This window comes from Cryptomeria japonica, chromosome 9, assembly GCF_030272615.1.
Source record: "Cryptomeria japonica chromosome 9, Sugi_1.0, whole genome shotgun sequence".
Lineage (NCBI taxonomy): Eukaryota > Viridiplantae > Streptophyta > Pinopsida > Cupressales > Cupressaceae > Cryptomeria > Cryptomeria japonica.
The window spans coordinates 682532627-682676805 of record NC_081413.1 but is presented as its reverse complement, the minus strand read 5'-3'; the positions used below and the strand labels follow the sequence as shown (position 1 = coordinate 682676805).

Genomic DNA, 144179 nt, shown 5'->3' with positions numbered 1-144179 from the left:
TTTGATATTACCAAATTGCAATCAACTTTGTATTACAGACCTTCCAGTTATCTATAGAAAATTCAGACTTGTTGGAGTCCAGGTTCGAGTTTGTTTCATCATCATATGGTCTTCTACATTGCCCATCTCATTACTATTGGAGTTATGCATCATCTAGGTATGTTGAAATGTTGAACACTCAAATACTTAGGGTTTGTACTTGTCGTTACAATCCAATCAATGCCATATTAGACCTGATTTATTTGTAATCAAACCTCATATTTCACCTATAAAGAGTTTTTTTTTATTGTTGTTATTGGTTATGTTCCCTCTTATTTGGTGCATGTAAGCCAACAAAATCAATCCAATTTTCAAACAACAAAACTCAAGAATTCAGAGGTTTGCACGCCAAGTATTTGACAGAATGCCAAACCATCAAAACTAAAAATTAAGGGTAGAATAAGAAAAGGTTCTTACAATGGTATCATAGCTGGTAATCATGTCAACATGTTAGGAAAGTCAAAGTTCTAATTTTTAGTTGTCTTGATTAGCATGCTTCTCACATCAGTTCCATTAGATTATTGAAATATGAAGTCTATGCAGGAGATTTTGATGAAATTGAAATAGATCTATGAGAAATATGATAGGAATTTAACAAAGTTGATCTAGCATCCAGAAGTACTAGAACCTATCCGTGCAAAAGAATGAAGAAATGGCATTACAAATAATAGTCCAACTAGCTTAGTGGGTGACAAAGAGTTGAGAAAAAGTTGTATATTGCAGGAGAGAAACTCGGGCACTTGTTCCTATCAAAAGATGCTCTACTCGCCTCATTGGAGGAAATGAAAAAGTGTTTGTAAAAGGTGGAACGATCACCTTCCCAATTGATTCAAATAACAATAACTCCGACAAGGAATTATTTGGGTGAGCACAGGTTGTTGAGACATGAGGATAAGGAGGTAAGGCTTGTTGTATCTCATTGTTTAAGTGAAATTATAAGAATTGTAGCTCATGCAACTCCTTACAAAGATGAAAAAATGAAGGTGGTCTTTCAAGTAATCACTGAAAGTTTTGATGGGCTAGGTGAAACCAATAGTCCTTCTTTCAATAAGGGGGCTATGAATTTAGAATTGATGGCAACAACGAGATCATGTGTTGTTATAATTGACTGTAGTTGTGATGATCTTATTTTTCAATCGTTTTATTTTTTCTTTTTCTCTATTAGTGAGAAACATGTTAAACCCATTCATGATTACATGAGAATCATTACGACAATAATTATTGATGAACGTGATGTCATTTTCCAACCTCTCTTACCTTTTTTATTGGTTGTTTATAAACAAGAATTGATTATCTCCACTACTACTTTCAAGCTAGTTAGTAGTGTATTTAGTCAATGTGATAAACTAAAATCTTTTTGGGGAAAAGAGAAAGATGAGGGGAAGCATGCAATTAGCAGGAATGAAATGAGAAAACAAAATATTTGTTTTTCATGTAATGGTCCTTGGGAACTCAAACACAAATGCATAGAAGACAAGGTAATAACTGAAGATTTTTCTAATTCAGAGAATTACTTTCAGTTAGTTAACATAAGGGAAATTGCCTCTCAAGACCAAGAGGAAGCTATCCCTTCATGTGCTCCTACTAATGATGAAAATTTTGATGCTCATTCATCGAAAGAATGTGGAACACATAGGAAAGCGAATGAAGAACAAATTACTTTAGGTGAAAAGCACTCAAAATTATTTCTTGGTGATCTTGAAATTAACCTAGCTAAAGGCTGTGAAGATGTTGGTCTAGATCAAAGAGGAGGCATGATAGAAATCCAAGATGTCTCCACTGAAGTTGATGTATCTGAAGCATATGATGGGGGATTGTCTAGAAATGATGACGTAATAGCAACCACTTCTACGGTGCAAATTATTGATGATTCCAAAGAAAGCAAAGAGGAAAAGTCCAAAATTTTGATTTGGGACAACAACAAACTTACCTCCTCATTCTCATAAGTTTGCAGCTTTTACTCATGTAATAACAAATGAAGAGAAGTCTACAAGTGTTGGCAATTCAAATGGCAAGTGTTGAGAATGAAGTTTCTAACAAAGAGGTGTTTGTAAGAGTTGAAGGCATGAGACAAATGCATGACAACGATGTTGATTGTTATAACAATGATGATATATCTCTTCATCCTCAAGGTGATGCAACTCTTAATCATGGAGAGGATAATGTTATGGATTCACCTAATGTCAACATTCAAGTTTTGAAAGTTGAATACAAGTCATTGGTTGATGATGCATCTAGTAAAAGGTCTAATTTTGTGCCTCATAGGATATAAGAGGTAAAGAGGACTCAAAGTATGTGTGATGAGTGGTTAAGGAGGGCTAGAGAAGCCAAGTTGTTGGCTATCCAAGCAAGGCCACACTTGTAAGAGGTCAAGGAACATGGCAATCTTATAGAATGAGCAAGACATCAAAGAGAAGACCATCTTTGATCACTCTTACTTCCAAGGAACTAAGATATGGAGATGGAGTATAAGCAAGGAATGGATGATGTTTACAAAAAAACCCTTGAGTAGTCACATATTGCACCATTGAGTTTTCATGATGACATCATATGCACACTTGATGGACCAACCACAAGTGTTATATCCATTGGTGTGGAATGGAATACTATTGATTTCAATTTGTTTAGTCATGTATCATCTATAATGGAAGGACCATTGTTAACATCACATGAGACATTTGGTCTTAAATAGATGATTGTAGAAACTTGGAGGTTGTCTACTAGGAGATTGCTCACTAAGAATTTATGATGGGGTATTGTCTATACATCCAAGATGTCCCCAAGATTAGAATATGGTTGGAGACATTTTGATAATGTTTGGTTTGTTTTACATGCTACATGTTGGGTTTGGTTGGTAATAGTAAACATATCAGTTTTGGAGGTGTCGGTATGGATTAGAAGATGGTACAACAATATTTTGACAATGTATGAGCCATAATCCAAACTAAATGGATTGGACGGGAAATATAGAATATCAGACATTCAAGAGAGGATAGATAAACTTGAGGTAATGGTGAGAGCTTCTACTTGCCAAGAATTTGATTTTATAACAACAGTTGAAAAAGAACATGAAACAATTTGTATGTGGTTTCCCCACTCTTATGATGTTACTTTGATTGAGTATAAGGATGTCATAGCTTCGAGACTTGATATGCTACAAGTTTGGGCTCCCAGGTGTATGCAATTGTGCTCTTGCATTAAATATTTCAAAGGTAATTGGTGCAGGGTACACATCAGTCCAAGAAATTTTGGTTTGTTCTAAGTCTTTTGTGTTTTTTTTCAATTTATAATAATGGACCAACCATTTGGGACTCAATGGAACCATGGTTGAGTTGTCCAAGCTTTTGTTGTGTTCAAAATGTTGATATCCTAGAAATTTGTAATGTTGGTGTTCTTCATAGTTGTACTACTCTAGAATAAAGTCATCATGTAATAGGGTGAAATAAATTGTTATTAGGTCTCCTAGAGTGCATAGAAGACCTTTGGAGCCTTGTAGGACACTGAAATGCAAAGTTGCATCCTCGGGAGGAAAAAGATGTAAAGTTGCTAAGCAACATTTTGCAACATTTGCAAAAAGTTGCATTTTTTATGTTGGCAGTGAGGACATTGGTTCCAACCAAATGAATAATTTTATTTAAAGCCAAAAACAACTTCATTGTACGAGTTAGAAGATCAATAATGCAAAATCAAGTTTTTGAGTTATAAGGAAATCTTGATTTTGACACCATTTTGACAGTTTTCTTTGTTTTTGTTGCATTTTACAGTCCAGTACGGACTTATTAGAAGAATATCATTGTAGGGAATGAGTGTTTGTTGAATATTCTTTCCAGAAAGGTAGATTAGCAAGCTTGATTGTGTTTGGTTGCAGAGATCTAATTCATTCTTGGTGACTGGGTGCAAAACCCTTGCAAACTAGGGTTTAAGAAAAAATGGCTCTAACCTAAGCATCCATTGATGGAACTGGTTATAATCATGTGGAATGCTAGGTTAGGGTCTGTAAATATGTTTAGAGTAGGTTGTGTGATTTTGTAGACCTTTGTATTGAAGCTACAATGATACCCTGGGCTCACAACTAGGAGTTGGTGAGGCTAGGACAACAGAAGATGTGCGATTTTAGAGCACATATGGATTGGTAGAAGGGAATTTGATACATGATTGGATACCTAATTGAATTTAATTTCATAATCCTTGATTTTTTTTCCAGGGTTTTTGACTGGTGAAGCTTTCCAAAGCCATCTTTGCAAGTCACCCGAGTAGGCCTAAAACCCTTGAAAATAGGACAGTTTTGGTTTCCCCATGTGTACGGAGAACCCAGATGCAATTTTTCAATATTGTTTGTAAATATGAAAAGGGTACTCAAATATGTAGTTTATTTGTGGCCTTGTGTGGGAATATTTGAAACTAAGCTCTCAAAACCGCAATAGGAGGGCTAATTATATTAGGTCTATTTGGAGCCTGGTAGAGACATAGGAAGGATGAGAAAGATTGGCGATGGGTTTGAAGGTGACCAAACCAATTGAAGACACTAAAAACATTGTGTAACCTTATGTTGCACTCTTGAAACAAGTTTGTGTAGAGGGCTCCTTTGCAGAGGTTGTTGGAGCACTTAGGAGTGGTGTCAGGGATTGAGGTGGAATCCTCAATAGGAAGTGTTGATTCTCTAAGATCAATAGCTATAACTTGGAGGCAAGCCAAAGTGGATTATACCTTGGAGGTATAAATAGGAAACCCCTTACCAAGTGTCATTGGATGGGCTTGAGGAGTTAGTGGGTTTAGTAAAACAAAAAAGACAAGAAGGTGAATAGGATTAGCTCCAAGACTCTCTGCATCAGTGATGAAAGAAAGGGTGCAATTAGTCATAAATATTTAGTTAAGGACAAAAATATTATACAATTTCATTAACATGAGCTTTCATCCCCTATCCATGGAGAAACTAGTAAAGGTAAGTCTTCAAATGATGGCATGGAAGACACATATGTTAGGCATGGTTATTATGATGATGCATCCTCTAAGAGGGTTGAATTTGTTCACCATGGAACAACAACACTAAATTAATCCCAAGTAATGGTTGAGGGTTGGATTGAGAAGGCAAAGGAAGCTAGTTTTACAACCCAACAAACCAAGTTTCCCCTACAACAAATTCAGGATACATACCACTCCATAGTTGTTGATGAGTGAGAGCCTTCTAATACTAAAATTTTGGTTGAAGTTGACAATATTATTGGTGGATGTAATGATTTCATGGATTTTACTATTAGTATACCAACCACTCATGAGTTGAATTTAGGTATTCGTGATGGTATCTACATTGCAAATTTGATGTTGGCACCTAATTCTTGTGATTGCATGACTGTTTATTGGTTGGAATTTGAGCTACATGGCATGTGTTGTTTAGTGACAAGTGATTGTCCTACGTGTTTCTTCAGTATATTTTCAGAATTTTTTAGGTCTACAACAACTTTGGGTATGCATTAGAGTATGTGGGAACAAGATTACTTGATGGGAGATCTTCGTGAGATGAGTCTCCCACTTTTGATTTGGTACAATGAAATCATTTCCATCCTATTTGTTGTTGGTATGAGATATAAAAGTGGTTAGTACTTCATCTCATACAATAGGTTCTTTATTTGGGATCCAGGTATTGATCAACAAAACTCAAAAATTCATATCTAACCTAGAAAAATTAGAATTTAGAGGTTTGCACGCCAAGTGTTCGACGAAATGCCAAACCATCAAAATTCAAAGTTAAGGGAAAAATAAACAAGGGTTCTTACACTTTCCTAATTCTTCTCTTGCAACCCTAGTCGATGAGCCATCCTCATCATGATAAATATGAGGGAAATTGTTCTCCATGATGTTACGTATGTCATTTGTGAGATTAGAAGAAGTACCAACATCTACATGGAATAGGTTAGTCAACATGAACTCCATATCTTTGGTATTTAAACTTCAAGAAGCCACAAGTCTATAACTTCCTCTCATTGAGATATTGGATGTAGGACCAAGGGTAACAAAACTCATGCACAAAGAATAAAATATTAAATGTAAAGATTTAAAATCAAAAAATTGTTGATGATGCAAACTATATGTATAGTTAAACAATGCAATGTTTTTTTGTAAATGATTGATTAACCAATTAGACACTCTAATGAAATGAGAGATGTGATATCTAAATGCTTCTAAATCTGAAAATAAAATGCTAGAATAATTAGATCTAAGTATATAAATCAGAGATTGTGCAACCCACAAGCCAATTTTATCAAAATAAATTAGGGCTTTTGTAAATTGAATCTCTAAATTGATGTAAATCAAGCACCTATGTGATATATGAGTGAAAATATGATTGATTAAATGAATACAAATCATATTAGCAAATAAGAAATTAGAATTAAGCATGAGCTATGTTGGGTTCACCAAAATGTAAGGTGTTGGAAATAGTGTTACATGAGCTTGGCTATGTAAACTAGGAAAACATCCATTTTACATACAAAACATTGAAAAGAAAATGGTCCCAATGGATCCAACTTCAATTCATTTAGGAAGAGGGTTGAATGCAGATTGGATCTAGCTCCCTTTTGTTTGAGTTGAAATTGAAATTGAATTGTTTAGATTGCAATGCTAGAACTAGGACAAACAATGAGAATTTGACATAAAATAATAATGACGGTATGTTCTAGATATCATGCAGAGCTGTAAACTTTGATCTAAGAATGAGAAGTAGATCAAAACCCATGACCAAAAGTTTGGGCAAAATTGTCAAGAATATGAGGTGTGAATTGACTTGGTCTTGCGGATGTTGAATGTAGACAAATTGAATGTTTTCTAGATCAAAATGACACACAAGATCTATTGTTAGAAGATCATCATCATTCTCAGGACTACGAGGTGTTGATCGACTTGGTCCTCCACTTCATGCCTTGAAAAGTAGAGTCTGATTGTTGTCATATATTCTATATTATTTTTCACTTGCATCTCTTAAGTTGATTTTGTGCATACAAAAAGAAGGAAATAGGTTTTTTTATGGGGGTTTGCCTTAGGTAAAACCTTGATTTGGGAATGAACCTTGAAATTGAAACAACTGAACTAAAATTGAATTGAAGTGAAATGCTTTGTTTTGAGGGAAAGGTTGGATTTGATCTAAAAATTCTTGAAATTGAACTTGATACCTTGACGAAGCTTGCTTGAATCCTCGCACAAGGGTTTAGGATGCCATATATAATGTCTCCATAGAATATTGATCATGGATTGTTGAATTTGACTTGACTTGACCTCTCCTTCAATGCTTAATGAATACTTGATGGCTTTCTCACTTAGACTTTAATGAATTTTTGTACTTCCATTGAAATTGAGAGATCTCTTATGGTTTCTAGTTGATGCACATGAAAGGGGAACAAGCCTAAAACAAAGCTCAAGCATTAGAATGTTAGTTTCAACCAAAGATAAAACAAATTAACTTCAAAACCTCGAGACACATATCAAAAGAGATTAAATAGCACACAAACAGAAGTAAAACAAATGAAAAGAAGAGAGAAGAGACTCCCTAAGATGCCCCCATGATACTCTTGTTGCCTCTCCCTTGTTCTTCTCCTTGTAGACACCTAAAATTAATATTTAATTAATTTAAGCCCACAAACACAATTAATTGACTTACTTATGTTATCCTTATTTTTCTCAGTGTTAATTAAATCTAATTTAATTAATTCTATCACTATTGTCCAATAATTGATTTATCAAATAAATTAATTATTCCCCTGTTCTTCTAAAGTCCCCTCCAATAATTATTTCCTCTAAACCCACTCAGTTAATTAACCTAGTCATGTGATTCCTACAAATCACTTTTCCTAATCCCATTAGCCTAATTAATCATTCTAGAATCTCTCATAATCATGCTTATCGTTATCCCTCAATTTTTAATTCCCACTCATGTCACATCAACATTGAGTCTCTCAAAGAAATTCAAATATCTTTGAATCCCCCAATGCATCCTTATTTTGGAATTTTTAATTCCTCATATTTGAAATTCAAATTTCTCCCCCCTTTTTTCCAAGGAATTTTATATTCCTTTTTATTTTCCCAAGGCACCCTTGATCCATGCCTTCTATCTAAAATCAATCTCAACCCTTCATGATCAATTAAATCTTGGCCCTCCATTGGTCTTCTCCAATCTATAAATTGGAGCCTATTCTCTTCACAAATCATCCACCTCTCATGCATTGTCATGTTGTCTATTTCTTCTCTCATCCTCTTCTAATCCAAATCCTCCTATCCATCACTCAATTCCAATCCAATAATCCACTTACCTTGTTGAGCATTTGGAGAGCATTCCACATCTGTCAAGAAAGAGCCCATCCAATCAAGTTGAAGAGAGGCACTATTCAACTTTGAACTGAAGGCTCAATCCAAGGAAGAGGTAAAAATAGAAAAGGTATAAAAAGGTCTCTTGATGTTTTAGTTTTTTTCATGCTTATTTCATTGTCATTTTGATCATTTGACCTTTCATTCCGTTTTCCCCTCTTCATTCTGGCACACCCGGTGGGACCCACATCCCGAATTTAACAAAAAATTGAGTTTTTTTTGTCAAGGTTTCTCGCAGATTCACGCTTTAGTGCGAGCACACGCACATTGGCGCGACCGCATCAAATTTCAAAAAAAATTTGGCATCTCATTGTTCTTCAACATGACCGCCACGCAAATTCATCTATCTCCTCTTCTTCATTGTTTTTGTTCTTCTCACTTCTATCTCTTTTCAATTGTCGCTTCAGCGCGACCGCTTTGCGATTAGCGCAAGTGTTTTGTTAAAAATTTAAATTTGAATTTTTGGGCTAACTTTAGTTGTTTTGATGCGAGTGCCTGCTAATCAGCGCGACTGCAATTTTTTTTGTTTATGTTATCTACTCTGTTTAATACTAATATTCTATCTATTAACACAATTGCTCGCGCATTAGCGTGACTGTCTGCTAATCAACGTGGCCGCGGGAATAAATAAAAAATATATATGTTTTTTTGCCATATCTTCTTTATCTTCACTTTTTTTTTCTCCAAACTTCACTAGATCCCCTGCAATTTCATTTTGTGCATTTCCTTCCTGGAGGGCCTTATCCCAAATTCCACTTTTTGAAGCCCGAAATCCCACATTTCTTTATTTTTAGGGTTTTTTCATAACTTCTTCCAGTTTTATCCAATCAACTCCAAATTTTGCCATATTGTCTATCTCCAATTTTTGCTTCTTTGTCCCTCTTGGACAATTTTTTTTCATTCCTTCACCTCACCTCTAAAATCCTCATTTTATTCTTGCCTATCCCTTAGAAAGTGTCAGAAACCTAGTCAAACCCCATCTACACATCAAGATTTCCTCCAAATCCACATTTGTCTTTAGTAGGAAAGTTTTTATTCTTGTTTTTCTACTCATTCCCAAAAAATTAAAAAAAATTAAAAGTATTTGTGTCATTCTTTTGTCTTTTGCAGGACGCTTGTTGAAGACTTCATTTTCAAACTACTAATCAAGTGGTTTTGCAGGTTGCCTAGGAGGTTCAAGCAAACATTATGTCTTTTTTTTTCTAACTAGGCACCTAAATCTAATTAGAAGGTAAATAAACCAGTGTCCTTTGTGTTTTGTGAAAAGCGTAAAGGTAGGAGAGTATGCTCTCGTCTAGCTAGACGATCAGAAATCCAGACCCTCCAACTTTTTCATGTTTGTTGCATGCTTACCCTTAGCGGGCCTGCCTTCCCAACTTTCTCTTTGAGAAGGTAAGATGGGAACGACCCAAGTGAGTACACCCAAACCTGGGGTTCCCAGCTCACTATAATAAATAGGCCATTGATGACGAAAGGGTCAATGGTTGGGGCTATATGAGAGTTCACTCTCACATTGGGTGCTTAGTAGGATCCTAGAGATCTCAGTCATGCTTGCGTGACTACTAAGTTCTCAGTTCTTCGTTGGGCTATAGGCCTCAATTGCGCTTGCACAACTGCGAAGGGTAGCTCCTAACGGGAAGACATACTAAACACCTTGTGCATAGTGGCCAAAAACCTTCTAGTCATTGGTGCAGGAGGTTGAACCTCTGAAGCTGCCCATATTTTTACGGCCCTTAGTAGAGACACAAAGTTTGCCATGAGGAGTTTTCATGGGAATTGATGCTTGGATGCCCCGGAGAAGTGAGTGTCGTGGAGGGGAGCCAGTGGGGTCAAGCATCTAAGTGTCCGCTCTGGGTAAACGTAGCTGGGAAACCAATTGGGATCCATTGACTATTGTCCTTACTCACCATAGGCTATGTTGTGAAGGAGCATGAGTGTCTTTTGAGTCTAACTTCTTTTGACCATTGTGTTTTCTTTACTTTACATCTCTTGCCAAGTCCATCCCCCACAACCAATCAATCCTCCATCTTTCTAAATTCTATCTTTTCATCCTCAAAAACTTTAATCCATCTCTATCTATCCAAGAAATTCTCCAATCCATAATCCACTTTCATCCATTCAAACAATCATCCTCCCTCAACCAATATTTTTGTCCAAATCATTCATTTGACTTTGGGTAGCCTCCCCCTTTATTTTTCCTATTATCTATATGTTCTTCCATAATCATTCTCCCTCTAATCCAATCAAATCTCCAAAATTCCAATCAATCAAATCCATCCATCTTCCTGATCCAATAATTTAATCATTTAATCCAGTCAAATCCAATTCATCATCAATCCCCATCTAGGTCCTAATCCAAGGACTAATCAAATCAAGTCCTAATCCAAGGACCCAATCCAATCAAATCAAGTCCTAATCCAAGGACCCAATCCAATCAAATCAAGTCCTAATCCAAGGACCATTCCAATCCAATCATCCTAATCCAAGGACCAATCCAATCAAATCAAGTCCTAATCGAAAGACTAATCCAACCAAATCAATTCCAATCCAAATCAAATCCACTCAAACCAATTACAATCCAAATCAATTCCAATCCAAATCAAATCCACTCAAACCAATTCCAATCCAAACCAATTCCAATCCAAATCAAATCCAATCAAGCCAAGTCCTAACCCAAGGACTAATCCAATCCAATAAAATCAAATCGAATTGAATCCAATCTAATCCAATTCAATCCAATCCAATCCAATCCAATCAATCAATCATCCAATCAAATCAAGTCCTAATCCATGGACTAATCCAATCCAATCAAATCTAATCCAAATCTAATCCATCATCACTCCAAGCCAAGTCCTAATCCTCATCTTCATTTAACATCATCTTCATAATATTTCCCCTCCAAAACATATTCATCCAATTCCAATCTAATCCTTCACTCTCAACGTGACTACCCAAAATTTCAAAGCTTGGTATGAGAAGATGCTCATGGAAATTCACGAACCTTCCTACCAAGTTAATCCCATAATCTCCCACTTGCCTATCATACCTTTATCCATCCCATCTCAACACATTACACCCAATCCCAATCTATACCATATCTCTTATCCTTCATCTACCTTCGACAAGCGAAATCCATCTTATTCCCCATCCATATCTCCATATTATCCCTCGTCCACATACTCCTCTAATCCAATATGTATACCTCCATCTCCCCCCCCCCATCTACATCCCAATCCCCATCCTTCTACAATGCATTCATTACCTCTACTCGCCATCCAAATCCTTTACTCCATATTCCTCCAATTATTAATCCTAATTCCCCAATCTATTATCCTAATCCTCCATCCAATTCCAATTCCAATCCCAATCCTAATCCTCCATCCAATCCCAATCCTCCATCTAATCTTAATCCTCAAAAATCCATATTGTCCACGTCCTCCAAATCCATCATCCATAATCTTATCCAAGACATGCTAGCAAAGGAGACAAAATCCTCACCTCAAAGCAAAGTGGCCAAGTCTCCTCAAGTCCTCCATCCACCCCAATCACCTCCACCTCAAAGGAAATCCCAATCCTCCACACTTCATGATACCCCCATTTCCCCATCTACTCACATCAAAGCTTCCATACCGTCCTCCATCACACAATCCCCACAACTCCAAACATGCCAAAATCTTGTTCCAAAGCATGCTAGCATAGAATCCTCTCCATCTCATGATGTATTTACCTCCACTCCATCTAATGATCCCATCCCCTCCACTTCCTCTCATGATCATATGATTACTCTATCCAACTCTCTCCCTCCATCTCATGATCCTAATCCATCTCATGATACCCCTCCCAGTCAAGATCAAAGTATCCCTTCATCTCCATGCCATGATCCCAATCCATCTAAAGATCCTAATCTTCCTTCCACATCTCATCCCCCTCAAAATGGACTCGCATCTCATTTCCAAAATAATAAGGGTCCTCAAGCTAATGCTCAAGATGTCAGTACATCCTCTATTCCTCTTAAATCCAAATTTCCTTCATACAAATCAAAATCCTGCCATCCCTCATCTTTCGCATCCATTTTGGGACCATATGTTCCAAATTTAAACCCTTCATTCCTTCCATCCATTTTGGGCCCCTATGTTCCAATGCTCAATCCTCCATCCCTTCCATCCATATTGGGTCCTTACATCCCTCCATCCACCACCCCATCACCTCAAATAATCCCTAAGCAAGATTAACAGAGGCACAAGTCCTTGGATGCCTCCCAGAACTCTCTTTCCACCATCCCATCCATAAAATCCATCAATCCTTCACCCTCATGCACCCATCCCATTGCTATTGGAAGCAATTTGGATGCCCAATCTAAAAAGCATAAAGCTTAAAATCCACAAAAATCAAAGGATCAGCATGTCCCCTCAAAACGATGTGCTCAAAACAAAAATATGATCCGAAAGAAAGAAAAATCAAAAAGGCCACAAAGGCCCCAAAAGAAAAAATCAAAAACTATGTGGATTCCCAAAGGAGAAATGCATCTCAAAATAAAATCAAAATTGGCATCCAAACTTGTTAATCCAAAAGCTCCATCCATTCATAAGTCCTCCAATCCTCCATCTAACAATCCTTCATCTTCAAAATCTATTTTGGGTCCTTATGTCCAAAAATCCACCATTATCCCCTTCTTCTATTTTGGGTCCTCATTTCCCAAAATCCACACTCTATCCCTTATCTAATTCAAAACACTCTCCTCCACTACTCCACCACCCTTTAAGGTGTGTGCCAATGTTGATCTTCCACAAATTCTTCAAAACCCCATCCATTATCCACCATCCACTTTTCACAATCCCATCCCATTAGACCAATCCTTTCCAAATCTGTATCTTTCATCCCCTATCCATTTCATCTCCCCAATTATTGTTACCAACATCTATGAGCATACCTCCACTTCAAAGCAATACTAAGGGATACCATCTATAGAACTAGATGCTTGGGTCCTATGTTCCTCTTTCACACATCCACTATCTTCCATATCCACTCATCCTCATCCTTGTCCATCCAAACTATTCCAAAAATTCAAAAAAATCAAAAAATACAAAAAAAATACAAAAAAAGAAATCACAAAAAAGTAAAGAAAAATCATTTCATCCAATGGTGAAAACCACTTCTTGTGGCACCTTGGGTAAGCACCATGATGAAAACTTGGCAAACAAGCGTCATGTGTAATCCCCTCATCCCCTTGCACTCTACACTTGGGCGAAAGATTCATCCACGCAATCCTCCCATCCATCTACATCATATCTAAGTCCATTCTCCTTTCCTATCTTTGATCTTGACTATCCTATCCATATCCTCCATCTCATATCCCTCATCCTATCAAAATGAATTATCCATTCCTATCTTTCATCTTGATCGTGATGCTCTGCAAAAAGGATTAGAAAATTTGTTTGATGGCAACACACACAAGAGCACAAGAAACAAACGTTAGTGTTAGCAACAAAAGATTATCCTAAACAGGCATATCAAGAGAGATATTAAGCATGAAATAGAAAGCATATAAACATAAAATAAAATAGCTAATCAAGATGCTCATAGTTGCTCCTCCCTTGTTCCTCTCCTCTCCAAGTCCCAAATGAGTGTAGCTCTCAGCTTTTAGCACTAGCCATGGATGCCATATGGAGATTTAAGATAGTTGAATATGATAAGCAAATGCTATGCAAGTGTAGATAGTGATGCTATGAGAAAGCTCTATGCTAATACCAGTATAACAACAATACTCTAATGCTTCTCTTTTTTGCTTGAGGAGAAGGGTTCTATTTATAGAAGAAATGGGGAAATGAAGGGTTAAGATTGAATGGTTTAATCAAGGGCCAAGTTTGAAAGTTGGGGATCCATGTGCACAATTGGCACCAATAAAATGGTGATAAGTGTCAACATAGGATTGGGTTGAGAGAAGAGGTTGGAGGCATTAAAGGCCTGAGAAGACCTCATGGTTATCTAGAGGCTAAGGGTCAAGTCCAAATTAAGATTACCCACTAGATTAAGAGTTAATCCAAGGATAAACCTTTGTGCAAATGTTTAAGAGATAATCATGGTCAAAGCATTAATGGCCTGATGAGACCTTTGGGTTGGATAGAGGTTGAGTCAAAACAAATGTTTTAACCATGTGGGAGGGTTTGAGGTAACCATTAATGGTTATTGGAGACTTTGGGGATTAAGTGGTTGAAGGTTGAAAGCCTTCAATGGTTATCAAAGACTTTGAGCCATTTAGTGGTTGAAGGTTGAAAGCCTTTAATGGTTATCAAAGACTTTGAGGGTTTGAGAAGTGACTTCCCTTTTGCTTAGGAATGTGACAAAGTTTAGAGAAGGGGTTAGGTTATTTAGAAGTGATTAGAAAATTGTAGAAGGGGTTTAGGCATGCAAGTGGATTTTGTAGGAAAATGCAAGTGGGAGAAATTTTGGTATTTTCAATTAAAATAAAATTATTTATTTCAATTAAATGGTGTAATTTGCATTTGGATAAATATTCAAATAAATATTAATTTATTTAAATGAGAAAAATGAAGATAAAGCATTAAAATGCTTGAAGACTTTGAGGGAAACCATTAAAGGCTTGAAGACTTTAAGGAAAACCATTAAAGTCTTAAGAAGACTATAGAAGGAAACCATCAAGTTTGAATACTTTAAGGGAAACCATTAAAGGTTTCAAGTGGGTGAGGATAAATAGGATTTTAAATAAATAATTTATTTAAAATAATTGTGCAACTTGCTTTTGTAGGAAAATACAAATGGGTGGAGGATAAAGGTGATTTAAATAAATTATTTATTTAAAATAATTGTGCAACTTGCTTTTGTAGGAAAATGCAAGTGGGTGGAGGATAAAGGTGATTTAAATAAATTATTTATTTAAAATAATTTTGCAACTTGCATTTGTAGGAAAATACAAGTGGGTAGAGGATAAAGGTGATTTAAATAAATGTTAATTTATTTAAATGTGAGAGGTGGGATTTTGGGGGATTTAAATAAATATTAATTTATTTAAATGTGAGAGAGTATTTAATTAAATAAATATGATTTATTTATTTAATTAATGGTCTGAATTTGGTTAAGTGATTTAAATCAAATAAATTGAATAATTTATTTAATTAATAGGAGAAGAGGGTTAAGATGAATTAATTACTAATTGATGGTTAAATAATCAAATAAATACTAAGTATTCATTTAATTAAGTGGACAGATTTATGTGACTACATTTGCCCCGCTTTGAGATGGTGCAGTTTATCGTGTCGTTTCAAAGAAAGAAAAATAGGTGTGAAGAAATGCCCCATAAAATGTAAATTTAATGGGTGGTATGCCCCCTCGAGAGATGGGCCGAATTTTTTTTTTGAAAAATCGGGTGATCTCTCGAAAAAGAATGAAAAGTGGAGGGGATGTAGAATAGAAGAAATTAGAACTAATGATGAAAGAATGGGAGAAAATGGAGTGAATATGAAGAAACAACAAGCCAGTGGGTACCCTGAGGTCATGCAAGAGATACATAGCAGATGTAGTGTGGGGTTTGGATTGATGCTATACAATTGATCAAAATTGGTTGGACAATCTAGTGCAATCGGTTTAATTGCCCTAGTCAAGTCAAAGCGTGACAGTTGATGTTAGTTGGTCGCTTGGACATGATAAAGTCTGAGTAAGTGAATCAAAGTGACCTGATGTGACTTAGACAATTGATGTAATTGCCCGATGAAGTCAAGGTATATGAAGCAAAATACTCATTGAGACTTAGACAATTGATGTAATTGTCCATTGGATTGTGTTTGATTGGTTGATCAATTGATAGTGTGTGCATGGGATGGATGATTGTGGTGAATCATAGCAGCCCCGTTGAGACTAGGTCATTATGATAAATGCCTGATGTAGTCTAGGATTACCATGATCGATTACCTGTTGAGACCCGAAGATACTTGATCAGAGTATCTGTTGATAGTCTAGGTGTGTGGGAGTCGATGTATCTGTGCAGATAGAGTAACTGGCTTAATTTTTTTGGATGAGTGAGGATGGGAAGCGATGAAGGGATTAGGATGATGTTGATGATCAAGATAGGGAGGGTGAGGGGGGATTTGATGTTAGATAGAAGATATGGAGGACTAGGACCGAGTCCTATGGAAGAAGATGAGTAAAATAGAGTATGCATTATTATGACTATGTATGCATGATATGCAGCTATTATGAATGTATGGATGGGTGGAATGCAACGAAATGCAATATATACAGATGAGATGGAATGGCGATCCATGGTGCTTTATTTTTCATCATTGAGCTTTAAAATGTTGTAAGAAAATACAAGCAACTTGACATAAAGATTCAAGATGACCTGTGTATTCCTTACATGAATTTTGATATAGCAAGTTAATACAAGCAATTTGATATAATGGATCAAGTTGACTTGAGTATTGCTTGCGGAACAGACAAGGATTATCTCCGTTCATGCATGACTTGGATCGTCCTCCTTGATCTTAGGCTGATCATATCCTGAGACAAGTGCATATCGTACTAAGAGATAAAAACCTTTATCTAGTTTGGATGAGGTAGGAGGAACCAAAGGAAGAGCATTGTACCTGCAAACAAACAGTATATACATAAATAATAAAGAATATGGATCCTTGGTAATGGTTCATGCTCATATGGTCGAGGTATACGCTGTAGTCAGCAAGCCGTAGTGATCTATGACTGTATTTTTGCCTATGATCACATAGCTTAGTGAACTTCCCACGTAGATACCATTAGTACATGCCCCAGAACTTCATCGGAAATAATGCGCAAACGATACAAAACAATGCTGCAAGATCCTGATACAGATAAACAAACGATTGTACTCACAAATCAACCAAGTATTTGATAGCTTAACATAATTTTCTTGTCAAAGAAAACATCACTTTTGTCTTTGTTTTGGTAAGGAAGGATGCATCCTTGTTGAAGACAGTTTGATTGTTGATGTTGATTGTGTGGTTGATTGGTAAATGGTCATTGTGTGAGTAGTTTGTCAATGTTTATTTTGGTATCTGCATGGATGGGTATGTACAATGTGTTGCCATGTTTTCGTGTGATTTTTCAATGGTTTTGTCGATGTTTTTGGATTTTGAATTGTTTTGAATGTTTTTGGTATTTTTGCGAGATATTTTTGAATGTTTTTGGTATTTTTGCGAGATATTTTTGAATGTTTTTGGATTTTTGATGATTGTTTGAATGAAGAACTTAATGAATCATAAGACAATGTAGAATCCACTTCCATCAATAGGTTAAAGGCATTGCCCCCAGTTTTAGACATGACTATGAAAAAGTGGGATGCAAGATGTATGGAGTACTATCATAATTGCAGAGGAATAAAAAGCCATGGTTGATAGATGGATGGATGTATGTATGAAGTAGATGTGATCGCAACAAGTCTGAAAGACAATGGAGCCATAGCCTTTACGAGTGGTGCCTGTTTGCCAGGTTTTCACCATCATACTTACCCAAGGTGCCACCGGAGTGGTTGTTCACCGTTTGGATGCATGATTTTTCTTTACTTTTTTGAATGTTTTTGTATTTTCTTCAGGACATTTTTCTGAATTTTTTTGGTATTTTCTGGTATGTAGGGGAGCCTGATGCTCTGTACAGCTTAGGTATAAAACCGTTTGAGGTGCATGCTGTTGATTGGATCTGCAAGCGGTTCTCCTTCTGATGTAGCCAACTGATATGCCCCGGACCCGAACACAGCAGTGACAACATATGGGCCCAGCCAGTTTGATTCAAACTTGCCCTGATGTTCTCGGTTTGGTTGGTTGCGAGGATTCTCTCGTAGAACAAGATCACCTACCTCAAATGTACGAGGTCTAACTCGGTGATTGTAGCTTCTGCTCATGCGCTGCTGATAGGCTTTGAGGTGATTGTATGTAGCTTGTCGTTTCTCATCAAGTAACTCTAAGTCCTGAAGACGTGAGACTCTGTAAGCTTCATCATCTATCAGATTATGCAAGGAAACCCGTAATGATGGTATCTCAACCTCAATAGGTAAGATAGCTTCTGCACCATAGACCAATGAATAAGGAGTTGCACCTGTAGGGGTTTGAATGCTAGTTCGATATGCCCATAGCACTGGATTTAGTTGAACATGCCAATCACGGCCGACATCATTGACTGTTTTCTTTAGGATCCTCAATATGTTTTTATTGGATGCTTCGGCCTGACCATTGCCTTGTGGGTAATAGGGGGTGGAAAAGCGGTGTTGGATATGAAATTTCTCACAAAGTTCACGGACATCTTGATTTTTGAAAGGAAGACCGTTATCTGTGATGATGGACATGGGTACACCATACCGGCAGATGATGTAGTTGAGGATGAATGAGGCGATCTGCTTGCCGGTGACTTGGGTAAGTGGAACAGCTTCGATCCACTTTGTGAAATATTCGGTGGCGGTAATAATGAATTTGTGGCCATTGGATGAAGATGGATGAATCTTACCCACAAGGTCAAGGCCCCATTGACAGAAAGGCCATGGTTTCGTGATTGGTTGCAGTTCCTGAGCTAGTGCATGTATCAGGTCGCCATGAACTTGACATTTCTTGCATTTTCTGACAAAGTAGTAGGAATCCTTTTCCATAGATGGCCAATAATATCCAGCTCGCAGGAGTTTCTTGGCGAGTGATGGACCACTTGAATGAGTCCCGCAAATTCCTTCATGTACCTCTTCCAAAGCCTTTGTTATCTCATCTTGTTCCAGACATCGAAGGAGAGTACCATCAAGACCGCGTCGGTATAGGGTTTCGGCAATAATGGTATATCGAGCAGTTTGGCGAATGAAGGTTTTACATTGGTTATTTGATTGGTTGGGAGGAAGGGTGTGATCGCAGTGATAGGTGTAGAACTCACCGTACCATGGGGATTCAGAACCGACAAGGCGACATATCATCTTGGATTCAGGGATATCATAAGCGGGGATCCAAAGCTGTTCTGCCAAGAACTCGTAGCGTGTTGAATTTTGTGGAAGATCTAGGAGAGATGCGATGGTAGCCATAGCATCAGCAGCTCGATTCTGATCTCTTGGTATCTGCTCAAAAGTGATAGTAGTAAATGATGTCTTTAGAGTGTCCACCATTTGCTTATATGGCATGAGTTTATCATCTTTGGTCTGATATTCATCTGTTGCTTGTCGAATGACTAGTTGGGAGTCACCATATACTTGCAGTTCTTGTAATTTCCATTGTACGGCTAACCTGAGTCCTGTGATCAAGGCCTCATACTCTGCTATGTTGTTTGTGCATGGAAATGTGAGCCTGTAAGACTTCGGGATGCTATCACCCTGAGGTGTGATAAACAGAATGCCTGCCCCCGAGCCGTGCCTAGTGTATGAACCATCAAAATATAGTTTCCATGGTTGTGCTGTTGTGATCATGAATATCTCTTCATCTGGAAAATTGGAAATGAGAGGATGATCACCTATGAGAGGTGCATCAGCCAACTGATCTGCAATAACCTGACCTTTGATAGCCTTTCGGTCCACATACTCAATGTCAAATTCACTTAGAATCATCACCCATTTGGCCAAGCGGCCTGTCAATGCTGCTTTGCTGAGTAAATACTTGAGTGGATCAATCTTTGCAATGAGTTGTACCTTGTGTGTCAACAGATAGTGCCTCAATTTAGTGGCTGTTAAGATTACTGCTAGGCAAGCTCGCTCAATAGGTGTGTAATTGAGTTCATAGCCAACTAGTGTGCGAGAGATGTAGTATACAACACACTCTTTGCCTTCTGCATTATGTTGTGCCAGTAGTACACCCAATGCTATACTTGTTGCTGAGATATAGAGTAACAACGGTCTACTTGGATCTGGTGGCATCAGCAATGGTGGATTCATGAGATAGTCTTTAAGCGTCTGAAATGCTTGCTGGCATCGAGTGTCCCACTGAAAGCGGATGTTCTTGTGTAGCAGGTGTGTAAATGGGTGACACTTATCAGCCAGTTGTGCAATGAATCTTCGGATGGATTGAAGTCGTCCTTGTAATGTCCTTAGCTGACTAATATTCTTTGGAGGTGGTATGTCCATGATTGCCTTAACCTTTGCTGGATCGACCTCAATGCCTTTGCTTGAGACAATGTATCCTAGAAGTTTCCCAGAGGTTACTCCAAAGACACATTTTTTTGGGTTGAGTCGAACATAATATTGTTCCAGTCTATCAAAGATTTTATCTAAGATGTGGAGATGCCCTTCTCTGGTGAGTGGTTTTGCTAGTAAGTCATCCACATAATCTTCCATCATAGTATGCATCATGTCATGGAAGATGGTGGTCATTGCTCTTTGATAGGTTGCTCCTGCATTTTTGAGACCGAAGGGCATTACATTCCAGCAATATGTGCCCCATGGACATGTGAAGGCTGTCTTATGTTGATCTTCTAGTGCGATCTTTATCTGATTGTATCCTGAAAAGCCATTCATGAGTGAAAGCATGGCATGTCCCACTGTTAGATCCACTATGATGTCGATATTTGGCAGGGGGAAGTCATCCTTAGGACAGGCCTTATTTAGATCTCTGAAGTCAGTACAAATGCGGATGCCCCCTTTTGGTTTGCCAACTGGCACAATATTGGAGATCCATTCTGCATAATCAATTGGTCTAATGAAACCAACGTCTAGGAGTTTCTTGAGTTCTGTTTTGACTAGCACTGCAATCTGGGGATGCATCTTACGAAGCTTCTGCTTGACAGGTTTGGCTCCTTCTGCTACTGTGAGGTGATGCATGACTAAATCAGGATCAAGCCCAGGCATGTCTTCATATGACCATGCAAAGTTGATCTAACGCTTCTGGAAGAACTCTATAAATTTAGGTTGTTCCTCTAGAGTGAGAAGAGATGCCAGATGTATGAGATGAGGATTTTCAGGAGTCCCCACATTGTATTCTTTGGTTTCCTCGATGAGAATCGTTGATCGTTCCTGTTGTGTACTATCAGGGAGAATGTCAAACCCTTCATCCTCAGGCGCCTCAGAGAGGTTTTCACCATTGGATACGCTCTTTCTTTTTAATTTTATTGGATCAAACAGTGCCACAGTGTGGTTTTCACTGGAAGATCCATGTTTTATTGTTATATTTTTGCAGCTGAAAGGTTTGGCATCTGCCCCGAAGTATGCTGCGCTATTAAGTTCAATGGCGAATCCAGCTTTGTGATCCCCGCTTGGTAGGTTATCCCTTAATTCCAAAAGTCAATGATGGCCTCATCATTTTGGAAGAAGTCAAGGCATGGGGGATTTGGTTGGTTCCATTCGATGAGTTCAGGGTGGATAATGGGCATTACTTCATCAATTAGGTTAAGTTCGTTAGAGGTATCAGTGAGGGTTAAGACGTTATGGTGAAGGTTGTTGATGGTACTCTCCCTGTCAGAATCAGGCATAGGATGAGACATAGGGTCTGTGGAAGATGTTTCCAGTTCGGGAACCCAAGTGGTCTTTATCTGTGCTTCTCCATAAATAGGGACATCTTTGCATGGCAGAGGTAGTGATGCATCTTCCTCATCTGAAGTATTAAGTTGTACCGAATCAAATTCCCATTCATGTGAGTCAGTCTCTGAATCACTTTCCAGCATCCGATTGCTATACCATACTGGGATGTCTTTTGAGTTAAACACTGCAGGTGTGATTGGTTGATGTACCTTTGTAGTGATCGGTGCTACAGGAAGTTTGATGGGGATAAAAGAATCTGGCATAGGAAGTATCGGCAGTGTTGACTCAGTGGCTTCTGTGGGAACTGCTGGTACCATAGATGCTGCTGCGGGTTCTGATACAGTTGCTGCTGCTAATGGCTATTGCGAATGGGATTACTGGTTTGATTGGTGGGATGATTGGTATTGTAGATGGTTGTGTTGGGGTTGTGAGCCTCAGTGGGGCAGTTGGGATAGTGCTTGATGTTGCTTTGATTATGAAAGGTGCCCGCTTTGCAGTAGGTGGACAAAATGGTTTGCTGGGTTTTCCTTTGAACTTGAGTTTAGGAAAGATCTCTTTTTCAAAGCCGAGGCCTGTATTACCTTTGGGCTTGAATTTCGGCAACAGGGGTTCATGTCGTCCTTGTTTGCAATATCCTAAAGCACTTTGACCATCATACCCCATTCTTTGCATAATGAGGAGACCTTTGCCATACTGTTCTATAGGAAGTGTAACTCGTGGTTTATCAGTGGTGATGGGATCTTTATAGATCCATTCCGCCAGGTCCTCATCTTGTGTTTCTTCCTCTTGACTCTTTCCAAGAATGAAAGGTGTCAAAGCACATGCTGGTCTCTTTAGTGGTTGCTGGAGTACCTATTGTGGTTTACCATGAGTTCTAGGAGAAGTGGGCATTTGTCCCACACAAAAGAGTTGACTCAAGTTGTATTCCCCAGGACCTTCCTCTGCTATCTTCATCTTAAGCTTTTCTTGCTTCGGTATAGTGGTGTTTGAACTGGCAAGAGAGGCGGGACTTATATATGATGTGGAGGAAATGGCTTCTCTATTATTAGGAACGGTAATCTCTGGTTGATGGCTGATATTATGGCAAAATGCAAAGGGATTTGCATCGCCCAGGATTGTGATCTCTACACCGTTATGTGAGAACTTGATACATTGATGGTAGGTAGATGGAACGACTTGCATGGCATGTATCCAAGGTCTCCCTAATAATAGATTGTATGGCAGAGGAAGGTCCAGAACTTGACAAATGATGTGCTTTACCATGGGCCCCACTCGGATTGGTAGTACCACAGCTCCTTTGGATGAACGCTCTGCATCGTCATAGGCTTTGATTGTGATCTTCTGACGAGGATCTACTGATTCGACCGCATATCCCAATGCTGTGACCAATTGTAGTGTGCAAATATTCAGGCCGACTCCATTATCGATCAAGACTCGCTTGATCCGATGCTGGTTAATAAATCCTTCGATGTGGAGTGAGGCGTTATGCGGTTGCTGGAAGGAAGAGTTGTCACTTTCGGAAAAAGTGAGACAAGGTGATGACTTTAGACTTCCAACCATGGCTTGAAATTGGTCTGTATTCAGATTTGCAAGGACTGACGCCTCTTGGAGTGCTTGATCCAAGATAGTTTTATGAGAGGGTGACAGACGCAAAAGCTCTAAAATGGATATAAGTGCAAGGGTTTTGTCTAATCGTTCCACAAGATTGTACTGCTTTGGGATGGAGGTGGTGCCTTGTGGAGCTGCCTTTATGGTAACTTTGCCGCGACGCGTAACAACATTGCAATTTGAGTTGGGATTTTTGAAGGTTATGGTTGCAACTTGTTCATTGGCATCATACAGATGATTTACAGTGTAATAATACACAGCCTGTGTATAATCAGTGGTATCAGTGCCTCGCCTGGAAGTGGAAGGATCCCTTTGATCTTGTGATGGAAGTGGATTTTTGAACATCAGATGATCATTATTTGTTGTTTTTGGGTCATGTCCTTCAATTTCAATTTCTCCTCGATTAATAAGATCTTGAATAAGATCTTTTAATCGGTGACAATTACTTGTCTTGTGCCCTCTTCCTTGATGGAATTCACAGTGTTCAGTATCTCTCCACCATGCCGGTTTGACCTGAGGCTCATAGTTTGATAGTTTAGGTAGAGTGACCAAATTTTGAGAAATGAGTTGTCGCAACACTGTTTCAATGGGTTCCCCTAAGGGAGTGTATGTTCGTTTCTGTTTTTGCTGACGAGGTCTAGGTTCATCATGAGATGTGATGCGACATTGATTTGTAGGACCATTTGTGTTGTTCTGAGGTGGAGGATTCTATCCTGCAAACCGAACCACAGGTTGTGCATTTTGTATAGTCCTAGCATCCACAACCCCATCATCGACGATATTCTTGTTTTTATTCCAGAAGCTTGGTTTATCGCTATTGAAGCGTGGGCGAGGACCATCTTTTGGTTCATTAAAGATTTTGATGAGTCCTTTCTTGATAAGTGCCCTTTCACATTTCAAACCCTTGGTGATCATATCATTAAAAGAGTCTGTGTCTTTGACATCCAGGTGAAATTCCATTTCTTCGTTTAAGTTGGAAATGAATATTTCCACTGGTTCTCGTTGAGGTAACTGAAGAGAATGTCTGCTAGACATTTGACGCCATCGTTGCAGGAATACTAAGAATTGCTCACCTGGTTTTTGTTTGGTGTTGCATAGATCAGCCATGGTGACATCGTGTTCAATGTTATGAGAGTAATGAGCTAGGAACTTCTGGATGAGTTCCTCAAATGTTCTAATGCCACCTGGTAGTCGGGAAAACCATGATGTGGTTGTTCCTCCCAAGCTTTGGAGAAAAATGCGCATTAGGTAGGTGTCTTCATATGCCACTTCAAGACAAGCGGAATGAAATTCTCTGACATGATCACGAGGATCTCCCTTTCCTCTATATTTTTCGAATTTGGGTGTTTCGAATCCTCGAGGAAATGGTGGCATGTAAAGATTCCTATCAAAAGGATAGGGACACATGTCATTGAGTGAGAATTGGTTAGTCTTGACACCACTATGAAGCTGTTGGGCGAGATTCTCGACTTGTTGCCGCAACATCTCCATTTCATTTGGAGGAGGAGGTGGTGGGTTACCTCGAGGAATGTTATATTTGATGGGATCTCTACCTCTTTCCTCTTCATGGCGACTTTGTCTTTCTGATGCTTGTCTTAATTGTGCAAGATCAAAGTCAGAGGGGAGTTTTGCTCCTTCTTGAGCGAGTCTTAAGAAGTGAGCATCCGCATTGCTCGTGAGTATTTCGTCAAAAAGCCTGTTAAAGAGAGGGTTATGCTGAGCCCTTTCTATTGTTGCAGGAGTGGGAGTACTTGGGTTTTCGTCATCTGCATTTCCTCTAAGTGCTTCTTGAAATTCATTGAGATTTTCCTCTTCTTCTTCTTCCCTTTCTATTTCTCGTTGCCTTGACTGTGATCGGGTTTGAGCCATTTTGCTTGCAAGATGTTGTTGAAGTTGTGTGAAAATAATGATGAGTTTTTGATGAAATGAAAGGTTGATGGTTGGTGAATTGTGTTGCACGTGGATCTCTAGCACTTTTAAGGTGGATGTAACCAAAATTCCTTCTTTGAATTGCTTGTTTGTTTGATAAGTTTTGATGTGATAAGGTGTAGAAAAATCTGAGATATGTTACAGATTTAACTACCTAGTAATGAGAGGATTCACTCATGAACTAGTTTTAACCTGCGTAGATGTGTCTCTTAGGATGAGCTTATCCTAGATGTAGAAACAATCTAAAAAGTGATGTGATGTGTTTGATTTCAAGCAATATCTAAAAGAGAACTTGGGACAAGAACCTCTTAATGTTTTGAGAGTTGGGACGGATTGATGATGAAGTGATGATGTATGAGTGAGATGATGGATGAAAATGTTTTCAACTTCAATAAAAACTTTGTGTTATAAATGGGACAAACTCTATCTCTTCCCTTTCGGGTGTTGGTGGTATTTCTCGAGCTGTGTTGTATGTGATACAGACGTTTGGGAAGAAGTTGGGATTAATCTTTCCTCCTTGGTTTTTGTGATAACTCAGAGCTCTATATTGCATAAAAGCTCTGCGGTTCAATGATTCGGAATCAAATTCGTTTGTTTTGCCTTGAAGATAGAGACACATGTGACGCAAGAAAACTCTATGGGAGATAAATATTTGTCTATTGATATAGAAGAATTTCCTTCGTTTGATCAAAGCCTTTGAGCTTAATTGTCTTCTTTTCAAGTTGATATTTTGATGACGCTTCTTCTTTCGCAAGATGTGAAGAATGGTCATAAAAATTTTGACTCTTTTGTTGTTTGCACTTTGTTTTTGATGTTTTTGGTTGTTTTTGAAAGATGTTTGGTTGGATGAATACTTTGTTTTGGGGATTGATTTTCTGATTTGATGTTTCTTTGACAAGAAAACAAAGCAAGCACACAAACACCAAAATGTTGCCTCAAAGGCACAAATGAGTATGGGTCTAGATCAACCCAACATGTTGGACTTGTATATGACCCTTCCTTTAGATGTATTTTAAGGTGTATTTCCAAAGCCTGAAGGCGGCTCAATTTGCACTTGGTCTTTAAAATGAACACATTTCAAACACTTTTTATCCCTAAGGTCAAATGGCCAGTTGTGATAAATTTAGCCCACATCTTGATATTTCTTCGACTTTGGTACTACATACCTTATGAATCCCGCCGTGGCAGGTAAGGATGTGATATACCAAGTCTTGCACAAGCATAACAAATAGATGATCCCTATGATGGGGGAGTCACCACTTTTATCAAGCCACAAGTGACTTTTCAAAAAGCTATGTTTCTACTCAAGGAAATATGTATGGTGAGTATCTTGGGAGCAAAACCATCTATGCTCTTGCACTAAATTATATCGCAAATATCCTCAATCAATAGAACGGGTGGGCTACTACTAAAAGGTGTTTACTCATGTTCGATGTTTTTGGACATAAGTTCATTCTGCAGTGACTCACTTAAGAGCCTTGTAACTGGTGGTGGGGCCCATTTGTCCTTTCGGCCAGTTACACTGTAGGAACAGCTATACCCAAGGCTACAGCTTTCGCTCTCACCTGATTTCTATAGCGGCTCGAAGGATTTACCGCTCAAGGTCATTCCCAAGAGTGATGTGTCTCTTGGTAAGCCTCTCTTAAAAAGATAAAATTATGAGTGTTACTAACACTTTTCTCTTGCACCTAGGACCACGAAAGCCAAGGGAGAGGATAGTGTGTGTTAGAGGTAGGACCACTCGACTGACTTTTTGCACAAGTGTGCCAAGTACGAAAGACACTTGTTCTTTTTAATCCACCATTACAAATGTGATCTAACTATTTGGAGATGTTGCTCCAACAGCCATGGTGTTCTTTTTAACTTCAAAAGCAATGTGTTTTGTAACCTAGAATTCGGAAATCTTGGTCAACTTAAAGAAAAACATGTTTGCTTGAAGTAAAATTTGTTTTTGCAAAAATCAAAACAAGTGGATTGTTCTTTTTATTTGCCCAAAAATTGAAGTGTGGCTTGTGATTTTTAAGTTTGATGTAAGAAAGAAAATTTGTTTTGTTGATTTTAAGCACCAAAACAAAATGTATCCCTAACTTGCAATGAAAGCAAAATTTTGAAGTTTGTTGTTTTTTTTACTTTGCAATAAAAAAAGATGAATTTTCTTTTTAAGCACCAAAAACAAGTTTGAGGTTCATTTTATGCACTCTAAAATAAAATGTGAGGTTTATTTAAACTTGTGCAAGAAGGAAAAATGGATTCTTTTTAACCAACTTTTGTTGAAAGAAAGTAAAAAAGAAACTTTTAAAGCATTTAAACTAACTCCTTCCCCTGCACAAAAAGATTAGAACCTGCATAAAAGACAATTAGTTAGAAAAATCCGCATGTTTTGGTGGGCTTCTACAAGCCTAATTTTTATTTTTTTTTGTTACAAGGTGATTTGTACAACGTGCTGTTACAATAGCGCTAGTCTGCGTTTGAACAGAGGCACTATTTAACACAAACGCACTAAAAGAAAGGGAAAGACAGAGAAGGGAAAAAGCGTTGAAACAAGGTGAATAGCACCAAAACAATGTCAAACGGGCCAAAACAATGTCAAAAGTGCAACCTGTGTGACATTTTCAACATTCAAACATGTTATTGGTTTAAAAAAAAAAAGTTGATCTTTGTGATGTTTGGATTCACGTCAGGTTCACCAAATGATGCTCTGCAAAAAGGATTAGAAAATATATTTGATGGCAACACACACAAGAGCACAAGAAACAAACGTTAGTGTTAGCAACAAAAGATTATCCTAAACAGGCATATCAAGAGAGATATTAAGCATGAAATAGAAAGCATATAAACATAGAATAAAATAGCTAATCAAGATGCTCATAGTTGCTCCTCCCTTGTTCCTCTCCTCTCCAAGTCCCAAATGAGTGTAGTTCTCAGCTTTTAGCACTAGCCATGGATGTCATATGGAGATTCAAGATAGTTGAATATGATAAGCAAATGCTATGCAAGTGTAGATAGTGATGCTATGAGAAAGCTCTATGCTAATACCAGTATAACAACAATACTCTAATGCTTCTCTTTTTTGCTTGAGGAGAAGGGCTCTATTTATAGAAGAAATGGGGAAATGAAGGGTTAAGATTGAATGGTTTAATCAAGGGCCAAGTTTGAATGTTGGGGATCCATGTGCACAATTGGCACCAATAAAATGGTGACAAGTGTCAACATAGGATTGGGTTGAGAGAAGAGGTTGGAGACATTAAAGGCCTGAGAAGACCTCATGGTTGTCTAGAGGCTCAGGGTCAAGTCCAAATTAAGATTACCCACTAGATTAAGAGTTAATCCAAGGATAAACCTTTGTGCAAATGTTTAAGAGATAATCATGGTCAAAGCATTAATGGCCTGATGAGACCTTTGGGTTGGGTAGAGGTTGAGTCAAAACAAATGTTTTAACCATGTGGGAGGGTTTGAGGTAACCATTAATGGTTATTGGAGACTTTGGGGATTAAGTGGTTGAAGGTTGAAAGCCTTCAATGGTTATCAAAGACTTTGAGCCATTTAGTGGTTGAAGGTTGAAAGCCTTCAATGGTTATCAAAGACTTTGAGCCATTTAGTGGTTGAAGGTTGAAAGCCTTTAATGGTTATCAAAGACTTTGAGGGTTTGAGAAGTGACTTCCCTTTTGCTTAGGAATGTGACAAAGTTTAGAGAAGGGGTTAGGTTATTTAGAAGTGATTAAAAAATTCTAGAAGGGGTTTAGGCATGCAAGTGGATTTTGTAGGAAAATGCAAGTGGGAGAAATTTTGGTATTTTCAATTAAAATAAAATCATTTATTTCAATTAAATGGTGTAATTTGCATTTGGATAAATATTCAAATAAATATTAATTTATTTAAATGAGAAAAATGAAGATAAACCATTAAAGGCTTGAAGACTTTAAGGAAAACCATTAAAGTCTTAAGAAGACTATAGAAGGAAGCCATCAAGTTTGAAGACTTTAAAACCATCAAGTTTGAATACTTTAAGGGAAACCATTAAAGGTTTCAAATGGGTGAGGATAAATAGGATTTTAAATAAATAATTTATTTAAAATAATTGTGCAACTTGCTTTTGTAGGAAAATACAAGTGGGTGGAGGATAAAGGTGATTTAAATAAATTATTTATTTAAAATAATTGTGCAACTTGCTTTTGTAGGAAAATGCAAGTGGGTGGAGGATAAAGGTGATTTAAATAAATTATTTATTTAAAATAATTGTGCAACTTGCATTTGTAGGAAAATACAAGTGGGTAGAGGATAAAGGTGATTTAAATAAATGTTAATTTATTTAAATGTGAGAGGTGGGATTTTGGGGGATTTAAATAAATATTAATTTATTTAAATGTGAGAGAGTATTTAATTAAATAAATATGATTTATTTATTTAATTAATGGTCTGAATTTGGTTAAGTGATTTAAATCAAATAAATTGAATAATTTATTTAATTAATAGGAGAAGAGGGTTAAGATGAATTAATTAAATATTAATTTAATTAATTACTAATTGATGGTTAAATAATCAAATAAATACTAAGTATTCATTTAATTAAGTGGACAGATTTATGTGACTACAGATCGTATAAGAGGCAAAATAACGAATCATGCATGCATGCTTTGGAGCATTCGAGCCTTAATCGCCTTAATTCTCTACCATCCATATCCATTACATATTATCCTTCAAACTCATACATCTTTATCCACCATCTGTGCATCCTTGATTCCACTACCTCTAGTGTGGGCCATTGCACTCCTTTGTAGCATAGTTCTTGGTTCTCCATCATCCTATCCTCCATCCTTTATTCCTCCATTTCCTATCCATATTCATCCACTTGATCCATCTATCCAAACAATAACTCCCTCCTTCCATTCCTCCATCCTCTTACCAATCCTTGGTTCTCCCTTGTCATTGGTTCCATTCAATCAAATCCTATCCACCAATCCACTCCCATCCTATCTAATTTATAATCCACTCCTATCTCATCCAATCATATTCTCCACCTCTTCCAATTAAATCAATAATCCCATCCCCAATACAATCCTATTCAATCATCCATCCCCTCTTTTCATCCTATCTAATCATTTATCCTTCTTCCAATCCTATCCAATCCATCAAACTGAGATTTCCCAATCTACCTGAGCTCGCACTCACTTGTGCCTAATCCAAGCACCCATCCATACTTTGATAACCAAATCCAAGAAACAATCCTCACGTCTGCAGACCTCGTGCATCCAACTTGTCTTTTGTCATCCATCAATCAATCCATCACCCTGCCCATCGAGATGTATCCTTCCCTAGTCTGGCAGTTTATCCAAATCCATGTCCTACTCTTGGCAAGAGATGTCAGTTGGCCATGTGCATGTTGTTTGCATGCTTGAGCTTTTCGCTTTGTTTTCATCTTGTGTCCCAGGACTATACTTGTTCAAGATTGCCTTGATCATCCTATATCTTGGTATGTTTTGGCGGGTGTATAATGGGGCATAGTTTTCATGGCATGGTGTGTTTGAAGGTCTTCCTTTTACGAACCAGCAACCCTGCATTACTGTTTATTAACACTTGCATGATTGTGTGCAAGGCATTCCTATTTGGTTGAGCGTTAGTCCACGCCTCAGATCTTCATATCATCTTGGTTCTTATAATTAGTGGTGTAGACTATCCATGGCAATATTAAATCTAGGTTTGTTCTCTATACTTGCTCAAAAAGAAATCCAATCCATTTATCATTTCATTGTCTCATTTCATTCACAACACTCCAATCCATCCTAGTTCCCTCTTTCATTATCTTCATCCTTTCATCACTTATTCTTCTAATTCCTTTCAAAGGCACACCTGTGTTCTTCGAACCCGCATGTCCTCTTGAGGGGGCATACTGTTAGGTCCCGAAGACAACTGAGAGGGGGGGTGAATCAGTTGTCAAATAAATTCAAACCAAAAACAACTTAACCAACTTTTGCTGAGTACCAGTAAACCAGTCTTTTATACCAGTGGACAGTTTTATCAGATAATTGCAATACCGGTAAAGAGTAATGCATGAAATAAAAGGACAAAGTCATCCACAACACATAACACCAATATTTGTAGGTGGAAACCTTGTAAGGGGAAAAACCACGGTGGGAAACCTTACCCACAATCAAATGATACTACTGCAGATAGTAAGTGTATACAAATGGGGTCTGCACATGCAGAAAGGCCAAGTGCTTAGAGCTCACTGCTCAAACACAAAATAGGAGTCACACTGACTACAATTGGATGGTTAAATCCAATAAAGATGTACTTCTCAAATTAGCATCTTTTTATGCTGGATTCAATATCGGTGTAGTTCTGATTGTCTTCACAAAAACCCTCCTTCAACCTTCAAATGATGTTTGCGTGTATAGCTCTGCTTATTCTCGCATATACCTTCACACGAATCTTCTTCGCATTCCACTACTGATCTTACAAATAAGAGCTTACATTTATATCATAACCTAAGACCAATTTTAGTAGGTCGACTCTACAAGATATTACAATAAAATCATTTTACAAACAAAACAATATCCGACGCAATAACCGATTCAACATGTCAACTTGATGCATTTACAATAATAATAAATCATCTCCATAGTGTGTCATGCTGATCTGGAAAAGATAAACCTATCGGTGTATAACCTGGACCTATTTGTCGGTAACAGCAAATATGCAAATATGAATATGCCAATAAACAAATCTCCAAGACAAGGTGTCCAAACGATGTCTTCGACATAACCAAGTGTTTTCCATGCCATTCCAAGTGTCGGTGATCATTATATCCTACCGGTGTACCATATATATGTGACTGTGCATAAGTTACTTGCTTGTCGGTGAATGTTGTTGATTCTCCAAAGTCCCAGAGTTGATAAGTGCTTAGTAGGTGTTGACATCAATGACAAAACCATACCAAAATACCAACAATCTCCCCCTTTGGCATTGATGGCAACACAAGATGGAAAAACCATCAAAGTGCCAAAACAGAAATGCCAAATACCAAAAGCCAACAATTTCCCAATAACCAGAAATCAAAATATAGATACATAGAGTAAGAATCTCTCCCAATGAATAATCTCTCCCCAAAAGATAATGTGTTTTTCCATACCAATCTCTCCCCCTTTGACATCAAATGCCAAAGTTATTACAAAATACCAATCAATTTAGTATACCAACTACTCCCCCTGAGAAGTAGCTTCCTCATCAAAGTCGGAGTAAAAGATTTCTCTGTTAATTCTGTCGATTGATGACAAACATCAACTTCCTAAGTCTCTACCGGTGGGGGTATGACCCCAAGCTGGTCTCTGAGATATTCAAAAGTCTCCTTAGGTAGAGGTTTAGTAAAAATATTTGCAATCTGCTCTTTTGTATTCACATAAACCAGTTTTATTTATTTTGCTTCAACATTTTCTCTTAGAAAATTCAGTTTGATAGAAACATGTTTGGTTTTAAAATGTAGTACTGGATTCTTAGATATATCAATTGCTGCAGTGTTATCACAATAGATAGTTATAGGTTCCTTGCATTTTACCTTTATGTCTTTCAACATTTGTTTAAGCCATAGTACCTGTGTACAGTTAGTTGCTGCTGCAACATATTCTGATTTTGCTATCGATAAGGATGCACAACTTTGTTTCTTACTTAACCAAGAAACTAGTCTGCTTCCAAGAAAAAATGCTCCGTCGGTGGTGCTTTTTCTATCATCCACATCTCCTGCCCAATTTGCATCTGTATTTGTACATAATTCAAAGTTTTCATCTCTAGGATACCATAATCCAAGATTTGTAGTGCCTTGTAAGTACCGAAAAATCCTTTTTACTGCTGATTCATGATTTTCTCTAGGATTTCTGTTGCCGGTTCAAAATCTATATACCTTGAAGTTCCTCTGAATTGTTCATCAATCTTCACATTTGTACTTTCAACAATTTTCTGCAATCTTTTGTTAAAACATCTATATGCTTTACTCTTAGATGAATAACCAAAAAATATTCTTTCATCACTTCTAGGATCAAATTTCCCAATATACTCATCTCTTCTAATATAGCATTTACTTCCAAATATTCTAAAATATTTAAGAGTAGGGGTAATACCAAACCATAGTTCATGAGGGGTCTTACCGGTTTCACCTTTGATGTGAACTTTGTTGAATGTATAGACCATTGTACTTACTGCTTCTCTCCAATATACATGTGGTTGGTTTGCTTCTGATAACATACTTTTGGCTGCATCCAAGATAGTTCTGTTTTTCCTTTCAACAACTCCATTTTTCTATGGTGTCTGAAGTGCTAATAGTTTGTCTTCTGATTTCATTTACTTCACAGAATGCATTAAATTCCTTAGATGTAAATTCTCCTCCTTGGTCTGATCTTAGACATTTGATTTTCTTACCGGTTTCATTTTCTACCATTGCTTTGAACAGTTTGAACTTTCCAAGTGCTTCTGATTTTTCTCCGAGAAAAGTAACCCAACACATTCTAGAATAGTCATCAATGATTAACATGAAATATCTATCACCTTGTAAGCTTTTAGTTCTAGCTGGACCACATAAATCAGTGTGAATTAAGTCAAGAGCATTATTGGATTTTTCTGGAATACTTTTGAAAGTAGCTCTAACTTGTTTTCCAAATTGACATTCCTTACATACTGTATTGTGAGGTTTGACAATTTTAGGTAAATCTCTAACTGCCTTAGTAGTATTGATTTTTACCATGCAATCAAAGTTTACATGATAGAGTCTTTTATGCCATAGCCAACTTTCATCAATATGTGCAATCAAGCATGTCCTTTCACTATTATTCAAATGAAAGATATTACCTCTAGTTTGATTACCGGTTGCAATTTCTAAACCAGTTCTGTTCATAATTTTGCATTTACCATTTTTGAATTGTAATTGAAATCCTTTCTCAACTAATTGACCAACACTCAAAATATTATGCTTTAACCTTTAACATAGTAAACATTGTCAATATTATTCTTACCATCAAGAGATATTGTACCCTTGCCTTTGATCAGACAAGCTTTGTCATCTCCAAATCTCACCAAGCCTCCATTATATTCTTGAAAGTTGAAGAATTTACCTTTATCTCCTGTCATATGATGTGAGCATCCTGAATCAATGATTCACTCATCCTTTACTTCAATTTTAGCTGCCAAGGCCTGCTCTACCAGTTGGATTGTAGGTGTTGGTTGATCTTCTATTATAGCAATAAAAACCCATCCATTGTCTGCTGGATCCTCATCAGAATCATCAGTCACTCTTTCATCAACAAGATAACAAGATTTGTCTTTATTCTTCTTAAATCTGTATCTCTGATATTCAGGGTTGGGCTTGTATGTCCTTCTAGCTTCTTCTCTTAGTCTAGCATGTCTATCAGGACATCTTAAAGCCATATGACCAATCTTATTACAATCAAAACATTTAAAGGGTGCTTTATCTTCATACTTACTTCCAACTGGACCTTTAGGCATTTTCCTTGCAAATAGTGATTCAAGTTCTTCGAGTTCTTCATTTTCTTTCCTGCTTTCTTCAAGTTCTCTTGCATAAAAGGCTTTCCAATCAGATTTGTCAAATGATGGTGCAGATGATGTTGATGCTTTAAAGGCTAAATCTATCTTTATAGTAGCAACAAGATCAAATTCCTCAATTTCAAAGGCTGAAAGTTTTCCAATCAGTGTATCTCTAGTTACTGATGTATTAGGCATTGCTCTTAACTCATTTATAGCGGTGACTTTCATTTTATATGTCGGTGGCAATCCTCTTAAAGCTTTTGAAACAATTTCATCCTCACTTAAGGTTCCTCCACAACATTCAATACCCAAAACAATTTCATTAACTCTTTCCATAAAAGCAGAAATCCTTTCATCTTCTTCCATTTTTAGATTTTCATACGTGACCTGGAAGCTTTCAAGTTTTGCAATTTTGACTGTGGAATCTCCTTCATTCAGTGTTTCCAAATGATCCCAAGTATCTTTAGCAGTAGACCTATATGATAATACCATGATTTGTTGATCTGTTAATGCACTCAAAAGTGCTTCTCTTGCTTTGCAATCATTTTCCTCATCTTTAGTCAAGTTAGGTGGATTAGGCTGACTTTGAGTAGGAGTAGTATAGCCATTCTTTGTAACATCCTAGATGTCCTTTCCAATGCAATTTATATGTGTCTCCATTCTGATCTTTCATATGCCATAGTTGGTTCCATCAAGTTTAGGACTGTCCTTCCTGAAATAGTTAGTAGACATTGGATCTTCTCAAGCTGTTAAACTTCTGCAAAAGAGGACTAGGCTCTGATACCAATTGTTAGGTCCCGGAGACAACTGAGAGGGGGGGTGAATCAGTTGTCAAATAAATTCAAACCAAAAACAACTTAACCAACTTTTGCTGAATATTGGTAAACCAGTCTTTTATACCGATGGACAGTTTTATCAGATAATTGCAATACCGGTAAAGATTAATGCATGAAATAAAAGGACAAAGTCATCCACAACACATAACACCAATATTTGTACGTGGAAACCCTGTAAGGGGAAAAACCACGGTGGGAAACCTTATCCACAATCAGATGATACTACTGCAGATAGTAAGTGTATACAAATGGGGTCTGCACATGCAGAAAGGCCAAGTGCCCAGAGCTCACTGCTCAAACACAGAATAGGAGTCACACTGACTACAATTGGATGGTTAAATCCAATAAAGATGTATTGCTCAAATTATCATCTTTCTATGCTGGATTCAGTACCGGTGTAGTTTTGATTGTCTTCACAAAACCCTCCTTCAACCTTCAAATGATGTCTGCCTGTATAGCTCTGCTTATTCTCGCATATACCTGCACACAAATCTTCTTCGCATTCCACTGTTGATCTTACAAATGCGATCTTCCATTTATATCATAACCCAAGACCAATTTTAGTAGGTCGGCTCTACAAGATATTACAATAAAATCATTTTACAAACAAAACAATATCCGATGCAATAACCGATTCAACATGTCGGCTTGATGCATTTACAACAATAATAAATCATCTCCATAGCATGTCGTGCTGATCTGGAAAAGATAAACCTGTCGGTGTATAACCTGGACCTATTTGTCGATAACAAAAAATATGCAAATACGAATATGCCAATAAACAAATGTCCAAGACAAGGTGTCCAAACAATGTCTTCGACATAACCAAGTGTTTTCCATGCCATTCCAAGTGCCGGTGATCATTATATCCTGTCGCTGTAACATATACCGGTGACTGTGCATAAGTCACTTGCTTGCCAGTGAATGTTGTTGATTCTCCAAAGTGCTAGAGTTGATAAGTGTTTAGTAGGTGTTGACATCAATGACAAAACCATACCAAAATACCAACATATACCTTTGCTTCCTCCTCATCCTTCCTCCCTATTATTCTTCCTCATCTCATGACTGGGGCATCATGCGACTAGTCCTTATCCTTTTCTTCATCTCATGACTGGGGCATCATGCTGCTAGTCTTTATCCTTTTCTTCCACTGAATTAAGAGGGGAAAATAGGATGAGAGGTCAAATGATCAAAATGACAATGCAATAAACAAGAAAATCACAAAACATCAAGAGATCATTTTATACCTTTGCTATTTTTACCTCTTCCTCAGATCGAGCCTTCGATGAAGTTGAATGGCGCCTCTCTTCAACTTGATTGGATGGGCTCCTTCTTGACGAGTGTGGAATGTTCTCCAAATGCTCAACAAGGTAAGTGGATTATTGGATTGGACTTGAGTGATGGATAGGAGGATTTGGATTAAAAGAGGATGAGAGAAGAAATATGCAGCATGACAATGCATGAGAGGTGGATGATTTGTGAAGAGAATAGACTCTAATTTATAGATTGGAGAAGACCAATGGATGACCAAGATTGATTTGATCATGAAGGGTTGAGATTGATTTTAGATAGAAGGCATGGAACAAGGGTGCCTTGGGGAAATAAACAGGAATATAAAATTCTTTGGAAAAAAGGGGGGAGAAATTTGAATTTCAAATATGAGGAATTAAAAATTCCAAAATAAGGATGCATTGATGGATTCAAAGAAATTTGAATTTCTTTGAGAGACTCAATGTTGATGTGACATGAGTGGGAATTACAAATCGAGAGATAATGATAAGCATGATTATGAGAGATTCTAGAAGGATTAATTAGGCTAATGGGATCAGGAAAACTGATTTGTAGGAATCACATGACTAGGTTAATTAATTATAATTAATTAACTGAGTGGGTTTAGAAGAAATAATTATTGGAGGGGACTTAAGAAGAATAGGGGAATAATTAATCTATTTGATAAATTAATTATTGCACAATACTGATAGAATTAATTAAATTAGATTTAATTAACACCGAGAAGAATAAGGATAACACGATTAAGTCAATTAATTATGTTGATAGGCTTAAATTAATTATATATTAATTTTAGTTATCTACGTTTTGCCCCTCTTTGATATAGCATCATAAAATGATGTTATATCAAAGAATAATAAAACATAGTGGAAGGAGAGGACTAGTAGCATGATGCCCTAGTCATGAGATGAGGAAGTATGATGACGAGGAAGTAGTTGTATGCCCCCTCGAGAGGACATGCGGGTTCGAAGAACACAGGTGTGCTCTCAAAAGGAATTAGAAGAATAAGTGATGAAAGGATGAAGATAATGAAAGATGGAAGTAGGAATGAGTTGGAGTGTTGTGAATGAAATGAGACGAAACGATAAATGGATTGGATTTCTTGTTGAGCAAGTATAGAGAGCAAACCTAGATTTGATATTGCCATGGATAGTCTACACCACTGATTATAAGAGCCAAGATGATATGAAGATCCGAAGTGTGGACTGACACTCAATGAAATAGGAATGCCTTGCACACAATCACGCAAGTATTTATAAACACTAATGCAGGGTTACCGGTTCGTACAAGGAAGACCTTTAAACACACCATACCATGAAAACTATGCCCCATTATACACCAACCAAGACATACCAAGATATAGGATGATCAAGGCAGTCCTGAACAAGTATAGTCCTGGGACACAAGATGAAAATAAAGCTAAAAGCTCAAGCATGCAAACAATATGCACACGACCAACTTACATCTCTTGCCAAGAGTAGGACATGGATTTGGATAAATTGTCGGACTAGGGAAGGATGCATCCCGAGGGGCAGGTGATGGATAGATTGATGGATGACAAAAGACAAGTTGGATGCACAAGGTCTGCAGATGAGATGATTTTCACTTGGATTTGATTAGCCAAGTATGGATGGGTGCTTGGATTAGGCACAAGTCAATGCGAGCTCGGGTAGATGGGGAAATCTCAGTTTGATGGATTGGATAGGATTAGAAGAAGGATAAATGATTAGATAGGATGAAAAGGGGGATGGATGATTGAATAGGATTGGATTGAGGATGGGATTAATGATTGAATTGTAAGAGATGGAGAATATGATTGGATAGGATAGGATTGGATTAGAAATTGGATAGGATGGGATGGATTGGTGGATAGGATTTGATTGACTAGAACCAATGACAAGGGAGAACCAATGGGTGGGTAAGAGGATGGATGAATGGAAGGAGGGAGTTATTGTTTAGATAAGAGACAGATGGATGGAGTGGATGGATATGTATAGGATATGGAAGACTGGAGGGTAGGGTGATGGAGACCCAAGGACTATGCTACAAAGGAGTGCAATGCCCCACACTAGAGGTAGTGGAATTAAGGATGCAATGAATAGTGGATAAAGATGTATGAGGTGGGAGGATAATGTGTAATGGATATGGATGGTAGAGGATTAAGGCTTGTGTAATTATAGTCGTGTCGACTAGAAGGTGCTTGCGTCAAAACAACTAGAGTTAGCGCCCAAAAATTCAAATTTAAATCCGTAACAAAACGCTCGTGCTAATCGCAAAGCGGTCGCGCTGAAGTGACAACTGAAAAGAGATAGAAGTGAGAAGAACAAAAAGAATGAAGAAGAGGAGATAGACAGATTTGCGTGGTGGTCGCGCTGAAGAACAGTGAGACGCCATAACAATTTTGAAATTTGATGCGGGCGCGCCAAAGCCGAGACGGTCGCACTGATTAGCAGGCGTTCACGTCGATCTAGAAAACGGTTGCGCCAATGCGCGTGCATTCGCGCTGAAGTATGAACCTACGAAAAACCTTCACAAAAAAAACTCAATTTTTTGTTAAATTCGAGACGTGGGTCCCACCGGGCATGCCATAATAAAGAGGGGAAAACAGATTGAAAGGTCAAATGATCAAAATGACAATGAAATAAGCATGAAAAAATCTAAAACATCAAGAGACCATTTTATACCTTTGCTATTTTTACCTCTTCCTCGGATTGAGCCTTCGATGAAGTTGAATAGCGCCTCTCTTCAACTTGATTGGATGGGCTCCTTGACGGATGTGGAATGCTCTCCAAATGCTCAATAAGGTAAGTGGATTATTGGATTGGACTTGAGTGATGGATATGAGGATTTGGATTAGAAGAGGATGAGAGAAGAAATAGGCAACATGACAATGCATGAGAGGTGGATGATTTGTGAGGAAAATAGGCTCCAATTTATAGATTGGAGAGGGCCAATGGAGGGCCAATATTAATTTGATTATGAAGGGTTGAGATTGATTTTAGATAGAAGGCATGGATCAAGGGTGCCTTGGGAAAATAAACAGGAATATAAAATTACTTGGGAAAAAGGGGGGAGAAATTTGAATTTCAAATATGAGGAATTAAAAATTCCAAAATAAGGATGCATTGAGGGATTCAAAGAAATTTGAATTTCTTTGAGAGACTCGATGTTGATGTGACATGAGTGGGAATTAAAAATTGAGGGATAATGATAAACATGATTATGAGAGATTCTAGAAGGATTAATTAGGTTAGAGTGGGATTAGGAAAAGTGATTTGTAGGAATCATGTGACTAGGTTGATTAATTGGAATTAATTAACTGAGTGGGTTAAAGGAAATAATTATTGGAGGGGACTTTAGAAGAATAGGGGAATAATTAATTTTTTTGATAAATTAATTATTGGACAATAGTGATGGGATTAATTAAATTAGATTTAATTGATTCCATGAGGAATGAGGATAACACAATTAAGTCAATTAATTATGTTGATACGCTTAAATTAATTAAATGTTAATTTCAGGTGTCTACACTCCTCTCCAAGATCCAAAGCTTGCTTGAGTGTAGCCCTCAATTTTTAGCATGTAGCCATGGATTCCAAATGAAAGATTGAATATGGTTGAGAATGAAATCCTATTACTATGAAAATGCACACACTAGAATTACTTTGCTATAAAAGATCTTAAAATCTATGCATCTATAGTAACAATGCTCACGATGCTTCTTCATTTTCGCTTAAGAGTGAGAGTTCCTTTTTTTGGGCAAAATGGTTGATTGAAGTGTCAAGATTGATTTGGCTTAGCAAGGGCTAGGATTGCATGAGAGGCATGATCTTCAATCCATGTTTGCAACTTCCACCAATGTAATGGTGACAAGTGGCATCTTGAGAGGGCTTGAGAGGAGAGGGAAGAAACATTAAATGCTTGAGAGGACATGACGGCAACCTCATGTGGTTGAGTAATTGGATAAAGCTATTATCCAATGGTAAACTCTTGTGCAAGGTTTACCCATGGCCAGGCTTTGACCAAAGGGGCAAAACTCATGTGGGTTAACTTGTTGAAGAAGGGAAGCATTTAAGATTTTGTAAGAGTCTTAAATGGGTGAGATGATGGGTTGGGGGTTAAATTGGGTTTAGGATTGGGCAAGTGGTTAGAAGGGGGGTTTAGGTTAATGTAGAAGGGCTTGGAAGAATCTAGAAGAAGGTTAGGCATACAACTTGCATATTCTAGAAAGTGCAAGTGGGATGAATTTAGGATTTTTAAATAAATAATTTATTTATTCAAAATAATGGTGCTACTCACATTCGTAGGAGAATGCGAGTGGATGGGGGATTTTAAATAAATATTTTATTTATTTAAATAGGGATTTTGGTTAGGCACTTTAAATAGAGGAAAGGGAATTAAATTAATTTATTTAATAGCTGGACTATAATTAGTAATTTAAATAAATTTATGAAATTTATTTAATTAGATTAGATGCATAGGTTTGAAATGAATTAATTAAATGTGAATTTAATTAATAGAAGAATATTAGTGCATTAAACACATATTAAATATTTATTTAATTTAGTGGACATATTTATGTGTCTACAATAGTTACCAAATGAGGGGGTAGGCTTCCTTTTATACCTAATTGTGCATTAAGTGCTTGAATTTTCAGAGTAGTCAGACTCATAGCCAAATTCCCCACCCACATGAAGTGATTATTGTGAGGTCCTATTTTGGGTCCTAATTGGGCAGACCGAGGTGTCTTGGTCTTGTTAATCAGGACTCAAATTGAATAGAGTTTGAAGAAGGAGTTGAAAATGTAGATTTCAAGAGGGTGTGAGCAACATCAAAGCAGGTACAAAGTACTGAAAGTCAAAACACCAAGGCGAGGACGAAATTGTAAAGGGATACAATTTACAATGCTATAATAGGTTACAAAGAAGGTTGAGTGGGTGCGAGAGGGTAGAAAGCATATTGAGAATGTTAGTAAGTTCCTATAGCAAAGGTGTTTGGGATATAAAAATATGCATTTTTAGTTTGATATGGCTGATAAGATGTTACATCCCACTTGTGCCCTAGTTGTTTATATGTTGTGATTACGCCATGTTATATGTGTGCCCTAGTTGATCTATGCTATACCTGCAATATGTTTAATGTGCCCTAGATTTTCATGTTTAAATTGAATGAATGTGCCCTAGATGTTCATGCATAATTGAATGATGCTAATTGTGCTTAGAATAATGAATGGATGAATCATAATTGTTAAATTGATTCAACTTGATAGTTAACATTATTATATAATTTTTCATTTTTGTTAATGATATTTGAAATGTCAGAATAAGACAAGATTTTGATCTAACTGGTTGAATCGGCCAAGTGTGTGCAAGAGATTGTCGTCCTCCACAAAGGGAGGGGAAGTATCATCTGGTCGGGAGGTAAGGAGAGAGAAAAAATTATGCCATCGGAAACCCTAACCCTGAGTCGGGTAGTCTCAAATTGACCTTGGCTATTTATGTCAATCGTTGTGTCAGGTAACCCCAGTTGGTCGACATAAAGGTTTTAGGGTTTCACGACCCTAAGTTATGTATTGGTTTTTGAGTTAATTTATTATTATTATTAATTAATTTATAATTAGTTAATTTATTAATAAATGAATTAAAATTTGCAGTGACTCATGTTTTGTAGCATATACATATATCTTATTGAAATAATGCATACATAAGATGTATAGATTCGTTTATATAAATATATGAATATCTTATACTAATACTCTTGCAAAGGTAAGGTTCATTTCTAAAATACCTTAGGCAAACTCTATTTGGCAATTTTAAAAAAGATAAGTGTGAGAAGGGGGTGCCTTGTTATTTAAATTAATTTTAAAAGCATCATTTAAGCCACTAAAAGTTTAAGTGGCATAAAATAAGGATATCAAATAATATATCCATCCTATCTTGATTTCATGCATATTAATTTATGCACAATACAATGACCTTTTTTTGATGGGTCACAATACAATGATCTATCTAATTGAGATTTATCATCTCTAACTCATGACAAAACTAAACCCCTAGTCTAGGAAGGTAATGGGTGGGAGGACATAGTTGTATTATGATGCATTTGGCATCTCAATTAAAGGAAAAACCCTCAAAATTGCAATGACAACAAAAACATGTCTTGCATGGTGTTTAATCCCAACGTAAGGATCAATGAACAACTAACGACTCTCAAACCCCTTACCTTCCCAATCGAGGGAATTAGTTGTATTATTACAAACCTTTTGCAATATTGAGTTAGAAAAATAAAACAGTAACTTCTTAAGAAAATTAGTGTTGATAACAAAAAGAATGTAAAACAATCATGTGGTCAATGGTTTCTAAGTGAGTTCAGTTATGGCTCTTGTTGGTTAAACCTACTCGACCCTTGACCTATGTCGAGAAGGGTGGTGATCATTGATAACACGTTTAATCATGCTTGCAATGTTAAAACCTTGGCCAAGGTGGAGTTGCATAATGCAAGCTATCGTCAATTCACTAGAACCAGATACACCTCTAGTCAGGAGTGTCATACTAGTTGGGGGTTACCCATAATGTATGACCGACTAGTTTGTGTAGGTCTTAAACACCAAGTCTCACATGACATGAGTTCCACTTCCCGTTACCTCCCTACGAAGGGTCAGACCAATCTAGTCGGATATGGCATGGGGGACTAATAAGTCCGTGGTTGGGTGGAAAAGCTCTTGACGATACTTTCCCTCCTCATTGGTTTGTTGATAAAGTTTCAAAAGTTCAGAATGTCAGCATCAGTATAAATGTACTTTCTAAGCCCTCTCTCTTTCATTTTAAATGAAATGTTTTAAATTACTTTCATATCTACTGTAAATTCTTACAACATAGATCGATTTTATATCTAGATCCCAGTTATATCTAGTTTCATTTCAGTTATTGTAAAAATAAATAAACAATGGTGTTCTTTTCTTTCTATTAAACTGCTAAGTTGTTGTTTTAAAAGCTCTATTTCATTATAAGCATGTTTCATAGAATTGTTTAGATTCAACTTGTTAGATAAGAGGGCATAAGAATAACATTCCCATGAAATGGAGGTGGAGGGGTAGGTAACTTAATAGCCAAACCATCATTGATGTCTCTAAGGGGAAAACACATGTCTTAGCCAATAAAATATCTCTTTTTGCTCTGCACGTTTACCAACAAAATATTATGAAAATCAAGCTCAAGATGTTTCTACTCATCCACTATTTCTAGTGAGTTGCATTCAAAGAGAAAGTTAATTTGCTTATTTTTTCTTCACATCGAGAAAACAATTATTTTGGTTTTTCTAGTGTTCACTTGCATCCTAACCCCCAACAAAAGATTTCAAGAGCCCTCAAATGTTTTCTTAGACCACGAGTTGTTTTAGTAATCAATATGGGATCACATATAAGAGTAACTTTATTATGTACTTAGTCGACTAAACCCTCTCTAAACCCTCTCTCTTTCATTTTAAATGAAATGTTTTAAATTACTTTCATATCTACTGCAAATTCTTACAACATAGATCGATTTTATATCTAGATCCTAGTTATATCTAGTTTCATTTCAGTTATTGTAAAAATAAATAAATATGGTGTTCTTTTCTTTCTATTAAATTGCTAAGTTGTTGTTTTAAAAGCTCTATTTCATTATAAGCACGTTTCATAGAAGTGTTTAGATTCAACTTGTTACATAAGAGGGCATAAGAATAACATTCTCATGAAATGGAGGTGGAGGGGTAGGTAACTTAATAGCTAAACCATCATTGATGTCTCTAAGGGGAAAACACATGTCTTAGCCAATAAAATATCTCTTTTTGCTTCGCATGTTTACCAACAAAATATTGTGAAAATCAAGCTCAAGATGTTTGTACTCATCCACTATTTCTAGTGAGTTGCATTCAAAGAGAAAGTTAATTTGCTTCTTTTTTCTTCACACTGATAAAACAATTATTTTGGTTTTTCTAGTGTTCACTTGCATCCTAACCCCCAACACAAGATTTCAAGAGCCCTCAAATGTTTTCTTAGACCATGAGTTGTTTTAGTAATCAATATGAGATCACATATAAGAGTAACTTTATTATGTACTTAGTCGACTAAATTCTCTCCCACCAATCTTGTCTATTCACTCTTCCAACTTATCAATTAATAACTAAAACAATATTGAAAAAAACGAACAACTTTATTTGACACTGATATCATTACCAAAGTAACATTCCTTCATTGGTTTTGATTTTAATTATAACTTGGTCATAAAGCATATAGACAATAACTCTAAGCACATTTGAAACTTTGAGTTCCTCCGTCCTATTCCACAACTTCCAAATATCATATTAAAAACTCCTTAAGATTCCCCATTGTTGAGGAGATTTAAAAAAAAATGTACAAGCTTTTGCTTTTCTCGGATAAAATAATAAAAATAAAATAAAATGATAATATTAAAATCTGGATTAGAAGATGACACTTATTTCTATTAAATTAACTCCTCGGTTCTGACGGAGCACACATTATCAAAAGGAAAAAAAAAAACCAAACTCGATTGGAACGACCAGTTCACGTCCGCAAAGGACATGCGATACGGTGTCTCTCTATTGCCTTCAAATGCGAACTCAACCGCATAACCGCGGATCCATCACAGGTCTAGAGATCGATTGTCGCGCACTTCCAATCTACTCAATTTATTCTTCATTCCTATATCTGCTGTAATCAGCACAACAATGCAGGGCCCTGCGCCTCTGTATATATGTATTCGTTAAACGGTCCGTAGCAATCAGTATTATCATTTCCAAGGGCGCGGTCACATGGAGAAAGTAAAGGGGACCGAGGGTTTCAATGGCTTCGTGGAGGTGTGTCTCAGAAGTGAAAATTCGTTGCAGTGCGTGATGGAGGCACAGAGAGAGCTCCTCCACAACCAGATCGAGGAGTTGCAAAAGATTGTATTCGTGCAGTGCCGACTTACAGGCATAAATCCCCTCGCACAGGAAATGGTAAGAATTTTACTGCCTGTTTATTTATTTTCGGATTTGTTCGTTTTTAATCAAAATATATTTTAATAAATGATCTCTACAAATCTCAATTCCTGAATTTTGAACCCACGCTCTACTCATAGCGCTATGTTGATATTGAAAAATTAAACCCATCCGAGGCACAATCACTTGGTGAATAGCAAACAACAATTAGTCTTCGTGATCAAACTCTCTATCAAACGTGTCTTTGGTGCCGTTATAAACTTCTGATGAATTACCTTTAAGTTTTTAATTTTAATGGATTTGTTGAGCATTGCGTTCGTCTGCTAGTAACCTATTATTATGTGGACCTGAATAACCTCAATAAATTATTCTACATTTTATGTTTTGTGTTGACTGTTCCATTTGCATTATACATACATTACATGTGCTATTGTGGTGTACTTGATTACTGCGTTGCTAGGTTACTGCAGAGAGCTGAAAAATATGCAAACAATTAAAAATTTCCAATGACTCTGTCTGAGTCTGACTTTTGGCATCTTGACTTCTTCTGCTAGATACAATGGGTATGGCCTTTCAACTGTTTGAGTCTGACTATTAGCATCTGAATTTCTTCTTTTAGATACAATGGGTGTTAACTTATATCACATCAAGAAGTGGACAAGTTACTTGTGAATTTACCAAACATGAGTATTAGAAAGGGCCGCAACTAGGTTGGTAAGCGGCATAAATGTTAGGGTAGACTTAAGACTCTTTAAGGAAACATGGATTCAGTAGGGATGGCAGTGGAAATGTTGGCAACTTTTGTAGGTGATATGGGAAAGTTATTGTTGGTTGAAAATTTTGTACACATGGGGGATGTGCAAAATTGTGGTTTCAGGCATAGTGTGTGAGTATGTTACTCTCCTAATTTAGGGAAGGCTCCTCCTATCTACAAACTAAACTAATCTAATATGGGTGAGACAACAGTCTTTCTATTTCTTTCAAGAAAAACTATACTCTTTTTTCTTCAAAGAAAAGTAATAGCATTTGGAAATGAATAACAACAAATACAGAAATGAGATTTTTTTGTAGGATTTTTGGAACATAAAGGGAAGCAAAGTTTCCATGAAGGCACAAAGACTTCCGTCACTTCCCGGGATGGGAAAACAGAAAGAAAGCTCAAATTCTTCAACTATCTATTCTCCTATCAACCTTTTTAGATGATTTTTTGCTAACCAAGCATAGTATGTAGTTGCTCAAAGTCTAACTATTTGATGCACTTTACCTTACATGCACAAGTCTTAAAAATAGAAGTAGCACAAAGTCTACAAGCTATCTTCCCACTTGAGCTTTCCACACTAGCTTCAAATATGATAAGTAGCTCAAAGTCTGCAAGACCAAATCTGAAAACCAAACATAAAATTCCAAACGCAATAAGCAGCTCAAAGTCTGCAAGATTGAGCTTGAATCCCTCTTGTATAACACCTCAAAAACTCACAATCAATCTCCAGAAAATGTTGTCACACAACACCTTGAATCGACACAAAGTTTGAAAACAATTTGCCTCTTTTAATTGACTGCAATCTGATTCACAACTAAGCTCAAAGTCTTAGAGTGTACATACAAACTGACAGATTTTTGTTGTATTGCCAAAAGATAAAAATTGCAATAGATCACCTCAAGTATTTATAGGAGAGGAGCCTTGAAAAAAAGGTGGGAGGATCCTAACTAACTTGATAAATTCTCTCAACCACCATGACTTATTCCAACTACAGTCCTAATCTAACTCAACTTGTAGTTGCCTTACATGTAATTACATTTTTGCAAAAATGCAAGTAAAGTGACACTTGCAATTACAAATTTGACATTACATGTAATTTGTCAAAACAAAATTACAAATGCATAATTAATCTAAGTGTCCAAAGACACGACTCCAACTGCATCATCCTCTGTTTTTGATGATCTTCATGCCGCTTCAGGATGCTAGAACTTGATGTATTCAGGATTGGTGAAGACATCTTGAACTAGAATGAGAATTTGCATCCTTAATGATCTTTGTGTCCTTGGCCGACGAGCTTCAATCTTATCTTCTTGTTTGGGGTAGTACTGGCTTTTCAGGAGGTAAGTTCTTTGCAAGGCTGAAGTAAGAAGCCTATCTTTGTCTTGAAAGCATTTTATGCTCTCAACCATTCATGTCACTTATCCATCCCTTTGTGTGGCTTTGTCATGTTGTTGTTCTCTCTTTGAATCATCCTCCAATCTTGGAATCTACTTGCAAAATAAGGCCCATGTCTTAATTTATCGCTTTGGTAGGTCGTTTGTGCAAACAGGACTGACGAAGGAAGGGATAAATTGATGCAAAAATGGGCTCACAAGTGAATTTCGGGTTCTGGAAGCTGCATTACATGTGTGGAAAAAATAAGAGCATTAACTTGCAATTATGGAGAATAAATGTGCAACTTCATATGTGTAATGGGAAAACACAAGTTTGCACTTGTAATTGCATGCTAGAGACTCAATTTCAAGTGTTTTTGAGTGCATTTTGGACCCATTTCGGATTCTGGAAGGCTGAGTGCAAGTGAAGACACAATTGCAACCAGGTTTTGACATGAGGGGAAAATGGAAAGAATGATATCAACCGGTAAAATGACAAACTTGGAAAATGGGAAAAACTCTTGTTTGCAATCAGATTTGTAAAACCCAAAATCATATGAATGAGTCTCATGGCAATTCTTCAACATTTGTAAATTTTGTAAAAAGAAGGTTAACTCTTTTTACCAAAGGGGAAGGTCAACATTACCAAAGTTACTTGTAATCGGAATTTATAAACCCGAATACAAGTGAACCGGTAAAAATATAAAGGGGAAAAACAATGCAATCTCCAAATTGCATTCAAAGAACTTAGCAAAATGGGAAGAACTTCAACTTGCTTGATCAAGATGCTCTTGAAAGAGATGAATAATCTCTAAAAGCGAACTCAGATTCAAACTCCTTGCACAAAAAAACGGAATGGAAGGAGGAAGAAAAACGCCTTCAATCATGTTGCAAATCCACGTTGGGGATGAAGAATGAAAAACGCCTTGCAACGGAGGATCAAAATGTTAGATTTTAGTAATCAGATTTGCAATCGCTTAATATATAGGTGCAGAAGTAGATAATGTACAGTAACAGAAATGAAGCACATAAATAGAGATACACACAACACAAGACTACCCTGGGAAAGCCTCCCCCTTTGAGGAAAAACCCAACAACAACAGATCTTCATATCTGATTAGACAAGCAATCAGAAAATGTCTTTACAAATTAGCTTCAACTCTTGAAGCTAAATGAACAGCAGAACATGTATCAAACTAGGGCATCAACCTGATATACACAGAAGCATAATTAACTTATCTGTAATATGCTTGTGTAGAGATAATTCGCTGATCAAGGAGACCATTCACTGATCAAGTAGACCATTTGCTGATCAAGTAGACTATTCGCAGATCAAGTACATGATTCGTTGCCCAAAATTTGGTTCGTTGTCCTTTGAAGATAGTTCGCTGTCTTAAGGAGATAAGTAGCTGCTCTTGGAGATAACTCGCTGATTGAAGTTTGCTTTGCTCAAGAGAAGTTTGCTGAATGCTGATTATACAATTCGCTGCTCTTGCTAAAGGTAGTTTGTTCGCTTCATTGGTTTCCTTCCAAAATGAATCTGTATTTATACAAGGTAGAGGGAATGCATATAGGGTCAGCCCAATACATTTTGGCGCCTAAACTCACTTTAATTCACACGCCACATAATGAGGATGGGTCCACACATTAGCCCACACGTTTGGTAAATAGGTCCATGCGTTTTGAACATTGTATGTTAGGAATATAAGGGAAGTAGGGCCCAGCCCTATAATGATCCGAACAACATTGGAATATGGCCCAACCCTATTTGTTTTACATATTAGATTGAAATAGGGCCCAACCCTATTTAATCCTAATGGATTCGAATGTTGCCTTTGGCAATTCGAATCCACTATAAATATTTTTAAACTAGTTACAAAACAACACAAAATGCAGCAACACGTGTTTGAAAAATGTTCGTAATGGGGCAAAAACGTGGCTCCAAATCAGTAAAAACGCCTCCCAAATAGCAAGGAAACGTGACCCATAAACCAACAAATGAGGAACAAAACGTCTCACCTGCTTCATTCAATGCATTCCTCTATGAAAACGGGATTCAAACCATGAAAAACGGGTTTTTTGGGAGCAAAAATGCATTTCGGGTTCTTCATTTGCAAATACAAGTAACAAATGCCTTCAAAAAAGATGCAATCAGGTTTTAGAAACCCCATTGCAAGTTTTAATTACTTCACTTTTCTCTTTCCTTGGGCAAATTCGGGTTTTAGGGAAGAAAGAACAAAATGACATGTCAAAATAACTTGTAATAGGGAAATAAAACTCCCCTTTACAAGTTAAAAATGGCTTAAAGGACATAAAACATGTAATAGGGAAATAAAAACCCTATTACAAGTAAAAAGAACATTAAAATTTGTAATAGAGAAAAAGAATCGCTACCACAACTTAAAATCACTTAAGTAGGAACTTTTATAAGAAATTACAAGTTCTTTTTAAACTTATAATTTTAAATTCACTTGTAATTTGTCCAAAGAGTTCCTACAATGACTTAAAAGACATAAAAAGTAAGGGGGAAATTAAAAGTAAGGTACAAGTGACAAGTTTTAAATAAAGTGCACTTGTAATTGTTTTAAAATTTCCCTACAACACTAAAACATGAAAAAATTAAAACTTGCAATCAAAGGAAAATTTCCCACCTGCAATTAGGAAGAAAAAACCCGAAATTGAAGAAAAGACATAGCAAACGAACTCAAAATGCGATGAAATTTGAAATGCGGATCGAGGATGGACCGAAGATTAGCCCAAGTTTAACCAGAAGCGAAAATTTTGCCTGGAGAAGCGTGCCTTAAGAGAAAAGTCTTCAACCTGCAGTGACTGCTCTGAAACCACAATTTTGCACATCCCCCAGGTGTACAAAATTTTCAACCAACAATTATGACTCCTACTTGGAACAGTATTACAAATGTTACCTGTAACTGTTTCCATCCAATATCTTATTGATCTGATGAGAGACATGGTAGTTTAAAGAAACAAAGGTGCCTCCATTTTAGGCAGATCTATTTGATTTTTGAAGTCTTTATTCAGAGTTTCTTTCTCGAGACATAACCTTGATGGCAAGAAATTAGTAGAAATATAAGAAATTAAAAATTAATGTATGATGAACTCTGTGAAAATAAATAAATGAAGGCCTAACAGCAATATTCAACAATAGCATTTCATTTATCCAAATGTGAACTATGTACGCTATCAATAAACTCCCAAATAATTTAAAAAAAATACCAAAGAAAAATATGTTTGAGGAATTAAAAGAAGAAATCTGCAATTATAAGTAAAGTACAATTGGGGCCCTACCATATATATGCCTTGTTCTAGTCATCTTGTTTCACCTCTCCATTGTTTTAGCACTAGAGCTGGTGAATATCTACCTATTTATCGATATACATACTAGTCTATCTATGAACCTATGTACCTTCCTATCTATCGATAAATTTAATTGGGCCCTGCCTTAAATGCCTTGTTCTAGGCATCTTCTTTCACCTCTCCATTGCCTTAGCACTAGAATTGGTGAAAATATATTTTTTCGCCCGTTGTTGTCTTTTCTCTCTGCAAAAAAAAATGCACCCCCCATACTGCCATTCCCATAACGCATTCAATAATCCACCTTGGTCCTAGTTTTGAAAGTGACTTGGAACATAACTTTGTATGTATTTCAATTCATGATGTTTATCACATTTATTTGTACAGATTCAATAAGTAGTGCCTCTTCCAAGAATTCTTCTTGGCATCTTGTTTCACCTCTCCATAGCACTAGGACTAGAACTAGTGAAAAGCTAGCACATTCCATTGTATCAAATCTCACATTATTTTATTTTTGAGAACCTTTGGAATGTGTTCATCCATGATGAAACAAGACTTGAGTCAAGTTTAGTTAAAATGGAAGAAACTTAGAACCAAGCTCTCATTGGGAAGACAAGGAATGGTGGCAACAAAGAACTCCGGAAGGGGCAGAAAGTAAGCCATGTGAGCTGAATGCCAAAAGAATGGCCACTATGATTATTATGGTCCTGAGAAGGGGAAGGGGAAGTAGTAGTAGAAAAAGCAATTTGTATGGAGTGCAAAAGCTTTAGTAATCGATAGGCTTTCATCTAGGCTTGAGACAACCTTCTCCACCATGTCATGCTTAGCCACCAACACCTTTTTTGGTGTGGAGTGGTATGTGGACAATGGGGAATCAAGACACATGACTTTAAATAAGGTCTTAAGCAAAGAAATGGGACTCGGACTCAGCTCGGACTTGGCAAGGCCGATTCGGAATCGGACTCGGGACTCGGCGTCAGACTCGGCTAGATTTGGGAAAGTGAAAAACTCAAGAAATTTAGAGATTTTTAAAGATTTAAAACTTGTTTCAGACACCCTTTATTGAATACACCTTAAAGACACAAAAACATCATTAAACTCGGCTCATTTGATTACATACACAAGTATACATCAATCACATAAGCATAAACGCAAATTGTAGCTGAAGAAAATAACAAACATAGATATATAAATATTGTCAAATGTATACAATATTACAAAACTCATGGAATAAAAAATCCATGTCATCATATGATCATCATCAAATGTTTCATACAAATACCAAAGATAAATAGTAAATACTAAATACAACTGCAAGTGTACAAGCCTATGGCTCAAAGGGCCGTGCACCCTCTCGCCCTGGCCCCCTGCGAAGGCGTTTAAAGTAGGTCCTGGATGATTCAGCAGCCATAGTCGCTCCCCGTGACACCATGCCATGCTCACCAACATCAAGAACGGCTGTGTCATGCTCACCAACATCAGGAACAGTTGTGTCACTCTGAGTCTCAGTATTTCCTATCTCTGCTCGTGCTCTCTGCTCCTCCTCTGCCATGGCTACAGCCTCAACCTCTATATCTACCTGGTCGATCCAATCAATGTCATCATCACTAAATACAGCTGTAGGAGTCCCAGGAGCTGTCTGATTCTCATTGGCCCACTCTGCTTCAAGATCAACCTCATCTAGAATGATAGGAGACATGTCAACTATTGCATTCTTTCTCATTCTCAGGCGGAGGTTGTAGTGAACAAAGACGAGATCATTCATCTTCTCCATAGATAATCTATTGCGCCTCTTGGAGTGTATGTGCTCAAACATACTCCAATTGCGCTCACAACTTGATGCACTGCATGGTTGGCTCAAGATGCGAATGGCCAACTTCTGAATATTTGGTGTCTCTGGGCCAAAAAAGTTCCACCAATGATCTGAGTTTGAAATGAGAAAAATAAATAAAATCAGTCTCACTCATGAACTCATTTAACAAGTTACAATATAGTATTGAATAAAACTAAAATTAAGCCTTACAATTTATTTTTACCTGGCATCATAGTTGTCCTACCGTCTTTGGCGACAAGACGAGAGAAGGTCTCCCCTTGTGCATCTGAGAACATTTGTAGCTCTCGAAAAAGGTCTATTTGAGAAGTACCAGCAGGTCCCATCTTCTCCATGATTGCATATAGCCCATTAAGGACCTCCACATCAGCCTTGAAAGAAGGGATAAAACGGAATGCCGGATTCAGAAAATAGGCTGCCGCATGGATGGGCCTATGAAGCTGATGATGCCATCTCCTATCAATGATCTCCCAAATGGGACCATACTTGCTCTCATCTACTCCATAGACGAATCTGATGGCCTCCTTCGCCCTATCCATGCCCTCATATATATAGCCCATTGCGGGCTTATCTCCATCCGCAACTCGCAACAAAACCACCAAGGGCTTAACAAACTACAAAATTGAAAATATTGTGTAATTTAGAAAAATGAGCAAATAAGAGAATACATATAATAACTTATAAAACATGAAGTTAAATTGTAGAATTTATAAACAAATTACCTTCACTATCTCATCACAAGGGACCCAAAAGCCTTGCTCATAAAAAATGCAGTCTGCCATATCTATCCCTGCAGGGGTGGTAGCATAGGATGAGGAAGACCACTCCTCACCAACAATCATACGTCTCAAGGCAGACTTAGACCTAAGCATGGACTGCAATGTGAGGAAGTTTGTGGCAAATCTTGTGATTCCTGGACGAGCTAACTCCTTCTGCTCTGTGTATTGTCTCATAAGAGCCAACACCCATGAATGATTATATACAAATTTGCAGACATTTCTTGCCCTTTCTACACATCTCTTGACCCATGGGATTTTTCCAATATCCTCCAACATGAGGTCAATGCAATGAGCAGCACATGGAGTCCAAACTATAGATGGGTGCCTCTCCATCAATAGTCTACTTGTAGCAACATAATTTGTTGCATTGTAAATTGTAATTAATGGAGGTACAAACTCAAGATAGTAATTAATTTGCAAACAAAAATAGTTTGTAATCAAAAGTTTACCCGCAGTAACATAATTTGCTGCATTGTTGGTCACCACCTGTACCACGTTCTCCTCACCCACATCTTCAATCACCTCCTCTATCTGCTCACATAGGTAGGTGGCATGCTTGCAATGGGCGGAGGCATCAATGGACTTGATGAAAACGGTGCCCCCTGAAATAAAAAAATAAAGCTAGGTCAATGATCATTCAATAAACCATTAGATAAAAAATAAAAAATTAAAGACTATATGAAACTAAAATTAATTAATCACCTGCGGAAGAAACAAGAAAATTAAGGAGAGTTCTATTTCTCCTATCCGTCCAACCATCAGTCATGATGGTGCAACCTTTAGTGCTCCATATCTGGCGTTGTTCATCTAAATCCTTTTTCACATCATCCACCATTTGAAAGAAAATGGGTCCCCTCAAATCACTCTCACTAGGGGCTTTGAACCCCGCCCCGCATATGGTAATGGCATCAACCATTTGTTGCCAATAAGGAGACCTGTCGCAAAGAAACTCAATGAGATAAGTTAAGTATAAAAATTCAATGAGATAAGTTAAGTATAAAAATTAAAACAATCAAAGTTATCAAACATTCACCTGGCTACAAAGAATGGAATACAGCTGTAGCTCCAAAACCTGCCAATTGCCATTTTAGCAGCATCATGGACCTCCTTGTTCCAACCCATGCCCTCAAGCGACGGTTGGGACCCAGGAGTAGTGCGAGGTACAAAGAAGGAATCCAACCTAGATTTATGAATCCTAGGTCGAATGGTAACATTCCCACTACAACTACTAGTGGTAGGAGCATGAGAAGTGGTGGTGGCACTGCCACTTATAGAAGCAGAAGCAGAAACGGAAGCACCAACAGTAGCAAACTGAGTGGGACGATATGGAGGTAAGGAAGAAGGGCCTCCAACACAACCTAACTATGTCCCTCTTCCTAAAACTGTCTCTCTCCCGATGGCCGCTTGATCCTCCTTTTGTTTCTTTTTCCTTTCAATCTCCTCAACCATTACATAACAATCACATACGGCCTCAGGGACTGCTTTTAGGCATGGTTCGACATCATGTCCACGCACACCAGCAATATGGTATTTCAGCCTATATATACCTCCATGGAATATTGTTTTGCAAAACATACATTTTGTTTGCCCCTTTCCTTGCCCTGGAAAATCCTCATGATATTTCCAAGCAGGGTCCTTTCTAATGGGGGGTCTAGAAGCTAAAGTAGACATTTTAGGATAGTTTTGTGAAACTTGAAGTTGAGGCAAATTGAAATAATAAAGTGAAGTTTGCTGCAATAAAACATTACAAATACAAAATAAAACTAATACATATTACATACATTCAAAAAAACTAAAGTAGGGTTTGTCAAACCCTACTTAAAAAAAATAAAATTTACAAACCCTACATAGTACAACACTACAACTACATACTACATGCTACTTACACACATACAAAAGATTTTGAAAGAAGATGTAAAACTTTCAAAATAAATGGATACAAAATGGAATTTTTGCATAAAAGAAACAAACTTCAAAAAGACAACCGTACCTCTTACAACAAGCTTGAAATGAGCTGCAAAGTCTTCCTATCCAACTCTTGATGCACCAAATCGAAACACAATGCAGCTCCAATGTGACAAATTGAAGAAAACTTGAGCTTCCTCCTTGCTGGTTTTTCTTCTATGCACCCTTGTTTTTCTTCCCAACTCACTTTACTCCTCCTTTTTTTGCAAGTGAATGAAATGAAAGTCACTTTTAGGGATAGAAGATAATTAACATAAAAAAACGAACTTCAAAAAACTTTGCAATATATTTTTTTGTTTTTGTTTTTTAGTTGGCCCACACCGGCCAAGTCTGGGGCTCGGGACTCGCCGAGTTTGGCGAGTTTGGGCCAAACTCGCCAACTCGGCGAGTCTGGCGATTTTACTAGCTAGACTCGGACGAGTCCGAGTCTGAGCCCTTGGGACTCACCAGGCTTGACTCGTACTTGGACTCGCCGAGTCTGGGCCAGTCCGGGCAAGTCACGTTCCTTTGGTCTTAAGTATATTTCTAGAATAGTAGGTACATATATAGGTAGAATTGGATGATGATGTTACATATCTTGTTATAGGGATTGGAACTTTATCTTTTTGCATGCTTTCAAGTGATGTTCTTAATTTCATGATGTCTTATATGCCCTTGGATTAAGTAAGAATCTACCTTTCATTTCTACAATGATATATTTTATGTGTGTGGTTGAGTTTGATGATAAAAATTTTTAGCCAAAAACCTAGACAAGTGTTGGCTAGAGGTATTCAAGAGGAAGGTCTTTATAAGTTGATTGCTGATTTTATCAAATAGGAAGCCTTGATATATGATAGTGTCAAACTTTTGTGAATTTGGCAAAATAGATTTGGCCACTTGCACTATGGAATTCAATCTCCTTTGAGGGATATGGTGTAGGGATTGCCTAACTTCGAGTAGATAAAATTAGAGTATGCAATGGTGGTTGGTGTAATTATATAATTGCACCTTACTGTATTAAGTTTACATTGATAATATATTTTTATTACTTGGGTAGGATTGGATAATTGAGTACTTGTTAATTCCTTCTTTCATGGGATTTTTTTTCCCTTATCTCCTCAAGTTTGGAACTTAGTTCAAGCAATACCTTGTTTTTGGGTTTTTTGCCTTTGCCTCTTTCTTGTTGTATTTGGGATCTTGAGGCTATATATAATTGCTCTTTCTGTCCATTGAATAATCAATTCTAATATTAGCTTTATCTATTTAATATTTAATTTTTTGTTTGTGATTAGCTATTAGACATTTAGTCTTGGGTAGAATTCTTGTTTATACAAAATTCCAACATGGTATTTGAGCCATGATGTCCTAAAGTTAGTCCTTTAATAGGGTTTTAGAGAGTAATTATATTAGATTCTTAGGGGCTTTCTGTTTGTGTTTTTTATTGCAATTGAACTTTGGAGCTTGATGTCACAAATTTGAGCTCACCACAGCATCTAGAAGGCTTGAGAAAGTCAATATTGATGTTTGTTTCATTGAAATTGGAGATCAAGAATCTTGGTTTCAAATAAGGGTTTGAATATTGAATCTTACATACAATTTGTTTTTAGAGCACTTTTCGGCCAAATGGACCATGTCATTGCATCCAGCAGGCCCAAAACCTCCACTTTCATATAAAATTTGCCTAGGGTTGGTGTTGGGAGAGTTTGAGGCAGATTAATTTTTGTTTATGCTATACGTTGTATGGATTTGGATAAAAAAATGAGGCTTGTAGTGTTGGCATCATGCAGATTGCACATCCTACACAATCCGATAGGACTTAGCTTCTAGTGGCTTCACCCAAGTGTAGCACCCTAGCTCTACCATGGGTAACCAACCCCAACGACACTACTTTTTCATAACAGCAGAGAATGTTTGGGGAATATTCGCCTAAAACCATGGTTTTCTCCCTACAATGATTTCTTGTTGGGCTTTAGTAGTTGAAAAGGTGGTTTTCGGCCATGGGGCAATTTACCATCGAATGAAAGGCATTTTTGGCATATTCTAGCATCATTTGGGATATGCTATACTTTCTCTCATCATTTGGTTGCACCATTAGATGCCGAAGGTTATGTTGGGGCAGTGGCGTGTGGCAATATCACCAAGTACTAAGATGAAATGCTTATGTAGTTGTAGTGGATTTCTCTATTCGGATATAGATGGTAGTTGAAATGCGTTATCTTGTGAAAAGTACATGACCATGTTTTTGTTAGTTCCATAGCTTTTTGTGAATCTTTTTTTGGAGAAAATAGTGCAAGCATGGGACAGATATCGAAATAACCTTCATGAGTGACTGCAACGAACTATTGAAATGTCCTCAATATTGAAGCTTAGAGATAATATGTGAAGACTATATAGTGACCTCTGTGTACTGAAAATGTTTCTACATGAAGCAGTTGAAAGATGAAAAATTTGGTTTTTGTAGATTATTACGTGATTTGTTTCTACACAGAAAAGGGCAAAGGAAATATTGATTTGTTGTTCACTTTAAAATTCCAACCACACCAGAAGTAAGAACAGGAAAACATAAGAAAAAAATTGCATAGATGTCCAAATAGAAAAATCTACGCTGATAATTAATGCGAAAATCATTAGCACAACAAAACTAGAATAAGTTGAGTTCTAAACATTAGAACGCCTAAGCTTTAATGGAGAACATAGGATTGTTACAAGTCATTAGTTACAAATTTACCGTGCTAATAAGAAGTTTTAAGTGGTTGAGGTTTAGACTTGAGAGTTGAAGTTGTAATGGAGAACATGGTATTGTTACAAGAACATGGAGAACATGAAATTTGAAATCTGGCGATTTTTGAAAAATCTTAGAAAATTCAGTTATGTTTGCCCTAAAATTTGTATGGCAAAACAGGCTAATGTTTTTTATCAAAATATATTTTAAAACTGTCTCATTGTGGGCTTTTGTGAATCTGCCTTGTGTGATGTGGAGTTTTTTCCTGCTAACTACTTTTGCAGACCCCTTTCTTGGGGCCATCATTGAAGCATTAGCATTGATGCGTATTCTCGCCCATCGATTGAAGGTATATACAAGTCGAGTGTCTAGAAATAAAACCCATAGCTTCTTTTCTTTGATCAATACTCCCTAGAGAAAGTCGTGATCACTTTGGCCTACTTTGTCTTTATATTCCATAAGTTTTAATGTTTTGTTTTCATTTATTTATTAATAAAATTTAACATATCAAAAACTATAAATATTGTTCTTTTTTATTTATTAATCTATTAATAAAATTTAACATATTAAAAAACTATCATCATTTTCTTAATTTATAGTATGTGAAAGTTTAATCTTGTAAAATATTTTATTTAGATTATTATTATTAAAATATTCAGTTGAATATAGTATTTATATATTACTATATTTAAATTAAAATTTTAAATGTCTTTATATTTTAATATTTTCAAATTTATGTAAGGCAAATTTAATGACGGATTTGTTTTCAAATTTTTATCCCTTATCAAATTTCATCTGAATTTTATTGCTGCCGAACACGAACTCAAATTTTGTGACATAGGTTACAAGTCATTTGCTGCTTACAAATCCAGGGATACTAATAAAGATTTTTCTGGAGACTTCTTACTGATTTATGTGTACAAGTTAATGCTAGGCTAAATATCAAAGATATTAAGATGAATTCATACTTTCCATTATCTGTCTCTTATGCTGACTAAATCTAATTAGTAATGGGTTGCATGTAATTGGAAGACTAAAAATATTTGGCAATAGGACACATGCCATGTTTTTATGATGGCTCACAGGCTGGAAGCAAAAATCAGAATTTCCAATGGAAAGCCAATTCACTTGAAAGTTATTAATTATGACGTTAGGCTTTATCACACGTCTCTCTGCATAAATTTTAAAGTAAATAAATATATGAAATAAGGATTCCACAAGTGAGACTTGATATGAGAAGATCATAAGACAGATGTAACATGTCTAGGACTTAATTTTCAACAAGCATAACCTTGGAATAAATGACTAAAAAATTAAATGTTATAAAACAACATAAAAAAGAATGGCAAATAGGAAATATCTTAATTGAATTTTTTTCTCGGTCTACAACTTTCTATGATACTTAGTGTCTAGAAATACTAGGTGGTTATATTAAAGTAATATTGTAATATTTAGCTATAATGGTCATTTAGGTCGTTTAGTTAGTTTTTAGTAACTTTCTATTCTGTAAGTCAGTAAGTATTTAAAATCTTTCTATTCTCTTTAGTTCTTGATTGTTTCCGTTATGGAAAGATCTTTTCTTTTGTAATTGCTTATATAAGGAGTATTCCTCTTCTTTGTTAATACAACAATCAATTATCATTTCATGGTATTAGAGCATAGGTTTTTTTTTTGTCGAATTTTTTAATAAAAACAAATTGTGGTCCATTTACCTAGAAACTTGTTGAAGTTTTTAATCTATTTTTTAAAACAAAAATCGTAGGGTTTTTTTGGTGGATATTTTTTTACAAAATTGTGGGTGTTGTTTTTTTCTCCTAAGCGGTGGAGGGTTTTTGACGATTTATGGTAAAATCATGGATTTTCAGAATTGTGGAGGTTTAGTGCGATTTTCCAAAAATTCGTGGGTATTCAAATTTTTTTGAATGATTTTGTTTTTAACAAATCGCAGGTTTCAGTTTTTATTTTATTTTTATTTTTCTGACTTTTTATCAACAAAAATTGAAGGTATTTGAGAAGCTGTTTTTAGCTTGTTTTTGGTGTCTTTGGATAGCGGGATGGTGTCACTATTGTGGTAAACTTGGTCATATGAAGAAGTTCTGCAAAAAGCGGTTGGCTGATAACAAAATCCAACCAAGGAGGGTCTCGATAACAGCTCATGTCGTAGAGCATTTAGAGGAGAAGGGGTGAGCCTTCTATGCATTCATGGTGAAAAGACTAGCAAATCATGACAAGTCTTCTACATGATAGTTAGTAGAATGACCAATTAAGGGAGGGTAATAAAAGTAATATTGTAATATTTAGCTATAATGGTCATTTAAGTCATTTAGTTAGTATTTAGTAATTTTCTATTTTGTAATTAAGTTATTATTTAGAATCATTCTATTTTGTCTTTAGTTCTTGATCGTTTCCGTTATGGAAAGATGTTCTGTAATTGTTTATATAAGGAGTATCCCTCTCCTTTGTTAATACAGCAATCAAGTATCATTTCAGGTTTTATGAAATTGCTTAATATCTGGATTAAATATTTAACTGGGACATAAATATGTAAGACATGGCAAGTATTTGCATGATCAAAGACTTTATATGATATAAGTACAAATAATAAAGATTTGGTGTGCCCCATTTTTGTTATGCAATGGATTTTGTTCATGTATAACGAGCACTGATTAAATGTTGGTTTTTGACATTGTGCTTGAAGAAAATCAGAATATAGAATTTTAGAAAGATTATTTTGTACATCTCTCTTTATTCAGTCACATCATTGATGTGCCAAAAGTATTTTAATTTTTGTTAGATGTTTTCCTTTCAAGTACTAAATATTGGTACGGGTTAGATCTAGTCAAGTTTAAGCATATGAACTCTTTCTTCTCAGAGTAATAATTTACTGATTTTTTGACTTTATTTGTTTGCAGGCAGCTGGTGCACTTAACATTAAAATAGGTGAGACTTTTTACAATTTAGCATGTAAAATTAATATATATGTTAGCTATTAATCACATATATAGATGGCACAACAAAAAAATGACTTGTGTATTCATATTTCCTTTTTAGCTACGGTGTCTTCAATGTTGGAGAGAATAATTCATTGCATATATTTTGACATTGCAGCTCAATTTCATATTGTTTCCTTTACTATGAGGCATGTCATAACCCTGCTATGGAAATCATATATTTAATGGTAGTTAAGCATTTGAAGAGACTGCTTGAAGGAGCATAAACTGCATCCCGTGTCAATAAAGATAAAATACCTACAAGCTTATTAGAGCCAAAGAGCTTGCAGTAATGGCCATAAAGTAAAATAGGAAATAAAAGATTGTTGAATTTATCATGGAAACATTTGTAAGCTGATAACCCCAATCTCCCATGCTTGTAGATAAGTATTATCAATTTATCATATGGTATTCTTATGGGCGGTAATAATGGACTTTTTATTGGCTCAAAGGCAAACCTCTACCATTTAAATATTTACCTGCATATGTTTGCTTGTTAGCTCTCTGACATCATGTTAATAGTGTCATGTGTATAACCAATTTTTATTTTTATTTTTATAGTTATGTATTGATAAATTTTAACTGAAGTAGCAGAAAATAAATGCATATAAAACAATCTCGATTTACAAAATAAATATTTTCGTAGAAAACCAGTATCATCTATATCCGGAAAGCTCAATTGCAGTTATAGTCATTTAATCTTGAACCTAATGTTTGAAGTCATTTGCTCTAGATGAGACAGTCATTTCTGCAAGATACATTGATGGCGGTAACTGGTATAAGAAATGCATTGTGCTAAGGTGAAGACAAGATTTGACCGTGTTAAGATATCTGATCAAAACTTTTACCTAGAGCAGTTTCATTGCCTCCATCATTTTTGCACCTGAAAACCAGTGGTGTATTAAAAATATATCTTGCTCTTCATTCTACACATCATTGGCTTGTCTTCTCACGCATGCTTACAATTTAAACATCTGCCTGTCTATATACATAGTGTGAAGAATGCAGATATATATACATGTTTGTGTACGAATTGCATATATGGTTGCATTTATCTATAAATACGCGTCTCAAATTTACTGCTTGAATTAGGTGGGAGGCTATAGATTGGGTTTTCATATTGTTGTTATATGATTTAGGGTGAAGAAAGTGAAAATAGTGATGCAATTTTAAACTTAGTTAAAGAAGACATTTTAATATAAAGACATAATAAACAACTTAAAAATGTCTGTAAGAGGCATAAGTTTTTTCTTTGAATGGCAAATTTCGCTTGTGGGACACCCTTTGGCTTTAGATGCCATGCATCTAGCCTCATATTCACATCTGGGACTTGCATCTAGCTTCATCCAACATTAGATGTGCTATTTTTCCTCATCCAACATTTGTGTGCATGAGCATGCAACATGTCTCCTAGGGAGATGAACATGGGTCTCCAATAAGAAAGCTTTGATTTACCGATTGAGGTCATTCCTTTTGACACACATACCTGTTGCATCATAAGGGAAATTGGTTATGCAAAACGCAATAGAATCTAAGGTATACGGGGGTGCATGTTTCAAATTAATTTAGACCAGATATCATTGAGAAAAACAAATATTAAATATTGTGTTGATTTTTCATCTTAATGTTTTCATTTAAAGTTAATAGGATGCATGTGAGGATGGGAAGGATATGAGGTTTTTTGGTAAGGCATTTATGTCTTTTCTTTACACATTTTTTGATTGTTATACAACATTAAGCAGAAAGTATAACACTTGAGTCATATGTTTGTTTGTCTATCTATCATGATGAAATCTATATAAAACATAATTACTGTTTCTTTGTAAAAACCATCCTAGATTCCTACACAAATTTATACTGGATATTATATATTTTATGGGTTTGTTGTAATAATTTCTCATTGCGTTGAAATTAGCGATAAGTTATGGTAATTGTTGAAAGGTTGCATAGTGAATTTTGTAATTTATTTTATTATTAATTTGAGTCATCGGCTGTTAAATATCATGTTCAGGGATATTGTAATTAAATTACTGAAACTGTACTGTGGATAATTGTGCTGCCATGAGTTGAGTGTTAGAAATAAACTGTGCCAATGAAAGATCAAAAAGCTTTGAGTTATAAAGTTGAACAGTATTATAAAACTGTAAAATTAAAGATCATGGGTTTTCGTGAAAGATATTGTTGTGCATGTGAAAAAGCTAGTGAAAGATCATTGAGCAATCGTATTCTTTCAGTAGAACAAATTTAATGGAAATTAATTTATATTTCTCCAATGTTTCTCATGTCATATTTTTGTGATGTTTAATCTTAACAAGTTGATTTTGTATAAATAAGATTGCTGACTATGATCAAATTGATACTATCTCCAACTGGTACTTCTGCCTGCATTATTCTATTTAGTTCCTGATGTAATGAATGATAAGGAAAGTTGAAGATGTGACTCTGATTATTGATTGAAGAAGTGTTTATTGTTTGTTTAACAACATGAAGCTTGCTGAGATTCATCTTCAATCAGCTTTGGTCATGGCTATGCCTATCGTGACAAAATCTATATATAAGATAATTACTATTTCCTTGAGAAAACCATTCTATACAAATCTATGTTGGAGATTGCATGTCTTATGTGTTTGTTGTGTTTATTCCTCATCGTGTTGAAATTTAGTAAGAAATTATGTTTATTATTGAAAGGTTGCAGTATGACTTTTGTAATTTATGAATTTACTAATATCAATCATAAGCTGTTAAATATCATGTTGAAGGAGATTGTAATTAATACGCTGAAACTGTACAGTGGATAAATGTGCTGCCTTGAGTTGAGTGTTAGAATTAACTTTGCTAATGGAAGATCAAAAAGCATTGAGTTATAAAGTATTATGTGAATGTGAAAAACTATAAAATTAAAGGTCATGGGTTTTTGTGAATGATATTGTATTGAATGTGAAACAGCCAGTGGAGAATCTTTGAGTAATCATATTCCTGCAGTAGAACAAATCTAATGGAAAGTAATTTATATTCTCCAATGTTTCTCAGGACATGTTTTGCTGATGTTTCATCTAAACATGTTGATTTCGTATTAATAAAGATTGCTGACTGTGATTAATTTGATACTACCTCTGAAATACTTACATGGTATTAATTTTTGAAGCTTCACTGATACTTCTGCCTGCATTATTCTATCTAGTTCCCAAGGTGATGAATTATAAGGCAAGGATGTGACTCTGATTATTGAAGAAGTGTTTATTGTTTATTTAACACCATGAAGCTTGCTTAGATTCATCTGCAATCAGCTTTGGCTATGGCTTCGTCTTGCTTCCTCAATTTTAAAGCCATTGCAACCATATAGAAGGTTCTGTAAAAAGGGTGACAATTAATGGAGAACCAAATATGTGTTGTTACCAAGCTAAAGGGCTTGAAACGTTACTGAATATGATGTCATATAAATGTTTAATAAGGTCTAGCAGTCCTATATAGTCATTATAATGTACTTGAGAATTGAAATAGAAGACAAAGAATTACCTCTACAAAGAATGAAGATGGTATTTGCAAACAACAAGTAGGAAATATTTATTTTCTGCATGGGGTGGATGTTGGAGCCAGTTTAGAAAGCAGTTGCTCCATTATGGACCAGATTTGTTAACTTTCATCATTAGGGTGGAGCTGAAACGATAAGAATGCAATGTTCTTTTTGGGGACTTGATAAGTGGTGAAACTGGATGAAATGATCATAGCAGAATTTGTTTCAAATGGAAGGCTGAGTTGAAGTTGAAGACATGTGCAGGTAAATTGAAATTACCAGAAAGATACAGACAATGTTAGAATAATGATAACATGGAGAAAAAAATGAGTGGGATTGGTTTGTTGGTAAATTTGGAATGAACTAATATGGTCGCATGGTGAAGATTGATGAATACTAAGAGTGGGGGGTTGAATTAGTATACCCAAAAACCTTCCCAAACACTTAAGCAATTTTACTGCAGACCGGTATAGCCCTTTAAACAATAAACCAGTTAATACACAAACAAGCCAAATAGCAAATAAAGCAGTCACCCACAATAACACAATCACCATAACACAAGATATTTTGACGTGGAAACCCAAATGGGAAAAACCACAGTGAGTAAAACTCACAAGTCTACTATCTGCAGAATAGCAACCAGACCAGTTAAGGTCTTACAATGTTCTTCACCAGAACAGATCCCGATCTCTGTTAGGAGATAAGTCCTGTTAAAGACTACCTTGCTAAAGGATTTCAGATCCACAACTGTGAACCACCTTGTTAGAGGATTTAGAACAGGCTTAACTGAGCCTACCTGGTTAAGGGTTTCTAACTTGTCGAAGAGATTAGTAATCAACAAGTAAGTGATCTAGAAAGTAGCATGGAATGCTTGGCTAGATCCTTGATTGCTCTCTGTTAATGCATTGCAGCATTACTTCAGTCTTTTGTCCTTCGCACGTTCAATCTTTGTCGCAAGATACCTTCTTACAAAGACCTAATCTTCTTACGCAACACTCCTCAAAACCCTAGACATGATGTCCTCATATAGGAATCTAGTTTCATGTCGGTCCAATGAGATTTGATTACAATTTCCTAGGTACAGTGCATCTAGACATAATTTGTAACACGACACAGAATCACTGAATCGGCATCGGTGGATGATAACTCATCACACTTTACAAGTTTGCCCGTTAACAAAACAAAGTATACCGATTACCGGTTTACAAGCAAAGACTGGTAAACTGGAACATAGTGTTCCGATCAAAAAGATTGGCTGCTGCTTGGGGTCCTCGTACCGCTTGAGGTCCTCGGTCATGCTTTGATCGGTAAGCTCCTTCTGCAAACACCGATAGTGTTCAACAAACAAAGACTATGCATACAATGGCATATAATACCAGTTTGAACAATACATCACATACTACCTGTTGAGAATAACTCAATAAGTGTGTGTCCATCAATGACAATCACAACTGAACATCATCAAAATGCCAACAAAGATGTGTTGGTAAATTTAGTGTGAGCTGATCTATTGGACATGGGTTGGGAGAGGGATATGAAATTGGTAGTGTATCAATTTATATCATGCGTTATTCTGAAGTCAAAGTGATTCAGGCATGTTTCAGTCCTCTTTGTTTTTTCAAATTTTAATTTAATTGCTTACAGTTTATTGATCTTTCATCACAAAAATATTTCAATCCTATTTGTAGTTTCTTTCAAATTATTTCGATGTCATGTTAATGGCACAAAGTTGAGATTTTATCATTCTTTTTCTTGTTTAAGGTAATTTTTTTCTGATTTTCAAAGGAGTTATAAGGTGGTTTTGTGGTGATAGTGAATATGGTGCTTTTGGAGAAGTTAACATGCAAGTGTTTTTGAAATGAGTAAAAGATAATTTTTAATATAGTAATGAATTCAAGATATAAGGGTGTTGGATGCTTTTTACGTGTTGAATAGTAGTAAGAAGTTGAGATGAGTGTGTTTTCTTTGACAGTCTGACTAAAGTATTTAAGCTATATAGACCAAATGCAAAAGCAATAGTTTTTCAAACCAATTTACAAGGATAATACCACTAGATATGCATTAGTTTTAAATGCATGAGTAGGACTATAGATGACAATTAACAATTCAACAACTTCTCTTGACAATATCTCACAAATAACAATCAGCAGCAACACGTATTTGTTAAAGAAAACAATTTAGTGAATTTGATGGCAACATTTGAGATTTCAACTTAATTGATTAAACCGAATGAGCAGCCTACTATCATAGTGTGGTTTAACTTTTAAGGTAGGTTAATGATCATCATTACGTCTTGTATAATTAGATACAATGTTTCCACATGGACATTCTGTAAAGAGCATCGGCAAATGAAACACACAATTATAGAAGTATATTGCAAACTTAATGGTGATAAACAATGATGATTGTAGTTTCAATAACTATAACATACATATTATGGATGGAGCATTTTGCCAATTAGGACATGTAACATCAGTCAATTATCTGAAAACCATATACAAGTGGTTAAAAATTCATCTAAATGGATTAATCACAATTGATGATAGTGATAAAGCTATGCATAAAAAAGGTGAAAATGCTGGGCGAGACCTTTAAATAGGTGCTATAATTTATGTTATTTTATACTAGTGAAGTAAAAATCCTTACTGTTGCAGATGATGAATGCACTTCTAGTAAATAGATATTTGATATATTGCAATGAACATCGAAAAGAATCTCTGTTCATTGGCAGAGCCAGGGCAATCCTTTTTAATTGCCCTACCATCAACTTAATTGATCTTCAAAAAAACCAATTGATCTACCATCACTCTAATTAAGAGTTACACTTTCAAGCAACCTCCAGAATCATTACATTGATATATGCTTGGAATACATCACTGTTATCATACAATTCCTCAGTCTTTAATTTAATGCGCTTCCAGTAATGAGATATTGAACAAATTGCAATGAACATTTAAAACAATCTCTGTTCATTGGCAGTGCAATGAAAATCTTTGCTAATTGCATATAAATGGGAAAACTTCAATTAGTTGCTTACAAAAATGTATTGATCTACCATCAGTATAAATAGGAGTCACTCTCTTGCAAGCAACTTTCAGAATCATGACATCAATATATGCTAGGAATACATCACCATCATCGTACAATCCATCAATCTTTAATTCGGTGCACTCGAATTTATTTGTCATTACTGCAGCATATCACCATTATTACGATTAGATGCCCATAAAATTTATCAATTGCTCAAGCTTTCACCATAGAGAAATTAAAACAACATAGGATTTTTTTAATCTATACACCTCTATTTTATATTTAATCACACACTCTAAAATCACCATACATATTGCATGCATCTGGAAATTGTTTATAATGTAAGTGGTCAATATTGAAATCACTAAACTATTGAATTCAAGGAGGATAGAAAACACACAGCACTACAAACAATGTTTAGAGCTTACGTGCAAGCCAAGTCAATATGAGCACAATAAGAGCAAAAAAAATACAAATCAGCAAGATGTTAATGTGGAAATCCCTTGTGGGAAAGTAATCTTCACTTGATTGATTGCTAGATAGGCTTTGATAGTACAAGTCTTCAAAAATGTTGGAGGCCACTAGTAGCTTGGGGAAAATCTAAGAGATTACCTCACAACGAATGATCTATCTATACGAGGGAGCATTTATATTGATCCAACCTTAATTGTTGTTTCATTTAAGTGATAAAAAGTCAAATGATGCATAATAATTGAAATGAGCCAAGCTTTTGTGCTACAAGGAACACTTTATTCATTATAAACTACAAAGAATTTTTCTATCATTTTTTGTTTGTAAAATCATCACATAGATAAATTCTAATATCCTAGAAGTCTTTTAAGTAATTTAAAAAATATTATTGATACTTTAAACTTCAAACTTGTTTTTTGAAAGTTTTTGGGCCCTTCCAAAAATCGAACTTTACCCTCAATAAAAAAAACCATGAAACTTATTTCTTAAAAATTCAAATGTTACACATGCTTTGCAAAGAAAAACAAATAAAACTTCTATTTGAACTTCAATATCATAATATCACACAACTGACATTCAAAACATTAATATTTATAATATCTTCCACATTAAGAGTAAGATAATTTGCTAAACACAATAGGATCAAAAGAATCAAACAATTGGGACGCATCTTGGGGCCTTTTCTAGCTAGTGTTCTCGTACCTTTTTCAGTATGCACAAATTGGCTAGGAAATGGCTTTTGATCAATCCCAAAGAATTAAAAAATTGGGGGAGCAGCCTTGAAGTGCTCTAGTAAAGTAGAAAATGTCCTAGGGATGTCTAGCTGGCCTTGAGACGACTAGGGATGTCAACCTCAAAAAACTTTTCAGAAAATGCAAAAATAGAAAAAATAAATAAATTTGTGGTTAGTCAAAATTAAGCTTATGGAACAAAACTACCAAAAAGTCATTGTGTTTGCTTTGCCATAATTCTTTAGGTGTTGCATGCCCAAAAAATTGTGTTAATGCAGAAATATCTCAGGGACTAAGTAATCATCATCAACTAAAAGTAGTTTTATCTCTATTTTGTTTGTAAACAAGAACTTTAGGCTCCTTCGGTGCAAAAAGTATTTGGGAATTTCTTTTCTAAAGCGTTTTTAAAAAATTATTTATCATGTAATTTTAGGTGTCATACTAGGTGGGGTTCTTGGAAACTTCCTTTTGTTGCTTGTGTTAGAAATTAGTGCTTAACATGGGTTATTGAATAATAATTAATAATGAAATAAATGCTTTAGTTAGTAGAGATTAGTTATTAGTTAGTTTTTAGGTGGTTTTAGGCAATTAGTAAGTTAGAAGGCTTTGTAATTGTAATCTTTTGGTGTTGAAGATGAATGACTAGCTTGTGGGTTTGAGCCTCTTTGTTCACCTTCCGTTCACTTGTCTTTCCTTCTCTAAAAGTGGTGCTCAATCATAATTCAGTGACGATCATGTGCAAAGTCATTGTTATCCATCCATCATTCTTACATTTTGTAATTAGAGGAGTAATGTGGACCATGTGCAAATTAGTTGGCTTCATCATCTATTTGTATTTTGTCAACAAATGTGCAATGTGGATCACGTGCAAATTTGTTGGCTTTATCTTCCATTTGCATTTGGTTTCTCTTCCTTTTCCATATTGTTCCTTCATTTGGTTTCTCTCCTCTCTCTATCTTGTTCACTCTTTTCATAGTTTTTAGTCCACTTTGTTCATCTTCTTATTAAAAAAGGAAAAGAAAAAATGTTTTTTTTAAAATTTTTTTTGATTTTTGTCCGACAAAAGCCTTTTCAATGGTTTAATATTCAGTTTAGTTTTATCATTCATAACCATTTATTCTATTGAGATTTCTATCTACTGCGAAGTTTCTAAACTAGACAAATATCAAGCATAGCGGGAACATCTCATGTAAAATGTTATAGAAATTTCAAGTTTATGAGGCCTCAATTATGTTGAAAGCCCTTGTTGGAACTATCAAGAAATTTTTTAATATGTTACATAGATAAAAGCATCCTCTTTTGATCAATTCGAGGGATATGTTGGTTATGGTGCCTCTAGACACATGATTGGTGTGAAAGAGTGCTTTGTTAACTTGACTATTTTTATTTGATATAGATAGGTTCCATTGGGGGGTGATAGTGCTTTTATAGAGTTTAGGACGTTGGTGATATTTGTCTACTACCTTGGACCCAAAAATGTCAACTTACAAAGGTTCTATACATTCCAAGTCTCACTAAGAATCTTTTGTTTGTAAGTCACACAAGCACAACTTGAAAGTTGAGTTTGACCATCAAGATGGTGAGAAGCTTTGTCTGGTTTGAGACAATTCTTGAGACTTACAAGATGTCTCTTGTCCCTGGGAAGAATGTTTTAGATTGCTAATGTTTCACATGAAGATATATCACTAGCCTTGAAGATATATTCATCCACAATATATTGACAATTCTTGAGACTTACTACCTTGGACCCAAAAATGTCGACTTATAAAGGTTCTATACATTCCAAGTCTCAGTAAGAATCTTTTGTTTGTAAGTCACACAAGCACAACTTGAAAGTTGAGTTTGACCATCAAGATGGTGAGAAGCTTTGTCTAGTTTGAGACAATTCTTGAGACTTACAAGATGTCTCTTGTACCTGGGAAGAATGTTTTAGATTGCTAATGTTTCACATGAAGATATATCACTAGCCTTGAAGATATATTCATCCACAATAGTCTGTTATAGTTGATTTGGTTATCTTATTGGCTATCATATTTCCTTGAGTAGACATGACATGGTGTGAGGATTTTCTCCCCCAAAGTAGACAATATCTTTACTCCAACGGTCTTGTTGGGAAACAACATAGGGCTCCCTTTCTTGTTGTTGATAAATGGTTCCATGGTCTTCTTGATTTGTGCAGTCTAGTGATGAAAATTCATAATAATTCTTGTTGCTAAAATTTTTTTGTGGATAACCACACTCAAAAATGTGGGTATGTTGCTTCACTCATAGAGATCAAGCAGTTGCAAAATTCAAGGATTTTGGAGCCCTAATTGGAATGGTCAATTGGTTGCCTTCTCAAAGCCATATGCTCTGATTGAGGGTGATTTCACCAATAATGACTTTTTAGAGTACCAAAAAGAGCATGGGATCAAAAGAGACATATCAAATGGTCACTTCTTTTACATCTCAAATATTTTGTTGTAGAGTGATATAACTGTATCATCATGGAAATGGTGTGTAGGGTAGTAAAAGATTTATATCCAGTTGTTACTTTTTGAGTAGTAGTAGTTCGCAAAATAGTGTATTTACTAAATAGAGCATCCACAAAAGTGCTTGATGGCATCACTCCTAAACAAGCTTGGATTGGGAATAAGCCCTTCATTTCACATTTCAAGGTGTTTGGTTGTATAATATTCATACACATCCACAAGGCGTAAGGAAAGAAGTTGGATGAAAAGTCCTTGTAGTGTATCTTTCTTGGATGCATTTTGGAGTCAAAGAGGTACAACTCACCAATCTTGCCATGGAGAGACTCTACTTTTGCAAAGATGTAGTCTTTGATGAGGAAAGTGGTTGCAACACACTTTCATCATCATCTACTGCACCAAATCAAATACCAAAAATATTTGAGAGTGAAGAAGAACAATTTGAGGACAATGAACATGTAGAAGAAGGAGAAGGTGGTGAAGATGTGTTTCAATTAGAATAAATTCCATTTTTTTCCTCACCAACTGTGCACAAAATATCCAAGTGGTATTTTAGCACTATGAAGGATGTAGAATTATACATAGTTTTATACATGTCTACTTGAGGGCCAAAGACTTGCAACAAGTCATGTGGGGAAATTGATTTTGCGCTCATGTGCACTTTGATTCAAAACATAGTACTAGAAACAATGAAAGTAGGTATGGAGTGCAAGTTGTGGGCTTATGCCATGGATGTTGAGTACTAGGCATTACTGAAGAATAACACATGAGAACTTGTTGATCTTTCACTAGGGAAGAAAGCAGCTTGATGAAAATGGGTGTTCAAAATGAAATACAAATTAGGTGGCAGCATTGATGAGTATATGGCTCAACTTGTAACAAAGGGCTTAGAAGATGATCAATGCAATGAAGAATGATCTCAAAAATTGTTTGACAGGATAGATCTTGAACTTTTGCATTATTGTCTTGGACTCAAAATGTGCCTGTTGAAAAACTATATTTTCGTAATTGAGATGAAGTATGCCAAGACATTGCTTGAGAAGTTTAGAATGGTAGATTGCATGTCCATTTCAATGTCAATGGAGATAGGTTTGCAACTATTTAGGAATTATCCATCATGTCAGGTGAATGCAATTCTTTATTTAAGAATGATCCATCACCTAGATGCAATGAATGCAAAATGGACCAGTGGAGATAGGTTTACAACTATCTTGGAATGACCTATCATGTTAGGTGAAGGCAACATTTTATCTAGGCATGATTCATCACCTAGATGCAATGAGTGCTGAACAGACCATTCATTCTTCTGAGAGATGTGTTCTTATTAACTACTACACATGAAATATGGGTTGATGAAAGATTGACTGAAAAACTATATAGTTGAATCTTGGTAAAAAATCACATAACTTTGCATTGCAAAAAACATCACCTACTTAAAAAAGTATTTTTTGCTAGCTCATTAGGAGTCTGATTTACTTGATTTGCACCAATTTAGATATTACCTATGTCATGAGTTATCTTTCATAGTTAAGGCAGGAACCAAAGGCGTGTCATTGGAAAGCAACAAAGTGAGTATTATGGTATGTCTATGGTACAATGAAACGTGACTTGGAATAAAAGTAAAAAGATCATTTTTCTTGTTAGGATACATTTATGCAGAGCATGCCGCTTTTCTTGACAACAAATCCACATTCGGCTTCATTTTCTTTTAGGAATTTCGTCTAATATTATGGGGAAGTAAGATGTAAACAATTGTTGCTAAATTTTCCATTTAGAATATTGTGCTGCAGTGGGAGTTGTTTGCAAAGCAATATGGTAATGTTGCATATTGACAAACCTGAGAATACTTGAATAAAAACTTATAGTTCTGTTTTGCAACAATTAGGGTGTGTTGAAACTTGTTTACAATCCCATCTTTCATGAGCATTAAGCACTCTAAAGTTCAAAGTTGCTTCATCTGTGAACTTATTCAAGAACACTATATTTGCTTCCAGTTTTGTTCTGTTTAGGAGCAATGTGTTGACATTCAATTGCAGCAATGAACTTAAAAGCTTTTCGACACATCTAAGGGATGGTGAGGGGGCTCCTTACTGCCCTTGGGTGGCTAAGGGAGGCTTGGGCATCCCTCAACTACCTAACAGATGACATGCAATCTCTCGTCACAAAAAGAAAAATTTAATAAAAAATAATTGAGACAAATTAAACTCTTATCACTAACCCTAGTATGCAAATGGTTACTACTATCACTCCACAATGCCAAAAAACTTTAAATAAGCTGGCCCAAACTCAATTTAAATTACAATCAACAATTTGCCACTTAGATTGAGCAAGAAGAAGAAGAGGAGAAGAGTCTCTACCCATTTTAGTTGTCTTCGTCAATTATCATTCATCAAGCCTTCAAGGTAAGATCTACACTCAAATCTTTCACTTTGTTTAAATGTTGTTTATTGATTTTTTTTTATATTTGCATTATGAATAACTAAATAAACAAAATCTAAACGTCGATGATTGAATTATGTTGCTGTCCAATGCAAGATGAAGGGCCACCTAAATCCCCCTCCATCCATGTAGCACTTAGGACAACTGCCAATGCATCAGTGGTCCAGTTTTTCTTTGTTTTTTTCTGGTCATAAGATGAAGGAGAGTCGTAACCTCTTCTTCAACTTCTTTGCCGGTTGCATTGCATATTGCAATATTTCAGCCATTAATCTGTGCAAGGTGAAATTTCAAGCAATTGATACCTTCTTCATATGCAATCTACAATAGTATATCACCATTCTTGGATCTGTGATTCTGTACCTATTGTGCCATGTTTTTAAGTAGGTTCCTTAGGTTTGCTGCCCACTTTTGTTGCTTGTGGATGCCATTTTGTTCATTTGGAAAAATGAACTGAAACCATAGCAAAACAGGAAGAAACATAAATATTTGAAGAAACAGTCTTAACTGCTAGAAGAAACTAAGAAAAAAACTGTAAAGCCCAGCTTGCTAGAATGAAGACAATAAACAAAAGAAACAACAAAAAATAAAAACAAAAAAAAAAGTTACCGTGTTACATGCCTCTCAAATGCAGTTAATAACTTAACTAAGCACGATCAATACTCAATCCGAGTTGCATGCAAACAAATTGTTCAATGCTCAAATATGCTGAAAACTCAAATATATTAGTGCAAAAAATTACAAGTTTGAGTGTTTTTCAAGGGTGGACTGATGTTTTTCTGCCTGGGAAGTTTATCTGTTTTTCTCATGGATGCATGAGTTACTAGATGATGCTTTGTGTAAGTTACTTGCAGACTGGTTTGCCTCACAAGTACTTGCCTGACATTTTTGATTATGTCTTGGCCATCTTACTGTTTCAAATATATATGTTTTAGCAGTCACTAGTTGAAAGTTTTCATGTAGTCCCCTACTTTTAAAATGCCATAACAAATCTTATTTATACTGTAGTGAAAATTTTAGCAAACAGATTGGACATATTGTTTGTTCATCTGACTGTTTGGAATACATGTTTTTGTATCAGTTACTAGTTGAAACTTTAGAATTCTCATTTTATGCTTGTTGTTTTGCTTTTTGTATCTACAGTCTAGCAAATACAAGCCAGTTATTACTTTGGACTGTCAAAACTTAAAATGGGGTGACATTGACCCGTTTAGAATCCAGTTGTGCTCACATGCATTTTTTGCAAGACCATGAAGAATGGTTAACACTTTGGTAGATAGTGGACTTTATGTTTCTTGACCCTAGCATGAGAGAAATTGATTGCTTTTGTGATTATGTATTCTTATGGAAGAAAGCTGCATAAATTTTGAATTACTTCATTTGGAATGGTAATCCGATCTCTTTATAATGTGTACAAAATGCCATATCTGATTTTCAAATAGAATAATATTATATTGCATTATGGTATTTTCTCAGGTAGGAGACCAAGGGACCTATTGACTCCTAAAGCTATCAAATGTCTGCAAGGAGTTTTTGCAATTAAAGACACAGTTACAAAGAGGGAAGCTCGAGAAATTAGTGCTCTTTGTGGTGCTACTATTACACAGGCATGTTTATCAAAAATTTGATGCAATAATATCCAAACGGTGTATGCAAGTGTAGTTTGCTTATTGTTTTCTCATCGGTTGCAATTTTAGAATTTCAAGTGCATCTTTGATGTTCAATATCTTTTCTATTGTGTTGTTCATATCAAGGCAGTTGCATTGCTAACTTATCCATACTTGGATATGAGGTACTTGCATACATGTCTGTGCTCAGGAAATGTTCATTGATTTGGAGAACTAAGGAAGCAATAAAAGTAGAGAATTTGGATTATTTTGAGAAAATTTAAAAGGCATAAAAGAAAATATGTTATAGGGTGGAATTGCTATCATACTTTCCAATGGCACAAGAGAAAAGATGTTGAGTGAAGTTACAATCATAATATCTAGTGAAAGTTGTAAATAGGCATCAGATTCTTTTTTTCAGTGTGCCTGACTGCTTGCATGCATGCTACTGTCATAAGATAAGCGGAATCGAGTAATCACTGTAATATGAGTATTAAATTTAGATATGTTCTCATCTGTTGTGGCTGCAGAACACACATAGTTTTTTTATAGGATACAATATTGTGTAGAGTTTTGATTTTCATGAAATATTCTCCTTGAACAATCTTTTTTACACTGGATATCTGGTGGAATGGTGGGCTCTGAGTCATAAATCTTGAACTAAGAGCTTTGAGATCTGATCCCTATCCTTGCCTGATCCAGGCTGCTGCCAAAAGAGGGATGGGAGGGCCAGGTGTAGTACATTTTCATTGTGGGAGCAGCTAAGCAAATGTCATGCCAATGTTTATTAAACATGTGTGTGTGAGCATTTGTCTAAATAGTTTTCTAATTAGTATTAAAATTTTTAGGAATTATCTCATTAGAGGACTGATAGATTTTATGGACTACATGATTTTTTAAGAATTTTATGCACAAGAATGAATCTAAGGCACTTTTATGTTTAATTCAATGTCAACTTGTATATTTTTATGTTGTGGTAGGAAATTTGATCAGTAGGTTTTTATTGCATTCTTTTGCTGCATTTAATCTTTCAGGAATTTCAACCTATAGTTGATATATGGATCTTTCATTTTTTTGAGGATTTATTTGAAAGGTTGTGTACTTTCTGTTGGCCTTGTCTTCTGATGATTTTCGTTTGTGTGGATTGTGCATTCTTTGGTTATTATGTTTATCTGTTCATTATTTGATTTAATCTGGTCTACTTATAGTCAGCTGATGGGGATTGTGTAGTCATTCTTTTATGTCTCTCTATCAAGTGGACCTTTGTATGGTCCATGTGTTCAATGATATTTGTTCTTTATTCATTTCAGAATTTGTTGATCAAGTGTCTTGGTATAAATTTTGGGAGTCATAATAATTATTTTAATTTGTCTTTATTTTTATCAATTTAATATAGTTTCATGATATGTAAACCCTATGCAGGATGATTGGCGTGACAAACTTTTTGTAAAACTGTTCTTAATTTTTCAATTTAAATTTCATGGGGATCTTATTTGATGTCTTCATATTCATGTTTAGTCCATTTATTTTAATGCTTATACTTTATAGTCAATGTCAATAGTTTCTTGCTTGAAAGTGCTGATAAGGAATTTGGTGACCTGCAAAAGTCACCTGAATATCATCAGCATTTGATTAGGCTCTGTGTACATTTCATTTCTGGATATTTTCACATTCATTTATCCAAGTCATGGTTTTTTCCCAAAAATCTAACTACTGTACTTTTTTGTAGGTTAGAGAATTCTTTTCTGGGCAGCGGTCCCGAGTACGGAGGCTTGTCCGACAGGCACATGACAAAACAAATAATATACAATCAGGCAATACACCTGACGATGGTGTTCCAAGTGCCATAAAACAGTCCGGTTGTCTGACAACTTTGTTACATTACCCAAATGCAATTGGAATTAGGACTGCTGGGAAAGATTCTTGTCGGTTACCAGATGACAAATCCTTTGAAGACAGAGAATCATTTGATACAAATTTCATTAGAGGTTTTTTCTTTTTAATGAGAAAGGAAGGCACATTTTCTGGTCAGGTCCAACTATTGGAGCGGATTTTACAGATACATGATTCAACAGTTTTGTGCTGGTATAAATGAAGATTCTTCCTTTTTTTTTGACTTTGCAAAATGTTGTGCATCCCTTGTATGTGCTTTTAGCTAGGAGAAACTTTCATATTGGTATGGAACAATTGGCAGGTTTGTAACCAAAGGAGGCATACCAATTCTGTCCAAATGGCTGAGTCAGGCATCAGTTGAAGAGCAAACAACTGTGTTACAAGTCATATTCAAGGTGTTTTGGGGCTGCTAATACATGATTAATTGTGATAAAATCACTTGTAACAGATGGTTTTTTGTCTGAAATTCAATATAAGCTTAGATTTCAAAACTCATGCAGGTTCTTTGTCATTTGCCTCTACATAAAGCCTTGCCTGTTCAAATGTCGACTATACTGCAGACTGTAAATAAACTTCGATTTTATCGTACATCAGGTATATCAAATCTGCTTGGACTAACATATACGTGTGTATTTCTATTAATGTAGTTTTTCTAGCAAATGCATTGGCTTTCTTTCAAATAAGATTTTTTTCCCTTATCTGTACGTCTTGCTTGAACTTATTTTATCATTTTGAACTGTCTTAAATTGAATAATTTGAAGTTTATTAAGGGTTATAGCTGTTGTTATAACACTCATTTTATTTTTAAATTTTTTTTACTGAAGTTATCTGGTTTTCTTAGGGAACTGAGGTCTCACAATCATGGCAGGAAGCTTGTGTTATATATTCCAACTTTAGTTTTTAACTTGTTTCCCTCAAATAATGATTATTATGATATCCTGTTTGTCATTTAATATAAATGCCCCCTGGAAGTGAAGATGTATTATTATTAATAAACATTTAAAGTATTGTTTGACAAGAGCCTTTCTTTGAAGCGAAATGATTTTATTTAATACTGCCATTACTTATTGTTCATAGCTTTTGCATGTATGCCTGGTTGCATATCGTTTTGAATATAATTAGTATTTGATGTGGCATATATGAAATCCATGCATGCTTGAAGTATTTGTTTGAATTTGGAATGTCCAGTGAAGGGGAATGATTTATCTATTATCATTCTTTTCTTTCAGATTAAGTAAAATAGAGGTTTTAATGTTTTAATTAGGAAAATGATTGTGGTCTTGAGAAATTTTATTTTTCCCAGTTAAATTATATTTGTGACTTGTTTCATCTTGTGATTAACTATGCCATTCTGTTTCTTGTTAATATGATTCTTTTTGCTGTATATTCAGTTTTTGAAACTGATCAAGACTTAGTCAACTCGTTATTAACTGTGCCATTCGGATTTGTGCTATTGTGCTTCCAGCCAACCATGACGTGTACTGGTGTTTCTTTCTTCATTTCCGAATAACCTAGGAAAAATTGACTGATATAAGTTTATTGGAGTTCTTGGATACAAGTTCATCAATATTTCCATTATATGTAGACTGATATGCAAAGCATATTTATGAAATTTGTATCTTCAAAAAATTAATAGGTAAAAATATATACATCCACTGGAAATGTCTATTCTTGAATGATGGAGTGGCTGGCAAGCATTTTTTTAAAATTTTGGAAATTCACAAATTTTAAAGATTACATCTGTTTTGAATGGTCTGTGCTGTACTCTATTTGAAAAGCAATAATGATTAATGGTCGATCAATAGAATGCGAATAGTGTATTCAGAAGAGGATGCAAAGAGTCGAGATAATAATCCTTATTTTGCAGCATATATATATTGAGAAAGATTCCTATGATGTTCTAGTCTGCCTTTATGTTATCTTTTGTTCCTAAACTTTATTCATTATTCAAAGAGGCTAGAGGCCAGACTACAGAGAAATGAAGTATAGAAAGTAAAGAGAACATAAAGGTAGACTAGAACATTGTAGGAATCTTTCTCAAAATGATTCTTGGATTGGACATCTGGTGGATGACCATTCACTTTTGCGCATTGATTGCCATGGTAGAGCCACATATTAAATTGATGAGCTAGTCCCCTCAGTTTATGCACTTGAACATGAAGACTATTACAGATATCTTCCAAATCACCTTTATTGGAATTAACATGGGAGAGCCACATATTAAATTGATGAGCTAGTCCCCTCAGTTTATGCACTTGAACATGAAGACTATTACAGATATCTTCCAAATCACCTTTATTGGAATTAATAGCATTCAAGGTCTCAGCTTGATCATCCAAAGTTCTTCTATCTGCTTCCATCCTCAATTTGAAAACGATGGCAATTGATGTTTTCCACAAATTTTTGATTGAAGATGTTAGATCATGAAGATTCATTCTTTCGAGACAAGTTTTCTGGATATAGTAATTGCCCATAGTCTGCAAATTCTGGATTATAGGCATGGTATCTAAAGCAGTCTCTTGATGAGCATTGCTGGTGGATGCAGGTTCAACGACATTGTTGATGTTGAAAGAATTGGCTTACATGGAACCATTAGAGCAGTGAGCCTTTATACAAGGTGTAGAGTCGACCAAGATGGCCTTACTCTTCCTTTTCTTGTTGGAATAAGTACGGATCTCCTTTGCATCGGCGTTTACATTTGTTGATGCATGGTGAATATCCATATTGCAGGTAGTATTCTGATTGTTCATATTTTCTTTATTGCAATGAAGAGCTGTGGTGGAAGGTAGCTCTAAGTTCATATCATTTGGGATTGGATGGAGAGTGGAGGAAAACATAATAGCTTCAACAACAATTTGTTGAACTTCTACACCATTGAGTAGGCAATTGGAAAGTTCTAGCATTGAATTAGACATGTATAGATGTGCCAGGAGTAAAAGACCTACTGAAGGCATTAGGAAGTGAAAGAGATTCCAGCAGTGTCTACCTGCAAGGTAATTTGTGGACCAAAAGGTCATGAGAAAACAGCTCATTATCCAAGGAGGATGCCGTTTAAAGTTAAACCAATGGGTTTGAGAGGCAAAGGATAGCATATACCTTTCAGTAGCAAGAAAGTGACTAGCAAAAGGAATGGCACAAGGAAGAAAGGGATCTTTTTCCTAACACAAATGTTTCTCTTAAAGGGAAAACAAACAGTCTTGAAAGGAAATAACTGCGGACACAAAGGTGCAAAGGAAAGAACATGAGATCAAAAAGGAAAGAACATGAGATGATAAAGGTGAGAACAGAAAGGAGAGGGAAGCATCAAAATTGAAGGAATAATGAGTGGGAAGAGGGAAAGATCAAAATGACGGCCATTTAAAGACTGCAGAGAAACTTGGCATAATCCATAGGGGAATGTACTGCATACAGATCTTAATATAACGTGTTGATTCTAAAAATTGGGCTGTTGTTGAAGGAAAGAGTTAATTTATGGGGTGCAGCATGCCTGTTAATCTTCACTGAAAAGATGCAGAAAAGAATAAAAGCTTCCAACTTCATCAAAGCTGCTGCCAATTTGAACATGAGAGTGGAAAAGCTCTTGGAGGCTCAGATTTGCCTGCTAGTCAGCAGCTTTGTTGTGTTCTTTCTTCACATGCCAGACGTAGGTGCAATTAAATTGGCATATCAACTACTTATCTTCCTCAATAAAGCCATTGATCTGCCAGGTTTTGATTTTAAATATTTTCAGAAAAGAATAGAAGCTGCTAGCTTCTCCAAAGGTGCTGCCAACTAGTGCATGAGAATGGAAAGGTTCTTGGAGGCTCAGATTTGGCAGCTGATCAGAAGCTTTGTTGCATTCCTTCTTCACATGCCTGAAATGGGTGCAATTAAATCAGCATATTAGCAAATTAGATTCCTTGATAAAGCCACTAATCTGCCAGTTTTTGATTTTTCCTTTTTGCTGGCTGATGATATCAAGATTTGAGTCTCCCACAACAATCAAATTATGAACTACAGCTTGAATTTCCAATTTGATATCCAAGATCATCCTTCAACCTCAGCTATGTCATTTGTGTTAAAACTAGTGAAGTAAGTTCTAAAAGCAATGACATCACCCTCATAGTTTGACCCATACAATTAGAGGGGACACCAGTTCTCCTCATCTTTTGGCCATCATAATATTTTCCAATGTCTGGACGATTCCTTAAGGTTGAAACTTTTGCGGGATTGGCCACAATGGATCTAAATGTTTTTAGAACAATAGTACTTAGGAGCAGGCCTCCAAAATCTCCTTCCATTCTTGATATTGGTTCTTCTAGTTTCCATTGAAAATTTAATAATTCCTCTCTAGCCAGAATTTCTAGGTGATGAGACTTGGGGCCGAATTCCATAAATCATGAAGGATGTTTAGCGCTATTAGACATTCCAATGATTAAAAACTCCCATTGGTGGTTCTCTAAAACACCCATTTGAAGTTAAAGATATCAAGGAATCTATCCGTTATACCTACCTCTCGCAAAATCTCAATTGAGGATTAGGTGAGTACAATATTCCTCCTAGATAGAACAAAGATAGCAATGACTAGAACTCAGAAAGCCCCTTCATTGGAGCTGGTCCCATGTGAGGATTTTAGAGTTGCAAGTTAACTATGGGAAGAATCACGTTTTGGGCAAAGCCTTAGAGTTCTGGATCTTTTCCCAACAAAAGGGATAAGGATTTTTATTGAGGAAATAGCTTTTTTATATTCTTCATTGATAGAGTAAGTTTATATACCTTCATGATGCCAACCAAAGATGTCATCTTCCAAACTCTAAATAGACCTAAAACTTTGGAGAAGAGTTAAAGAGTTGCGTCCCATCTTTGAAAATTTAGGAATTTGATGGGTGAGTTTTCCATTATCTAGAAAATGCAAACTTCACCTTTGCCTTCAATAATATTTCACTTTAATGCTTGATAAGTTTTGAGATGGTACCCCAACCTGTAGAGTTTGACATTTTCTTTGTGAGACTTGTCTAAAGCCTAGTTGTTATCCCAAAAGGAGGTCTTTCTGCCATCATGGATATTCTAGAGGCCAAATCAGCTAATTATATTTTTAACCTCTTTCATTCCTTCCGAAGTCACCAATCCTTTTGGGTGATCATCCCTTAGGAGAATGCACGTTGGATAATTACGTATCTCGAAGAATTTTAGTCTGGGAGGCATCTTTATTGGTTGAATGTTCTAATATCCTTGAGGCTTAGACCACCTTGGATCATATCCTAGGAGACAAGGGGGTATTGAATTGATACCTAGTGTTGCTATTGAGGAAATTCCACATGGTATGGTAACTTTAGAAATCACGCTTCTAGGGGAAACCATTGAGGAATGTTTGTATAGGGATAGGTTGAAACAATACCTTCAAGAGCACCACTTGTCTTGTAGTAGAGACTTATGCTCCCTTCCATCCATCTAGGAGTTGGCTAATCCTTTCTAAAATTGTAAACCAAAGATTCTTGTTACTGTCCCTAATGTACAATGGAAATCCTAGGTAATAATTACAAAGACCAACATTTGCGAAGGAAATCCTCTATTTGAATCTTGATATTGAAACATAAAACATTGGGTGTTTCTTTGTTTACTTTTTGACTTGAAGCTTGCTCATAATTGGCATGGAGATCTCTGATAACTTTCCATTCTCTAATTGTAGGAGTTGGAAAGAGCATGCTGTCATTTGCAAATTGTTGATTAGTTAAGCCTTTTCCAATTATCCTATATATATATATGAGTTAAAATGATGGAGAAAGAGCATATCACCTTGACCTAACTAGTATGAAGCTATGAAGAACCCTTCTATAGAATCTTACATTAGTACAAAGAAATTAGCAAAAGAATAGCATCCTTTGACCTAGGCTCTCCAATCAAAGCTAAAACCAAATATAATTTCTCCAAGATATAATTTAGAAAGCTCTAGTTGACTCTATCAAAAGCTTTAGAAATATCCAATTTGAGGAACATACCTTTTTTCTTGTTGGATTGTAAAGAATAAACTTGTTCATGAATAGTAACAATCCCATTCATGATTTGTTTACCTTTTACAAATCCCCCTTTCTCCTTAGAAAGAAAATAAATAGAATCTTTTTTATTCTATTGGCAATCAATTTGGATATATCTTTGTAAATTATATCGCATAGGGCATTCTGAAATAATCTAGTTTGAGGGCTTCATTTCTTTTTGGAATGAGAGTAACAAAAGTAAAAAAAAACTTTTAGGACTCTTGGAAAAATAGAGCTAGAAATCCATTGGGCCCGATAATATGATCACCAACCATTTCATAGAGAGCCACATGGACATCCTTTGAGATCTGCCTAATCATCTCATTCTTGTATTACCAATTTGAGAAGGTAATGATTAGAGGAAGAGGTCCTACTTTTCCTTCATTATCCTTGGAAATCTTTTTCCTAGAAGGAAGCCAAAGATGCCTTATGAACCTATAGGTCCTCAATGATGCTGCTATTTTATTGATCTTAGAGATGTAGTTTCTTTGTCTCCTAATTTTTCAGGACAAATGGAAGAACTTAGTATTTTTGTTGCTCTCTTGGATCCATTTGATCCTAGATTTTGTTTCTAAAAGATCTCATCACATTTGTATATGTCATCTAATTGTGTAGAGAAAGCCTTCTCTTCTTCCATGTGAGATTGTTATTTTCCAAGATAAAGGATTGTATCTCAGTCATTCCATTCCTCAAGCTAGCCTTCCTTTGAATTATATCTTTGGAATCTTAGTGATTTCAATCCTTAAGTTTGAGTTTGTGAGCTATAAATTCTTTATGGATAACTTACATTTGCATTCCATTGTAATCATGTGGGGTTTTCCAAAATGTGGTAATTGCATGATCAAAATTTGGGTTTGATTTTCATTTGCCACCTTAGCTAGGGCTTTCGATTGTTAGGCAACTTATCTATTTGGTCTTCCCAACTTGAAGCTATTGAAATCACCTTTTCTTTTTCATAATGCTTGTGAGATGTGGGTTTGCCCAATCCTTCCTTCTTCAAGCTAGATCATTCTTGAAAATGTTAAAGGTTTTTTATTTATATAGATATATATTTTGTAAACTATTCGAATGGACATGTAAGTTATAATTGTATGACATTGTGTTGTCAATTAAACTTGTTTTTGGATCTAAAAATGAAGGAAAATATACTCATGACTTCTAAGTTCTATGTTTTTAAAGATTATTTACAAATTTATATCTTTTTTAATGTTTGGAAAATTTGTTGTGTCCATGATTCAACCATGAAGGCATGCATTCAAATGCGTATTTGCATGTGTTTGTATGTATAAAATACAATTGAAGTGTCTAAAGTTTATTATTTATGATATTGGATTTCATTGATAAACTGTTACTACATATTCAAGTTCATATAAACATATATCCCAAATAAAGTGCAACCACATGTTAATGGCTTTCTCTTAATATATGAGTCTCTTATTGATTGACTCACGAGCTCAAGACAAATAAGATATAAATAGATAATTGGGTATTATTGTTCACGAATCACAATATATGTTTTTGCTTTGTGTTTATTGTCAATTTTGCATAACACTAAATACAAGACAATAATAGTCATTTTTGTGACTATTATCATATCTCAAATCTATGGTCGTAAGGTTTTTCTCTTGCTTATTAGTTATAGGTTTCAAAAGTAGATTTTGGGTCCAATGGCCTTGTACAATTAAGGCCTTGTGCAATTAAATGTTTATAATTCTTCAAATACCACAAATGATCTATTGGTCTTCCCTATTGTTCCACTTCCAATATTTAAATGATTCCAAATTTCTCATGGCTTTGCTAGTCTATAAGTAACTATACACAACCATTGTACAAAGTAATAGAACAAAGATCTCAATACAATAGAAGTCTCCCATTTAAGCAATAAAAACATAAATTGTAAGTAAATGAATAAGCACAACATTTTAAGAATGTTAACCATTCCATATGCAATGAAATTGGTTAGTTAATGTTCCCAACCGACATGTAATGTCCCCTATTAGGACTTAATTTAATTTACCCTAGAATTCTTCAAATGATGCACTTGCCTTCCTTGTATGCACCCTATCCCCCTCCATAATGAGATGGTAGATTGGCTGAAGCTTCAAAGGAATCTCCATCATTATTAATTAATGATAGAAATACACACACACACACACAGATATATATATTAACTATAATATGTTAATTACATCCGTGTATATATATATATATATATATATATATATATATATATATATTAACTATAATATGTTAATTACATCCATGCAAATCAGTAAGATCATGATCCATGCATTATGCATTAGAGCCAAACACCCATATAATGCACACGGACTGTATGCTGAATATCATTTATTTATTCAGATTTCTCTTGATCTCCTTTATCTTGCCCTCCTCAAATGAACCTTCTTCTCTTTATATCTCCCAATGTGAGGGAGAGGTCAGACCTCATCATGAGGTATGCCCTTTGGCAAGAGACACAACCTTTCACGATTTCTGCCATTTGAAAGAGTGCAACCCTTCGTGATTTCTGCCATTTGAAAGAGCCACTTCCTTATCTACTTCCCATTCCTTTTCTTCTTCCATTAATCTTTCCTTGATTTTCATGCTCCCTTCATTCTTCCTTTTTCTCTTCCCCCTTTCAAATGAGGTTTTCTTACCCCTTTTATATCCCATGTTTGAGGGAGTCTCAAATTTTCATTTCATGTCTTATGACAATTCATTAACTTAATTAAACTATAATTATATTTAATTATAGTCTTTTATAATTTGATTTAATTTTTTTGTATTCTTTTGTATTTTAATTTAATTATTATTAAATTCTATTAAATGTTATAGGTTTTAAAAAGTAGATTTTGGGTCCAATGGCCTATTAAATGTTATAGGTTTTAAATTCATTTCATGTCTTTTGATAAATTTTAATTAAATTTTAATTATAGTCTTTTATAATTTGATTTAATTTTTTTTGTACTCTTTTGTATTTTAATTTAATTATTATTAAATTCTATTAAATGTTATAGGTTTTAAAAAGTAGATTTTGGGTCCAATGGCCTATTAGATGTTATAGGTTTTAAATTCATTTCATGTCTTTTGACCATTCATTAACTTAATTAAATTTTAATTATATTCTTTTATAATTTGATTTAATTTTTTTTAATTCTTTTGTATTGTAATTTTATTATTATTAAATTCTATTAAATGTTATAGGTTTTAAAAAGTAGATTTTGGGTCCAATGGCCTTGTACAATTAAATGTTTATAATTCTTCAAATACCACAAATGATCTATTGGTCTTCCCTATTGTTCCACTTCCAATATTTAAATGATTCCAAATTTCTTATGGCTTTGCTAGTCTATAAGTAACTATACACAACCATTGTACAAAGTAATAGAACAAGGAAGATCTCAATACAATACAAGTCTTCCATTAAGCAATAAAAACACAAATTGTAAGTAAATGAATAAGCACAACATCTTCAGAATGTTAACCATTCCATATTTCCATATGCAATAAAATTGGTTACTTTATGTTCTCAACAAACATCACATGATCTTCCAAATTGACATAGTCGATCACCCTTCCTAAAACCTTCAAAGAACTGTCGCTTCTTTTTCTTGTTGTCCTCCTCCATCCAATGCTTATTTTTGAAATACCTCTGCTATACAATAATTTTGTTTGGGAATTGCATGCTAATAAGCTTGGGTAGTGCTCATTGACCTCCATTGGAGAGGATGTAGGAATTTTTATGATTCGTAAGTAGGAATGGCATGGCTGCCACCATGCCATACCAACACTAGAATGTTGGGATGGTGACCACAACTCCCTTGTGCTAAAATGGCTTCCATAATCATTAATTCTTATAGTTTGAAATTTGTGAATAGATTGGACCTTCCAAATATTTCTAGCATAACCAATACACCATTAGAAGCTAGTTACGCTATCCTTGTAAAATTTGATACCAATTAACAAAACAAATATTTTTTAGGTATTCACATATATAGCTTGGGTTACCCTTTTATATTTGAACCTATGTTTAGTTATAAAATGGAGATGTTTTTGCTGCTTTGGCTATATCGCATTAGATTTTGCCATGGATGGCCCAAATTATGATAGTTAGTATTTTCATATTACTTATTATATATAAAAAAACCATGTGGATTTATACTAGATAACACAGAAAAAACATCAAACATAAGAAAATGACAATACTTCTGACAAACTTGTTGGTGATTTCCAACTTACAAATTTTGGCCCACTTGAACCATCCTTGATAATGACACATTTCAACACAACTCAAGGAATTCAGGAATAAAGAGGATCAATGTATGTGACAATGGCTACTAAGACCATCTAGGAAAAGCTACAACCTCTAGTTTGTCCAACTAGACTAGGTAACCTCCTATGTGCCCAATGCATTGTTCCAATATGATGACACCATCCACCATGATATTCTCCCTTCAGCTAGGGATGGATACTTGCATCATAGCTCACATATACAAATGGAGTCAATGTACTATCATCACATCTCTTAAACATTCATAATTAAATACCAATATAAAATCTGATTAAGAATCTAAATTAAATTGTCGATCATCCTCATATCAATTCATAATTTAACCGAAAGGAGAAACTATTAATGCTATAATTTATCTTGTGTTGCTGATTTTCCAATTACACAAAACAATATCCATATTAATAGCAAAATATAAACAAAAGTTCGAAGTATGCCAAAATTGAATAGTGTTTAAAATTTTGGGTACTACATCTTTTGTGCCCTTGGCAAACACATCATTGAATATTTTTCTTCTTATCTCTTATGCTCTCATACAATATGTAGATTCCAACCAGTGATGTCTCACAAACATCTACTTGAGAAGGTAGTGGCTGTGCGTTCTGCACACACACCCCTCTTTTTGCAGGGGACCCCCCAATTTTGTTTGATCTGCCCAATTGAGGAGAGAAGCAAAGCACCTAGAATCACGAATTTTCATTAGAATTCCTGAATTTCACCAAGGCGGAGGTGTAGGCCCCTTGTGCTCCCTCAAAACACATCAACCGTTGAGTTATCCCGCAGTCATGACCTGACATTTGGAACCTTGAGGTTGTCCCCTTTGATCAACTAAAACAGCATTAGGGATCCCTTATTTCAAGAGAGGATAGGATACTCAGCGATAACATTCTATTCTGTGTTGGCCGGATAGAGTTGTAGCAATACGATTTTTGCCATGTTGACAGTAGTGCCCTTGTAATGCTTTACAATGTGATAGAGTTTTTGGCAAATATTGTGACCATTGATTGCATAGGCTCCTTCCTTTTGCTGTGCTCTCATCAAGCTAAGCATTGGAGTTTGGTTCTAGATAAATTTTGTGATGTTTATTGTGTCTTCAACTACACTTTGGACTCATCCAGTTATCCCTATATCCTCAAGTATTGGATTAATGTATAATGGGTATAATACAAGGGCCCCACAACTATTGAGATTCATCTCTTGAATACGTCTCCATGTGGCTACATATGGTGACAACATTAACAACATCGCTTCCAACAAGTTGCTTAAACTCTTTGAATTCTTGACTTTGTGTGCAACATCTATAGTCCCAAAGAACAACAATATGCCTTTGGAAGCCATTGGAAAGTTAATTAGGGTCCTATTGCCACCATTTGTCAGCCCATAAATTAAAATGCTTCAACCCTTTTTCCTTTATATTCTCTTCTGGTCTTTTAATATTATTTGTATATATTAAACAACTTCATTTAGCAATGGTTCACTTAAATAATGCAAAGTCAGTATCTTATATCCTTTATCATATATGTTCAATGCTTTTATCAATGTATTCCAATATGGGCTACTCCCGATATTGAATGATATATTGTTATAGCACCAAACAATTTGCAGCAGCCGTCCTCATTCATGGTGCTTGTCTCAATTCCAATCAGTACCTCTGAGAAAAGGTTGTGCACCTAGCACATTGTGAAGAATAGAGCAGCTCAAGAAATTATTATGATTTGAACTCTCTTGAATGTTAGTCAAGAAATGCTGAATCTTCAAGCCAATAAAAGAGTGCCCCTTTGAATTGTTTTTGTGCTAGTTAAGTTTGATGGGTGGGCTTTTGAGCCATAGGTGACTTATTTGTCAGTTTCGAAATCTTGTAAGTACTTATTGAGTTTTAGAAGTATGGCTGGAAGGACAATAGAAAAGGGGGATTAAAAGATGGGTATTTTAAGATTTGACTATTGCTTTAAGATGCATTTCTATACAGTTTAAAGTGTCATTGTTTAAGAATTAGATTTTTTGTAATGACATGTGAAATACCAAAGAACCTAGTTCTAAGTGAGGAGACATATTTGAAGGGTTCTTCTCAAAAAACAAAAGTTAGGGGTTATTACACTTCGTCTATAAAGGTGAATTGTAGGCATTGGCAGTAAAATATATGGTAATGGTACTTGACAGTTATTATAGCATTATCCTAGTCTTTCTATAATTTGTATTTTGAGGTGAAATTGGTGGTTTGTCAAAGTCAGGTAGATTTTAAAGATAAACTTGTATTATTTTTTTAAAATAAAAATTATTTTCCCTCAATAAATTTTCCAGTCAGCAACTTGTGGAAGCCTTGTTGTTGATGGGATTAACCTAGCCTGCTCAACACTTCTAAGTTGATGTTGCTCAATTCCACCAACTCACCAAGCCTAGTTGCTTTCTAGGCCTCCAAGTTCCTCTCACTCTCTTCTAGGGCTTGATTCTTGTCCCTACTAGGGTGTTTGCTTCAGGTGTTTTGATTAGGAACCCCATCAATTCACTGTGCTTCTCAGGTGCTCAATTCTGGCCTCTTAGCCTCAACTTGTCATAATGACCCCCAATTGATATGAGATGTTGCAGAGGTGTAATAAGGTCTTCTAACATGTTTTTAGTGCATATGGAGTCCATTGGTGGATTGCAACCTTAAGATTTCCTACCGGTTTCACAATCTTGCTCGGAAAATAGCTACAAGGAATTAGGCCTCCTAGACCGGTTTTCTAGGGCTTGGAGGAAAACGACTCAAAGAACCCCCAAACAAGTTTAACTTTTCTTCAATGATACACCCATGGCTAATAGATTTTTGTAGTTTTAGGCCTTGGTCTGACCGTACAAGGTATGAACCCCAAAATGAGGGTTTGTAGGGTTTTTAAGGGCTTTAACCGGCAGTGAATAGGCAATTTGGGGTTTTGCTATTAAATGGATTCTTCAAGACAACTCCTTGTACATACAAGTCTGCCCCAACCCCATGAACTCCTCCAAATTCAGAAATGGTATTCTTGCATTCACCTCTGCACTCTTCAACACTTTTTCACCTCTTCTTCTCTAACCGGGTAGTCATATCCAAGCACTTCTCCAGCACTTGAACCTGCATATTTACAATGTACAGAAGGTTGCCAACCATGTCCCAACTAGCTGTGATTGCAGCACGTGTGGGACTCATGGGGCAACCATATTTACAAGAAAATGACTATTTACAAGCCAAAACTGGCTACTTGTGAATCAAATCACTTAGACAATAGTAAAAGCTAAATACAATGCTTGAAAATGAAAAGCCTACTCTGCAACACATTACTGAACCTCAATCCATCATTGGATTCATGGATTCAATCCATTAAACCTTCAAAGAATGCAAAAATTGACCAAAAGCAATGAAAAGTGCAGTCCAAAATCTTGTATTCTGATTATTGCTTTCAAAATCCAAGTACACCAACCTTGGTAAACGTGCAAGAGGGGGTTTATATAACTTTCCCACGTGTGGAGTTCTTCCATGGCGTTGGGAAGTTCCCAAATCCACCACTAACCAATTTCAGGACAAAAATTGTCATGACAACTTTCAAAAGTTGTCATGACAACTTTTTGCAATTTTATGATTTTTGCACTTTTGATCTGTCCCACCTAAGAGACCTATATCCAGTCATCACATATGACATTTCAAACATGTCTAAGGCCTATTTAACCCTCTCTAATGCTTTTTCCCACTTTTAGAACTTTTGACCAACAAAAGGCCAAACACCTACTCAAACTCACTATTTTCACAAAAATGCAAACCTAGGTAAAATGAACTCCACCTAGACCTACATTTGACAAAATACTCACTCTTGGACCCTCTTGGAGTCCTTATCACTATTGACTTGGCTAAGGTCAGTACAAGCCAAAATTTGCAAAAACAAGAAAATTAGGACCTAGGTGCTCCTGCACCATTCTCCCTAACAAAAAGAGATCATCTCACCTCTTGAGGAATCAGTGTTGGATCAATGCCAAGCTTCTGGAACTCTGACTCCATCACCCATGTAGCCTCGGCATCATCCATTCCCTGCCATTTAATGAGGTGCTCCCAATAGGCTTGATGCCTAGTCTTCTTAGCAATTCTTGAACTTAACACCTTCTCGGCCTTAGGATCAGGCTTGGCCGGTAACTGAAGGTTATGCACATCATCTAAAATCTCTGTGGGACTGCATTCTACATCTCGGACTGGCCCCTTGTATGCAACCAAGTCTGCTATGTTAAAAACCGGTGACAAGCCTATGTGAGTAGGAAGATCTACTTTGTATGCATTTTCACCATACTTAGCTAGAATGGCACATGGACCTATCCTCCTCATCTGCAACTTGTTTGGCACACCTTGCTGTAGCCTTGCTTTGTTCAAGTGCACCATAACAAGATCCCCCACTTGAAATTGTAGATTTCTCCTCTTTTCATCAACTTTTTGATTTATTTTGCTTGTGTTCTCCTTCAAAGCTTGCCTAACTGATTCACGGACCTCCTTCATGGACTGAGCAAAGTCCTCTGCATATCCACTTCTGATTGCTGCACTTCCTAAATCCCTCAACTAAAAAATGCCTCTTGGGTGCACACCATAGACTACATCAAAAGGGCTTTTACCGATAGTCCTATTTATGGTGTCATTGTATGCATATTCAGATTGAGCAAGTACTTGATCCCATGTCTGCCCATACTCCTTGGTAAGGCATCTCAACAAGTTTCCCAAACTTCTATTCACCACCTCGGTCTGCCCATCTATTTGTGGATGGTAGGCTGATCCAAAAGAGAGATTTGTGCCAAGCTTTGCCATAATGTTTTCCAAAAACGACTTGTAAATTTGGAGTCTCTATCTGAAACTATACTTAATGGTAAACCATGTATCCTTACTATTTCCTTAAAGAACAACTGAGCTATGTGGCATGCATCATGAGTGGTCTTACAAGGCACAAAGTGAGCCATTTTGCTAAATCTGTCCACAATGACATAAATACTGTCATATCCTTGCTTTGTCTTTGGCAAACCTACCACAAAGTCCATGCTAATGCATTCCCATGGTCTACTTGGGATGGGAAGTGGTTGATACAAACCGGCATTTGTTGAAGTACCCTTAGCTTTTTGGCAAACTATGCAAGTCTCCACATACCTCTTCACATCTTGATTCATCCTTGGTCAATAATAGAATCTCTGAACCAATTCTTGAGTCTTATTGACTCCAAAATAATCACTAAGGCTGCCATTGTGTTTCTCTTGTATAAGATTTTCCCTCATTGAGCCTTTAGGCACACAAAGTTGTCCACCTTTGAACAATAGCCCATTTTGTAAAGTGAAATCTGAGTATTCACTATGGAAATGATTTTGATAATCCTTGCATACTTGGTAAGCACTTGAGAAGTCTTCATCCTCTGCATACAAATCTTTAAAACTATCCACACCTATGCTTCTCAACTGAATTTCTTGGACTGTCAAGAGCCTCCTACTTAGTGCATCAGCTACACGATTTTGCTGCCCTTTCTCGTGCTTAATGGTGAAAGTATAGGCCTGCATATACTCCACCCATTTCATGTGTTTGTGACTGAGTTTGTCTTGGGAATTCAGAAAACTCAATGCTTGGTTATCCGTGTACACCACAAATTCTTTGGGTAGGAGATAGTGTCTCCATTTTCTCAATGCTTGCACCAAAGCATACAACTCAAGATCATAAGAGGAGTATTTCCTCTTAGCATCACTTAGCTTCTCACTATGGAAGGCTACTGGTCTTCCTTCCTGTCTTAGGACAGCACCTACTGCAACATTGCTTGCATCACACTCTACAATAAAAAGTTTCTCAAAACTAGGCAACACTAGTATCGGTTGGGTGGCTATTTTCTCCTTCAAGGTTTCAAAACCTTTGTTTGCTGCTTCATTCCATTGAAATTTGGCCTTCATACCACCTCTAATGGTATCTAGCATTGGGGCACATATAGCACCGAACTGCCTAATAAACGTCCGGTAGTACTGGGCTAATCCATGGAAGCTTCTCACCTCTGTTGCTGATCTAGGAGTAGGCCAACTTACAATGGCTTCAACCTTGCTTGGGTCCATCTTGAAGTTTCCTTGAGATAACACAAACCCAAGGTAAACCAATTCTTGCTTAACAAACTCACATTTCTCCAAATTCATGGTTTAGCTTCTCATCATATAATCTTTGTAATACATCTTGCAAATGACTAATATGTGCTGCTCTATCCTTACTAAGAATGAGAATATCATCAAGATATACTACCACAAATTTACCTATGAAGTCCTTCATCACCTCATTCATGAGTCTCATGAAGGTGCTTGGAGCATTGGATAAGCCAAATGGCATTACAAGCCACTCATAAAGACCTTCAGTAGTCTTAAATGCAGTCTTCCATTCATCACCCTCCTTGATTCTTATTTGATGATAGCCATTCTTAAGGTCAATCTTGGTAAAGTACTTGGCTTCCCCTAAACAATCCATTAGGTCTTCTATTCTAGGAATAGGGAACCTATATCTGATGGTGATCCTATTTATGGCTCTAGAATCAGTACACAATCTCCAAGTACCACCTTTTTTTGGTGCCAACACGGTAGGGACAGCACAAGGGCTAATACTATTCCTAATTAGGCCTTGGTCTAAGAGCTCTTGGATTTGCTTGGCAATTTCAACGTTTTGTTGAGGAGTCATTTTATAGGCTGCCTTATTAGGCAAGGATGCTTCGGGAATGAAGTCTATTTGATGGCTTATGGTTCTTTTAGGAGGTAAGGTGGCTGGCTGTCTTTCACTTACTATACCTTTGAATTTCTTCAACAATTCTTGCACCTCTATTGGTAAATGTTGTTGCTCTTTCTTGTCTTCTTCTTTGGGCTTCATCACAAGTGCAAACCCTATGCCTTCACCTTCCTCAAGTGTCTTTAAGAACTGCTTTTCACTCACCAAAAGAACATTAGGACCTGCTGCCCTTTTTTCACCTTCCTCAAGGATAGACTGAATCTTGAATGTGACTCCATCCTTCTTGAATGAATATGCATTCTTGGCTCCATCATGGATAGCTTGTCTATCAAATTGCCATGGTCTTCCTAATAGAAGATGGCATGCATCCATGGGTAAGACATCACATAACACCTTGTTCTTATACCTCCCAATGGTAAAATCCACCCATGCTTGCTCATTAACAAGAACACGTTGTCCTTTGTTCAACCAGGTGACTCTATAAGGGTTGTTGTGAGGTATCCTCTGCAATTTGAGCTTGCTCACTGCCTCTTCTGACACAATGTTGTCTGTAGACCCTGAATCAATGATCACTGACCGGTTCTTTGATCAAAGTTCTCCTTATCATCAAGTTGTCACCTACTTTTGATTCTAAGGCAACTTCTGAAGTCTTGCTGCTTGAAGACTCTTCTTGAAGATAGCTCACTCTTCTTTCACCACCATGTGATGATAATCCCTTCTCTGGACACCTATATGCTGGATGACCAAGTTGGTTACAATGGTAACACTTCATTTTTGCAAAGTATGAGGAACCTCTACCTTGGCTACTAGATCTTCCTCTGGAACCACTGTTTGATCCCCTTCCTCTATTGAATCCTCCTCTACTACTGCCACTATCTTGCTGCTCAATGAGTTTAGACTCTCCTTGTGTTCTTTGTCTAGAACTTCTTCCACCAAAGCCTCCTTTATGGCCTCTATTTACTTTTCCTTTACCTCTGCCCCTATTGTTGCTTGAGTCATGTCTTCTTTTCAGTTTTTCGTTCCACCTTAAGGGCAAGTTGAAAAGTTTGATGAACTGTTTTTGGGCTCATCAAACTGATTTCTTCTTGGATGTTCCACCGTAGGCCATTTAGGTACCTAGCAACCTTGAGACTCTCCTCTTCTACCACATGAGATCTAAGGCTAAGTTTGTGAAACTTTTCGGTGTAGCTACTGACATCAAGATCTTTCTACCCTAAGTTTTGCCTCTTCCTATGAATTTGCACTTCATAGTCATTAGGGAGATAGACTTCTTTGATTTTAACTAACATCCCTTTCCAAGAAGAGATGGGTGCTTTGCCCATTTTCTTCCTCTCATCTTGTACAAACTGCCACCATGTAAGAGCAACGCCCCTCATCCAGGACTTGGCTACCCTAACTCTTTGGGCTTCAGTTATGCATTCACACTCAAAGTGGTTCTCCATACCTTCTATCCATTCTAGGAACACTTCTGCCTCCATCTTGCCAGTGAACAATGGCAATCCTTCTAGTGACTTGCCACTCAAGGCCTTTAATGCCTTCAAGAAAGGTTCTTGCTCTAAGATAGGATCAGGTTCAGGTATCTTGTCTATCTCTGCCACTTCTTTACCCTTTCCTTCTACTCCTTCCACTTTTACATACACTTCTTCTGCCTTGGTCTCAATATCACCAAGCTTACTCTCCATCTTTCCAATTTTTCCAATTTTTCCTTCAAGAGCTTGTTCTCTTCCTCCTGATCTTCCACTTTCCTTGCCAATTCAGCATTGGTCACCATGTTGTCTCCAACTGTCTCTCCTCACAACAAGGACATCAACCTTACTAGCCCAAATCTTGTAGGCTCTGATACCAATTTGATGGGATTAACCTAGCCTGCTCAACACTTCCTAAGTTGATGTTGCTCAATTCCACCAACTCACCAAGTCTAGTTGCTTTCTAGGCCTCCAAGTCCCTCTCACTCTCTTCTAGGGCTTGATTCTTGTCCCTGCTAGGGTGTTTGCTTCAGGTGTTTTGGTTAGGAACCCCATCAATTCACTGTGCTTCTTAGGTGCTCAATTCTTGCCTCTTAGCCTCAACTTGTCATAATGACCCCTAATTGATATGAGATGTTGCAGAGGTGTAATAAGGTCTTCTAACATGTTTTTAGTGCATATGGGGTCCATTGGTGGATTGCAACCTTAAGATTTCCTACTGGTTTCACAATCTTGCCCAGAAAAGAGCTACAAGGAATTAGGCCTAATTAGGCCTCCTAGACCGGTTTTCTAGGGCTTGGAGGAAAATGACTCAAAGAACCCCCAAACAAGTTTAACTTTTCTTCAATGATACACCCATGGCTAATAGATTTTTGTGGTTTTAGGCCTTGGTCTGACCGTACAAGGTATGAACCCCAAAATGAGGGTTTGTAGGGTTTTCAAGGGCTTTAACCGGCAGTGAATAGGCAATTTGGGGTTTTGCTATTAAATGGATTCTTCAAGACAACTCCTTGTACATACAAGTCTGCCCCAACCCCATGAACTCCTCCAAATTCAGAAATGGTATTCTTGCATTCACCTCTGCACTCTTCAACACTTTTTCACCTCTTCTTCTCTAACCGGGTTGCTCCTGGACTCGCTTAGAATGAGGTGTCAGTCATATCCAAACACTTCTCCAGCACTTGAACCTGCATATTTACAATGTCCCAACTAGTCGTGATGGCAACACGTGTGGGACTCATGGGGCAACCATATTTACAAGAGAATGACTATTTACAAGCCAAAACTGGCTACTTGTGAATCAAATCACTTAGACAATAGTAAAAGCTAAATACAATGCTTGAAAATGAAAAGCCTACTCTGCAACACACTAGTGAACCTCAATCCATCATTGGATTCATGGATTCAATCCATTAAACCTTCAAAGAATGCAAAAATTGACCAAAAACAATGAAAAGTGCAGTCCAAAATCTTGTATTCTGATTATTGCTTTCAAAATCCAAGTACACCAACCTTGGTAAACGTGCAAGAGGGGGTTTATATAGCTTTCCCACATGTGGAGTCCTTCCATGGCGTTGGGAAGTTCCCAAATCCACCGCTAACCAATTTCAGGACAAAAATTGTCATGACAACTTTCAAAAGTTGTCATGACAACTTTTTGCAATTTTATGATTTTTGCACTTTTGATCTCTTCCACCTAAGAGACCTATATCCAGTCATCACATATGATATTTCAAACATGTCTAAGGCCTATTTAACCCTCTCTAATGCTTTTTTTCACTTTTAGCACTTTTGACCAACAAAAGGCCAAACACCTACTCAAACTCACTATTTTCACAAAAATGCAAACCTAGGTAAAATGAACTCCACCTAGACCTACATTTGACAAAATACTCACTCTTGGACCCTCCTGGAGTCCTTATTCACTACTTACTTGGCTAAGGTCAGTACAAGCCAAAATTTGCAAAAACAAGAAAATTAGGACCTAGGTGCTCTTGCACCAGTTGTCTTGTGATTCATCAGTAAGATTGTTTTGGAAACCAGTATGTCGGTTCTCAATTAGGAGGTAGCCTTGGGATGATTTAGAGCATCGCAAGCTTGCCAGAAAACAAGGGATTAGATGTTCAACTGAGCAGAAACTGAATGGAGAAAAAACTGCTGGCTTCCAACAGGAGGCAATTTCTTGACTGCCCTGGCAGTTGTGTAACTGCCAGTAGTCATTAGGTGGCAGTTTCATACAAGTTGAACAGAATGAAGAATTTGCAGGGTTTGGATACTTTAGTTTGACTTTCCAACATATGGACTTCAGTTTGGTCCCAAGGATGGACATGGGAAAGGCTAAAGAAGCATGAAACACATTTTGCAAGGGTTGGCTCTCAATATGAGCGTCACCTCGTCCAAAATTTGATGGTTGGAAGAGAACAAGGGTTTCCATAGAACTTGGTTTAAGAGTTCCGATTCATCGCTTGGACATATAAACTCTTGTATATGACTGGATATTAATGGAATGAGGAGCAAGAGCTCACTCTTTTAAGGGTTTCTCCCGGTGTATCTGTTTGTTAAGTCTCTTTTGTGGGCATGGATGTGTTACGATTTTATTCCATTTTTCATTACATTTTTGAACATTGAAACTGAACTTAAAAGCTTTCTAGAGTAAGAATTCAGTTGATTGAAGGTGTAGTATAAATTTTACAATAAGAAATCTGTAATTGGTGATTGTTTGGGGAGTATCTCTTAACATTTTACAGATCAGTTAATTCTTAGAATTTGAAGAGATGTGAATTTTGAGTTTCTCTTCCAAGGGAAATCTATATTTATAAACAGGATTCTAAATATTCCTGGAAGGAGGAGATTTTACATGGAGTTTGGTCTATTAAAAAATTAATATAAGAGGCTTAATTCTTTTCTAAATTTCTTCATTTTCTAATATGGAAGCTTGTGTATGTTACACTTTAATTTAGTTTGTTTATGCACTGGGTTGCATCTGATTATATATAATTATATTATTCTGTAAAAGTGCATGGGTTAGATTTATGTTCTGAAATTGATGTTGCTTTCTGTTGATTTCATTAGTTAACTCATCCGTCCAGAAAACAAAAATAAAAAAGGTAGGCCAGTTGTTCTGTTGAAAAAATCCTCCATTATTGATGTTGACTGGATGCCCTCTGGTACATCTTTAGCTCCCCTGGACCGAACTGGGGAGTTGTGACCCCCCTCATGAGGGGGAGTGGGTGAGTACTAGGAGGGTTGGTGCCTACGATAGAGAGTGAAAAGTATTATTAGGAAAAGTTGAGGAAATTAATAATTATTGGCTTTCATTAATTAAACATTTGGTATCTGATGTTTGCTGAATAATTATTGAAGTATTAATTTATAACTTTATTTCATTTCATTACATTTGGTATGGTTTTAGCCAGTACAATAAGTTTAGTTTATATTATTTCCTTGGATAACCCTTGCCTCAAGTCATGGAATGGGAGGATTTCAAATTGTTTTTGCCTTTGAATTTTGCAAGGTCAATAGATGTCTTTTAGGGGCAATTTATGACTCCCTTGTGATATATTTTTGAAATAGTAATATATATTGACTATAATGAGATGTTTCCAATGTGAGAATATTATGAAGAATAAACATATAATGAAGTAAAAAAGGCATCAATATTGTTGACATGTGCTAAAACATGGATCAACTTGCATTTGTTATTAGGAAATAGAATGTATGACACATCAACTTCTTAAATAGAGTAGTCCTGTAGATGGCTGATTGCAACAAGGTGGAGTTTTGTGTGCTACCGACTAGTTTGATTTAAGGTGGCAGTATAAAAACTAAATTACTTAAATCACTTGGGAAAGCAATAGTCTCCCATTGTAGGGAAGGAAGTGTAGAGATCAGGACAAGAAAGATATCACACGTAGAATACAATACCCAAACAATGTATGGAGTTAGAGTCAATTGTAATAGGAGTTGGAAATACTAAATAGAATGCCCAAAAAATAACAAATATACAAGCACAATTTACCACAACTGCACTTTTATTGTATTAAAATGTTTCTAAATAATAATGAACTACTGATGTTTGATGATTCAAAATGGTACTCCAGGTGCTGCTTGTCATCTTAGTCCTTGCTGGTTTTTTGTTGGTCACAGTTGTTTACTTGCTGTATCCAGCAGACTGGTCTTTTGGCCTCTGAGGCTTATATTGTGTAGCCTGTTTATTTGTTGACTATTATATAACAATTAAAAAGTAATTCAAAATATAAAATGAGTCATGACTGTAGAATTTTATGTCTCAGATCAGAAATCAGAATTAATAAAATGAATTTCAGATTAAGTAGGCATGAAAACAAAGCAAGTGCACAAGAGACTCAAAACATTTACCCTGGGAAAACCTCTGATGAGGAAAAACCCAGCTATAAAGACCCACAGGTCTGACTATGTATTCACTTTAGATTGTAACAATACAATGCATAGATAGGGCTTTTGTTACAGCACCTTAACAGCAGATAAGAGCAGCACCTATCACCTTCAGTTTTGTGTAGAATACAAACAGCAATGTTCGGATCTGATACAACAAAGTTCTACAGATCTTCTTCTTCATCAGCATACAGGCCTAAAGATGATCACCTTGGAAGGAGAGGCTTCAAAGCAAATCACACCCTTCTGGAGATAATTCGCACTTCTTGAGCAGATTCGCACCTTTCCTTTTAAGAGCAGATTGAACTTTATGATCTCATTTGCAACCAAAATGTTCTTTATTTATATGAGCTGCTGGGGATGCAATATGTGGTCGGCCTCATAAACTTTGGCGCCAAAAACCCTTTTATTGTTTTGCTGAAAATCCTTTTGGGGCCACATGTTATATTGTTTGCTGTTAGATGAGGTGAGGCGTGTTCTCCCTTTAGGGTCAGCCCTAAAGGGACACGCTACCTCTTGTAGCGTGAGGGTCCAGCCCTATTTTCTTTTATAGTTACAAAACAACAATGACATGATTATCGGTATTGCATATCATATTATTGATTTTTTATTAAGCATTGCATGCATTGTGCGACATGTCTTCATTTTAAGAGTATTCAGGAGCTCAAAAAATGTTTAAAATTCGAATAAACAGTAATTTTAGTATCTGTTAGTGCGTTGATGGCTTGTTTCTAACTCTCTATTAATTTACATCTGTTTTTCAAAACTTCGAAGTGAGGATTATTACTTAAGATTTGTGAGTGGAGTTCACATTTTTTCTTTGAATATACTTTCTTAGTAGAATCTCACAGAAATTATTTAATGAACACATTTATTATCCTATAATATTCAAGCTGGCAATTTAGGGAATTGAATTTAGGACTTAATGTATCTAGTTTTATTTGACATTTTTGTTGAGCATACACATGTTTTTTTTTGACCTTCACAAATTTGTTGATGTGGGTTGAAGATCAGACATCTCCAACAGGGCGAGGGTTCTCTTAACAAGATGGAGCAAGCTGTTTGTGAAGAGTCCAAGTGGAAGGAAAGCTACATCTTCAAGCTTTCAAGTTCATGCACAGAAAGGAGGTAGATTTTTATTCAAGCATATGTTACATTGCTGGTAGCAATCTCAATTTATATGAAGAAAACTGAAAATTATGAATTTCTCCAATTTGCATCTCTATGTTTCAGGTCTGCAAGGACGGGATGTTATTTCTTCCAAGAAAAGGTTATTTTTTCAGACTAGATCTTCTTTTAGTTTACTAGATGTGGTTTGAAGTGGGGCACATCTTGTTTTAGCTTTTTGGAGATTATCAGCCCTGCTACTTATAGTTGCTGCTATATATCTATCGATCTTTAAATTCCAGCAGGATTATTGTTGCCACAATTGTACCATGTATTGCACCCACTGCAACCTTAAGCACTGTTTGGTGGCATCAATACCACATCCTCCAGCACTACTTGGCTGCATTCTACCTGCAATTCTAGCAGGGCTTCACTTAGCATGCACTACGACACTAAGATGCCTTTAGGGAGAGTTGAACATTGGTCCCCATCATTAGAACCAAACGAACAAACCACTCGACCACACTCCTGTTGACCTATCATAGATTAGATTTTATCCGTATGACAATTTTTCAATTCCTTGAGTTGTCTGATTTTTTGATATAGATCTGAACTCGTTAATTTTGCAGGGTGGATGATTCATCAAGGGAAGAAAATCATGATAATTACAAAAGAGTCAAGGCAAGCAGCATTGTAAATTGCCGTCTTAATTTTCTTCAATTGTTTTTTATCTGATAAGGCGTTTTTGTATAGTGTTATTATTATTGGGAACCAGACAATGGGTCAAGTTTGGAATTTGATTGTTAAAATATATGGTTGAAGTTGCACATGTGATATTGTTTTGTTGGTAATAACTTGAAGTCTCACATATGATATTGTTTTGTTTGTAATAATTTAAAATAGGTGTTAAGATAAATGCCACTTACTTCAATGTGCAAGTAATTTTTACTGAGACATTGATTTAGGCTTCTTATCCATCGCTAGTTGAACTATCCTGCTTATAATACGTGGTTACAAATGCAAATATATTTAAGGGGTTCTACAATCGATAATCTACTAGTATATATATGACAATAAATTTCTCAAGAGATAGGTGTCCAAGTTTTTAAAATTTTAGTTCAAATTTCAAATTGTTAGTAATTCAACATTGATGAGTCCCTGTTGGGGAATGGATTAAGTCTTTTAAAACAAAAGTGAGCTTTGAAAAGATGCACATATTTGGCCTTGTGCCTACAATTCCCATTAGGTCCTTGGTCAAGGATGGGTAGATGGGATGTTGATTGTGCAGTGCACAGAAGAGGATGTATGGCTGCCAGTCTTCTGTTTATGGCTAGCTTGTGCCTAAATCTACTGAATGGTTTTCATTAAGGACAGGGAAAATTTAAACCCCTTCATATCTGGGTGGCGCATTCTGTAAGGAAAAATAAGTTGCAGGAAATTGTGTTTTTACAATTGTTGTTTAAGAAATCACTGTTGTGCATTTATAATAATTTTTATTTTCATAATTCAATCTATTATAGTTCATTTGGTTATATTGAAATTTTGAATGTATATGGCATTTATTTAGATGTTTTAGATGGTTAAACATTATAAAATGTAGTTATTAGTTTCAGAAAGTATCTTCTTGTTGCACTGCATGAAAAACAAAAACAATGTTTCAGGCCCAACTTTGGGACCTGTTGTCAAGGGAAAAAAGTGATTATGTTGGGAAATTTTCTAAAGTTCAATACATTATATGCAACCAAGGCTATGTGGCCTTTTACTCTGTAATCATTCAATTCCCATAACCATGTGTACTTCGTACTTTTTTATCATTTAAAAGTTTTGATCAATTGTATGAGAGGTTGCCATTATCTTAACGGAACCCATCATCCCATTTTAAATTTTTAGTATTTTCTGTTTTGAGGACTTCCTCTACTTTCTAATTATAATTGTCATCTTTTTGCTGGAAGTTTAGTCTTTCTCTCTGCAAATTCCAACCAGTGTCCTCTGCTTGTGGTGAGGTTTCAGTATCACTACAATGCTACTTAATCCTGGACCATATAGAACAACCTGCTTTCCTATTTATTCTTTTCCATATGAACAATGAATTACATAAAGCCTTTTTATGTATGCACCAATTTGGGGGCTCTTTGGCTCTGCGCAACTTGCTTCCAATAGTCTTGCAAAGACTGGAAGCCATTTTTGATTCTCTTTCTGCTGAAAGTGAAAGGGCATACCCTTGGTTGTATAGATTTTTAGCCATTAGGGGATTTCTCATTGTGATGGGTTCTGAAGTTGCGGCCAAAACATCAAGATCTTTTAATTCCTTTCATTTAATATATCCAAAAGCTGCTTTAACAATGGACACTGCAAAAGCCTGAAAAACCTAATAGCCATTAGTATCTCATGTATGGTATTCCTGGTGTCATCACATTGAATTTGTGTATTCTCCATTGTCAAGCTGTGGTAAATTGACCTTCCCTCTTTTCATTTGCAAACCCTGGTGCAACTTAGTGTGGCATGCATACACCTATCCATCTACAGCATCGTTTTGCCATTTTGGCTTTTAAATGCATGACAAGTGGTTAATTACACGTCTTTGGTTTTCTTCTATGTATTTCAAAACGTTTATAATGAGGGAATCTATTAGCAAAGATGTGGATATTCATATAACAAACTGGAATATTCTTAGTATTATAAGTTTCAACCTCCTGTTTATAAAAGCATGTTTTTTTGTATTTTATGGATAGAAACCTTCAAAAAATTATTATGATGCCCATTTTCACCAGCTCAGGACAAACTAAGTTGTGACCTTTGAATTGCTCTCTTCAGGAGGATTCTCATGAATGTATGAAAATGAAGCTGGTACGCACAATTACAGGCACCAACTCACCAAGGTAAGTGTTCTATACAAATGTGCTTTGAAGATGTAACGACTAACAGGATGATGATTCTATTTTCTATGAAATAAATTCTTCTGGATAAGTGCATGCTTGTTTTTTATTTGCGGTTCATACTATTGAACTGTCATCATAGTAATTTGTTCAAGCTGTATGACAAATTAGGTTGATGAATAAAAACATACAGGCAGTTTATTCCAAAGAATTTTATATGACATACACACTGCAAAAATCATAAAATTTTAATGAATATTCACTTGAATGAACTCATTTTGCATTAATGCCTATCAAATGGTGTATTAGCTATATGATATTGTTGACAACAATAATTCAAGGCTTTTAAAGTGATAAAGTTGTGTGGGATCTTAATCATGCAGGCAGTCAAGGCTATTGCAAAGCTCTGTGCAAACTTTGGATTCTGAGTGCTCAAAAAAACGGCCTTCTCATGCCCTTTCTCTTGATCGTATCCTTTTACATGCGTATGAGACTGGTGTATGTTGTATTTCACAACATGTCCTCAGAAGGTGTGTGAGCATAGATTTATGGCATCTGTCATTTAAGCATTGATGCCTTCTTTTATTCAAACTATTGCAAGCATTATGAACATGCACATAAACAATAAATCTGAAGATTGATATGATAATGGAATAATTATTTGAAAAAGATGACCATGTATATTAAAACCTTCATCAATGGGATTAGTGGTGATTTCTTTATATGCCTTTGAATCTAATTTTTGATGGGCTTTTTTCATTTTTTGTGAGAACCTTGGATGGATTCAAGATTGTCTTTAGATATGAAATTTATCTTCCTTGAGCAAGAAGCTAAATAAAGTTTTTGACTCAATATTGGACGTGTAAGTGATAGTTTAACTCTAACAGCTAAAAGTAACATTAAAGTTTTGTATTCTTCTCGGATTTGTTGATTCTTGAGTACATACCTTTCTAACATGTTCACAGTTATTGAGAATTATAATAGCATATTTTTTTCTTGGGAATAAATTGGCAAACCAAAACACAAGGGTTTTGTCAATTAATTGGGAATCTAAAAAACATTGAAAAATCAGCAAAAAAGAGAATTGCTGTTTTTTATATTTAAGCACAATTTAATTGCACTAGGAGAGAGAGAGAGTACACCATGAATTTTGGAATATGTTTTTTTCATTAGTTTTCAGGACATTACTACATAGTTTGTTTCTAAAGTTCAAACTTGAAAATCAATTACAATCTTCTTTATACGATGGCAACCTACAAAATACAATTAACAAGAACTGGAGGGAGCTAATGACCCTTGCTGCTAGTGCTAGGAATTACAGGGGGCCACAGATTATAATGAGGAAGTGCAGGGTCCATGCTTCTCTAAATCAATCAATCTAGTTTTTAATCAATTGCCTTGACATCCCTCAGATGGAGAGGTCATCTTCATCACATGTGAGTCATTTGGAATGTAAGCGATCTTAAGACTTTAACAACTAAGGATACTAGTGATCCATCGCTAGGACCATCTGTTAAAATACAGGGGTTGTAGTTGATATCAGATCGATGGATAGATAGCAAGAACAAGAATCCCATTATCGTTTTAGTGGCTTTGAGCGGCACATTGGTGTTCTTGAAGTTCATAGATGTCTCACATGAAATAAAAAATGTTTGGACTTTGTGCAAACTATTGGGGGAGGTTTTCTAGGGAGTTGGGGGTGTGAATGTTGTCCAAGTTGGGTCAAAAGATTTTTTTTGGGTTTAACTTTTCCATTTTTTTTTCCAAGTCCTGAGTCTGAGTCAAAATTTTATGCTACCAAGTCTGAGTTTTTCAACAATGACATGAACTAAAGAAAAATTTAAAATCAAATAATAATTAAAAAAACTTTGAGGACCTTACCTAGTGGGCAGAAATGATAGGTCTGATTCACTGAGGGTGTAAAGCTGATGAAAGTCTATCCAGTTTGATTGAAAAAACCAATCTTGTACAATCAAATGCAGATGATCTGTCAAATTTTTTCTGAATATGCTTTGATTTATTTATTTTAATCAGAAGTTTTGGTATACAGTTTAAATATCACAATTAATTGCAAATTGCAATTTATCATGATTTTGGGGTCAACAATGGCATTGACCAATAAATTCAGGAAATCATGATTTTTAAAAGTTTTAATTGTCTTTGAGGCAGAGTCATGATTTATCTGAACAAATTTCAATTTTTGTAATAATGCTTACAATATCTAGTCACTGAGAATTCATGGAACCAATCAGTTATTCACCCTCAATTGTAAACAGTTAAGCTTGATTTTCCTTTTCTAAATGCAAATTTTTGAAGATAACATCAATGGCATATTCCATTTCATGTGGTGTGTAATTCATAATCTGCCTAACTATGATTTCTTGATAATTCTGTACTTCAATTTTTCTCTTTCTATTTAAAGCTTATGTTTGTTAATGCATAATAGCTTCTGCAAGATAAGACATCTCTAACCATCACTCTATTTGATAGTTACAATTGATCTCCTTAAATCTGTTATAGTTTATTCATCTATTTTATGCTTTCCGATTTGAATATGATTATCGGGTTTTATTAGATGATTGACAAAATTATAATGTTTTCACTGATTATTATGTCATTAGCAATTGTTAACACTGTGCATATATGTTAAGCATTAATCTATATGCTATCGGGCTAATAAACCTGATAGCATATTAATGTCGATTCATTTATTAATTGACATTAATATGTTATCAGGGAATTAAACCCGATAACATATAATGTTATTGTTATGTTATAAACCCGCAATGCATTTATCGGGTAACATAAATTGAACTCGGCTTTGTTAATAACACTGATTCACTATCGGGTTGCTTATGAATAGTGTTTGTTAAATGCCAAACTAAAACCGATTTCGGATGTGATTATATTGAAGAGGCACCAACCAATGAATGCCTTGGTCAGTCATGTCTTTTGGACATGACCGATCAAGTCATTCATTGATCGGTTCATTCTCATCTATAGACCGATAAGTTTAAATGGAGAAGACAGAGAAAATATCAAATGATCTCTCTCCCACAGCCTGCAAATAAAATCAGACATCGTTAGACAGTAAATCTGCAAGTAATAATAACATTGCATCATTGAAAATATAACTTGTTCTTCAATTGAAAATTGAATAATCTTTACATGGTATCAGAGCTATAGTTGATCGAACCCGAGGCTATTCGATTTTGTGAATAATTTAAGAACAAGGTTATATACTACATCACATTTCTCAAATGGCCAGCGCTATCAGATTCGAAGACAGACTCAGAGGTGGTGATGATTTTTCAGCTTGGAAGTTCAGAATCAAGATGATCTTAAGGGAGAACAAAGTGGATTCATTTGTTCAAACTGAAAATGCACAACTTGAAAATGAACGTGACAAAGCAGCATGGATTGAGGGAAATGAAAAGACCATTAAAATAATAGTTGATGGGGTGAGAAACAACATAATGCCCATCATAAGGAAACATCAGACGGCCTATAAAATGTTCAAAACACTCGAAAGCACATTTGAGATATCAAATGCAAGTCGAACTCTAGCATTAAAACGAGAGATAAATCATATCACCAGGAACAAAGGGGAGACAATCAATGCCTACTTTATGCGGATATCAACCCTAAGAGATGAACTAGCAACTCTTGATTATGAGATCCAAAGCAAAGAGTTAACACTCATTGCTCTAGATGGGTTGCCTAGTGGATGGAGTACATTAGTTCAAGGCATTAGTGCAAGGTCCGAATATCCTAAGTTTGAAAGATTAAGAGATGATTGTCTCCAAGAAGAAACAAGATTGAACAAGATGAGAATAAAACAAAAGAACATAGACGAAGACCTTTAAGTCCTAAATACTAACACAAATAAGAAAACCAAGAAGAAGCAATTTAGGAAGAGGAAAGGTCATCAAGGCAAGAACACTTCAAAGAAAGACCTATCACATATTCAATGCTATAGGTGTGACAAATTCGGGCACTATGTTGCAAAATGTCCGGAGAGAGCCAAACTTCAAGCCACATTTGCCAAAGCAGGAAAATCCAAAAGAGAAGATGACTCTGAAAACTATGTCCTCTACTCAGCACTTACAAGCCATGCAACAAACAAGTCTAACTCCTAGGTGATCGACAGTGGCTCATCCAAACACATTACAAGGTTTAGAGAAGTGCTAGACTCCATGATAGAGGAGAATGATGAGGAAGTGACTATCGGAGATGATTAGATGATTCCTCACATCCAGTTAGAGGAATTGGATCCTGCACCATCAAACTAAAGATAGGCATATCATTGCAACTCGAAGGAGTACTATATGTCCCTGACATCAAGAGAAATCTAGTCTCCATATCAGCACTAGAAGATAACGGATACAAAGTAACCTTCATGGAAAACAAGGTGTTGGCTTGGCCAAGGAATTCTTCCATCAAGAAAGCTAAAGTCATTGGTCAAAGACGAGGCTATTTGTATGAGCTATGCACAGAGCACAACCTAGCCCTAATTCATGAAGCCACAAATGCAAATGAAGTAGGCCACCTGAATTATAGAGCTTTATCATCTATGGGAAACCTTGTCATAGGTCTACCTAAGTTGAAGCAATATCATTCAGAGGCATGCAAGGGATGTGCCCTAGGTAAAAATACCAAGGGTGCCTTTCAAAATAGTACTAGGAAGACAAGCAAAGTTTTAGAGTTAGTTCATTCTAATGTATGTGGACCTATGCCCGTACCCTTTCTAGGGTTTTTTTTGTATTATGTAATATTTGTTGATGACTACTCTAGGAAAATTTGGATCTACCTTCTGAAGTGTAAAGAATCAGAAGAGATTCTCAATAGGTTTAAAGAGTTTAAATTACTAACAGAGAAATACTCAGGAAATAAAATTAAAACCCTAAGAACTGATAATGGGGGGGAATACACATCATAATTATTTAAAGATTTTTGTAAAAATTCAGGGATTAAGAGGGAGTTAACAATACCTTATAATCCTCAACAAAATGGGGTAGCTGAGAGGAAAAATAGGACAATTGTAGAAGCTGCCAAAGCCATGATTCTTGATCAAAATCTAAATGTCAATCTTTGGGCAGAAGCAACTAGCACTGCTGTGTATATACAAAACAAATGTCCTCACTCCCATCTTGAAGATAAAACTCCTGAGGAATTCTTTACTAAAATAAAGCCAGATATCAGCCACCTTAGGATATTTGGGTGTCTTGTCTATATACATGTACCTAAAGAGAAAAGACTGAAACTAGAATCTTCTGGAAAAAGGGGAATACTTGTAGGATATAGTGAAACATCCAAGGCCTATAGAATCTATATACAAGGTCAGAGAAATGTTGAACTTTGTGGGGATGTAATCTTTGAAGAAGACTTAGCCTTCAAAAGAGCCCAAAGTACAATAGAGCCTGAAATCTATATCCCTACTCCTAACATAGAAGAAGATCCTACTCCTGAGCTTCAGAGGGAGAATCTTGAGGAAACTATAGGTGAAACTCAAAACCCACCTAGAGAAAACCTCAAGAAAAGACCACTATGGGCCACCAAGACTGTAGCAGAAGCTCAAAAGTTTGCTGCTCCTTTAGAAACCTTCAGGGAAAGCAAAAGACCTAATAAATTCACTAGCTATGTTGCCCTTATGAATGATCTCTCTAAAGCTGAATCAAACAATGTATCAGATGCACTTAAACATCAAGTATGGAAGGATGCCATGTCTGAAGAGTATCAGTCCATTATGAAGAATGATGTTTGGGAGATTGTTCCTAGGCCTACTAAGAAATCTGTTGTTTCATCTAAATGGCTTTTCAAGATCAAACATGCTGCAGATGGCAGTATTGAAAAGCACAAGGCCAGATTTGTAGCTAGAGGGTTCTCTCAAAGGGAATGGATAGATTATGAAGAAACCTTTGCACCTGTAGCCAGATATACCTCATTAAGAGCAGTACTAGCCATTGCAGCAGCAAAAGGGTGGAAGGTGCACCAGATGGATGTTAAGACAACATTTCTTAATGGTGAGATCTCAGAAGAAGTCTACCTAGAGCAACTTGAAGGGTTTGAAATTCATGATGCAGAGTCTCATGTGTGTAGACTCACGAAAACTCTCTATGGGCTTAAACAGGCTCCCAGAGCCTGGTATGAAAGAATTGACACCTATCTCTCAGATCCTAATCTCTACTAGAAACAAAATAAAGGTGATATGCTAATATTGATTCTATATGTTGATGACTTATTAATCACAGGAGAAGATCACCTTATAGATCAATGCAAGAAAGATCTATCTAAAGAATTTGATATGAAGGACTTGGGACTCCATCATTACTTCCTAGGTTTGGAAATATGGCAGAATTCTGATAACATTATACTAAACCAAGGCAAGTATACCTGGACATTTTGAAGAGATTCAAAATGCTAAACTGCAAACCTATGACCTCTCCCATGGAGACAAATTTACATAAACTTAAGGAACCAGCAACAGAGTCACAATCCACTGATCCTACTCAATACAGGCAGATGATTGGGTCCTTGATGTACCTGGTAAATACAAGGCCAGATATCTGTTATGCAGTCAATGCCTTAAGTTAGTTTATGTGTGAGCCTAAGGAGATCCACATGATTGCAGTAAAACACATTATGAGATACTTACAAGGCACTCTAAACTTTGGTCTCAAATATGAGAAAGTTGATCTAGACCTACACGGATTTACAGACTCAGATTGGGCTGGAAGTGTGACTGATAGGAAAAACACTTCAGGGTGTTGCTTCAGTTTAGGTTCAGCCATGATATCCTGGATCAGCAGAAAGCAGTCTTCTGTAGCTCAGAGTTCCACCGAAGCCGAATACATTGCAGCTTCCATGGCTGCTCAAGAGGCAGTGTGGCTTAGGAAGTTGCTTGTGGGATTGTTTGGAGAGCCTATGAAACCTACTATTATACATTGTGACAATCAGAGCTGCATAAAACTTTCAGTAAATCCAGTGTTTCACAACAAATCCAAGCATATTGAGATTCCATACCACTATGTGGGAGATATGGTAGACAGGAATGTGATCCAATTAGAATATGTTTGTACAGGAGATCGGACTGCAGATATTTTGACCAAACCTCTTTCCAGAGTGAAGGTTGATCACTTCAGAAAAGGTTTAGGTATGATAGAAAGGTAATTTGCTTTGTAATCTCTACTTATATTTTGGATTTTATCCCCTGGGTTCATATCTAAGAGGCGACGATCTCTCAAGATAATGAACACTTGTATGTAGACATTATAAGGTGTCGATCTTATGATGTTCAAACCAATTATCATGTTGGATCTCTGGTATGTCATGGAGGTGCCATGACTTTGTTGTGGTAAAACATTTGTATAAAATGTTAGTGCACATACCACAACTTGGATAAGATGAGAATTTAATCATCCTCATATGTTTATCCTTAAGTATTGCGTGTTTAGGCAATACTGATATCACGTGTTCGGGTGATATCTTGTCATCACAAGATGATGAATCTTTTGTATCACATGTTTAGGTGATACTCCATGTCATGTGCTTAGTTGATATGGTTTCTTGTATCATATGCTTTGATGATACCTCATGTCATATGTTTAGGTGATATGAACTCTTGGAGATTGACATTATAAACTACATTAGAAATTCTGGTTATGAAAGAGAAATGTGATGCAGGTTGCTTTATCTATCTTCCAAAGCTAAGAGGGAGTGTTAATGCATAATAGCTTCTGCAAGATAAGACATCTCTAACCATCACTCTATTTGATAGTTACAATTGATCTCCTTAAATCTGTTATAGTTTATTCATCTATTTTATGCTTTCCGATTTGAATATGATTATCGGGTTTTATTAGATGATTGACAAAATTATAATGTTGTCACTGATTATTATGTCATTAGCAATTGTTAACACTGTGCATATATGTTAAGCATTAATCTATATGCTATCGGGCTAATAAACCTGATAGCATGAATCGACATTAATATGTTATCAGGGTATTAACCCGATAACATATAATGTTATTGTTATGTTATAAACCCGCAATGCATTTATCAGGTAACATAAATTAAACTCGGCTTTGTTAATAACACCGATTCACTATCGGGTTGCTTATGAATAGTGTTTGTTAAATGCCAAACTAAAACCAATTTCGGATGTGATTATATTGAAGAGGCACCAACCAATGAATGCCTTGGTCGGTCATGTCCAAAAGATATGACCGATCGAGTCATTCATTGATCGGTTCATTCTCATATATAGACCGATAAGTTTAATTGGAGAAGACATAGAAAATATCAAATGATCTCTCTCCCACAGCCTGCAAATAAAATCAGACATTGTTAGACAGTGAATCTGCAAGTAATAATAACATTGCATCATTGAAATATAACTTGTTCTTCAATTGAAAATTGAATAAACTTTACAATGTTGGCATATGTTATTACATATCATGCCTGCTGTAACAAAAATAAAAACATGTTTATTGCTATTTTCCTGCACATTTTGGTTCTCATATTTCCAGTATGTCTTAGCTACTTGGAAAATGCTCATATACTGCATTTCTCATACTAAAATGAATCGAATGCGAAAAGATATTCACAAAATTCCTAGACAAGTTTTGAGGTATAAATTTCAGCCAGCTTGTTAAATTCGTGCCCTAGATCAGTAATCAGATTTGTAACATTTAATCATGCCCTAGTTTATTAATCAGATTTGTAATTTAGTAAACTATAATCAAGTAAATTCAAGAATGAAACAAGGAATCAAGAGACAAACACAAATACCCTGGGAACTCCAAGGAGGAAAAAACCCAGCATTAAAGACCCATAGGTCAGATTATGTATTCACTCTTATTGCACAAATACAATACTTAGCTTGCTTTTCTGAATCTGATCTTTATGTATCAGATCTGCCCTTTTCGCATGCTTCAAGACTGCACCAAAATGCCCTATATCCTCTTGAATAAGTTCGCACAATCCTTGGATAAATTCACACAACCTTCTTTAGTGATTTCGCACCTCTTGTTTGCAAAGCTAATTCGCTGATTTCATGGATGATTGAATTGTATTTGCAAGTTGACTTAATTTATATGAGTCCTTAACCTTTATTAACTCCAAGTCGGCCTTCCTCCTTTTGGCTCCAATTTATTTATTGTGGCGTGGAGTATTTTAGGGTGGCGTGTAGGTATAGGGCTGGGCTCAACTTGGGGGCACGTTACCCCTTTAGGATAGGACCCAGTCCTATATGGGTTCGGATGTTGCCTTAAGGCAATCCGAACCCATCTTACCTAGTTACAAACAACTCTCCCTCTTAACTAGGGAAGAAGAGAATACATAATCTGAACCTTTAGAGTTCCATCTAGCACACAAGCATAGGATGGTTCTAGCACACAAGCATAAGATGGTTCTAGCACACAAGCATAGAAAGTGTAATACAAGTGGGTCTTTACAATTTTCCATCTAGCACACAAGCATAGATTGGATGCTTTTCATTCTTGCACACAAACAAAGAATGATCAAAGCACAACAGATAGAGTCACTGAGATTGGAGCTCACTCTCAATCAGGGTTTCATTTTCCACAATACCAAGTCTGTCTCTGAAGTATTCGAACTTCACCCTGGATAAGGGTTTGGTAAGAATGTCCGCAACCTGATCATCTGTGCTAATGTACTTTAGTTGAATGCCGCCTCTTTGCACCATATCCCGAATGAAGTGATAGTGCGTTTCCACATGTTTGGACCGGTCATGGAACACAGGATTTACTGACATCTTTATACAGCTTTGATTATCACAATGAATGGTGGTAGGACCACTAGCGTGACCAAATAATCCAACAAGGAGTTTGTGAAGCCACAATGCTTATCTGGATGCAACAGATGCTGCAATGTACTCAACTTCTGCAGTGCTCAATGCTACGGAAGATTGCTTTCTACATGCCCAAGAGATCACTGCAGAGCCCAAGTTGAAGCAGATACCCGAAGTACTTTTCCTGATACATTCATTGTGCAATCTGTAATCTGAACTCAGCCAACACTCCTTAGAGAGGATCACAACAAGTAGCCAGTAACCATAAGTAATAAGTAACCGAATCTCATAATGGTAACTCATCATGGATCCTTTTATAATATTCATCTTGCCTTGCCTGTAGAGGATGAATCTAGAACTTTATCATGTACACCTGCAAGACATGAATACGAACACAAGTATATATATGCACATCATGGACTCTTTCCATGATATCTATCATGCATATACACCATTCATTGCCTGCTAAGAATGATGAAGAGCTTCCATTTCAATCTTCTCTCAGAGAAGACTGCAGCGCCAACTTTATTTGCACACGAGTATTCTCCTTAATCTTCTCCCAGAGAAGAATGCATTACCTTTACCTCAATCTTCTCCCAGAGAAGAATGTAACATCAGAAAATCATAATCTTTCATCTTGCTCACAAGCATAGAATGAAGTTACATAAACCATAGTCCTCCATTTTGCACACAAGCAAAGAATGAATAAACATAATCTTCTATCTAGTACACTTTTTATCCAGCACAATGCATCACTGAGGCTGAGACTCCTTCTCAATCAAGGCGATGTTCTCCACAGCTTCAAGTCTATCTTCTGAAGTACTCAAGCTTCAAAAGACTTGGTGAGAACATTTGCAACACAAGATTATCCTGCCATAAGACACTGAATTTTCAGGTATCTCTATAGGACTCTAATAATAAATAATTATAAGAAACCATTCAACAAGAATTTGAAAAACCACACAATTTCCTTGATACAATTCATGCTCCAATGAATTCAGCTTCAGCAGTACTCAGTATGACTGAGGACTGTTTGCTGTAGTCCTAAGAGATCATAGGGTATCCAAGTTACAACAAGAGATTGAAGTGACTTCCCTTATCTGAGACACTTCAGAATCTGAGTTAGCCTTCTGAGGTGATTACAGTCTTCTGTTCACAATCATTTGAGATTTCAAAATGCAACAAGATATGCTTGGCAGCAACAACATGCTTCAACCTTGATCATGAATTAGATGAGGCATCCACCAATCAGCTGCTTGTCTTCAGATGGATTTGCAAAATCAGACTTTGCTACAGACATCCTCAATCTTTATGTTAGTTTTCATAAAGGTTTACAATCCACTATTCTAAATATCAAAAGTATACTTGACTTGGAATAATTTGGTTAGATCCTTGACATATTTCTAATCCTAGAAGACAATAAATTTAGATCCTTGTGCTAATTATTCCTTATATTCCAATGATGAGAATAGAGTTAAATCATCACATCAAAAACCAAAATACTTTAAGAAAGGAAGTTAGAACTTTATAAAACCCTAGACTTAACAAATGATTGTCAATTCTTTAATACTAAGTCTTTATTGAAGATAGGACTCCCTCTTAATCCTTAATCAAATAAGAATCAATAAAGGAACCAGAAATCATATAACACTGAAGATGCTACTTGCTTTTCTCTTACTTTCACCTTCTGTAAGGTGAATTTTCAGAAAACCTTCATCTTTAACCCCGAGAGGCTGAGATACAACCATGCCTGAAATGATCAGATTTAAGCAAGCAAAATACATAAGTCAAATCATCTTTCAAACTGAACAACTGAAATTGAGATTTCTTAGAAACCCAATCACAAGATATAGTATGACTACATACATATGATTGATAAATATCGAGTAGAACAAAATCTTCATACTTTGCTGAACAAGATCCTAATTATATTCAGCTTTGGTGGAAGTAGAAGAAATTAACGAGTAAAATGCTTACCTCAGCTTGAAGAGATCTCAATGCTAATCACAGAAGGAGACCACTGACTTGTTCATCTTTCACTCTTCCTACATATGCTATTTACAACAATACATTCTAACTTCTGTTATCTAGGAAAGAGCATCATCATAACCAATTAACTGAAAGCAACCTGTCATGCAGTTATTTTAACAGATAACTGACACATAATAAAACTGCATTTGTCACAACATTTAATGACATGAGCTTGAATGCAACAGGGATGATATAAGGATGGTAACTCGGGATAACACAGGCACGAACTTGCTTGTAGACCTACAAGGATAAACACCTGTCACAGGGAACCTCAAAACATGATTGGCCCAACACGGGTTAATTCAAAGAGAATATCATTTTCCTTTCACACAACCCAACAGGGGTTTTACAAAACTAAGTAAGCACAAACCCATAAGAAGCAAATATTGATAATGAAACCCTTATTATTACAACTTGACAAAGAAACCCCATATAAACAAATTGACAAAGTTATTCAACAGGAATACTTAACCTTTAATTATCATAAAGTCTCTCATCACAAAGTTAATAAAGAATTAAGAAAAATACACCTGTTGATGTTTAGATAACACTGACACTGGAACCGAAAGCTTCCCCAAAAGAAGCTATCTTTGTAATCTATCTTCAAAAGCCATAATTCACAATCTCCTCTTGATGTGCCTTAGCACAGTCAGCTAGGGTTTGAAGATTGGTGGGAATACAACTGATTTTGTTAGCAATACAAAATAGTAGTTGCATGTCTAGTAGCAAAATAAATCTACCATACCATCAAAGATTCAATCATTATTAAAATTGGATCGGATCACATCAAGGGTTAAGAATCATGAAATATATACCAATCTAGGGTTTAGACCAATTCTGAAAATCAACAACTCTAAAGGTCTGAATAAGGTAATAACTCCACAGTATACACTTTGCATTCCAGAGATCTAAAAATCTAAAAGGAGAAATATCAGTTACTTCCTTCTTTGGTTCTTCACTCGAATCTCCACAATCTTTAATGAATCAAAGAATGACTCCTTGATGAGGACCCGATGATGCCCTCTAACTTCACCCTTGTCATTATCTTAATAAAAGACGAACAACAACCTGAAGGTGAGAGCTTATTGAAATCTGGGGGTTAGTATAACGTTAGCTCTGATACCATGTTAAATTCGTGCCCTAGATCAGTAATCAGATTTGTAACATTTAATCATGCCCTAGTTTATTAATCAGATTTGTAATTTAGTAAACTATAATCAAGTAAATTCAAGAATGAAACAAGGAATCAAGAGACAAACACAAATACCCTAGGAAAACCTCCAAGGAGGAAAAAACCCAGCATTAAAGACCCACAGGTCAGATTATGTATTTTTCTTATTGCACAAATACAATACTTAGCTTGCTTTTCTGAATCTGATCTTTATGTATCAGATCTGCCCTTTTTGCATGCTTCAAGACTGCACCAAAATGCCCTATATCCTCTTGAATAAGTTCGCCCAATCCTTGGATAAATTCGCACAACCTTCTTTAGTGATTTTGCACCTCTTGTTTGCAGAGCTAATTCGCTGATTTCATGGATGACTGAATTGTATTTGCAAGTTGACTTAATTTATATGAGTCCTTAACCTTTATTAACTCCAAGTCGGCCTTCCTCCTTTTGGCGCCAATTTATTTATTGTGGCGTGTAGGTATAGGGCTGGGCTCAACTTGGGGGCACGTTACCCCTTTAGGATAGGACCCAATCATATATGGGTTCGGATGTTGCCTTAAGGCAATCCGAACCCATCTTACCTAGTTACAAACAACACTTGTTTGGTGTTTTTGAATTCATAGCAGGTGGCCCAAACAAGTAGATATGCCCTCTGATGTGGATGATACTCATTCTATTTCTCTATTCGATTTCTCAAAATACTAATATTAAGAAACATTTATCTCATGCATTCCATCAAATTGCAAGAATATATTATTGGATTCACATATTGGAATTTTAAGATGTTGCCGATTTGGGTACCAGAACCGGAACCTGGTACGACAATTTTTTTTCCGCTTGGGTATGGGTACAGGACTATATATATATATATACATTAAATACCTCATATTGATAATTTGCAAAAATGAAAATAAGTCTAAAATTGTCATTACACAATGAAAATTCAAATTACAATCAACATTTAATATTCATATTCTTCATCAGAAGCATCATACACAGTCTTGGGTATTTCATATTTTGCTTCTAAATATTTAAAGGCTTCAAATAGAGATTTTTTTATTTTTTATTTTTTATTTTCTGTTCTTTGATAGGTAATGGGCCGAAGCCGATAAGGTGTACAAAGCTTCAAATAGAGATTTGCTTGTTATATTCATACAGAGATTTGATGAGAATTTAAAAGTACTGCATATTTTATTTAATATGCATGCACGTATTTTGGTATATTTGCTTGGGTACCTCCTGGGTGACCAGGTTTGCTGTGGGTCCTTAAAGTGAACTCAGGCACTCAGGAAGTACACAAGCCGTACCCAGGGCCATACCTGTACCAGGACCCAGGCTTTACCAGCAATACCCAGTAACGTAGTTGGAATTCAATAAGAATTGTTTCATATCTCTTTTTTAACACAATCCTCATATGCTGAAATTGTTGTCACCATTTGTATGTTGTCTCCTTGACTACAATCATAGAAACTAAAGAACGCAGAAAAGTCCTCTTGGTAGAAGATCCTACCACAGTAATGGGCAGGAGAAAAATGAATATAGGAGTAATTTCAAAAACTTGCTCGCGTCCACTTTCCGCTGATGATATTCAGAAGGCAAAAAGGAGAGCTCAGTTGTTGAAAAGTAGGAACAGTGAGTCTGATATCTTAAAGGTTGAAGATGGTCATTTGGAGAAAGCAAAGCCTTCAGAATCAGGTGTTACACGCTCATTTTCTCACAGAGATCGTAAAAAAGCTGGTTGTAGCAAAGCTGGTCAACAAGAGTCCAGTATTTTAGAGGTCCCATTACGAGGTTGCCAAGATAGTCTACAAGATGTGAACAGCAGTAATCTTGTAGAGGAGACAATAAAGAACGTGCCAATACATTTGGGAGAGTTTCATAACCCGATAGAGAATCAAATACATGATACAGGAAAGAGTTTGATGATTCAAGAACCGTCATTGATTATGAATGAACAGTTTAGAAAGATTCATATTCTCAAGGACAATCTTGAAGAGGAGACAGGAAAGAACTTGCTGGTGCAAGAAGCTTCATTAACCATGGTTGAACAATTTGTAGCTCCTCAAATTTATAAAGAGAATTTCATAGATGAGCCATTATCAAGAATGAGTGAACAGTTTGGAATGACTCCAGTTCCTTGGGTTACTCCTCCAGGTGGCTATTGCTTTTAACTATATAAATCCTCTACAAAATAACTATCTATGCAGTGAAAAGAAAATTTCAAGCTGTTCTTGTTATTGAGTACTAATGGAGTTTTAGATTCTTGCCTTTCTGTTTAATTTACTTATCTTTCTGACATTCTTTTATTTTTTGTAGAGATGAGGATTGATCCTTCTTGGAGGTTTGCTAGTGGGCAAGAAAGTAAAGAAGTGGAATTTCAGTCAGATCGTGTTAAGAGGGAAAAGGAATCTGTCTATGCAAATGAAATGTCTATTCCATCTGAACCAAAGGAGCCCTGGGATATTGAATTAGATTATGATGATAGTTTGACTCTTGAAATTCCATTAGAACCCATTGCCACAGAGGATGGTGCTAAACTATTTTCCCAAGGGAATGACGAAAGGCAGCAACTTCAAGAAATTGGAAAGGATTTGAAAATTGAAGGTTCCGCCTCTTTCACGGAATGTCATAATCAGAAAATTTATATTGATGTGCATAAAACTGTAGGTGATGTGGAGGATTCTTCATGTAGAGAGCTCAATTCAGATTCCTGGAAGCAAGTTAGAAGTAATGGTGAACCTGGGCCTGACCTTGAATTGTTGGCAGTACTGCTAAAGAATCCTGATTTGGTGTTTGCATTGACTTCAGAGCAAGGTGCACGCTTCAATAAAGCTGAAACAGTGGCTCTGCTTGATCTTTTGAAGGCTACGGGCCCAAAACAAGAAAGCTTTTGTGGAGTTTCCAGTTTTGCTTCAAACAAACAGGATATTATTTCTAGCTCAGGTTCCTCTAATGCTGAGGTTATAAAATATGAAGAACCTTTGATGGAGGATAGTGCAACCTCAGCATCCATTCTACACTCTGTTCAAAGACTGGTGGGTTCACACTTCTGCTGGTATTGCATGCTAATGGCTATTATTTTAGTTCTTGCAGTAACAATCAAAACAGTAAATATTGACATGTTTTATGCCGTATTAATGTATGTAAATTTGAGAATCTTTTATCAAACTCTGATTTGGTCAATGTGGAAATTGAAATTCAATACAAATAAACAAGGATCTCTAATAACAGAAACTACCAATAATTTGTGGCAGGGGCCTCTGGTTTCTTTTTTTTTTTTGGTTCCATTTTGTATTTTGGAAATTATTTAAGGTAAATTGAAATATCAAATCCAAATATGTAGATCAGTTAATTGAATTCTAACTCAGTTTTCTGGGAATCAAATAAATCGTTCTTCCTTGTTTTTTTTTTCTATTTAAGAACCTATTAGTTGGCTGTCTGACTTGAAGGATATAAAGATTAAATAAGTTCTGAACTTCCATAAGTTGCCTACAAGGAAGACATCTGCATGGGTCTATGATCTATTGTAATAGCATGATGTCTGTTTTTAAAGTTTATTTTGGAATGAGATTTTTTTTGGAGTAATTTTAAATATCAGACGTAACCACTACACAAGTTTTTAATTTATAACTTGTCATTTTCAAGGAGTCAAATCAACTATATTTGCTTTACTTATTTGATATTTCTGATTTCTAATGCAAAGAAAAACTAAAAACAACACTCCATGTTTCAGACATATTTTCTGGTAGTACTCTTGGCACCCTTATTATCTCATCAAAGAGAGCTTGAAATGCTATATGAAATTTAATATATGACCAAACAATCCCACGTGAATAAAATTAATTGAATCTATAATATCTACCACCCAAAGCTTGTAAAGCAAAGTTTTGATCATAATCATAAATTTAATGTACCTCAACAAGAGACGAGTTAATGAAGTAGTGTCAAAATCTTTTCATGATTTGAGGTACTTCAGCGTGTTTGATCTAATTTTTATCTAGAAGGATAAGCACTGACTGGACTGTTGTGGTTAACTGTGATATTCATGAGTTGTCTTGAGTTTGTTTTGGGGTTTCCATCAGAAAGTCTATTGTCAGATCATATGTGAGTCAGGCATGTACTGACGCCATGAACATCATGTTTGGATCTATTAATAGAGGTATTCCATTTCATATTATGTTGCACTTTCTTATGATGTGATGATGATGATGATGTATATAATAGTGGGGACAGTTCCTGCAGTTGTAAAAATTGTCGTCTATTCTATTTGGTTGTGAAGTGTATATGTTCCGTATGTTCTATTAGTTAATAACTAAATTGTCAACTTAAAATTTTCACAGCAATGTTTATGTAATTGTGTATTGTAATCTGCTTTTCTTCCAGGCTGAACAAATATCTACTGCTGCCGAGGCTTCATCCATTCATATGTTGCCAGCAAATCATGAGAATTCAACAAATTCATTGTATAGGATGGGGCATGGAGATAGTAATGATAATGGACCCATTTCTCACTTGTTAAAGAAGCAAAAGTTGTCTCCTCCCCATGATTGTGTATCACAGGCTTTTGTGTTTCCTCAGGACACTGAACAAGCTTTAGTTTGGGAGGCCCCAGAAAAACTGTATAGGTCTCAAGACAGTTGGTTACAAGAAGACACTGCTAACCCACCATCTGTTGTTCCACTGGTAAGGCCCGTGTTGACTGCAAACAAAGACTTCCGACCTGAATATGTTAGATTTTCTAGCACTTCTCAACTGCCAAATTGGCCACTGGTTCATGGACAAAATGATTTCAAAGATGCAAACATAAGCAAGCATGGTTTTGGAGTTTCAACTCTACATTCAATGACTGTTGAAAATGATTTACTAAAAACCATTAATAAAGTACCATCTAGTGACTTGTCTGTTGCTCAGCCCACTTTTAAGCACAGTCCTCTGAATGGAACCAGTGGGCCCTTGCCTGTTATGATTCCGGCAGGGAAACCTACAAAACAGAGTACATCACAAGCTTTGTTGCCAAGACGTCAGCCTTTTGTCAGACAAGGTCCTATGCATCAGGGTCACATCAGAGCACCAAATTCTCCAGTTAGTCCTGGTCTGCGAGTCATTGAGAGTATGCAAACTTCTTCAAGCAATGGTGCAGGATTTACTCAAGGTGGGATTTCAGAAAGAGGTGATCACATTGATCGCATAAGGAGCTTGGTAATGGATTTTGGACGGGACACTGGAATGGCACACGCAAGAAACAGTTTTTCTGCTAATAGTCAGGGACATGGTTTGAGAACTAATGTTTTGCCTCCACCTTCAAATTATCCTAACAATGTATTGCCACCCGTTCAGCCAAATCTGGTTGGACCAGAACCTGTTGAATGGTTTCACTCAAGAAGACCTCACAATTACTCTCAAAGCTCTATTATGCCTAGGCCCAAGAATAGTGCTCCTAGAAATACAAGGGCACCAAATGTAGGAGACGATGGATTCCATCCAGCACATAATCTTTCTCATAGGACAATGGACTTGGACCACTCTAATCAACTTGATAGTTTTCAACTTCAAGGTCCTTGGGGGTGGACTGGAAGGAGAGCTCCCCCAAGATCAGGGTGGCGATGATACTGGTGAAATAGAGTTTCTATTTATTTTTACATGTAACATAATTTATTTCAGAGCTCTGATATTCTTATATTTGGATTGTGGAGGAAGTTATTGCAGAATAGCCTTTTGCAAGGAGGGGGAGAAATACCTGGATAGAGCAGAGCAAGATTGCAAATTAAATGTGTTGGAGTAGACTTTTATTGTACATGCAGTCTAGGATACTGAGGCAAATTGAAGCTGGTTATATTCTCCCACTGGCTTATTGTTTTTTAGCATCACTTATGTTGGTGTTTGATACTTCATATCTGCATTATTGTCTTATCAGATTTTCTCAGTTTTGTAAAAGTTATTGAAATCACAATGTAATGATTACAGCATGCCATGTTAACTAACAGTATTAAATGTAAAAAATTATCTTGAACTTTATATCAACCTTATTAACTCGAAGTTTAAGTTATTGCAAGACAAATTTATTGTTATATAAGGTTTGATTATTTCAAAAAGTTTTGGTGGAGGATGCATAAATTGGGGTCATCTTTCAAACATTTAAAAGCGCTAGATATAATGCCTATGAACAACTGCACTTGATTACAGAATCTTGGACACGTAACATTGTCACCATGACACAAGTGAGGATATATCTATAATTTTCTCAAATGACAAGATTAAGGATATATTATAATTTTTAAAATGGACAAGATGAATATGAGGTGTTAATAGATCACCAACAAGCTCGAACTATACTTTTTCTGGGGACACAACTTAGTCCACCCAACTTACGATTTCAAAGACTAGCAGGCAAGCAAAATTGATGGGTTCTTTCTGCACCCTAGATGAACTGTGTGCAACCTAACACTCGGGGTACTTTAAGTATGTTCCCCATTTAAAAAAAAAACTAAAATCACAAAATACTAGAACAAAGTCTAATCACAACCTTGACTTACATATCATCTTATGCAATTTAATTCGTTCTCAGTGAGCATTTGAAAACTGAAATTGAATGGCTCGACTTTAGGAAACAGATTTTTGCCAGCAAATTGACCGATCTATCTTGGCTCAACACTTTTTTTGCTACCTAATAATGTAATGTAATGTCATATGACAGCTACGTGACTTTGTATTAGCAGTTCTTGAATTCTTTGGATATTCATTTTAGCTTGCAACTGGGTCATTGCATGTATTGCTGCGTTAAAATTGTATAATGTTAATAATATCATGGTAGCAAAATCCTTATCGGGAATAAATTGGCAAAACCAAAATACACATTTTTTTGTCAAAACGTTGCAATTTAATTAGAAAAAAGACAGGTCAGGGTTGGATAAAAAAAACACAAAAATTATAGGGTTTATATTAAACTGGAAAACAAACTAAATTATAAAAATTGCTATAAATTGTAATATTATACGGAATCTCAAATAAATCAGGATTTGATCAGCAAAAGCTGGGAAAAAGCTTTTTTTGGGCTACGTTTTCAAATTTTCAGATTAAAAGATCATTTTTTGGTCGAAATTTGGATTTGGAGCATTTTTTTTTTCGCAATTTCATCCGCTAATTTGATATATTTAACCTCTATTATGTATCAAGATATTATCGTTAAAGTTTTATGTTCCATGTTCTCATTTTTAATATTGTTAGTTCGCACTAATGCACCTCTTCACCCATGCACCTGGGAACGCAAGTCTTATATTCATACAAGCAACGTGTGTGCATACAAAATATACTAGTTCTCATGAAAGCTTTATTGGTACAATCCCATAGAAAAAGCTTGTCGCAAAAATCATTCTCGAGGATAAATTGGCATCAAAAGAATTTTCTTTCCAAATTCCAGATTAATTGGAAGTAGTAAAAATTTAGTAGGTTTTTCAAAAAACATTCAGGTTAAAATTGGATGGTCAGAAAAAAAACTCTTCAAAACATTGTGTGTAAAAAATCATTTGTCTGAGTTCTGATTTCTCACAATTAATTTCAGTTTCAAGCGCACCAATAGATCTATTTTTAAGGATTAGGAAGTCCTATGGACAAAAAAACAACAATTGTTACAAGATTAATTAATTAATTTTTTAAATAGTGGCAGCCTCTACTTTTTAGGACTGCAAATTTAAGGGGGTGAAAAAGTTGGAGGTCTTGAAATTGTCCCACCAGCGTAGACTTTTTCTTTTTTCTGTCATTTGTCAATCATCTAACATTTTTCAAATCTTATCCGTTAATCTTTTTTATTATTTTATATTTATTACTCTTTTGATTATTTTACATTTCATGAGACCACAACTTTCATACATTTGAGAACTTAAGCTTTTAACCTTAAACTGAACTACAAAATTTATTAGATCATCTGCTTAAAAATAATCTTAAAAAATATCAACAAAAACTACTGATTTTTTAAGAAAGCTCCTCTCCATAAAATCCAGAGAACCCATCTTTAATGTAGTAATGTGACAGTACTTTCCAAAAGTGATTCTTGTAATTACAACATTTGAACTTAAGAAAGGTCAGAGGCCAAACAGTGCGGTAAAAAGTTGGGAAGCATTAAATTTTGGGGCTTACATGGTCCTTGAATGAGAACAGTCATTGGAAAAAGGACGCAGGTGATCCATCATGTGATTCTAACCATGTCGTAGTTATGCCCAAAAATCAGTTGGTATTGTGGGATCCATGATTCTCCCTGGAAAATAACAAAATTAACTTATGAGATCGCTAAACCATCCCAAAACCTCCAATGCATCTCACAAAAGGAATGTGCAAATTAATTTATAGCTCACTTAATTTCGTCACGGCAGCAGGTAGAGCGATGACTCTTGCACCACGAGGAGAAAATCAAGCATTCAAGGTTATGCAGAAAGGATTGTAAAGAATATTGAATGAAAAGGATTGTAAAGAATATTGAATGAATGAATTTTAATGATGTCTATGAGATCATTAGTCTAGGAGATTAAGAATATCACTGTTAACAATTTTTAAGTTATTTTTCATTGTCGTTTTTTTGTTGTAGCTACTTCAGCCCCGTCTGTTGAAATCTCCCTCCCACTACCCTTCTCTGGTTGGGCAAGCAGAGGAAACCAAAGATAGTTGATATGGAGCGAAAGAGAAGAATCAATCTTTGATCAAGAAGCCGACAGTTTTGTGAAGTCTTGCCTCCTCAAATAATTTGTTTTGACTGTTCCTCTTCAAATTGTCCTCATACTCTATGAATATCCTCATAGGCAGCACACTCAAACATGAAGTGCCATTCAGTTTTCACCATTCCTTTGTTGCAGAAAAGACAAGTTCTTTCATCCCCTCCTTAAAAATTGACCATCTATCTGAAAGACATCAAGATGATAGAACCTGATTCTAATTATCATCCCTAACATAAACAACATTAATCTCAAAAATTGTCTTAACACAACAGCACACAAAAATTACATTAACATAATTACAAACTCTTCTAAACAGCTATTCGCAGCCCATAAATGTCTGATATCTGACTCTTGCTAAAGCTGCTTCTCCTTGTGGAAAGCTTAATGCCTGTTTGGGTGCCTGATATTAAGCACTTACCTTATAACAAATCTTCCAAACCATTTTAGGGCATCACTTAATTGGTATTACGCCATATCCAACAGTCTTACATTTCCTTACCCTACGTGAGCCAGCTCTCAAAATTTCGTTCACCTCAATTAGTGCCTTAGATTTTTTTTCTATTATAACGCATTATATTATTTATATTCTTTGTTTAATGAAATTAATAATTGTTTTGATAGATCTGAGATATTAGATTTCTATTTGTTTTGATAGAATTTGATGTAAATTTTATTTTATTTTATTTATTTTTCATTATACAGATTTCCAGTGGTGGTTGTAAGAATATAAATTTGGGATGAATTGGTAGACATTTGTTTGAAGAGTTGGTGTTAGACTTTGACATATGGCAATATGATGAAGATCTCATTCCATTGGCAAGTGTCAGTTGTAATACACTTGAGTTGATTAATTGACAAGGGACTTACTTTGGTTTCAAGTATTTCTTTATAGTCTCTAACATAATCTGGCCACAAATTTCATAGCAATATTATGCAGACCCTGTGAAGGAAGGTAAATACATAGTAGTTCATATGAGGCGTCACTTAGGAACATTTTCTCTCATATGCTTCATTTTTCAGATTTCATAAACTTTTGTTGGTTGAATATATGGAGAACATTGAAACATCTATGGAAAAAAGGTTTCTGGATTGTGTATTCTACATATCACTTGCAATTTCTCATCAATGTTACCTAGCAGTTGTAGGTTTGGGGTGCTTGCCGCAGAAACTATGCAAATTCAACTCATTTGTGAGCATGCGTCTTTTATGCAACCAAGTTCATTTGCAAGTCTAAATCATAATGGTTCATAGTGTGCTGATTCTTATAGTTTAGCTGTGTATGTATTGGATAATCTGGATTGTATAAAGTAATATGACATTGTTTTTTTTGGCTATCGGAGAAGGCATTGTATCATAATTTTTCTAAATGTTGTTTAGACGTGGCTACACTTTTATCTTTGATGTTATCTTAGTTGATTGTTGTTGATTATGTCATTTGCTCTGAAATCTGATTATGAAAATAAAGAAAAAAAATTGAAAATTTTACAATAGAATTCAAATCAAGCTATAAATCTGTTATGGTAGGAAAGAAGTCAGCAAATAGTAAAAGGGCAGCCCAATTAACCACCCCTACCAAAGGGAAACATCCTGATAACCTAGGAGAACTAAAACAAAATATATAGGAGGAAAAGGAACAAGTGTCAAAAGTCGTAAGAATTTAGGCAATTTTCTAATAGTACAATGAAGATTGCAAAGTTCAAAGAGAGCTCTAAAAGGACTAGGTAGAGGAGGCAAACAAAAATTTATACAAATATATAGTTAAAAAAGGAGTTTGTGAGTACAAGGAGAGAAGCAGATATGTTTAGGAACAAAGCAATCTATAATTATTTTGTGAGGGATTCTAATAGGAACAAGAAAGAATAACATTATAGCTATCTAATAGCTACAAAGCAATTGTACAAACATGAGTGAGAAGAAGAGGCCACTATCATAGTTAACAACAAAATGCATGGGCTTGCTAAATGGATGGGCTAAAAGAAACATACCTAAAATGGGTGTAAAAAGTCCAGCTCCACGTGCTAAGAAAATATTCAATATGACATTTTAAGAGATTGGACTAGTCTAGTATTACGCATTATTAAGAGTGAAGATGTAAACAACCCTTCTAACTTTTAAACAATCATGATCAATCTCATGTTTGAAAAGTTGTTTTGAAGCATGACTAAAGATATAATCAATAGGTGGGTAAAGAAGCATATAAAGGCAAAAGGACAAGGAAGATTCAAACCAAAACATTCCACAATTGATCATGACACATTGCTTCAAAATATATCACTTAAAAAATATAGAACAAAAAATGGTAAGTTTATTGTTGTTTTGTGGAGTTCATGGAGGTTATTGATATGGTTCCTAGAGGTAAATTGTGGAGTAGAGCGGAGGATCCATCCATGCTAAAACAATTTAGAATAACAAAAATAAAGCTTAACTAGAGCTTTAGAAAGCTTTAGGAGTGACATAAGAAAGTTAATCAATTATGCCCATTATTGTTTACCCTCTTTGATCCATATATTGACAAATTAGAAGAATGGCTAAATTTGTAGGGGTTGGTGTTCTTTGGGAGAGTATGTTGTGAGACATTTTTATATGTAGATAATCTCATTTTGGTTACAAGGTCTCAAGGGTTAAAAGAGCACTTAAAGGCCTTAGAACACTTTTTGCAAAGAGGTGGGCACACAAGTAAATGCAAGAAAGACCAAGATTTTGATAATTTCTAACCTATCTATTGTTATGTGGAGCCTAATCAAACTCAGAGGTTAAATTTTCCTTACTTCTATTAGCGCGTTTTCCCCCTATAAAGGTGTCAGGTGTTATTTTTCTATTGGCTGACATGTTGTAACCCTAATTTTGTAACTGAAATAAGTTGTGATAAAAAGGCTAAGGGTTAGAGTTTTCTGTAGAGAATTTGTAGCATTTTGCAGCGGTATTGAGTTGCAAGAAGATTGCTAGTTGTAATCGGTTTTGATTTACTGGATAATAAGATTGGACTCTCTGTTTGGTGGATGTAGCCCGAGATTGGGTGAACCACGTTAAATATTGTCTCTTCTCTGTGATTATTTTATGTGTTTTCTCATTCCTTTGTTTTATGATTATCTGCATTAATTGATACTTTCTGCATGTAATTCCTAACAAGTGGTATCAAAGCAGGTTGTGTTCGATTATCGTTTGCAAGAAGATCTCACGATTGAGTGAGAGTCTCACGGTTAAGTGGGAGCAATGACAGACGAGGGTAAAGTGAAGGTAGATAAATTCAATGGGCAGAACTATCAATTATGGAAGATGCAGATGGAGGATTATCTCTATCAGAAGGATTTGTGGAGGTTGTTGGAAGGAATAGCCAAGAAACCGGCAACAATAAGTGATGAGGATTGGAAATTACTGGACAAAAAGGCACTGGAACCATTCGGTTGTGCTTGACACCATCCGTGGCATTCAATATAACAAAAGTGAAGACAATAATTGACTTGATGAAAGCTTTGGAAAAATTGTATGAAAAACCCTCAACCTCAAACAAGGTATTTCTCTTGAAGAGTGTTTAATTTAAAAATGAATGAAGGTGGATCTATTACAGATCATTTAAATGAGTTTAATACGATTACCAATCATTTAACTTCTGTAAAGGTAAATTTTGATGAAGAAGTTAGGGCTCTCCTACTATTATGCTCTTTGCCTAAAAACTGGAATAGTTTGGTAATGGCGGTTAGTAATTTTGTTTCTGGTTCAAATACTTTGAAATTTGATGATGTTATTGGTGTTATTCTCAGTGAAAAGCTCAGGTGGATCCACATTGGGTAGTATTTTGAATGCAGAAAGTAGGGGCAGATCAAAGGAGAGAGGAAAAAGTTCAAGAGGTCATGGGAAGACATGAGGAAAATCAAAGGACAAGAGGTCCCAATCTAAAGGACCGAAAGATTGTCGGTATTGTGGGAAGCCAAGTCATCTAAAGAAAGATTGTTGGTCTCAGAAGAATAAAGGAGGAGACAAACAAGAGGATAATAAGGAGGCAAATGTGGTAAGTAATACATCTAAAGAAGATGCTTTGATTCTTTCCCTACATAATGTTGACGATTCATGGGTTTTAGATTCGAGAGCTTCATTTCATGCTACTCCCCATAGAAGTTATTTTCTTGATTATGTCCAATGGAATTTTGGGCTAGTTTATTTGGGAGATAATGAACCATGTCACATTGTTGGAAAGAGAAGAATTAAGATTAAGTTGCAGAATGAGAATCATTGGCTACTACAAGAGGTAAGGCATGTTCCAAGGTTGAGTAGGAATTTAATTTCAGTAGGGCAGCTAGGTGATGAAGGTTGCACAATTACTTTTAATGATAAAAATTGGAAGGTTTCAAAGGGTGCCTTGATAGTAGCCAAAGGTGTGAAAGTAGGCACCTTATATCTTTGTACATGTCATATTGTTCTTTCTACTTTAGTTGTTGAAAAGAAAACCCAAACACTTTCAGGAACAGTTGTTGTTGGTTTGCAGGAAGAAACTAAAACAATTGTTGCAGGTTCTGAGACAACATTGTGGCATAACAAACTTGGTCATATGAGTGAAAAAGGTATGAAGTTACTTCATTCTAAAAAGGTTTTACCATGTTTGAAATGCATTAATATGGATTTCTGTGAAAGTTGTGTCTATGGAAAACAAAAGAGAGTTAGGTTTCTCAAGGATGGGAAGCAAAAGAAAGATGAAAAGTTGGAGCTTGTGCATAAAGATGTATGGGGAGTGGCTCGGGTATCTTCTCTTGGTGGCTCTCGGTATTATGTTACATTCATGGATGATGCAACTAGGAAAGTTTGGATTTATTTCATTAGGCAGAAATATGATGTTTTTGAAACATTTAAGAAATGGAGAAGCTTGGTTCAGAATGAAACAGGTAAAAGATTAAAATGCCTTAGATCTGATAATGGTGGTGAGTATTGCAGCAAAGAATTTGAGGATTATTGTTCCATTAATGGAATTCATAGGCAGAAAATGGTTCCAAAAACTCCACAAGAAAATGGAGTGGTTGAGCGCATAAATAAGACAATAATGGAGTGTGCAAGGACCATGAGATTACATGTTGGGATCCCTTTAAACATGTGAGCAGAGGTTGTCAATAATGTTGTATATTTAATTAATAGAGGTCCCCCAGTTCCTTTGGGTTGTGGTATTCCAGAGGAAGCATGGACAAGTAAGAAGGTGAGTTATTCTTTTCTCAAAACCTTCGGATGTGAAGCATTTGCACATGTCGATTTTGAAAATAGAACCAAGCTGGATGCAAAATCAAAAAGGTGTATTTTCGTTGGATATGGCATTGATGAATTCAGTTATACGCTTTGAGATGTTGAAAATCTGAAAATTGTGAGAAGTAGGGATGTTGAATTCAATGAGAAGGTGTTGTACAAAGATCATTTGCAGCAGCATGAGAAGAAACAAAAGGATTATGTGGTGTTGGATGATACTCTAGATAGTGATGTTCCAATGGTTCCTCATGCTCCTCAACAACAACAAGAAATGCCACAAACTCCAGTGAATGTTAGACGGTCAACAAGGCTAAGTAGGCCTCCTGAAAGGTTCTCTCCCTCTTTGTATTCTATTTTGTTAACGGATGCTGGTGAACCAGAAGGATATGATGAAGCTATGCAGGTGGATACAAAAGTTCAGTGGGAGCTTGCCATGAAAGAAGAAATGAACTCCTTGCAAACAAATCAAACTTGGAAATTATGTAAGTTGCCTGCAGGTAAAAAGGCTTTGCAAAACAAATGGGTTTATAGGCTGAAAGAGGAAGATGGAGGTAAGCATAGATTTAAAGCCAGATTAGTTGGCAAAGGATTTGCATAGAAAAAGGGCATTGATTTTGCTAAAAAAAATCTTCGATTGTCAAGATGACTTCTATTCTCTTACTATTTTAAGTATTGTGGTTGCTAAAGATTTGCATTTGGAACAGTTAGATGTGAAAAATACCTTTCTCCATGGTGATTTGGAGGAGGAGATATATATGGACTAGCCCCAAGGATTTGAGGTCAAAAGAAAGGAGAAATTGGTGTGTAGATTGCAGAAGAGTTTATATGGCTTAAAACAAGCACCTCGGCAATGGTATTTGAAATTTGATAGTTTTATGGTTGAGAAAGGCTACAACAAGTGTAATTCTGACCATTGTGTTTATTTTAAGAAGTTGGATAATGAAAGCTACATTATTTTGTGTTTATATGTTGATGACATGCTTGTAGCGGGGTCTAACATGGATCACATTAGAGAGTTAAAACAACAGTTAGCAAAATCATTTGCTATGAAGGATTTGGGTGCAGAAAAACAAATCCTTGGTATGAAAATTTGTAGAGATAGGCAGAACAAAACATTGACTCTATCTCAGGCTGATTATATTGAAAAGGTGTTGCAGAGATTCCATATGGAGAACGCAAAATCTGTCACCACACCTTTGCCTAGTCATTTGAAATTGACAAAGGAGATGTGTCCAAAGACACAAGAGGAGAAAGACAAAATGTTCAAGGTACCATATGCTTCAGCTATAGGAAGTTTAATGTACCCCATGGTATGCACGAGACCGGATATTGCACATGTTGTTGGAGTTGTAAGTAGGTATATGAGTAATCCAGAATTGAAACAATGGAATATAGTAAAATGGGTTCTCAAGTATTTGAGAGGAACATCAAATAAACATTTATGTTTTGGGGGCTCTCAAGTTGATTTAGCAAGTTATGTAGACTCAAATTTGGCAGGGGATATTGATACCAGGCGTAGTACTATACGTTATGTCTTTACTGTCGATGGGGCATCGGTGAGTTGGATCTTCAGGTTGCAAAAGGTGGTTGCAAGCAAAGAGATGATATGGCTGAAATCTTTCATGGAAGAAGTGGGCAAAATACAACATAACAGTTATTTGTTTACGAGCAGTCAGAGTGCCATCCATCTTGCAAAGAATTGTGCCTTGCATTCAAAGACAAAATATATATAGTTGACGTATCACTTATTCAATCAGTGTTGGATGATGGACAATTACGGCTGGAAAAGATACATACAGATGAAAATCCAGCGGATATGTTTACAAAGGCAGTGACAAGGGAGAAGTTGAGCTCCTCTTCAGCTTTTGTTGGTCTTCAAGACTAAACACATTAAAAATAGAATAGCGGAGTCCAAGTTGTTTTATTCCAGTGGGAGCTACAGGGTTAGCGGTGTTATGATCAGTCTCCAAGTGGGAGATGATATGTTGTGACGTCTGATCAGTCTCCAAGTGGGAGATTATTGTTATGTGGAGCCTAATCAGACTCGGAGGTTAAATTTTCCCTACTTCTATTAGCACGGTTTCCCCCTATAAAGGTGTCGGGTGTTATTTTTTAATTGGCTGACAGGTTGTAACTCTAATTTTGTAACCGAAATAAGTCCTGATAAAAAGGCTAGGGGTTAGGGTTTTCTGTAGAAAATTTGTAGTATTTTGTAGTGGTATTGAGTTGCAAGAAGATTGTTGGTTGTAATCGGTTTTGATTTACTGGATAATAAGATTGGACTCTCTGTTTGGTGGATGTAGCCCGAGATTGGGTGAACCACGTTAAATATTGTCTCTTCGTTGTGATTATTTTCTTTGTTTTCTCACTCCTGTGTTTTATAATTATCTGCATATAATTGATACTTTCTGCATGTAATTCCTAACACTATCAAATCCCTTAGAGAGACCTATATTAACTTGTTTGCATTATTGACCTAACCACATTTCCAAAGTAAACTTTGTTAGAATAGAAGTTTGTTCTCTATGTTATATGTTATTGCAATTCATTGCACATATGTATTATTGTGTTTACTTATAATTGATATATTGTTTACAATGTAATTGTACTTGTTAAATGTGTTTGAATATGCCTTCTATGCATTGTTTATTGTAAGTGTGGATACTAATAATTGTGTGCTTTTGTGCAATGTACATTGACAGATTCACCACTACCTAGGTTGCAAGCTAATACAAATCTTATTGTTTGATTGGCAATTTTTCCAAAGTCTAGTGTTAATTATGTTTGTCAATGTCATAGCTTAGTCTTAGTGTGAGTGTACAAATAATGTTGTCTTCTAGTATGTGTTACACCCTTTTCATTAGCCTCCAGTTTTCGTAAAAACTATTCTAGTAAGGACATGTTTAGTATGTAATTTGTAATATACATTATATAGAACTATTATAACCATGATTTAGATTATAGTTTTAAAATTATAAACTCCTAATTGTAACTTCATGCGAAAACCAATTGAGTGCATGTCTTTTCACAACTAGAGCTTCAACCAAAATATAATTGGTATGCACTCATGTATTTTAGCAACACTAAGTCTAATGGTTAGAGTCCAGATTCCTTGTTGGTATGAATGTTTACTTTATCAAAAGGTCCTCTTGAGTATATCATTGTTAATACATGCTAATTGGTGATTATTATTATTACTTAATTTGTTATAATAATTATAATCTAAAATTTAAATAATACTTTTTAGCAAATATGAAATATTTAATTTTATGGATAAAAATAAAATAAAATAGTAAAATTATTAATTAATTGATAATTTTAATATATTTGATAATAAGTTTATATTTAAAATAAAAATACATATTGTCTAAGTGGTAGGGGTTGGTGTTCTTTGGGAGAGTATGTTGTGAGACATTTTTATATGTAGATAATCTCATTTTGGTTACAAGGTCTCAAGGGTTAAAAGAGCACTTGAAGGCCTTAGAACACTTTTGCAAAGAGGTGGGCACACAAGTAAATGCAAGCAAGACCAAGAGTTTGGGCCATATCCTATTGGGGGCCGATGCATATGTAATTTTTTTTTTATCAATATAGGGTGCTATCCCCATTATAGATAGCACTTACCTTAAAAAAAAAAAAAAAGTGGTTCAAGTTTCTTGTAAACCATTGTACAAATAGTGTACATGCACTCCAAACTCTCTAGAGTGAAATTGTACCCTACACATTTAGAAATTTGAACACTTTAGTAAGCACCTTAAAACAAACACATGCACAATTTAAAATCTAAAAAAAATTAAGTAAAGGGAAGTTGAAAATTTAGGGAAGGATTGAACAATAAAATTCAATAGGCAACTCTTTTATAACATTGATAATTGATAGAAATTTTAAATGAACGCTCCCGCTTCCACTCTCTCCAAGGTCGGGTTTCTGCTGCTCCTAGCGACCAGCCTTGGCTCACGTTGGTGCCTCCTGCCTCCCCTCCTGTTGATGCTCTTGCGGCTCTTTCGACTCCTTCCCCTGCTCTGTTTGCCTCTGCACTTGGGCGATCTCTGCTCGGTGGGGCTCTGGTTGGGTCCTCGAACTTGTCCAACCTTCCTCCTATCAGTGCCTTCGGCCATCACGACTCTTCTCTCCCTCCTCCTATGCAGCGTTTGGTTATTGATGGAGGCTCTCTTTCGTCTTCACCCACGCCCTCTACGCAGGGGTTTCGTGTTGGGTCCCCCACGACTGGTGTCTTTGACCTAGTTTTGGATTTGGATGCCCTTGTTGCTGCGGCTGGTGATGCTCGAGGTGAAGATGCTCTGCCCAGGCCCTTTGTTGGTAAGTGTAGCTTTGCCCGTGTGGCTAAATTTGTTGCCCAACCATCTAAGGGGGTTCGTCCTCTTCCTGGTGCCAAGACCTCTCCTGTTGTGGTATGTGGTCGTGAGGTTATGGAGAATGTTGACTTCTATCAATGCAGTGTTCTGGTCTGCAGATTTACTGGGTTTTGGCCTTCCCTCCCGAACCTTCATCGTTTGGTGAGTGATTCTTGGAAGCCCCTTGTTTCTTATGGCATTGAGCTTTTCCCTTGTGCTAAGGGGTTTTTTGTTGCCTCCTTTACCTCTACTCATGATCGTGATTTGATTTTGGGTAAGCTATGGACTTGGGTGGATCACTCCCTCTCTATTAAGCCCTGGAATCCTTCCTTCAACCCCCTTACGGAATCTCTCTTTGTTCGTCTGGTTTGGGTTCGCCTCCCCAATCTCCCCCTCCATTTCTAGGAACTTTCTTGTTTTAAGGCCATCGGTAACTCCATTGGCAGCTTCTTGAAGGTTGATGATGCCACGTTCTCCTTGGGTCATTCTACCTTTGCTCGCCTATTAATTGGTGTTGACATATCTTTGGCCCTCCCTAAGGATGTGGTTCTTATGGTTGGGGATAGGCCTTGGACTCAACCGCTGGATTATGAGGGCATCCCTTTTCGTTGTTGAAGGTGCTTCTCAATAGGTCACCTTGCTTCTGACTGTTCTCTCTCTCGTCATAAAGGTGTTGCTACTTGGTGGAAGGATGCTACAGAAGACCACTTGACGATTAATGCTTCAGATTTTGTTTCGGTTGATTCATCTCAAGATGAGGTGCCCCTTACTGCTGACGAAGCCCTAGTTGATGTTACTGTTGTTGCGGACCCTTCCGCCCCCTTGGTTCCTACACTCATTGCTCCTGCTCCTCACCTTCACTCTGCTCCTGGCAATTCTCCTCTTGATGTTGCTCCGCTACAACAACCTGTTACTGATCTGCAACAGTAGTCTGGCAGTGACTTTGCAGGGTCTTTCCCGCTTGATTCTTCTTTGAAAGTTCCTAATGATAGTGTTGTCTAGAAGGTTGTTTGTCGTAGGCGGACATGAAAATCTAACCCCCTTTCCCAAGCCCCCCCCCCCCCCCCCCCCGCCTTGTCAAAATCCGGGTTTTTCTCCCCCCTCTTGATTTGGGTTGGGTTGTTGATGAATTGACAGGTTGGTTTGGCCTGTCCGGCTTTATTTCTTTTGGGGTTTGCACCCCTGCTTGGTCTTTTAATTTTGATAACCTTTTACTTTGTAAAGGGTCGGCGCCCTTGTTAAGGCTGCTTTTTTAATAAAAAACATTGATAATTGATGACTAACCTAAATTAAGAATGAAAAGACTCGAGTTTCGTGGGTATTAATGACACAAATAAAAAGAAATTCTTTAAAATCTAGTGGCTAGTAAAAAATAGTGGATATTTTAGGGGAAAAATGCGAAGGAGTGGGGGGAGTTCAAAGTGTGCAATAGGAACAATTTGACCATTGACATTAGATTTTATAAACGATACATTATAATTGGAGCTAAATATTTTAGTTAGGAGTGAATCATATTGTTGTGTTGGGTTGTCATTATTGTTTGGTCATATTCAAAGAAGATATTAAAGGTATGTAAAATCATCTCACTGTGATTTTTGTACTTGTATCATTTTATAAAACTCGGTCAATTTTTATGTTGAATTGGGTTTGTTGTTTGGAGCAATGATTGCTTAATAAATAAAATTATTCAATTGGTTTGTTTTTATGTTTGTCTCATTATAATTGATACAAAGTTACTTCTTGTTGTGGTTTTGTGTTCTCTATTTCATATTCATAAGCTAATAATTGAAATATAACTTTCAACATCCATATTTTTGGATAATTTGATAATTTTCGTTTGTTGTAAAACCACGTCCATGTTTGGATTATGAGGGCCTCCCATTCAGATGTTATCTTTGTTTTGCTATTGGTCACTTGTCTTGAGATTGCTCTTTTTTGTGTTGAAAAGGAACTACTTCTTGGTGGAATAATTCCAAAGAAGATACTTGACTTTCGAGGTTCCTATCTCTTTTGAGTATAGCTCTTTTCAAGATTCTAATGAGAGTCTGAATTAAAGTGTGGCTTTGTCATTCCCTCATGCTCCTAAAACTATTCCTCCTGCTATGTGTAAGACTCTTGTTGTTTCAACTACTTTCTCTCAGATTTAGTCTTATTTTGTGGTTGATGCACATCTTTTGCTTGGTCAGCTTGTTGTCCCTCCTTCGGTTGTTGTTGATTCCCCAATGAGGGAGTCCTCTCTCGTTTCCTATTGTAATGGGGTCTTGGACACTAGTATTGATTGGACTATTGTCCATAGGAGGACGAAAGGTACTTCCTCTTCTCACCATACTCTTTCGTGTGTTTCAAAAGAGGTCTTTTAGTATAGGGTTAAGACCTTTGTTTCTCGTTGATTCCTTGCTCCAACCAAAAGCTTTACAGGTGCTAGTTTGTAGTTTTGTCAATCTCACATTTTGTGAGGCTCACTCTATTTGCCTTGATTGTTGATTTGTGATTGGATCGGGCCCTTCATAAGCTTATCTAATCTAAACAACCTAAGAAAATATAACTAAAAATGTATAGACCAAACATGTCATTTTTGGTTGATGAATTAATCATCATTTCTATGGAATATGAATTGGGTGCTTTAGGAATAGGTGATGTAGGCATTTTTTATATTGATATTTCTAGTATATATAAATAAAAAGAGAATGGATTCATGCTCCCGCTCTCTCCAACGGTCGATGCTCGTCTTCTTCTTGCGACCTGCCTTTGCTCTCGCCTGTGCCTCCTGCCTCGCTGGTGGATGTTGCATGCCCTCTTGTCGATGCTCGCGCATCTCTATCGGCTCCTTCCCTTTCTCTTTTGGCCTCTGCGCTTGGGTGGTCTCTTCCAGGTGGCGCTCTGGTTGGGTCCTCGGACTTGTCGAGCCTTCCTCCTGCCCATGCTTTCTGCCTTCACGGATCTATTCTCCATCCTCCTGTGCAGCATTTGGGTGTTGGTGGAGGCTCTTTTCCATCTTCACCCACATCCTTTGCATTGGGTTTTTGTGCTCGGTCTCCCACGACTGGTGTCTCAGATCCAGTTTTGGATTTGGATGCCCTTGTTGCTATTGCTAGTGACGCTCGGGGTGACGATGCTCTGCTCAGAACCTTTTTTGGAAAGCATAGCTTTGCCCGTGTGGCTAAATCTGTTGCCCAACCTTCTAAGGGGGTTCGTCCTCTTCCTTGTGCCAAGACCTCTCCATTTGTGGTTTGTGGCCGGGAGGTTGTGGAGAATGTTGATTTCTATCAACACAACACTTTGGTCTGCAGATTTGTTAGGTTTTGGCCTTCTCTTTTGAACCATCATCGTTGGGTGAGTGATTCTTGGAAGCCTCTTGTTGCTTATGGCATGTAGCTCTTCCCTTGTGCTAAGGGCTTTTCCGTTGCTTTCTTTACCTCTACTCATGATCGTGATTTGATTTTGAGTAAGCTATGGACTTGGGGGATCACTCTCACTCTATTAAGCCCTGGACTCCTTCCTTCAACCCCCTTACTGAATCTCTCTTTGTTCGTCCAGTTTGGGTCTGCCTCCCCAATCTCCCCCTCCATTTCTAGGAGCCTTCTTGATTCGAGGCCATTGGTAACTCCATTGGCAACTTCTTGAAGGTTGATGATGCCACATTCTCCATGGGTCATTCTACCTTTGCTCGCCTATTAATTGATGTTGACATATCTCTCTCTGGCCCTCCCCAAGGATGTGGTTCTTATGGTTGGGGATAGGTCGTAGATTCAACCGATGGATTATGAGGGCATCCCCTTTCGCTGTCGAAGGTTCTTCTCAATGGATCACGTTGCTTCAGACTGTTCTCTCTCTCATCACAGAGGTGTTGCTACTAGGTGGAAGGATGTTACAGAATACCACTTAACAATTAATGCTTCAGATTTTGTTTCGGTTGATTCCTCTCAAGATGAGGTACCCCTTACTGTTGATGAAGCCCTGGTTGATGTTATTGCTTCTATGGAACCTTCCGCCCCCTTGGTTCCTACATTTGTTGCCCTTGCTCCTCACCTTCGCTCTTCTCCTGGTGATTCTGCTCTTGTTGTTGTTCTACTGCAACAACTTGTTGTTGCTCTACAGCAGCAGTCTAGCAGTGACCATATGGGGTCTTCCCCACCTGATTCTTCTTTGAAAGTTCCTAATGATAGTGTTGCCTGGACGAGTTTTTTTTGTAGACGGAAAGGAAAATCTAACCCCCTTTCCCAACCCCCCCATTGTCAAGTTTTGGGTTTTTCTCCCCACTCTTGATTTGGGTTGGGTTGTTGCTAGTTTGACAAGTTCGTTTGGCCGACTTTGTTCTTTTGGGGTTTGCACCCCTACTTGGTCTGTTTAAATTTGATAGCCTTTGACTATGTAAAGGGTCAACACCCTAGTTAACACGGCTTTTTAAATCAAAAACATTGGCATTTCTCTTTTGATTAAAGGGTAGATAAGTTTTAATGGGCTCCTAACGCTCATTTACAACAAAATATTTGCAAAAGACAACTAATTGACAAAAGACTAGCTACCAAGACAAGAACCATAAACATGGGTTAAACAATGGCTACTTAAAAAATAAATCTGCAACATAGCTGCAACCTAGCTATTGTTGGAAAATGTCCAACCTGACTTACACTATGCATGATCCCTTTCTTAGTATCCTCGAGCCCTTAAAACTTGGGGATGAGATTCTTATAACATTTAGGAAGACCACTCTTTCTTGTTTGAGAAAAAATGACACTTTTAAGATAGATACAAAACTATACATTTTCTTTGTGCAAATTTAAATATAGTCATATAAACCATGTTTTAACTTGCTTAAACAAACTACCAAGACTATGCCAAAATTTCTTGCTATCATTGTACTGGTCATTGCCATTCCATTGAGGGTCTATGGTTAAAAGATCATTGTTGGATCTCACTATTTCAACTGCTATATCATCTATGTGGTTTATTTTGGCCCTTTTTGGATGTTAAGGTCTCTTTCCAATGTCTCAAGTGAATACTTCTTTTTATATTACTTTTGGAATTATAAATAACCCTTCATGTATGGTATAATATCTACCCTATTTAAAGACCTATTCGTTCTAAATTTTACCTTAGCCTTGTTGACCTGCACAATCCTTTTTTACAGCAGATTTTTTTTTGAAATAACCATTGTGATTGTGACTTGAACAAAAATATTAAAGAACGTGAGTCTTCTCATAAAATCGGTAAGTAGTCTCCTTGTACCTTGGAAGATATCCTCATTTCTACGTTTCCAAATTTCTCACACAATATTAGATGATAAAACAAGCCAAAATAAATTAAACCTTTTACAAATCCAAAGAGAACTTCTTGCCATCTAAACGTATCCTTATCCCCCCAATTCCCCAAGGTTTGAAAAAAAAAATATTCCATCTTTTTTGCTTGGTAATAGAACACAAATTAAGATTGGAAGAGGGAATGGTATAAGGAAGCATGTACAATATGAGTGACCATTTAAAGCAAGCAATTTTAGGCTCTACTATACTAGACCTTAAAGTCTTAAGAATTTTAGAACACTACTTTCCATATATGACCAGATTCCAACAACTATTTAGATGGTTACATAAATCTAAGGGATCAATCAAGGATTTGTAAATTATTTTGGCCTTTAACATTGGGTAGTTTATACCCATCTTTCCATTTATTTTTCTCAAAAAAATCATTGTTAGCTTCATATCACACAAGGAATTATACGATTTGTCAAGCTTCCTTCAACATTGAATAAGTCTTCCAATGGGACAAAGGAAAGTTATACTCATTACTCAATGTATCCCATGTTTTTAATTGATTGTTTCGCAAAAGATCCTTAAAGTATATAATAACTTTCATAGGCCATGCTTTTACAGATCATCCTTGCAACAATGCAAAGGGTTTGCCTTTATTAGATAGACTCCACCATATAGATCTAGAAGTACTCAAAACACCCTTGTTTGGATCCATAAGTTACATTTATTTATTTTCACTTTAATTAGTTCCTAGGCTTTCCATATGCTCTTTAAAAAATTGGAACTGGCCAGGGTTATTATAATGTTGCCAAATATAAGGTCATACAAAGAAAGTTGTTTCCAAGATTTTGCTTGTTTTGGAACTGCTAACTAAATATTGGTCTTCACAAGAATCTTCGAAGGTTCATTACCATTTAGTGCTTTAAGGATCCATTTATGAGCTAGAGAGACACCATGTTTTTTTAGACCCTTCAACTCTAGACCCCTTTCCATTTTTTCTAGGCAACACTACTCCCACTTTACAACATGTTTCTTTTTTTTCCTTTACCACCAGACCGTAGGAATCATTTTTTTTTAAATTCATTTAATTGATAGCTATTGATTAACCAAACAGAGGAATAGTACAAACTATAAGAAGAAATTAATTTTTGACGCACCTAAATTTTTCCATCTATAGATAAATGTTACTTGTTCCACTAACTCAATATTTTATCTTTTATCCAATTCTATGTATCTTTTAAATAAAGGTTAACAAACAAAAGGCATACCAAGGTACCTAACCTATTTGTTAGGACCTCCCTATTAAGATTCATATTTTGTGAACCATTCTAGAGGGAGATTGTCCGAACTAAGCATATGGATTTCACCCTAGAAATTGTCACCCCAAAGGCCTCACAAAACAAATCTATTTTTTCATAAGATTGTCAACATTTCTTTCTTCAAGATTAACAAATAGTGTAGTATCATCTGCAAATTGATTATTTAGGAGCTCATCCCCATTGGGGAGAGACAAACCTTTTACCCTTATGAGGTAAAATATTGCACTTGAGGCTATCACAAACAATGTAGGAGCAAGGGGGAAACCTCGGCTTATTGACCTATATAGATGAAATTTATTAGACATAAATCTATTTACATCCACTTATGTTACTACCTACATTACTCGGGGACGTGTCCTCAGTTTTTTTCTTTAGGCATCCTTATCTGGGGGATGTCCCAAGGACAGGGCACTCCTAGGGGACATCTCCATAAATTTTGCATATTGACAATGAATTCTATAAGCGATTTAAGTTTGACTCTCGATTTAACAACAATTTGGCATAAGATATAGGGGACATTCATATGAATATTTTAAATTTTCACATATATTTTAATTTTCCCTATTTATATATAGTCAACCCCTTTGTCGTCCCCTAGTCATCCCCAAAATTGGCAAAAAAATCACCGTCGCAGAAACGCGTACCCTTGTTCCCTACCATCCCAGTTCCAAAAACTCAGGGTAACATAGGTTACTACATCATTCAATAATGTATTCACCATTTGACAAAATCTCTTTGTGAAACCAAATGCTTCAAGGGTCGTCATTAAAAGGACCATTCAATCTTATCATAGGTGTTTCTAAACTCAAGTAAGAGAATACTTGTATTCCAATTGGAAGCCCTTACCCAATCCATTGCTTCACAATTTTGTATGAGGATTCCCAATGTGTATCTAGCCTTAATGAAACCAATTTGACTTGGGTTGATAAATGTTAATCTTGGGCCTCTTTAATGATGTTATGATTATTATTATTATGCGTAAAACTAGAACAATAGTAATGTGCACTATAGTACAATAGTAATGTGCACTATAGTTTCCATTTATAATTTATAATTTAGAAATTATTTATTGTGCGAATATACCTAGTGTTCTTATGAATCATGTCCCACTTCCAAATCCTAACCGCCTAATAATATTTAGCAAAATAAATAGGACATCTATTGCATTGTGTAGCACAAAATATTTGGCGATTTAGTGGGCATTATGGATGTCAATGAATGAACATCATGAGGGATGTATTGAATATTTTTAGAGCCATCATCTTCACAAATCTTTCATGAATTCAAATCTTGCAATTTTAGTGTTTAGGGAAGCACTTGTCTAATATATAATTAAGCAATACAATTTGTATAAACAATAACTAAAATAAAATATTTCAATTCTAATGGATCTATTTTTTTAGATGTTATTTTATGTAGTTAAAATAATGTCTTATAATCTATCCCTTGATTTGTAATCTTAACATATTATTAAGCATAAATCACACAAAAAATCAAAGTTTTTCTGGTGTAAGAAGTTCAGGCAGGATAGTGAGCAAAGGTG

General features: G+C 36.1%; 3 protein-coding genes across 5 annotated transcripts; 1 reads left to right on the top strand and 2 right to left on the bottom strand.

The window, feature by feature from the left end:
* The first annotated feature begins 45566 nt into the window (after nt 1-45566).
* On the top strand, nt 45567-123840 carry LOC131073974 (homeobox protein LUMINIDEPENDENS). Of its 2 annotated transcripts, none has more exons than XM_058010509.2 (14): nt 45567-46038; nt 61654-61681; nt 75858-75988; nt 77718-78073; nt 78183-78276; nt 78382-78475; nt 101798-101911; nt 102017-102053; nt 102520-102571; nt 104705-104769; nt 105150-105235; nt 119250-119936; nt 120099-120817; nt 122166-123840. In XM_058010509.2, exons 1-14 carry the CDS (start codon nt 45853-45855, stop codon nt 123387-123389), a joined length of 3873 nt encoding a protein of 1290 aa, XP_057866492.2. In that variant the 5' UTR covers nt 45567-45852; the 3' UTR covers nt 123390-123840. The 2 variants fall into 2 exon arrangements, with proteins under 2 accessions (XP_057866492.2, XP_057866491.2); XM_058010508.2 differs by having other exon boundaries at nt 102520-102583.
* LOC131858144 (uncharacterized) lies at nt 52792-54411 on the bottom strand. 2 transcript variants are annotated; one of them, XM_059211200.1, is made up of 3 exons: nt 54019-54411; nt 53502-53910; nt 52792-53388 (listed from the first exon to the last, which is right to left on the bottom strand). In XM_059211200.1, the coding sequence occupies exons 1-3, from the start codon at nt 54406-54408 to the stop codon at nt 52793-52795; spliced, it is 1395 nt and encodes a 464-aa protein (XP_059067183.1). In that variant the 5' UTR covers nt 54409-54411; the 3' UTR covers nt 52792. The 2 variants fall into 2 exon arrangements, with proteins under 2 accessions (XP_059067183.1, XP_059067184.1); XM_059211201.1 differs by having other exon boundaries at nt 52792-53361.
* Nucleotides 54597-55230, bottom strand: LOC131858145 (uncharacterized). Its single transcript, XM_059211202.1, has 2 exons — nt 55109-55230; nt 54597-55010 (listed from the first exon to the last, which is right to left on the bottom strand). Exons 1-2 carry the CDS (start codon nt 55195-55197, stop codon nt 54770-54772), a joined length of 330 nt encoding a protein of 109 aa, XP_059067185.1. The 5' UTR covers nt 55198-55230; the 3' UTR covers nt 54597-54769.
* Nucleotides 123841-144179: the final 20339 nt, after the last annotated feature.

What these genes read in the sequence shown, in the direction of transcription:
- LOC131073974 (XM_058010508.2), top strand. Translation starts at nt 45,853, where the DNA reads ATGGAGAAAGTAAAGGGGACCGAGGGTTTCAATGGCTTCGTGGAGGTG. An exon ending in TGCACTTAACATTAAAATAG is followed by an intron (nt 61,682 to 75,857) that starts GTGAGACTTTTT and finishes GTATTTTCTCAG; the next exon opens with GTAGGAGACCAAGGGACCTA. An exon ending in TCATGCCCTTTCTCTTGATC is followed by an intron (nt 105,236 to 119,249) that starts GTATCCTTTTAC and finishes CTACAATCATAG; the next exon opens with AAACTAAAGAACGCAGAAAA.
- LOC131858144 (XM_059211200.1), bottom strand. Translation starts at nt 54,408, where the DNA reads ATGGAGAGGCACCCATCTATAGTTTGGACTCCATGTGCTGCTCATTGC. An exon ending in CTTGTGATGAGATAGTGAAG is followed by an intron (nt 53,911 to 54,018) that starts GTAATTTGTTTA and finishes TCAATTTTGTAG; the next exon opens with TTTGTTAAGCCCTTGGTGGT. An exon ending in TAGGACAACTATGATGCCAG is followed by an intron (nt 53,389 to 53,501) that starts GTAAAAATAAAT and finishes TTTCAAACTCAG; the next exon opens with ATCATTGGTGGAACTTTTTT.
- LOC131858145 (XM_059211202.1), bottom strand. Translation starts at nt 55,197, where the DNA reads ATGGGTTGGAACAAGGAGGTCCATGATGCTGCTAAAATGGCAATTGGC. An exon ending in ATTCCATTCTTTGTAGCCAG is followed by an intron (nt 55,011 to 55,108) that starts GTGAATGTTTGA and finishes TCTTTGCGACAG; the next exon opens with GTCTCCTTATTGGCAACAAA.